The sequence below is a fragment of the Danio aesculapii genome, chromosome 1 (genome assembly GCF_903798145.1).
Source record: "Danio aesculapii chromosome 1, fDanAes4.1, whole genome shotgun sequence".
Taxonomy (NCBI): Eukaryota; Metazoa; Chordata; class Actinopteri; order Cypriniformes; family Danionidae; genus Danio; species Danio aesculapii.
Genome location: NC_079435.1, coordinates 9536252 through 9680430, shown reverse-complemented (window position 1 = coordinate 9680430; position 144179 = coordinate 9536252). Strand labels below are relative to the sequence as shown.

General features: G+C 35.8%; 4 protein-coding genes across 7 annotated transcripts; 2 read left to right on the top strand and 2 right to left on the bottom strand.

The window, feature by feature from the left end:
- Window positions 1-32665: 32665 nt before the first annotated feature.
- Window positions 32666-41532, top strand: btbd3a (BTB (POZ) domain containing 3a). The gene is made up of 5 exons (XM_056456532.1): window positions 32666-32753; window positions 33657-33854; window positions 36029-36119; window positions 37359-37477; window positions 38016-41532. The coding sequence occupies exons 2-5, from the start codon at window positions 33712-33714 to the stop codon at window positions 39046-39048; spliced, it is 1386 nt and encodes a 461-aa protein (XP_056312507.1). The 5' UTR covers window positions 32666-32753; window positions 33657-33711; the 3' UTR covers window positions 39049-41532.
- Window positions 41533-48462: 6930 nt separating this feature from the next.
- Window positions 48463-65647, bottom strand: esf1 (ESF1, nucleolar pre-rRNA processing protein, homolog (S. cerevisiae)). The gene is made up of 14 exons (XM_056456531.1): window positions 65571-65647; window positions 62185-62662; window positions 60895-61130; window positions 57369-57482; window positions 57175-57284; window positions 56468-56620; window positions 55664-55778; window positions 55425-55572; window positions 54938-55102; window positions 53172-53296; window positions 52660-52756; window positions 50535-50623; window positions 49273-49425; window positions 48463-48916 (listed from the first exon to the last, which is right to left on the bottom strand). The coding sequence occupies exons 2-14, from the start codon at window positions 62633-62635 to the stop codon at window positions 48611-48613; spliced, it is 2262 nt and encodes a 753-aa protein (XP_056312506.1). The 5' UTR covers window positions 62636-62662; window positions 65571-65647; the 3' UTR covers window positions 48463-48610.
- Window positions 65648-66968: 1321 nt separating this feature from the next.
- Window positions 66969-75801, top strand: ndufaf5 (NADH:ubiquinone oxidoreductase complex assembly factor 5). Its single transcript, XM_056456530.1, has 11 exons — window positions 66969-67252; window positions 67333-67373; window positions 69237-69300; window positions 69538-69585; window positions 71815-71918; window positions 71996-72035; window positions 72508-72705; window positions 73021-73081; window positions 73155-73238; window positions 75409-75491; window positions 75573-75801. Exons 1-11 carry the CDS (start codon window positions 67091-67093, stop codon window positions 75672-75674), a joined length of 987 nt encoding a protein of 328 aa, XP_056312505.1. The 5' UTR covers window positions 66969-67090; the 3' UTR covers window positions 75675-75801.
- Window positions 75802-78157: 2356 nt separating this feature from the next.
- On the bottom strand, window positions 78158-125920 carry kif16ba (kinesin family member 16Ba). Of its 4 annotated transcripts, XM_056456525.1 has the most exons (32): window positions 125830-125920; window positions 123826-123895; window positions 123630-123743; window positions 120457-120573; window positions 120289-120386; window positions 118763-118872; window positions 116769-116911; window positions 112443-112611; window positions 112229-112360; window positions 111177-111352; window positions 110288-110353; window positions 108473-108532; window positions 108249-108368; window positions 108084-108135; window positions 107852-107989; window positions 105618-105700; window positions 104924-105012; window positions 99658-99690; window positions 98391-98444; window positions 96724-96925; window positions 95048-95271; window positions 92958-93345; window positions 89297-89545; window positions 88667-88998; window positions 87230-87379; window positions 86734-86839; window positions 84194-84241; window positions 80040-80084; window positions 79831-79953; window positions 79649-79738; window positions 78671-78754; window positions 78158-78587 (listed from the first exon to the last, which is right to left on the bottom strand). In XM_056456525.1, exons 1-32 carry the CDS (start codon window positions 125874-125876, stop codon window positions 78426-78428), a joined length of 4074 nt encoding a protein of 1357 aa, XP_056312500.1. In that variant the 5' UTR covers window positions 125877-125920; the 3' UTR covers window positions 78158-78425. The 4 variants fall into 4 exon arrangements, with proteins under 4 accessions (XP_056312500.1, XP_056312502.1, XP_056312501.1 ...); XM_056456527.1 differs by lacking the exon at window positions 84194-84241; XM_056456526.1 differs by lacking the exon at window positions 99658-99690.
- Window positions 125921-144179: the final 18259 nt, after the last annotated feature.

Genomic DNA, 144179 nt, shown 5'->3' with positions numbered 1-144179 from the left:
TTTCTCAACCTCCCGGGCTATTGGCCCGGCCTGGCCCGATTAAAGCCCTGGCTCGCACTGGCCCGATAGTGGAAATGCGGCTAATGAAAGAGAGCTACATTTGTGCACAGTTTGGAAATTTAACATGCTTCTGCTCTCCAGTTCTGTTCGGTGACAAAACCAAAAACATTTGATAAACTTTGACACACTAAGAGTTTTTAAATAAAATTCAATAAAATTCAATGAAATTTGAAATAAAACATTTAAAATAATAATAATAATTATTATTATAATAAATAAAATATTATATTAAATTAAAAGAAAAATGCAAAAAAATAGTAAAATATATATTTTTTAATAAAATAAAATTCAATTAAATAAAGAATAATACATTTAAAATAATAATAATAATAATAATAATAATAATAGTAATTAATAATTAAATAAAATATTCTATAAAGTAAATGAAAAATGTAAAAAAAATCTATAAGAGTTTTTAAATAAAATAAAATAAATTCAATGAAATTTTAAATAAAACATTTTAAATAATAATAATAATAATAAATAAATAAAATATTATATTAAATGAAATGAAGAATGTAAAAAAATTCAATTAATCAAAAAATAATACATTTATAATAATAATAATAATAATAATAACAATAAAATATTATATTAAATTAAAGAAAAAATCTAAAAAAATTTAAAATAGTTTTCAAATTAAATCAAAATTTAAATAAAACATTTAAAATAATAATAATAAATCATAATAATAATAATAATAAGTATTATATTATATTATATTAAATTAAAAATGTAAAAAAATTAAATAATAAAACTGTAATTTAATTTAATTTACTAGATGTAAAATTTAAAAAGAAATCAGTAAAATAAAAATAATCATGAATAAAAAATTTAATTAAATATTTAAAATAAAATAAAAATTCACTTAATTTAATTTAATTTAATTATTATTTTAAAAGATTAAATAAAATAATAATAATACATCCATTCATTTTCTTCCACTTATCTGGGGCCAGATTTAGGGTATTAAATTAAATTAAATTAAATTAAATTAAATTAAATTAAATTAAATTAAATTAAATTAAATTAAATTAAATTAAATTAAATTAAATTAAATTAAATTAAATTAAATTAATTTAACATGAGTTTAAATTAAACATGAGTTTAATTTAATTTAATTTAATTTAATTAGTGTACTTACTAGCTGATGAAGCACTGCAATTAAATTGTATTTATTCACAACAATAATATATATACACATCATTGTGAATAAATAATACATATAAAGACCAGGTTACATCATTAGCAATGCTTTATAGGTGCTCACCTATTTGCCACCAATTCCATGGTAACAGCAACTTCTCTGACTGGTTGACTGCACTGTTTCTAGGGTGCTCCCGTTTCCCCCACAGTCCTAAGACATGCGCTATAGGTCAATTGAATAAACTAAACTGGCTGTATTGTATGAGTATGTGTGAATGTGTGAGAGTATGGGTGTTTCCCAGTGCTGGGTTACAGCTGGAAGGCTATCCGCTGCGTAAAACACATGCTGGAATAGTTGGTGGTTCATTCCGCTGTGGCAACCCCTGATAAATAAGGGACTAAGCCGAAGGAAAATCAATGAAAATGAATCCTTGAGTTCATTACATCAAAAGTACATTTATTATTTTGGCATTGGATTTGATCTCATTACTAAATTCATAACCATTAGTGAGTGATACACAGATTATCAAAAAAGTTTCAAATGTTTTTATATACAGTAAATAAATAAAGAAGTCTCCATATCTGAATTCAGTCTGGACAACAGCAGTCCGTCTTGGCTGTGAATTTGCTGTGTTTCTCAACAGGTTTTTGTTCCCATGAGACTTTGCTGAATCTGTGACCTGCTAGAAGAGCTCGTGCGGCGAAGGCCAGGTTTTCTTTTGAGATGTTTGGTGCACACAGACCTGCACCACGGGCCACACAGCTGCGCTCGGCGGGACGTCCTGCAGCTTTCCTCAATATACAGTTGAAGACAAAATTATTAGCCCTCGTGTCACATTTAGATTTTTTTTAGTCTTTAAATATTTCCTAATAGATGTTTAACAGAGCAGTATATTTCTTATAATATTATTTTGTCTATAAAGTCTTATTTCTTTTAGTTTGGCTGGAATAAAAGCAGTTTAATTTTTTAAAGTTTAAATATTTTAAGGTCTATTATTAATAAACACTATGATTCACTCGAAGGACAGTCACATTAGACTATGTGTTTGTTCAACCAATGGCACAAGTTGTCTGTGGGACTTTTTGTTTTTCTGAATAATGTTGTTGGTTTGGGCTGGAACTACCTGTTTATTTAGCCAATAGGATGAGTTTGGGACAGGACTACCAGTTTTTCTGGCCAATAGCACAAGTTTGAAACGGGACAACCTGTTTGTTTAGCCAAAGGTCTTAGTTTGAGGCGAGACTACATATTTGTTCAACTAATGGCATGAGATTGAGGCAAGACTACCTATTTGTTCAGCCAATGGCATGAGTTTGGGGCGGGACTACTGATTTGTTTAACCAATGGCATTAAATTGAGGTGCGACTACCTGTTTGTTCTTTCAATGGCATGAGATTGAGGCAGGACTACCTATTTGTTCAGCCAATGGCATGAGTTTGGGGCGGGACTACTGATTTGTTTAACCAATGGCATAAGATTGAGGTGAGACTACCTATTTGTTCTTTCAATGGCATGAGTTTGAGGCGAAACTACCTGTTTGGTCAGCCAATTGCATAGGTTTGGGGTGGGACTACTGATTTGTTTAACCAATAGCATGAGACTGAGGTGAGACTACCTGTTTGTTCTTTCAATGGGACTACCTATTTGTTCAGCCAAAGGTGTAAGCTTGAGGTGGGACTACTAATTTGTTTAACCTATGGCTTGCTCAGCCAATAACATGAGTTTGGGGCAGGACTATTGATTTGTTAAACCAATGGCATGAGTTTGAGGTGGGAATACTGATTTGTTCAACCAATGGTGTGAGACTGGGGTGGGACTATCGATTTGTTCAACCAATGGCATAAGACTGAGGTGAGACTACATATTTGTTAAACCAATGGCATGAGTTTGGAGCAGGACTACCGGTTTGTTCAACCAATGGCATGAGTTTGAGGCAAGACTATGGGTTTGTTCCATAAATGGCATGAGTTTGAGGCAGGACAACAATTTTTGTTCAACTAATGGCATGAGTTTGAGGCAAGACTACCTGTTTGTTCAGCCAATAACATGAGTTTGGGGCAGAACTAGAGTTTTGTTCAACCAATGGCATGAGTTTGAGGTGGGACTACCGATTTGTTCAACCAATGGTGTGACAGGGGTGGGACTATCAGTTTGTTCAATCAATGGTGTGAGACTGGGGCGGGACTATCAATTTGTTCAACCAATGGTGTGAGACTGGGGTGGGACTATTAATTTGTTCAACCAATGGTGTGAGACTGGGGTGGGACTATTAATTTGTTCAACCAGTGGCATGAGACTGAGGTGAGACTACTGATTTGTTTAACCAATGGCATGAGTTTGGAGCAGGACTACTGGTTTGTTCAACCAATGGCATGAGTTTGAGGTGGGACTACCAATTTGTTCAACCAATGGTGTGAGATAGGGGTGGGACTACAGATTTGTTCAACCAATGGAGTGAGACTGGGGTGGAACTATCAGTTTGTTCAACCAATAGAGTGAGACTGGGGTGGGACTATCAGTTTGTTCAACCAATGGTGTGAGACTGGGGTGGGACTATCAGTTTGTTCAATCAATGGTGTGAGACTGGGGTGGGACTATCAGTTTGTTCAACCAATGGTGTGAGACTGGGGTGGGACTATCAGTTTGTTCAACCAATGGTGTGACTGGGGTGGGACTATCAGTTTGTTCAACCAATGGTGTGAGACTGGGGTGGGACTACAGATTTGTTCAACCAATGGCGTGAGACTGGGGTGGGACTACAGATTTGTTCAACCAATGGTGTGAGACTGGGGTGGGACTATTAATTTGTTCAACCAGTGGCATGAGACTGAGGTGAGACTACATATTTGTTTAACCAATGGCATGAGTTTGGAGCAGGACTACCGGTTTGTTCAACCAATGGCATGAGTTTGAGGTGGGACTACCGATTTGTTCAAACAATGGTGTGAGACTGGGGTGGGACTACAGATTTGTTCAACCAATGGTGTGAGACTGGGGTGGGACTATTAATTTGTTCAACCAGTGGCATGAGACTGAGGTGAGACTACATATTTGTTTAACCAATGGCATGAGTTTGGAGCAGGACTACCGGTTTGTTCAACCAATGGCATGAGTTTGAGGTGGGACTACCGATTTGTTCAAACAATGGTGTGAGACTGGGGTGGGACTACAGATTTGTTCAACCAATGGTGTGAGACTGGGGTGGGACTATCAATTTGTTCAATCAATGGTGTGAGACTGGGGCAGCACTACAGATTTGTTCAACCAATGGTGTAAGACTGGGGTGGGACTATCAATTTGTTCAACCAATGGCGTGAGGCTGAGGCGAGACTACTGATTTGTTCAACCAATGGCATGAGTTTGAGGCAGGACTTCCTTTTTGTCCACGGAATAATTTGTGTCTGGGATGAGACTACTTGTCTGTTCAACCAATGGGGAATTAATGGTTTTATTTTTTGAACGAATCCACCATCGCGAAACTAAACCGGATTTTGAATCTTCATCTGAAATGAGATCATCCTGGGTGTTGAAATGTGTGCTCCTGCATTCTACAAGATCTGTCTTTCAATGTTGCCTGTATTCAAACTGTGTGGCTTGTATGAATTGTAAACACATCTGGCGCCACAGCGGGATTCACTTTCTTTCCTTCTCTTAACAGCTGGACACAGCGCTGATTTTGTTACAATATGCTTCGTGCTAACTTTATTTGTCCAAAAATGCACGAATAATGGAGTGTTTTCATCACTGTACCGTATTTGCTCATCTGTGTAAACATAAATGTTGGTTTTGGTGGAGTTTCGGTGCACTTTACGCACACACAGACACACACAAAATGAGACTCACAACGGGCTAATGACCCTTTCCAGTTGCATAGATAAGGTCAAAGGTGACAGTTCTGTGTCATCTTTCAAGTATTTCCACACAAAAAAACAATCAATTGATCAAAATATTACTGCCAGTTCAATTATTTTGACAGGAAAACCGAAACATTAAATATTTAAACATTAAAGCGCACACTTAGCTTCCTTTTAATGCTTTCCATACATCCAAAATCCCTTTATCAGGGAATGCAGTTGTTTAAATAAAAAAAAACAGCATCCATAATTAAAAATATGGCACAATTTTAAAGAGTATGATAAACATAAAATTCAATATTCAATAAATATTTAAAAAATTCAATAAATAACCAATATGATAACAAAAATTTAATATATATTTATCTTTATGTCCAAATGTATATATATATATATATACATGTATATTTACATATTTAACATGTAACAACAGACATTTAGAATTTCTGAAATAATTACAAAGAAATATCACGTAATTTGTCAGCGGTCACGATTTATATATATATATAAAACAAATCACACTGTATTTAAAATTATCAATGCTTTTTTTATGGTAGCCTGCATAATTATCAAGATAATTAACTCTATTATTGAATGACTTTCTGACCCTTGTGTGTGTTTGAGTGTGCGTGTATTGGCCGACTGCCATGACCCAGTTCAGTTCAGCTCACAGATCACAGACCTTACTATTATCACACACACACACACACACGCATGCACGCACGCACGCACGCACGCACACACGCACACACGCACACACACACACACACGCTGGTATTGGTGGTTTATGAGGACTATCCATAGGCGTAATGTATTTTATACAGTAAAAAAAAGCACTTTTTATATAGCTCTACACTACTCCCACACCCAACCCCTTACAGCAAACCCTTGTCAAAGTTTGAGTAGATGTTGTAAGGCTGGATGGTGCTCTAGTCCTCTGCTCAGCCATGGTATATTGCACTTGAAGAAGACATATTGTGTGTGGTTCAATAGTACATATTAAAGGGTACCTATGATGCGAAATCAACTTTTGGAAACTATAAAGGTATAGTTTCCAATGTCACTTTGGAGTGATATTACAGTTTTCCCCAATTGTTTGCACACATTTTCTGAAAGCATGTCTTAAATTGTCAGAACTCTACACACAAATAAAAAAACACACATTTTGAAAAGGTACCACCCCATTGACAGCTTGTGTACCTTTATTTCTGAGAGTGTAAGATAAGACTTTTGTGTCTCCAGAATGTGTCTGTAAAGTTTCAGCTCAAAATAGCTGTCAGATTATTTTGAGTATTTTGAGCTGAAACTTTACAGACACATTCTTAAAGTCTTATCTTACACTCTCAGAAATAAAGGTTTTTGTACTTTTTAGGTACTAATATGTACCCTTGAGGTATTAATATGCATCTTTTAGATACAAATTTGTACCTTTTGTAAAGGTACCACCCCAATGACAGCGCGCATACCTTTATTTCTGAGAGTGTACATCTTGTAAAAGAGGTAAAATAGGGAGAGGGGTCTGGATGCAGACCTGGTGCAGTGCAATCTGAGCTGCATCCAATGCTTTTTAATGGGCTCACCCAACCCCACCCCTAACTCTACCACTCACAGTGACGTCACTCGCTCCATTAGAGTGTATTGTGTCTGAGATTGCATCGCTGAGTGATGCAATCTCAGCTAGCATCATGAAGGCTGCATCCAGATACTATTGAAATTAGGTGCCTTTAAATCTGGTTTATTTTGTACAGTAGCATAATAGATATAGCAGTGTATATTAACTTGTATCCTGTCACATTTGCCACAAGTAGACGTGCAAAAACGGCAAAGTTAAACAAGTGTGTGTGTGTGTGTGTGTGTACTGTGAACTTTGTAACGGCATCTGTGTGTGACTCATCATTTCAGAAAGGCTTGAATAAACTCCACAAAAATGACATCAAATAATCTTACTTGGTATATTTGACTCATAAATGGTGGGCGGGGAGAACCAGCTCATTTGCATTTAAAGGCACAGGCTACAAAAAGAGCTACACTTTCCTCTAACCCCAAACATACGCATTTTCAACAATGTATAATACATAATCTGATGGGTATTTTGAGCTAAGCGCACAGCTTGTGTTATATCAAGACAAAAACCCACATAAACTCCACACAGAAATGCCTCCTGGTCCGACCACGACTCAAACCAGCAACCTTCTTGCGAACACAACGTCGAATCAGTAAGTGATTCATTACAGCGAGTTCTCTCAAGATCCATTCATCTCTCCTTTTGTTTTCAACGGATGAAATAAGTGAGTAAAAGAAACCAGCTTTATGTTTCTTCAGGCGACAAAGTTCCCTGTGGTTTCCCTCTGGTATAAACAGATCAGCTCAGGCTTCATCTTCAAACATTGCTAATAACGCTAATTACAAAGGATGGCTGTTTACACACACATACACACACACACACACACACAGAAAGAGGAAAGAGTTCAGACTCAATTCTTCAGTCATTTTCCCTTAAAACCACAATTCTTCCTCCTTCACATATAAACACTAGCGTTTGGGAATGCTAACCACACCATCATGGCTTGTAATGTTACACATATCAAAGCAGTTTTATGTGGGCGGCAGCAGTCACGGCCTGTCTTCATGCACAAGATTGTGTTTTGTGTGTCTGCAACAGGATAATGAGACAAGAGAGCGGAAAAGCGGAGCGATATTGAGGGTGACGGACAAAAAAGCAAAGCAAACCTCACTAATCGAATACAACTGTGTTTATGAGCGCGGCAGGGAACCGAGTGGCACGCCACACACAATATGAGGGAAACTGCTCACTCGTGACTCATGCTGATCTACATGCAAACTCCTTCGTTCTCACTCTGGGATGGAACTGGAGCCTTGGAACCTGGAGCTATGACATCACCATCATTTGAATCTTCCAAATTCAAAGAAGTGCTTGAATTATAGCTCACTGATGAACTGTTGATGGTTATGAGAGCAAGAAGCCTGGATTCCGAAAATGTGTTCCAAGCAGGGGCGCAGATTTAGGGTGGACGGAGGGGGCGCGTCCCTACCAATATCCGCCAACTATTAAAATGTCCCCACTAATAATTTAATTCACCTTAAATAAATCGCACTATTAATATTAAACTAGACACGCACAGAGGGTTAAATCACGTTCTCTCCTCAGGTCACACCGCCCCGAAACACATATGATCATAGTGATTGGCTGTGCCTGTCCCTGCTGTCACACGAGAGGCTGTAGCAGCTCGTATAGCAGGTGAATTTCTCATGCAAGAATAAGGTGTGTGTCGAGAGTCTGTCGTTATAGCAGACTGATGTAGTCTGTGCATAATATGTGGCTCAATGCTTCATGGGTTTATCAATTTCCCACATAGCAAATGGACTTGGCCCAAATGTGGCCTCATTATGGCACTGCTGGCGTGTTGCCGGCACTGGCATGCATAATGTCAGAGAAATATGGCAATGATGGCACTGCATACATGATGGCAAACTATATTTGGGCCAGTTGTGGATGGGAGGTGTGTGGCCCAGATCAGTATAGCGATTGTTCACATTGTTTAGGTAACATTAGGCTGGGTTATGGCTCAGTTTTTGGGGTTTCTGGTTAAAGTATAAACTTATAGCTGAGAACCAGTACCAATAGTAAACTTGTTTTGGCCCAGTTCAGGGTGACAAACTGTGATTCAGGCCGGTTATGGCCCATGTGTTGCTCTTGTCTTAAATCCAGTTATGGGCCACTTCATCACTGTTATTCTTTGTGGTACTTGGGCCGAGGGAAAAGTTATTGTGTGGCCCGGAACTGGGCCAGAAAACATTTGCTATGTGGGTTAATTGCAGTCGTGACACACCAACATATCTGGCCCAGTTCTGAGTTATCAGCTTTGCTGAGACTTGGCCAAGATATGGTCTATGTTTGGCTCTTGTCTGGAAGCCAGACTTGGTCCAGTCATTGTAATTCACTGTGGCATGTGGGCCAAGCTAAAGCTGACTGTGTGGGCCAGAGCTGGGCCAGAGATATTTTGCTATGTATGTGGTTCCTGATAACACACTGAGGTCTTGTGAACAAAATTATTGGTTTCTGTAAGAAATTTAACATTATTTACAATATAATTAGCTTTAACTCACAGCCTGGTCAAACAGATCTCTGCGGACGTCTGTATGTAGCCCGATTGTAGCCCAGGCGTTTTGATGACAAAAGGACTGGTGACACAATCACCAATATCTATCAACAAACTCCGGTCCAAGCGTGCGTCCTCGTGCTTTCATCATCAGAAGCAACCTGATTTGGCTATTGATTTGGACTCGTTTGTATGTGTTTATTTTTAATCTAAAAAACCTGTAAACATTTATTGCCATTTTATGAATTGCCAAGGACCACGGATTCAGCTCAAAATCTTCTTTAGTATTCTAATGAAGAAAAAAGTCATCTTGGATGACCTGTGGGTGAGTAAATTAACAGGGAATAAAATTTTTTGGGTGAACTATCCATTTAAAGACAGGATTTTCTGTTATTCTAATAACATTACATCCATTTTCTATGCAGGCATATGGTCGTGAACTTGGAATTGGACACAAAGACTGAATGAAAATCCCACACGGAGAACTGAGTCAAATAATTACGACCACAAACCCATGAGAGGAAACCATTAATCCAAACAATCATCTCTCTGCGTTGTATTACCGCTGCATAAATACATCATAAGTCCCAACTGAGGGCCTTTCAGATGGTCATGGCGCAAAAGAAAGTAGGATATCTTGGGATACATTCTAGATAAAGGAGGACGTCACAGTGGCACAGTGGGTAGCACAATCGCCTCACAGCAAGAAGGTCGCTGGTTTGAGCCTCGGCTAGGTCAGTTGGCATTTCTGTGTGGAGTTTGCATGTTCTCCTCGTGTTCATGTGGGTTTCCTCCAGGTGCTTCGGTTTCCCCCACAAGTCCAAAGACATGCGGTACAGGTGAATTGGGTAAGCTAAAACTGACCATAGTGTATATGTGTGTATGAGTGTGTATGGATGTTTCCCAGTGATGGTTTGCAGCTGGAAGGGCATCTGCTGTGTGAAACATATGCTGGATAAGTTGGTGGTTCATTCCACTGTGGCGACCCCAGATTAATAAAGGGACTGAGCCGAAAAGAAAATGAATGAATTCTAAATAAAGGATATAATTATTTACAAGACCTGTAGTGAAGGTAGTACAGTGACTTTAAGTTAAGAGCATTCCTGTCTATTTCTTGTGTGTACAGAAATCAGTCAGCGCAAACTCTGGCCTCATTTCACAGTGTGCATGGAAAACACACACAGGTACGCCTGGCCAAACTGAGACGTCCTTTCACAGTGTGCAGAGAAAGACCCAGACATTAACACACACCTTTGCTGCGTGCATGCGGGGGAGTTTGGTGTCTGCAGTGTAAACCTCTATTTCTGCAGGGCCCATTAGCGAATGCATGAAGAAAATTGCTGACGTTGCATCCACACGCACACACATATGGACACACACACACAGAAGTATGCTTTGTAATTGACTGAATTCATTCACGGTATGCAGAGAAAAGCACACACACTCAGTAACATTTGAGGACAGAATAAAATAACCAGAAACCAACTATAATATTTGGTCTTTCAGTGTTTTTAAAGTCTCAAAACCATTACTCATCAATAGGCCCACACGGAATCTGCGCATGCAGATTTTCCGCGGATTTCTAGCCCATCATTAATTCTGTTTATTTACTTGAGTAAATGTGTGTAAATCTAAATTTATTCAGTTTTTTCATTAATTACAGTAATGTTATTGACTAATATGGAAATGTTCATCTGATTTATGTACAATGCAGTTTGTACAGTAATATTTCTGTCTTTTAGTAGAGATATTATATGAGAGACTTGCTTTGGTTACCAAATAAAGTGAATCTAATTGGATCTGCATTTTAAACATTAAAGTTAAAAAGATATTATTTTTTATTTCACATATTAAGGTTTTAGTTATGAAACTCCCAAAATAATTGCGCAGAAATCCGCAGATTTTTACCAAAATTCTCTGCAGAAATAGCAAAAAAGATTCCGTCTGGCCCTACTCATCACTAATACGGTAAAACAGTGATGTAATATTACAATTAAATGTATTAGGATTGTGATTGAATTTGACATTGCAAAAGATGCTTATTTAATATGATCAAAACACACATACAATTAATATTAAGGCTCATCAAAGACGGAAACTCAACTTTTTTAATGTAGAGAAAGTTATTCTTAAGACTTTTTACAATTCATTTATTGAAAGTATTTTGTCCTTTTAGATTAGATTAGATTCAACTTTATTGTCATTACACATGTACAAGTACAAGGCAACGAAATGCAGTTTCGGTCTAACCAGCAGTGCAATAGCAGCAAGTGCAGGATACAGGTATAAGTTATAAAGTGCAGTTATAGAAAAACTATGGTGATATTTACAGATGGATGTACTATGAACATTATATACAGGTTGTACTAGCTATGAACAGATTTACAATAAATGAATATATGTACAGGATGCTATTAATAATCAGGAGTGTGCAGATAGATAAACATAATTACAAATGTCCATGTGCAGTGGGTATGTACAGTTCAAATAAGTAAATCAGTGCAATGTAGTGCAATGAATATGTTCAAACTTTAAATTGCACATATTTTTCCTTTATTTGTTGGTTTTCTTATTCTTTAATGCGGAAGTGCGCTTGTTTTAGCGATTGTTATAGAACTTCCGATTTTGTCGCCTATGGGAGAAATGACTAGGAATAATAAACGGCAGGAAACGGCCAAACTACTTGCTCTACAAACATGTGTGTTCATGACTACACAAACAAAGCAGAACAATATAATAAGAAACATCAGTTTTCAACATCAAGCAGCCTAACGAGCTGTCTTTAACGTCTAAAAATGAATGGAAGTGAATGAGACCGGAAGTCTCAAGCCAAAAAGATTCAAATGGCTGCGCCCGCTCGTACGTGGAGAATAAGTTGAATAAAAAACGAGAATCGTTTTCAAGGCATTGGTAATTTGTGCTCAAAAATTTTAGGAGATCCCCTGTGAAGTCTTGCATCCAATTACGAACAGCAGGTGTCGAGGATGGCACATAAAATACTAGAAGACAGCACACACCCCTTAAACAAATATTTTGAGTGGATGCCCCTTGGGCGATGTCTAAGGATAATAAGATGTTTCATAAATCGTTATAAATTTATGCCTGAAGCAATTCGGTTATATAATAAATATAGTTAATCGAAGAATTATTAGTTATTATTATTATTATGGCAGCACGGTGGTACAGTGGGTAGCACGACCACCTCACAGCAAGAAGGTCGCTGATTCAAGCCACGGCAGTTGGGTCAGTTGGCATTTCTGTGTGGAGTTTGCATGTTCTCCCTGTGATGGCGTGGGTTTCCTCCGGGTGCTCCGGTTTCCCCCACAGTCCAAAGACATGCACTATAGGGGAATTGGGTAAGCTAAACTGTCAGTAGTGTTTGTGTGTGTGAATGAGTGTTTCCCAGTGATGAGTTCCAGCTGAAAGGGCATCCTCTGCGTAAAAAAATATATGCTGAATAAGTTGGCGGTTCATTCCGCTGTGGCGACCCCAGATTAATAAAGGCGCTAAGCCGAAAAGAAAATGAATGAATGAATTATTATTATTGTTTTTCTTTCAGTTGTTTGTGTACTTGATGTTAAGTGTTGGTGTTTATTGTGTTAAGTGTGTCACCATTTCACTTCAAACTAAACTAAAGTAAACTAAACCTACTTGGAGATTTTGTATTGTTTGTAGTCAAATATCTAAATATTCTTAAATCAAGAAGCATTTTCTAGACAAGAAATAAATATTGTCTTGTTTTTCAGAAATAATATTACAAAATGAAGTGAGTTTTTACTTAAAACAAGCAAAATAATGATTTTTTATTGTTTGACATATAGATTATTTTGCTTACCCCATCTGGCAGATTATTTAGCTTGTTTTAAAGAAAAACTCACTTCATTTTGAGATATTATTTCTAAAAACAAGACATTATTCTTTACTTGTCTAGAAAATGCTTCTTGATTTAAGGATTTTTAGACATGTGGACTAGGAACAAGATGAAAAATCTAAGTGCATTTTTTGCTGTGTAGTTTTTGCCCAGATTAGCATTTGTATAACCAGCAGTTTTATTACAAATGCAATTAATTTACTATATACTATACCATATAGTAGAAGAGCTGCACAATATATTGTTTCAGCATCGTAATGTGCAAATCGGCAATATTTAGATCTGCAATGCAGTGTTGGTGTGGGTTTCCTCCGGCTGTTTCGGTTTCCCCCACAGTCCAAAGACATGTGCTATAGGTGAATAGGGTAAACTAAATTGGCCATAATGTAAGAATGTATGGGTGTTTCCCAGTACTGGGTTGTGGCTAGAAGGGCATCCGCTGTTTAAAACATATGCTGGAATAGTTGTTGGTTCATTCTGCTGTGGCGACCGCTGATAAATAAGGGACTAAGCCGAAGGAAAATGAATGAACGATTATGTCATGACTTTACTTGGAGGGGCACATTATCATTAAAGAGCCCATATTATGGGTTTTTGAAAATGCCCTTCCATGTAGTGTGTCACACAGCTCTAAGTGAAGTGAAATATCTAGCTAAGGCTTAAATCTGTAAGTGTACAGTGTTTAAAACTATTGATTCATCTATAAAAGAGTCGACTCATAGTGCTTCAAACGAGTCGTCTTGATAACGAGTCATTAGGTGTTTCGCGATGACGCAGCTACGAAACACAAGTAGTTGGGCGCGCAAACCTGGGAGATTTGAAACCTGCGGCCCCGCCCACTAACATAAAAAAAAGACTCACACACACACAGAGACACACACAGACAGACACCGGTCGAATGAAGTCACGCTGTGCAGATGGATATTATGGACAGTCTAATCAAAGATGAAACATCAGCAATATAGCCCAGCCTTGAGCAGTTCTGAGTGCTTCTAAAAACTATATGCTTTCAAAGAAGACTTCTTCAGTTTGTTAAAGGAAGGATCGGTAAAGACTGTCTGAACATGGATCAGTGGATCATGAATCAGTTTCTACCCCCATTTCACAAGTGTAAGTAAGTGCGATTAAAATTATTGCTTCGTTTACTCTATCTTGCAAATTATGTATTTAGTTGTGTTTTGTTACTTGTAACCGCGTGTGCTGTATCAGGTTAACTCTTTATATTCTCATATCGCGTGTAAAGCCACGTTGACAACGCGACGCGTGCCGCTTTGATTACGGATGGTCAGCTGTTTACACGCATGCAACGGTCAAGTTTCAAAATATTTCAGCTCAGGTTCGAGGTGAGGTGTCTAAATTGCACCCAGCAAGCTGAACTAGCGCTCTAGGCGTGTGTGTCGTGTCCTCGGGTAGGAGTAATGTGTCTGTGTGTGTGTGTGTGTGTGTGTGTGTGTCTCCTCGTGTGTGTAACGCACGGGTATTCGCGGATATAACCGCGCCGCGCCCTCTCAATTCAGCCGCTCCTTTATGGACGCGCCGGCCCTGTGTGTGTGTGTGTCTCCTCGTGTGTGTGTAACGCACGGGTATTCGCGTATATAACTGAGCGCCGCGCCCTCTCTATTCAGCCGCTTCTCTATGGACGCGCAGGCCCTGTGTGTGTGTGTGTGTGTGTCTCCTCGTGTGTGTAACGCACGGGTATTCGCGTATATAACTGAGCGCCGCGCCCTCTATTCAGCCGCTTCTCTATGAACGCGCAGGCCCTGTGTGTGTGTGTGTGTGTGTGTCTCCTCGTGTGTGTAACGCACGGGTATTCGCGTATATAACTGAGCGCCGCGCCCTCCCTCTCTATTCAGCCGCTTCTCTATGGACGCGCAGGCCCTGTGTGTGTGTGAAAAGAGCAAGAAGACTGTGACTAGGAGGCTAGGAGATCTCCTCGCCAGTTCTTGGACTTTTTGCTCAATAAAATAGTTAATCGTCAGTATTTTCTAGTCCATCGTCTGTGTTTACATTCACCCACTGGCAGCCAAAATCCACTATGAAGCGTGTGTGCACTGTGACTACTTTTATATTGTAGATTAGCTGCTGGGCATTTCACTCTGTCTCGCGCTGAAGCCTTGTCCGTGTCGACCAATCGCAGCAGGCTGTCATCTGTCCAATCAGCGCAGATTAGTTTCGCGCTGAGGAGGGGGTTGGGAACAAATGAATCGCTGAACGATTCATATGGGAGTCGCTGGGATAATTAGGTAAAAATAAATGCAGATTATAAGACCATCAAAGTGTTGTTTGACCTTGCATGCATATTAGACTGTTGTTGGAGACCCTTACAACCTAAATATGACCCTATTTCATGTATAATATGGGCTCTTTAATTGATAAATGAAGAAAATCTGTGAAGAGGTGTGTGATGCAACCAGATTTTGATTGGTTGAGGATTTTAAAAAGCTCCTGTATTCTGATCTTGACTTCAATTCCAAACTTCTGTCACAGAAAATGATGATAAACTGCTGTGACTTTCCCTTGGTTGGAAACATTTGATCATCCATGTTTTCTGATTATGAGTCTTTCACTGTAAACTGGATTTTTCAGCCACTAAACGGCTCATTTAAGAAAAGAGGAGGGACATGTAAGACCCCCGCTTCTCCAACACCCACACACACACACACACACACACACACGCACACACACACACACACACGCAAGGCTAAATGAAAACAACACATGGCCCTGAAAAACACAAACGTGAAGTATTTCTCTGGCTTGTTTGCAGTCGGTGAGGCACATCTAATCCCTCCACTGATGACTGAGGCTGTTTCCTCTGATTTCACAACTCTGAAGTTTTTATTTTGCCATCTGGGCATTTAAACATGTAAGCCTGCAATTTGAATCGGCCAAATTTCTTAAAGCCTGTCAAGAGTGATGCTCAAGTAACAATTCACCATGAAATAAATTTAGATTAAAGTATTGTAGTTAAGGATTAAATTTAGAACACTTTGCTGTATTGTGATTTTTATTGGTTATTAATATGCAATATTAAAAGCCGTTGATATTAAGAGCTATATATATATATGCTCGGTTCCACATGATCAATTTGTGTTGGGACAACATGAAGGAATTAAGTTAACTTATAGTTTTTACAAAATTAGGTGGCTTAGGTGGAGCCTAAAACAATACGTTGTCCAAAAAACCTCAAGAGTTGTGTAGTTTCAACAAATAGCAGGCATACTTATATATATAAAGTATGCCTATGATTTTTTTTTCTTTTTTAAATATTTCCCAAAAGAAGTTTAACAGGAAATTTTCACAGTGTGTTTGATAATATTTTTTTCTTGTGGAAAAAGTCTTATTTGTTTTATTTTGGCTATAATAAAAGTGTTTTTTAATTTTTTAAAAAACATTTTAGGGTCAAAATTATTAGCCCCTTTTAGCTATACTTTTTTCGATAGTCTACAGAACAAACCATTATCAACAAATCGCTATATAATAACTTGCCTAATTACCCTAACCTGCCTAGTTAACCTAACTAACCTAGTTAAGCCTTTAAATGTCACTTTAAACTGTATAGAAGTGTCTTGAAAATATCTAGTCTAATATTATTTACTGTCATCATGGCAAAGATAAAAATAAATCAGTTATTAGAAATTAAAACTATTATGTTTAGAAACGTGTTGAAGAAATGTTCTCTCCATTAAACAGAAATTGGGGGAAAAAAATTCAGGGGGGCTAATATAAAAATACTTAAATTTCCTTATAATTACAATATAATAACAGTAATTTTGAATAAATAGTTATTTATAACTATTTATTCGAAATTACTGTTATTATATTGCAATTATAAGGAAATTTAAGTATTTTTATTACTTTTATAGCATTTTCTACTAACTATATATATATATATATAAAATGATATTTTTTATTGTTATAAATATTAAACCAGCATACATTGTAATCCAAAAAGATTTGTTATAAGAAATGTATAAGAAATGTATCATTATACTGTATTTATAAAATTACAGTAATATTACCAGACGTCTTTTTCTTTTTAATTTTAGACTATATTATACTAACTTTTTTATAACTTTATATTTAATTATGTTAGAATTTTATAAACTTTATTTTATAAATTCTTTAGCACAATGTTGTGAAAAAATGAGAATTGCAAAGAGCAAATGCAGTAAAACTGTGAAACACACATATTCAAGTGTCTTGTACTCAGATACCTCACTAAATGCAGTGATGTCGAACTTTACTGTAGTTTTCAAATGGCCGTGCAAATAGTATATAGTGCTGTCTTGAGCATTTTCAGCAAGTGTCACCAAAATTGGACTTCTTTTGCATTGGAAAAAATTAACAGAGTAAACTCTCATAATGAACACATGACAAAGCCATTTGACTATCCTGTTTATAAACAATGATGTCAGGACTTTTCATCTTGATGACACTGACACTTTCATTGACATCAATACTTGTTTTTGAAGCATGAGCGTTCCATTTTAAGCAAGTGACACGCTTTTGCAGGTTATCGACTAGGTTTTGCAGTTTGTAATTGTTTTGAGAAATGCATTACCTGTTGTGCACATGTAAATAGTGTTGTGAGAAATGCACCAAAGCCACTGAGAAAAACTAATATTTTTAATTAAATGAATATGACCAAATTTAACCCAAAATTTGAATTTGTCTACAGTAAAAAGTTATTAATTACTTTACTACATTTAATTTGTTTAAATTCATTTACTCACTTTTTTAAAGTAATGTTCAACTTAATTTGTTTATATTCAGCCCAAATAAATTGAGTAAAAATGAAGTAAACCAGTGAATCATTTGTTGTGTGTGTGTTTTAAATACTACATACCCCATCTCTGCCCGAACAGAGCGCTGGAGGTGACAGAATGGAGAGAGGGAGGGATTGAGAAAGGGCGAGCGAGCAGGATTAGATGGGAAAGCTGCTCCCGCTGGCCTGAGGCTGTGGATGGACTGAACGCGCTGAATCCACTTCCTCTCCTGATGCTGGCTTTGAGCTACAGAAAGCTGTGGACATTCCTCCTATTGTCCCGGAGCAGAGGATCCCATGGGCCTCAGGGAAGAGACACACATACAATCGCAACTGCGGTCCTCTGTCAAAACATATAAGTACAATTGCAATTCAGACGTGGAAAGGTGATGGAGTGCAACCTCAATGCTCCAGTAATTAGTGAGATTTACAACAAATTACAGATACTCCAATTACTGTAATTGAGTAGTTTTTCCTGAGGAATTGTACTTTACTATACGTAATTTACTAAATGTGTACTTTTACTTTACTTGAGTACATTTTTAGTACTTTTACTCCACTATTTTCCTTCAGACTGTATTCACTATTGTTTTTTCTTGTCTATGGTGATTGGCTAAGTTGAATCATCAGTCCCATGATTGCGTTACAATATTTGTGTTATGAGGTTAGTAATAGATTGTAAACTCATCTAAAAACTCTCCTGTTTGTATTTATTTAACTTATTTGTAAGCAAATGTGGTAAATAAGCAAATTTGCGCAGGAAGACTACATTTCCCATGATGCTTTACACAAAATCCACCAATCAGAGAGAAAATAAGACCTTTTGTTTTGTATTCTCCCAATAAACTATATAAATCTATCTATCTATCTATCTATCTATCTATCTATCTATCTATCTATCTATCTATCTATCTATCTATCTATCTATCTATCTATCTATCTATCTATCTACCCATCCTTCCATGTATAAATCCGTCCTTCGATCTATCATTCATCCATCCATCCATCCAGCCATCCATCCATCCATCATCCTGCCTGCCTGCCTGCCCGTCAATCCATTCATCCAGCCATCCATCCATCCAGCCTTCCATCTTTCTGTCTATCCATCCATCCATCCATCCATCCATCCATCCATCCATCTATCTATCTATCTATCTATCTATCTATCTATCTATCTATCTATCTATCTATCTATCTATCTACCTATCTATCTTTCTTTCCATGTATCAATCCGTCCATCGGTCTATCATTCATCCATCCATCCGCCTGCCTGTCCATCCATCCATCCACCGATCTATCTATCTATCTATCTATCTATCTATCTATCTATCTATCTATCTATCTATCTATCTATCTATCTATCTATCTATCTATCTATCTGTCTATCTGTCTGTCTGTCTGTCTATCTATCTATCTATCTATCTATCTTTCTTTCCATGTATCAATCCGTCCATCGGTCTATCATTCATCCATCCATCCGCCTGCCCGTCTGTCCATCCATCCATGCATCCATACATCACAACTTTTGTAATGGCAGTGAATGGTGCCCAAGTCTTTGAAGCTCCAAAAAGCACATCACTCCAGCAAAAATGTAATCCACAAGACTTCACTGGTTTCATGAAAAACTTCTCAAGTGAGCAACAGGTTTTGTAAGAACAATATACACAACTTTTTAACAGCAACTGTGTTGAGCATGTGACCACAGTGACCTATTACCTATGAAGGGAATTATCATTTTTGGGTGAACTGTTCCTTTAAACTGTAAAATGTTTGAAAGCTAAAAACACATCCGCTCTAATCTCCGAGGATCTCATTAATGCCACTTTTGGGGAAGTTAAACGCCAAATTAATTTACTCCAACCAGACTGTTTGTCCAGTCCAAACCACATTAATATGTCAAACTAAGAGGAAGTCCCAAAGCAAGACAGGAAGTGTCTGAAAACTCCATGAAACGCGCTCAGATCTGTTCTCCATTACCACTGAAATCAAATAACCTGATGCGCTGTAGAAACAAGCATATATACGCTAAACGATTCAACACACAGTTAAAAATGAGAAAAAAATAGTCAATTTCTCTGAGCACTGATTGAAAAATGGACCGAGGTCTTTCCCATGGCTCACTGTGGTAATGTCTTCTTTATGTCGCACTGCAGTGAATGCATAGTTTCCAGCAAATGTGCCATGCAGCGTCCAAAGTTCAGGCCCTCTGCTGAATGATGGCTCGCTTCAGTGCTTTTTTCAGAAATTCTCTCAAAACTTCATTTTTAGCCTCTCTTGTACTCTACGCAGCTTAATTACATCCCACCAGAGGAAAATAAGTTAAACAGTCGCATTTCAGAAGATTTACATTCCCCAGCAGTGCTATTCTGAAGGGTCAAACCACTTTGTAAGCAGACCAGGTTCTCTCTAATTATTTAAAAATGATAATAAATGTCTACACTCACTGGCCACTTTATTAGGTACACCTTACAATTACCTGGTTGGACCAACGTTTGCCTTCTAAACTGCCTTAATCCTTCCTGGCATAGATTCAACAAGGTACTGGAAATATTCCTCAGAGATTTTGGTCCATATTGACATGATAGCATCATGCAGTTGCTGCAGATTTGTCGGCTGCACATCCATGATGCGAATCTCCCATTCAACCACATCCCAAAGGTGCTCTATTGGATTGAGCTCTGGTGACTTTGGAGGCCATTTGAGTACAGTGAACTCATTGTCATGTTCAAGAAACCAGTCTGAGATGATTCATGCTTTATGACATGGCGTGTTATCCTGCTGGAAATAGCCATCAGAAGATGGGTACACAGTGGTCATAAAGGGATGGACATGGTCAGCAACAATATACCACCACTACCAGCCTGAACTGTTGAAACAAGGCAAGACTATATTGTCCGTAGTGTATGAGGGTGAGTGTGAGTGAGTGTTTGGATGTTTCCCAGAGATGGGTTGTGGCTGGAAGGGCATCCGCTGCGTAAAACGTGCTGGATAAGTTGGCGGTTCATTCTGCTGTGGCGACCCCAGATTAATAAAGGGACTAAGCTGAAAAAAAAATGAATGAATGAATGTTTATCTTGATTTTTCCTGTTGTTTAACATTTTATTTAATGTTTTTCATTCATTCATTCATTTTCCTTTCGTCTTAGTCCCTTTATTAATCTGGGGTCGCCACAGCAGAATGAACCGCCAACTTATCCAGCATATGTTTCATGCAGTGGATGCCCTTCCAGCTGCAACCCAGCACTGGGAAACATCCATACACACTCATTCAAACACATACACTACAGCCCATTTAGCTTACCCAATTCACCTGTACTGCATGTCTTTGGACTGTGGGGTAAACCGGAGCACCCGGAGGAAACCCACGCCTATACGAGGAGAACATGCAAACTTCACGAGGAGAACACGCAAACTCCACACAGAATTGCCAACTGGTCCAGCCAGGGCTCAAACCAGTGACCTTCTTGCTGTGAGGCGATTGTGCTACCCACTGTGCAACCGTGACGCCCAATTAATATTTATATGTAAAATTTATATAGATAATGCTTACATCGCACTAATAATGTGAGAGTATGTGATTGGCGAAGGACAGAAAAGAAGTAAAGTAAATAATTTTATCCATTTCTTAGTGAATATAGTCAATATATTTTGGTCACCTAACAACTTTACAAATAACAAGATAAACATTAAAAATCAAAAGTGTTAAAACAAACCTAAAAAAAACAACTTTTCATATTTTTTATGTTTATGTTGATTTTTCCTGTTGATTAACATTTTATTTAATGTTTTTCCCCAACATATTAAGTTGTGTGTACTAATATTTTGACTATTATATATGCATAAATGAATTATTGAAAAGCATCCCATATGAATTTAAAAGAGATCTGTGAGGTATGCACTCATTAATGCTGAGCAATGTATTAAGAGCTAATTATTATTACCTATTTACTAAAAATAAATTATAAAAGCCATTTTTAAAGCATTTTGAAGCATCAAAAATATACTGTAAGTATTTTTCAAACACTAGATTCTAATTCAAGGCACTAATTCAAGTAATTTCCTATAAAAAGTGTCAATGTTCTATAATTTACCTGGAAAATGCATCTGGTAATTGCTTAAATTTGACATTGGAAAAGATCTAAAAGATGGCACGGTGGCTCAGTGATTTTCAGGTTGCTGGTTCGAGTCCCAGCTTGGCCAGTTGCCATTTCTGTGCTCCGGTTTCCCCCACAGTCCAATGAGGTGAATTGGATGAACTTATTGGCTGTAGTGTATGAGTATGTGTGTGAATGTGAGTGTGTATGGATGTTTCCCGGTACTGGTTTGCAGCTGAGAGTGCATCCGCTGTGTAAAACATTTGCTGGAATGGTTGGCGGTTCATTCCGTTGTGGCGACCTCTGATAAATAACGGACAACACTGTACGGACAACATTTCTTACTTTATCCAAGCCCAGATTTAGGGTTCCTACACCTTTTCCAAAGTCCAATCTAAGCCCTTTCCAGATGCATTTTCCAGGTAAATTATAAAACACTGCCTTACTGAACTTACATGGCTTGGAGAATGTAAACAGTACACATATTGCATGCTGCCTTTTCCTAAACCTGACAACACAGTCACAAATAACCATTAGAAAGTGACACATGCCCTAAAACACATGCTAACATTCCACAACATTCATTTCAATAAGTCACAGCGCAAACAGTGGACAAATTTGCATAACGCCTAATTTAACCCTCATTTAAACTCATTAACAACATTAAAACTGATCCAGAGAGTGATGGCATGTGTGCTGGCTGCTCTTTTTACAGCTTGAGGGCCCTTGTGAGGCCACGGGGCCCCGAACGCTACATTAATTAAAGCGACACCTGTTTGAAACTGTTGACAGGACAATAAGAAAGACCCGGCGAGCAGCACACAAGCAGATTATCAGCAGCTGCTCCTGAATAGAGTCCGCTCGAGCCCTCATCCGTCTCCATTGTGTGCCGCTCTCTGATTGGCTCTGTTGCTGCTAATGGAGTTTATAGTGGTTTAATTGAGTGGAGTAAATACACCCATGCACATCAATGGAGCGGCAGGCAGATGCTGGCGGAGATAATAAGGAACGGTCTATTCTCAAGTATTCAAAACTCATTCAAGACTCCATTATCCCTTTCAGGAGGGCGGAGAGGCGCAGCACAGATGGCAGGGGCGAGTGAGGAGAGCTTTCTTGGCTGCTTTATTTCAAGCAAATGCGGCGAAAAGTGATGGGCTCTTTATTGACTATTCATTGATGCCAAACACAGGTCTCTAGTGCTGAATGACTGACCAGTGGAGGACAGAGAGAAGAAGAGAAATGAACACAGCAAACATGAATGAACCTGCTGGCCAGTTTATGCTGGTCAGTGCTGGTTTGGTCAATATCTAGTCTCTCTCTCTCTCTCTCTCTCTATCTATCTATCTATCTATCTATCTATCTATCTATCTTCTCAACTACAGTAGCAGTACTTGATTACTTTAATTACACTAAAATACCGCAGTTTACTAATATGTAGTAAGTTACTGTAAAAGTCTATCCAGTTAGATCCAAAATCTACTTACCCACCTTAATAATCACCCAATTAAACTAGCTACCAACTACAGTCAATACAACCCACCAGTCAATTCTCCAACCAATCTATCCTTCCATCCATTTATCCTTTCATCCACACATGCGTCCGTCCGTCCATCCACCTTCCCATCCTTCCACCCATCCATCCATCCATCTATCCATCCATCCATTTCATTCATTATTCCATTCATCCAACCATCTATATATCCAACAATCCTTCCGTCCATCTATCCATCCATCCATCTATCTATCCATTGAACCATCCATCCTTCCATCATAAATCAATCCATCCATCTTCCCATCCTTCCATCCATCATCACTCTATCACCCATCCATCCACCCATCCATCCATACATCCATTCTTCCGTCTATCCATCCATCCATACATTTATCCTCTATCCATCATCTATCATCCATTTATCTACCCATATATACATCCATTCATTCATCCATCTATCCTCCCATCGTAAATCAATACATGATCTTTCCATCATCCATCCATCCATTTTCTCATCCATCAATCCATCATCCATTTATCTACCCATATATCCATCCACCCATCCTTTCATTCACCTATAAATCCATCCATCCTTCGGCCTATCCATCAAACTTCCATCCATCTACCCATAATTCCATCCATCCATCCTTCCATCATCCTCCATTCACCCATCTATTTATCATCCATCAATCTACCCATCTATCCATCATCCATATATCCGTTCATACATTCAACCTTCCATCCACCCATAAATCCATCCATCCATCTTTCCATCATCCATTCACTAATCCACCCACCCATCCATCTAACTTCAGAACCATCTTTATATACAGAAAAGAACTGAAATTCTGAAAAAAGACAGTGCTATCATCCATTAATCAATCCATTCATCCATCATCTATTATCCATATATCCACCCATATATCTATTGATCCATCCACCCATCTATCCTGCTGTCTATCCATCCATCCATCCATCCACCCATCCATTTATCATCTATGATAAATCTATCCATCATCCATGTATCCACCCATATATCCATCCATCCATCTTTTCATCATCAATCCGTCCAACCTTCCATCCATCCACCCATAAATCCATCCATCCATCTTTCCATCATCCATCCACTAATCCACCCACCCATCCATCCATCCATCCAACTTCAGAACCATCTTTATATACAAAAAAGAACTGAAATTCTGAAAAGAAAGAGACAGTGTTATCATCCATTAATCAATCCATTAATCCATCATCCATCATCTATTACCCATATATCCACCCATATATCTATTGATACATCCATCCATCCGTTCATTCATCCATCTATATTTCATCATCCATCCATAAATCCACCCATCCATCCAATCGATATGTCTTCAGAACCCCCTTTAGATACAAAAAACGAACTGAAATTCTGAAAAGGAAAAAGTCAGTGAAATGCCTTTAACTGAACCTCCTGGCAGAACATGCAATAATAAATATATGAGATAATAACAATGGATGATATGAGAAAAAGAAGCATCAAACTTCACTGAAAGCCCCCCCAAAACCCACCTGTGGTGTGCCGTCTGTTCCCCTCACTCGCAGCCAAATGAACAATACGCAAAAAAACTACAATACCCTCCACCCAAAAAACTGTTACCACCCTTTCCTTCTCCACAACACACATAGAGCCCTGAGAAAGCCCACGCACAATACAAGGGGCAGGAACTGAGCAGCTATGAATACAGAGCCCTCCATTATCACAGCATGTGTTCAGTCCAAACGCTGCAGTTCCCAGGCATCAGACGTATTATTCAGCTCAATGAATGCCAACTCCATGGAGAAAGAGAAAGAGAGAGGCTGTGAATGAGGGAGAGTTAGCACCGCTAATTCATGCTTTATCTCCATAAGCGGCATTTCATTGTAATAGACTTCTAATTGACTTTGGCCAATCTGCTCACTGGAGGAGCTGAAAGCGATCTTGGGGGTTTCGGGGTCGAATGCGTGTGCATGTCGTTTACTGCAAAACAAGCTGACAATCAGACAGCATTACTGGAGAGAATAGAAGTGTACGCTGAGATATAGTCGGAGAAAAAGTCAAAACAGTCAAAGTCTAAATTATTAGCCCTCCTGTGATTTTTCTTTTTAAAATATTTTCCAAATGATGTTTAACAGAGCAAGGAAATTTTCACAGTATGTCTGATAATATTTTTTCTTCTGGAGAAAGTCTTATTTGTTTTATTTTGGCTAAAACAAAAGCAGTTTAGAATTTTTTAAGAAACATTTATGGTCAATATTATTATCCCCATTAAGCGATATCCTTTTTTTGATTGTCTACAGAACAAATTTGCAAATAAAAATTTAAAAGTCTGTAAAAAAGTGTACATCATTTATTTTTTTTTTTTTGCAATTTAAAATTATTTTATACTTTTTAAACCTTGTGCACTGTTCAAATTGACTACCCCTTTGCTATATTCGGGATGAAAACATCCACTGAAATAAACTGCTGTAAAAATGCATCAGATAATTTTTTTTTTCACATTTTTTTGAAGAAATCTGGTAATCTACCTCAATCCTGATCAAAACTACTAAATGTTTTTAAAAATTACAGGATTTTAACTCTTTAATTGTCAAATTCACAAATGATGTCAGTGATTTGGTGAAAAAAACACACAAAATGACGTATTTTCAACATCAAAAGTAATAGTGGACTGGATTTTTTTAACCTTTCATCACAGTCTTGGAAATGTGAATGATTAGTAACAACATTGGCTTTGATCAATTGTTAGATTTTCATTTTTTCTCCCTAATTTACTGTTGGTGGCTGTTTTTGCTCCATTGACTTCCATTATAACCACATTTGATGGTGCATAAATACACACTCTTTGTTTTTGTTTACTCCATGTTGATCTGAGAGCTGAAATGCATATTTTGATTTTCTCAGACACATCAAGGTAAGTGCACAAAGGTCACTCTCACAGACACACATATACAAACTTTAATTGGCTGTTTTACTCCATATAAAATCTTTTTTTTTTTTTGCACAGGCCTATCTAAAGGGTTAATTGTGCCAACTAATGATCAACATTAAAAATTACTAATTTTATCTCTTCCCAACAGGGAAAACCACCAAAAATCAAAAATGCATGATTACATGGTGCCATGTTTTGCAATCAAAAAATGTGGTTATAATGGAAGTCAATGGGGCAAATACAGCCACCAACAGTAAATTAGGGAGAAAAAGTGAAAATCAATCAAAAACAATGCATGTTACTAATCGTCCGCATGTCCAAAACTGTGATAAATCATCAAAATATTTGCGTGTGTTTTTCACCAAATCAGTCACATCATTTATGAATTTGGCAATTAAAGAGTTAAAATCCTGTCATTTTCAAAAAATTTAGTAGTTTTGATCAGGATTGTGGTTGATTAACAGATTTATGCAAAGAAATTTGAAAAAAAAAAATGATCTGATGCAGTTTTCCAGCAGTTTAATTCAGTGGATGTTTTCATCCCGAATATAACAAAAGGGTAGTAAATTTGCCCAGAGTATATCGTTGAGGTTTTTTTTTTAAATCGAAGCATTTTCTCAAAATATGTGTCAAAATAAGGTTTGTCACCAAAAGTCATTCTGCTAGCTGAAACATAAATAACAAAATGTTATTAAGACTCCAAAAAATCACCACAGAGTGAATGAAAAGATCTTCAACAGCACATAGGGGTTAATGATCAAATATTAGTGGAAAACTTCAAATCGTCGGGCTAAATGACCAATTCTTCCACATTTTTCTGGTTATTACTGTGTTTTGCAGGATGTTTTACACTGCAAAAGTGATTAGTTACATTTTTGCATTTATGCACTTTTATTTACTGACTTTTTAAGTAAAGTCAACTAATTGATTTTTACAGCACTGTTAGGGATTTTTGTTGATTAGACAGCTTTTAACTTTAATATAAATTGTATTTTTACTGTATGAGCTGTATTATTGTTGCATTGTTGTTGGGAAAAATCATTTTGGTGCCATTGAAAAAGTGTTTTTAATTTGCTGTCAATCGAAATACAGTAAAAACAAATAAATGAGCGTAAGCCAATTATAAAAAATACATTAATTCATTCACTCACTTTATTTTCAGCTTAGTCCCTTTATTAATCTGCGGTTGTCACAGCGGAATGAACCGCCAACTAATCCAGCATATGTTTTATGCAGCGGATGCCCTTCCAGCCACAACCCAGTACTGGGAAACACCCATAAACTCTCACACACACACATACACTATGGCCAATTTAGTTTATTCAATTCACCTATAGCGCATGTGTTTGGACTGTGTGGGAAACCGGAGTACCCGGAGGAAACCCACGCCAACATGGGGAGAACATGCAAACTCCACACAGAAAGGCCAACTGACCCAGCCGGAACTCGAACCAGCAACCTTCTTACTGTGAGGTGATCATGCTACCAACTGAGCCACTGTGTCGCCCGAAAGTATTCAGATCCCCTTAAATTTTTTATTTCAATGGCCCAGCCAGAGCCCTGACTTAAACCCAATTGAGCATCTCTGGAGAGATCTAAGAATTGCTGTTCACCAACATTTACCAGTCAACCTGACAGAACTAGAGAGGATCTGCAAGGAGAAATGGCAGATGATCCCCAAATTCAGCTGTGAAAAACTTGTTGCATCTTTTCCAAAAAGACTCATGGCTGTATTAGATCAAAAGGTGCTTCTACTAAATAATACTTAGGCCCATGTGATATTTCAGTCTTTCTTCTCTCATAAATCTGCAGAAATGTCAACAATTCTGTGTTTTTCTGTCATTATGGGGTGCATTAATGTGGAAAAAAAAGAACTTAAATGATTTTAGCAAATGGTTGCAATGAGTGAAATATTTAAGGGGGTCTGAATATTTTCCTACCCACTGTGTGTACATACTGTATATATATATATATATATATATATATATATATATATATATATATATATATATATATATATATATATATATATTGTATAAACACTCACAATAATACATATTTAATCTCAAACTTTACGAAAAACTAAAATGTTTGTCTCCAGCTTTGAATGGCTCCATGAATTCAGAACAAAACACAGGACAGACTCTACTCGAACACCATTTTTTACCATAACTATACAGTAGATGGGCAAACAATGGTCATTTCCTGGGTTTAAAAACCTCGAAATGGCCTTTAAATGGCCTGAGAGATACAAATCAATGGGCCAGACAATAAAAGTGCTGCTTGTTTTATGGAGGCTTCCATTATGTCGGTGCCTGCCGGTGTCTAACTGAGGCCCGTTACCCATCATCCCCCGCTCTATAGTGTAATTAGTAAATGATTACGTAAAGCATCCGTGCAGCGGTGCATTCCTGCTGCTGTTTTTGCTGTTAAGCTGCAGTCAAGCTGCTTTCAGGGTCAATGTTCAGTCAGAGGTTTGCTGGCCGTGGGATTCCAGCCATGCCACCAGATTTTTGTTATTTTATCACTAATTCTTCGTAGGCTGTGAATTTCGCACACTTTGACCTCCATGTTTGAGGTTGAAGATGCATGGATGAAAATTCTTCATGTGTTTTTATTTATCGTTAATTAGAGGAACAATACGCACGGTAAATGAAATAGGTTGACTTTACTTATAAAAAGAGAGCAAATTCATCGACTTAAAATGATTAAATAAACAAACTATGTGCACAATTATAAAAGTAAGGTCAATGGGTTTTTTCTTTGGACTGGAGGGGAAACTGGAGCACCCGGAGGAAACCCACGCCAACACGAGGAGAACATACTAACTCCACACAGAAATGCCTGACCCAGCAAGGACTCAAACCAGCTATCTTCTTGCTGTGAGGCGACAGTGCTAACCACAGAGCGACCGTGCCATCTCCATAAAACTATTCATCAACACCCATTCTTGTCTTAGAAATAATTTTGAGAAACTTTTTTGATCCACTTCAAATGTTGACTACAATATACAGTTGAAGGCAAAATGATTAGCCCTCCTGTAAAATAGTTTTTTCTTTTAAAAATTTACCCAAGTGCTGTTTAACAGAGAAGTTTTTTAACATAATAGTTTTAGCTCATTTCTAACTCATTTGCCATGATCACAGTACATGATGTTTTACTAGTTACATAGTAACTAGTAGCGCATTGAATGAAAGGATTTCTTTACAGAGCTAATAATATTGACCATAGGAGTTTTACTTTTTTCTTATATTCATTTTATTCAGCCAAACTAAAAGAAATAAGACTTTCTCCAGAGAAAAAAAATATATATTATAGGAAATAAATATCTGAAAAAGAATACAAATTTCACAAGAGTGCTAATAATTTTGCCTTCATATACATATATAGGGGGAAAATCCACATATTTTACATACAGTAGTTTCCCAATATAAAAGTAGACTGTTTTATATAAACCTAACGTCATTTTACTGTAAATATAATATATAATATAATGTTTAATATAAAAAAATACAAGTTAACAGAAAACTTAACTTAAAAATTAGTTTAGGATTAAAAGCATTTCTAACATTAAATTTTTGTAAACATATTTTTTCTTACAATATTAGAATTTATTTATGTACATGTTTATCATGGTGACACGGTGAGCTCAGTGGTTAGCATTGTTGCCTCACAGCAAGAAGGTTGCTGGTTCGAGTCCCGGCTGGGCCAGTTGGCATTTCTGTGTGGAGTTTGCATGTTCTCCCTGTGTTGGCGTGGGTTTCTTCCGGGTGCTATTGTTTCCCCCACAGTCCAAACACATGCGCTAGGTGAAATGAATAAACTAAATTGGCCGTATGAGTGTGAATGAGTGTCTATGGATGTTTCCCAGTGATGGGTTGCAGCTGGAATGGCATCCACTGTGTAAAACATATGCTGGATAAGTTGGCGGTTCATTCCGCTGCGGCGACACTTGATGAAAAAGGGACTAAGCGGAAAGAAAATTAATGAACATGTTTATCTTATAACTATACAATCTAAGTAAAAGCACATTTGATATAAAAACAAAGTGATTTAGATTAATATAAAATAGACAATACACATATCATTTTTTAAATTAGTCAAAAAATATTTAAAAAAATTATATTTACAATTATTTTAAAAATAACAATTATTATAACCAAAAACTGTTATAATAAACTAAGAAAAAGAATACAATTACGTCTATCTATCTATCTATCTATCTATCTATCTATCTATCTATCTATCTATCTATCTATCTATCTATCTATCTATCTATCTATCTATCTATCTATCTATCTATCTCAGTGGTTCCCAAAGTGGGGGTCAGGTCCCCCCAAGGGGTCCTGGAACAGTGAGAATAAATTAATTTTATTAAACTATTAACCTACAGAATATAAAAATAGTAGTTGATAATTACATAAACAAAACAACCTTTTGATTTTTTAAAATTGCATTGTGACCCCTGGGGTGATTACATTATGTTAAAGACACAGTCATAACATCATGTGCAGATTGGTTCTATGGCACCAGGTTAAACTTTCTGACACCTTTACGGCACTCACATACATAAACAAATTAAACTAAAAATATACTTGGGCCTATTGGTGTGTATGCGACGTTGTGTGCAGGTTTTGTATGTTTATAACCACCTCAGAGGATATTGGGGGTCTCAAAATGGAAAGCTCATTCCTCAAAAGCAAGTATTGATGTCAATGAAAGTGTCAGTGTCATCAAGATGAAAAGTCTTGACATCATTGTTTATGAACAAGAAATGTCAGATTTTGATGACACTTCCTGAAAATGCTCAAGACAGCACTATATACTATTTGCACAGCCATTTAAAAACTACAGTAAAGTTCGACATCACTGCATTTAGTGAGGTATCTGAGTACAAGACACTGAATATGTGTGTTTCACATTTTTACTGCATTTGCTCTTTGCAATTCTAATTTATTCATAGCATTTTGCAAAAGAATAAATACAGCCTTATTTACAACAAACATAAACTTCCTTTGGGTAGAGCTGTGCACATCTAAACAATGTTGCAGTACATATTGGAACTGAACCTACAACATTCAAAGGTCTGTAAATTCATCAAATTGTTCAGTTTAGAAGACATTTTCAGGAAAAAAAGTTTTTTTATCAAATTTGCTTGACAGATTTTGACAACTAGTTCAACATTTTTGTATGTAATGACTCAAGTAATGAAATGAGGACTATTAGTTTAATTTGGAGTGACTATTCAGCATTCACAAGTTTAGTTAATTTTTACTGACATGACATTAGCGAATGATAATGTTATAAAACAGCAGAGAGTTGTATGAAAGCAATTAACACGTCCAAAACATTTGCAATTTGTTGGAAGGAATGAGAAACTGCTACTATGATGTGCACAAATGACTAATTGTTTGAGAAATGCATGAACTGTTGTGCAAACGTAAATAGTGTTGTGAGAAATGCACCAAAACCACTTTATTGCATTGTAAAAAATGAACAACAGAGTAAACTGTCATAATGAAAACATGACAAAGCCATTTGACTATCTTGTCAATAAGCAATGGTGGCAGGACTTTTCATCTTGATGACACTGACACTTTCATTGACATCAGTACTTGTTTTTTAGGAATGAGCACTCCATTTTGAGCAAGTGACACGCTTTTGCAGGTTATCAACTAGGTTTTGCTGTTTGTACTGTTTTGAGAAATGCATTAGCATTAGCTGTAATCCAATACCTTGCATCCAAGTGCCACCTGCTGGTGGTGTTCATTCGCTCTGTGAGCGTCAAGTTGTTCAAATATATATATATATATATATATATATATATATATATATATATATATATATATATATATATATATATATATATATATATATATATATATATATATATATATATATATATATATATATATATATACTACGTTAAGTTTTTTGGTTGGCTTAAGTATTTGCACTTAACATACGTTTGAGGCTCTAACCCTAACCCTAAGCAGATATTAGCATTAGATAAATATTTTGTATATAATTCTTAAACTGGCAACCAGCTTAAATATATGTTTGATTAAATGTAAACGCGAAAGAATAAACAACTAAATACAGTATATACTTCAATCTTCAAGACGAATTTTCTTGTTTTTTTTCCAATGCTTCTACTACCCCTAATAATAACAATGCTAATGCTAATAACAACGCAATTTATTAATACGTTTTTTATCATCTGTTATATTATCATCGATTTATTTTTTATTATTTATTTGCGAAGGTCTCCTTTTGTACGGCGCATGCGCAGTCGGTCAGGCGGATCCTCCGATCATGGAGGATGTTGATGTGTAAACCAGCTGCAAACTTTCCTCACTCAAACACTAAAGCCGCTGCATTAATCAACCTCCGGTAATTACGACCAACTAACTGTTACTAATTGTTTAGCGCAGGCGTGTCACAATTGTATTTTATTGCTATGTTTTTTTAGCCTTTTCTTTGGAGGTTTGTGAGCCCGTTGGCTGTTTTTGTTTATTTCCTGTTGCTTGCATATGAATCTGAACTCCATCCGTAAGCTTGTATACCACATTTTATACCATATCTACCTAAATGCATGCGTTTATAGCTTTAGTATTAATTTATAAACAATATTTGTTACTGTTCTTTGTGTATTTAAATGAGGATAGCTCCTTTTGGTTAGCTGTGATTGCTACCTCTGTTTATAAGTCCTGAAGTGAATCCGAATTCACTTGGTTTCTAATGTAAACTGCTTTATTTAGTGCATGTTAAATGTAGTTTACGTTACTTATGAGAATATATTGAACTCATATATTAAAATAAAAACAAAAGGTTAAGTGGATGCTAGTGATGACATTAAATACAGACGTTGTAATATAAATCCATGCTATTAAAGCAATAGTTTACACAAATATGATGGTTTACTCACTATTTACTCTCCCTCAAGTGCTTCCAAACCTTTACTAGTCACGTTATTCGGTTGAACACTAAAGTAGATATTTTGAAGATGGCTGACCATTGACTTCCATAGTAGGAAAACAAATACTATGCAGGTCAATGGTTACAGGTTTTCAACATTTTTCAAAATATCTTATTTGGTGTTAGACAGAAGAAACTCATAAAGGTTTATAACAAGTATGGGGTGAGTAAATGATAGAATTTTCCATTTTTGGTGAACTATCCCATTAAATAAGTGTAAATGTTTAAAAGTAAGTATTCATACTCATCCAATTTCTCTTTGTCATTCAGAATACCTAAATTGATTGATAGTCTTTTTTTTACCGCCTGTTTGTCCAGGTTGCCAGATCCTCTGCCATGAAATCCTCCTTATGACTTGACATGTGTTGGTAAAATGGCCGCTGAGCTGTTCCCTACTAAAAAACTGCCCACTGTCAGTGCCAGCGCCGTCCAGCAGTTCCAGCAGCAGAACGTCAGCAACAACAACACCATTCAGGGATGTAACTGGCAAGGCTTGTATCCCACGATCAGAGAAAGGTGATTCACCCCTTATGCAAAATATAAAACATTAAAAAAAAAGTCTTAGGGTGCATTAGAAATCGCCTACTACTCAGTAGGTACTGCATTTGAATTTGAATGTACTACTCAGCTGTTAGAATAGTACATTCTAAACATTATGAATGTGAGTAGTATGAATGGAACTCGGACATACTACATCTGCCATTTTGTCATCACGTAACCTACGCGCGTGAGTTGTGTTGTTCCCTCCCATTCATGAATTCTCTTGCAGTGCATCTCGGCATAGTGTAGCGCCCATGCTATGCGCACTTCAGAATCTCCCCGGAAGTTGTAGGTCGTCCGGGTACTTCTCGCATAGAATTTTTTAAATACTGTGAATTCGGACATACTACTCGGCTCGCATACTGTTTTTATCGAACTATATAGTATGCAATTATGTAATTTCAGCTTTAGCTTTCTAAGTTTTTTTTTTTTTTTTGTTTGTTTTTTTTAATTAGTTTTATTTTCTGGAGCTATATTCTTCATATTTAAAGTTTTTTTTCTTCGATATTTTATATTTGGTCTTTTTTCTTTAGCTATAACTTCTATTTCTATATCTAAAATTGCCCAATTTTATTTTTATATTTATTATTATATTTTATTATTATTTGTTATTATATTTTCTTATTATACTCCATAATTTAGATTCTTATTGATAGTACTTTTGTTTTTTTACATAGACTTTAAAAGATATTGACGTAGTATCCGTGACGTCACCCATAGGTTTCTGAAGAAAGCAAAAGAAGCTACAAGTTGGTGTGGCCATTTTGTTCGCGCGTCATCGCACCCACCACAGGATATCAAACAAGGGCAAAGAGGTGGAGCGTGAGCGGAGCTACAGATGCCTGCTAGCATTTTGCTTAGACAGGCTTTTCTTTAGGAGAAACGCTTAGTACTTCATTACCTGCAACTTGTTTGTGTTCTGATCACATGTGCTTGGCTGTACACTACATCAATAAAGTGTTTAGTCTTTTAAAAACACTGTTGTGGTACATTGAGCCACTAAACATTGTTATTATGACGTTTTTCTACAGGAGGAAAACGCAAATTACTTACAAATGCTAAAAATATAGTCTGCGTTAGTAAATGCAAGGCTATAGATGAAATCCAGGCATAACAATGTGAAAAACGTTTCAGATGGCTGTTCTAGAGCCTACAGCTAATCAATCTGTCAGATTCTGGAGTGCATCAAGTTCTAAAGAAAAATATAAATGATCTTAAATAAAACAAATACATTTATAGAGAGGGTATATAAGTATATATTTTCACTCACCTGGGAAATGGAGGCCACGTGAATGGTTTGAGCACACATGCATGACAAATCACCTGATAATTGTAACAAATAATTCCAAAAAGCAACTGACTGTGTAAAGCCACATAAAACAAAAAAAAAATACAATGTTTATGCCGAGTTCAGCAGCTAATCAGCTGGAATCAGCTGAGGTGAAGTGATGGCGACGAGCGAGACCAAGCTGTCACTCAAGAGGCCACGCCCTTAATTATGCAGTCTTAATATAAAGGAAACGGATGAGTTCGGATGAGAAAAATTCACTCCCTCACAGTTTACATGAAGGGTAATATTAGCTATATGAACCAAAATCGTTAATTGTACCATGCTGTAAACACCTTTTTTTTTTCTGCGGTAAAGTTTAACAGTGGCCATTTTAACAGTGAATAGAAATGTGCTCTTATGGAGCCAGGACTAGCCGAATTTCACTGAATTGCGGTTTCAGTTACTTCCGTACTTGCTTCATGAGGGAGTAGGGGGTTGCCGCTTGGTTTTTTTTAAGGCCATGGACAGTTGTATAAGTATGTCACTGCATATTGTACTTTCTATGTTTATGTGTGCTATTGTACACATATAGTTTGAGTTTTTAATTAAATTATTATGAGGTATTTAGCAAAGTGTTTAATATATGATTAAAACAATTCTTATGCTGTAAATCATATCTAATTTATGTATTTATTTATTGGTAATTCTTGTATTTGTTTGTACATTGTATTTATTTTTAATTAATTGTTTTTGCCATTAAAATAGCCATTGTTGCTGACATGGCATTAGATAAAAATTAAAAAAATATATATGCTTTTATGCCTATATTTACAGTAGTTGCTCCAAAATAGTGTTTTCATTTAATTCATTTGTCCTTCAGAAACTCAGTCATGTTCAACAACGAGCTGATGGCCGATATTCATTTTGTGGTGGGACCTCCAGGAGGAACCCAGAAAGTGCCAGGACACAAGGTACAAAATGACCAGCATTGAGCTATCCCACATGGGGAAAAAAATACTGTAGTAATTTATAGTGAATACTGTTGTGTTTTTGAACTATACTATGGTAAAGAGTATTATACTGTATGTATTATAGTATTTAAATGGTTATTTTTAATGAATGCCACAGTATATGTGTGTATATACTCACCGTGTAGTTGTAGAAACTACAGTATTGGGTAATTTGTTTATATTACTATAGTTTAGGGCTGCATGATATTGGGAAAGTCTGACATTGCAATATTTTGTATTTCTTCTGTATACAGCTTTATTTGGAAAGAATTATTTATTTTAGATCGATTGGGGTGATTTGTAGGGGATTGGATCTCGAATTATAACAAATAACTTGCAAGCATTGATGTGTAAAATATTGCAAAGATTAAAGTGAATTGGAGAGTCTAACAGTATTCAGGTACAGATACTGAACAATCAACACTACATAGTCTTTAATGTATATAATGTAATTTTTATTAAAATTACAAACACTATAATTTCTTGTGGCCGGATGTTTTAAACTCTCAAATGTTCATTTACTCACTATTTACTCACTTGTTTCAAACATTTGAGTTATTAATATATCATCTTTTTGTGTTTAACATAAAAAAGAAATGTGTAAACGTTTGAAAATAGTGAGTAAAGTAAAATTTTTGGGTGAAGTACCATTTTTACTCCATTATAATTCAACTCTGTATTGATTATAATCAACTATAATCCCAACTCAACATTGCAGGTCCTGCGATGTGACTATTGCGGATGCACACATTGCGATATCGATGCTTAAAGGATATATTGTGCAATTACAAGAGCAGATTTGTTCAAATACTTGCATGTTAATAACATGGTTCAAAAAACACTGTACTATTACAGAATCACCAAGTTACAGAATAATGAATTTCATGAACCTGTTATGTGATCATTTACGTTGTTGCATTTTTTAGCTTTTATCTCACGAGTGACTTTGCTTTGGCTTGGCTTTGCATTTAAGCGATAATTTTTCTTTTTTTTAAAACATATTGATCCCTTGGGAACCAAACCAACGAGTTTGTTGTTACTGTTGTAATGCTCTATTTTTCAAAGCTATGAAAGGGGAAGTAATCAAAATAAAAAAAAGAAATGTATTCTGTATTTAATAAGATTCACTCAAAGTGTTAAAACGTATGAATAAATATAACAGTAAATGACTGATGCTTGTAATCTCTTGTGCTCTGGCAGTATGTCCTGGCTGTGGGTAGCTCAGTTTTTCATGCCATGTTTTATGGAGAACTGGCTGAAGATAAAGATGAGATCCGGATCCCTGATGTGGAGCCAGCCTCATTCCTCGCCATGCTGAAGTATGACTACATAGACACTAGCTAATAAACGTGAATTAAAAGACATAAATCTTTCTGTCTGTCATCATCCATCCATTCATCTATCCATCTATCTATCGTTAAACAGTTGAATTAAATGTATATAAAAACTAAAGCGGTGTTAATTGGACGTCAATATTTCTCTCAATTAAAATAAAATAATTTGTCTCAGAAATATTTTTAAAATTTTACTTAAAACTGAAACTTTTTAAAACTGAAAATTTTCTAATAAAATAAACACATTTTAATACGTAGATCAATGAAATTTTCTATTATTAGTTTTTTTTATAATCAAAACACAATTTTTTATAACTAATAGAAATGTTATAAAAAAATCATAATTACAAATTTCTAATAAAATGACAAACACATTTTAAATTTAATACATCTTCCAATTCAAATTTGTCTCAAATTAACATAACTTTAGTTTACCGTTTGTTTTTGTTTTTTTTTTTGCTTCAAATATAGCAGCATTCAACAGTATATGTTTATTGATTGAACATTTTCCCTCTATTTTCAGGTACATCTACTGTGACGAGATCGACCTGTGTGCAGACACTGTACTCGCCACACTGTACGCTGCCAAAAAATACATCGTCCCCCATTTAGCCCGCGCTTGCGTCAACTTTCTAGAGACCAGCCTGAGCGCCAGAAACGCCTGCGTTCTGCTGTCCCAGAGCTGCCTGTTCGAGGAGCCCGACCTGACGCAGCGCTGCTGGGAGGTAATCGACGCGCAGGCTGAACTCGCGCTCCGCTCTGAAGGATTCTGCGACATCGACACTCAAACATTAGAAAGCATCCTGCGGCGTGAAACGCTCAACGCTAAAGAGATGGTGGTTTTCGAAGCGACGTTGAGCTGGGCTGAAGCCGAATGCCACCGACAGGAACTCCAACCCACAATCGAAAACAAGCGACTTGTTTTGGGAAAGGCTATTTATCTAATACGAATCCCTGCGATGGCGCTTGATGATTTCGCTAACGGTGTCGCGCAATCAGGGGTGCTAACGCTCAATGAAACCAATGATATTTTCTTATGGTACACAGCAGCCAAAAAACCCGAGCTTAAGTTTGTGTGCAAACCGCGGAAAGGTTTAACGCCGCAAAAGTGCCATCGTTTTCAATCGTGTGCGTATCGTAGCAATCAATGGCGCTACCGCGGACGTTGCGATAGCATACAGTTCGCCGTAGACAAACGCGTGTTTATTGCTGGATTTGGCTTGTACGGCTCTAGCTGCGGTTCAGCAGAGTACCAGGCCAAGATTGAATTGAAGCGGCAGGGAGTCACGCTCGGCATCGCCATCATCAAATATTTCTCCGACGGCTCCAGCAACACATTCCCGGTGTTCTTCGAGTATCCGGTGCAGATCGAGCCGGATACTTTCTACACGGCCAGCGTCATTCTGGACGGCAACGAGTTGAGTTATTTTGGCCAGGAGGGCATGACAGAGGTGCAGTGTGGTAAGGTGACCTTCCAGTTCCAGTGTTCGTCCGACAGCACCAACGGGACGGGTGTGCAGGGTGGCCAGATCCCCGAACTCATATTTTACGCCTGAGAGAGAGCGAGAGTCTGCTATAGGATTAATCAGAAACAAAAGGTTTCTGTTCCTTAATGAAGTGCTGCTCTTATTTTGCACAAAGGCTGCAAAAAGAATTGTAGAGATTACTGACAATCTATATATAGACTGTGTTAGAAGTAGGGTTGTCAAAAGTATCGAATTTGGTAATAACATTTTAAAAACGTCCACTTCCTGCTAGCATTTGAGCACATACTTTAACGTTGGCTGATTGGCCATTGTATTCACATGCTAAACAGAAATGACTGTGACTGGCTGTGAAGTTAATCAGTTCATCACTGTTTACCGAGTGCTAACGTTTCTAAAATTTTTGTACCGATTGGTACCGAACTCGATACTTTTGACAACCCTGGTTAAAATTGTTAGAAGCACAAAGGAAAAGGGGAAAGTTTGGTCATTTTACTCAACCTCATTTAGTTATAAACATTTTCTTTATTTATTTTTTTGTTTTTTTTCATGCAGGTCAGTTGAATTTCTGAAAAAAATTTAGCTTAATAAATTAAAGGGATAGTTCACCCAAAATTTAAATTCTGTCATTGAGTTTCGTTTTTCTGTTGAACACAAAAGATGATGTTTTAAAAATTGTTTAACCTTTTGAATTAAATACTATGTAGCCATACCATTTTTTTTCCTACTATGGAAGTCAGTGGTTACCAGTTTCTAACATTCTTCAAAACATCTACTTTCTAGAGCTAGGCTGATAAATTTAATCGCCATTCAATATAATATTATGTCAATAACTATGATAAGCTCTGGACTGTTTTACTCCATATTGATCTAAGAGCCAATCACACAGCAGAAATGTGCAACAATGAGAATCTAAAAGTGTGTTGATGTTTGACATGTACCGAATTTTCGGCCACCAAAAATGTATTGGTCGAAAATATGTTATGTCATTTAATGGACTCTCTAATTTTTCTGGCTTCAGTCACTATTGGGATACTCTTTTAAATCTTGAAGCATTAACAACTTGTATCGAAATATATATCGTGATCGTTTAATATGGAAAATAGTTATTAAGATTGCATTCTTTCCATATCTAACAGCCCTACTTCTTTCTAGGGTTGCTCAGTTTAACGGTACTATGGTAGTGCCGTGATACTATGGCTCCAAAATACTGACGGTGCCATTGTAGTTTGTAAATAGTAGTATAATCATTAACGGTCTATCTACAATACATAATGTTGCATGTGGAAAAGTAACTAACATGCCCACCCGTTTGTTCAACAATAGACCATTTTATTTGAATAGTCTGTGGAGCCCTTTAAGGTTGCAAACTGTAGAATTCATGCATTTTACATATGCGTAAAGTGCACGTTTTCTGACACTTCAGATCGAATCTGAATCAGTTCATTTCTGCTCCTGTCAATATGATTTACCAGCTACAACAACTGCGACAATCTCTTTAAAAGAGCAACTCACAAAGTTAATTTTTTAATTACTTAGCTGACAATAGATACTGGAAACATTAAAACTGAATTTTTGACCACTCCATAAAGCCTAATTTAGTTGCATAAATGCTGATTTTATTATTAATGCAAATTTCATTTGGTAAAATTTGTGTTTTTATTTTAATGTATTTTTTATTGGTCAGTTATTTACAAAATAAACAAAGGAATCATTAATTCAATTCAAGTAGGCCTATTATATAAAACAGTGTTTCCCAACCCTGTTCCTGAAGGCACACCAACAGTACACATTTTCAACCTCTCCCTAATCAAACACACCTGAATCAACTTATCATAACATCAGAAGAGACTCCAACACCTGAAGTTAATGGGTCAGAAAAGGAAGACATCCAAAATATGTACTTGTTGGTGTGCCTCCAGGAACAGGGTTGGGAAACACTGATATAAAATATAGTATTTCTGACAATTTTCTTTATTTCATAGATTTGAGTTATGAATTACAGTATCGCAATGCTACTTGTTATCACGATTCTTCAGCTGGTATAGTATCGTAACATGAATGAAGGGTATCACGACAGCCCTTTTTTTATAAGACACTCAGATTTAGAACCACTTTAGTGTAAATAGTGAGTAAATGTTATTTATTTTTAGGGTGAACTATCCCTTTAAGTCTACAATGTGTTTTTTTTTTTTTATTCAAATTGTTATTTTTTTATTCATCGATACAATTCATTGATTAAAAGTGTCATTAAGAATATTTCTAATGTTTTATTATATTGTAAATAAACATAAATGTGTTAAACTGTTCTTCCTTACAGTAAAGGATTGTGGGAAAAAAGCATTAGAATTATTTTTAACATTAATAAAAATAAATGCTTATTTCTGAAGTATCATCTGACAAGAAATACTTGAGTAATCAGGCTTTTGTTACAGGAATAAATTAGTTTAAAAAACATTCAAGTAGAAAAATGACAACTTTTACTGTGTCTTTGATCATCTACTGTACATAAAGCTTAACACTATAACATGAAGTTAAGGAAATGACCAAATTTTCATTTTTCACTTTTCACTTATTTAGTGAAGAACAGAGATTGTGATGCTTTGAGTTGAACGTGTCTTAGAATTTCTGAAAATGACTTCAGTAAGAGCATGTCAGCTAAAAATAATGTCAGTTCCTACAATTTAGGGGTGTGCGATAGTTGTTGTCTATGACACAATGTGCAAGTGTGTCACTCACTTTTCATAAAACTTAACAAAATCACTTTTCAAGAGTTAAAAAAAAAAAGAGTCCTAACCCTATTAGAATGCAGTAAGATGTGATTTTAATTCAAGTTATAAAAGCACAATATAACCCTATGTGGGTTTGTAAATTTACAACATATGCTAAACTGATGTATCAACTAGAAAGAACGCCATTTTCTGAATATTACCCTGTAAGTGCTAATGTGATATTGAATTTAATACAACAGTTCAACCAATAAGAAGTTAATCTTCGAGGTGTTGCACATTTAGTGTGTGTTTTTTTTTTTTTTTGCATTTCGCCAATAACAAGAATTCCAATCAAAGCCAAAACAGAACATTCTTCTGTAGTGTTCAATTTCTGATTGAATCTGTTTTTGAATGAATCATTTGAGTCAGTGATTCATTGATCCATTCATTGACTGCATTTTAGTCCAATTTGTCATTAGCTACGTTTCCATTCACCTATTGTTATGCACATTTTGGATGTGCATAAAATTTTTTTTTTTTTTAAATCGGTTGATGGAAATGCCTAGATGCGCATACATTTTGAAAATGCGCATAAAAACTGTGTGCGCATAGCTTAGTAGAGTAGCTTGCGATGGAAACACTTCTACCGAACAAATTCCAGTATGTGCATTAAAAAAAGTCATGTGATTTTGTTATAAGAGATCATGTGACAATAAATATGTGTGTGAATGGACAAACCAGCAGGCTGAGCACACTGTAACACATCTAAAATGTTGCTTTGGTCATTCTAAAACACCTTAGCCAGAATTGTTATTAGCATCTGTGCTACGCATCTCGCCTTCAAACGGCACCACGTATTGATAGCGTACCGCCATTGTCTTCTGAGGTGCAACTCATTTATTAAATAAAGAAAAGATTCATGCAGCTTCTACCAGAGCAAATTCCATTTTTACTGTTGATATTTGGCGCCAGTTAATCAGGAAGTGACGATTTTGTATTCTTTGACTATTTGGATGGAAACTCTGCTTTATTCATGTCTTTTATGCATTAATTATTATTAATTATAATTATTATTCCAGTTTTGCTTATGAATTTAATTCGCATCTTTGGATTGAAACATAACTAGTGATTACATTACACAAGTGCCCACTACTGGTGGAACATCTGAATGGGTTTAAATACAATGCACTAAACCTTGAGCACTTGGAAACTTCAAATATCCAATTCGTGACATAGAGGTGTTAGAGTGGACATATCAAACCGACTCACTCCATTGGTCAAAATCGAGGTTATGTCCATGTAAACTTCCCTTGTTAACTTGATGAAGTGGAACACACTATAAAATGGTGGTGGGAATTCCCCTGAGGGAACAAGTGAAGGGAAGTTTGCGAGTGTGTGTCTAAAAGTGGACTGCATCCATTGAGATACTTGTTTAGTTTCTGAATGAATCAGCAGTTTTGAATGAATCACATGAATGAATTAATAACCTAATCATCACTCATTAAGACTTTCTGCCATCTACTGGCTGTTTTAGTCTTGTGTTCATTTATCCACAACATTTGATAGTACAAAATAGCTAAATATTGTTTAATTGTTCAAAAATGGTGATATATTTTCAATATCGCACACCCCTGCTACACTTTAACGTCACACAAATCCTCATGAAGTAAGTTTTTACAAGTCACCGCCAGTTTAGACTAACAATAGCCATGCTGTTTCTTGTGCGAAACATGCTTTAATATCTCTAACTCTAATGTGTGAAGTCACACTCTTGATTTATTCTACCTTGTGTGTCGTACCGTAATGAAACTGTATTTTACTTAACTCTGAAGTATTTGTATAGTTTTTTTACTCAACACGTGAAGCACAATTTGTCCTGAAGCGTTTCACTAAAAGCGTATTTTCTCTACTTAATAGTCGTGTAATCTTATATTTTATAACATTTTTGGTGCAACATGTTTAATGTACAAGTTATGAGGGGTTTTACAGAGAAAAAAAAAGACTAGGAGAGAGTTAACTAGTGGTGCTGGACAAAAATCACTATTATGATTGCTCAAACTTAGGATTTTATGAAAGTACTGAGGTGTTCTGACACTTTTACATACAATCAAACTTAAAATTTAGCCATAAAATGGATTTTAAAAACTATAGACATTGAAGGAAGGTTTTATTTCTAGAGACAGAATGTGAAAGATGGTGGTATATACAGTATATGACTTAAGCTGGTTTGAAATCATCCAGAGCTATTGAATTTCAGAAACTGTAAAAGTGATATATTTATGTGGTAAACAAGCTGAAACACTACACAAAACACTCCACTTTCTGATGTGTCAATTTCAAACGTTAATTGCACTTTTTTTCTGTAACACTGTGGCTCAATCGAGAATCATTTCATTGACTCTTGTGATCTTTGTTTTGGGATTTTAAATCAGTCATTCGTGCCTTTTCTAGATTGGGTTTAATCGTGTGAACTACCCAAGCAGTACGTGTACACTTTATATTCCTGGGCCATCATTTGAGATGTTTTTTAAACATGCTCTTGTTGTATTCACAGGAACTGTACACTTGTACGGTTTTCATTCATTTACTCATGGCTATATTTTGATATACGGAACAAGTGAGGAGGCCTGTTTATTCTGTACGGTAAAACATTATGTGCCTGTGAAAGTGCCGAGACTTTATTTTGAATGTGCGAAGTGGCTTTTGTGTCAACATGAATAAAGTTAAACTTTAACTCCAGCTTTTTAGATGTCCTGTGGTCATGAGATGTGTCTTTCTGAAGTAAATCTATTTCGCTTTCTTCAAACTGGCAGCAAAACATTTGAATTCGGTTCTCATTTGGAATGGAAGATATTTGGAATACTGATTATGGAATTCTAAAAAAGAATCGATGTTCTAAATTCTCAGTATGAAATCGAATTTAAATAATGCAAATTTTTAGACGTCACATTTAGACAGATACACATATCAGATACTTTTGAGCAGTGGTGCCCAATGTACGGCCTGCTGGCCAAAGTTGCCATGTTAACCTTTGGTTTGGCCGACCATACCATCTGAAAAGACAGAGAATACTCTCAAGTGTATCTGCCTGTGGACTGCAAGATGGGGCATAAGATGAGGGGGCGTAACTTGTAGTAAAATAGAGGCGTAACTTGCAGTTATCGAGATGCCATTAAACCATGCGAGATGTCACAACGAGATGTTGTTGGCAAGATGGCGGAAATACTTACCAGAGAACATTTTCACCAGATGTTTCAATTCATTTGCTATATTATTATGTTCATTCAATTAGCTCCACCATACTACTCCACTCGCCGACTTATTCATCCGTTTTGTCATGACCGCGTCGCTCCCGTGGTTGCAAATAACAGTACAATGGTGAGCGTGTCAAGTATGAAAGCCTCCGCAACTTGCTGTAGACGTTAATAACTGTGATGGTTGGGGTTAGGGTTGGGGATGGTGTGGATGTTAATAACTGATGATTGGGTTAAGGGTTGGGGTAGGTGTAGACATTAATAACTATGATGGTTGGGTTTAGGTTTGGGGATGGTGTAGACGTTAATAACTGTTGGTTGGGTTTAGGTTTGGGGCAGGTGTAGACGTTACAAACCGATGTACAGCGCCATCTTGCCGACAACATAGTTTTGACATGTCTCCATAACTTAAATTTTCGCATCTAACATGCTACAATTTACACCCCTAAGGCCCCTCCATGTTACACCCATCTTGCAGTCTGCAGACAGATCTTGAATGATGTGGAGTTGGTTGGGGTGAATGCCTTTGACAGAGATTGTCATTAAGAATTTAATGTAACCTTTTGTTTCTTTGTTTAATTGGGGAGCTACAAAAAAGCCAACTAAAATTAAGTGTTTTATTTAAATGTGTAAATTAATCAGACTTTTAAAATGTAAATACTGTCACTTGACAGTCAATGCACAAGACATCGGCTAGCAAATCAAGGCAAAGGTAAGAGCAGCCCTACTGACGATTTTAATGTGGTGATGTCATTGGCCCATGAACATTTCCTGCTAGTTGTCAAAATATGTCCTAACTATGTCCAATTCAATCATAACTTAACATTAAATAGCTATAATAACATTATTTATTAATATAGAGACCTTTTTGGATCCTCTGAAACTATTAAAATGTAAAACCGGAAATACCAATTAGGACCATTATTGTTTACATCCCTCAAACTCCATTGCGTTATAAATGGGATTGTTTATGTTTTTACAAGTTCATTATAAAATGTAAAAATATATACTGCATCATTATTTAATGTTTTAAAGCAATGTTTTCAGTTTATTTTTAAATAATACACAAATAAATTAGCAAATTTAATGTAATACAGCACCCCCTGCTTTTGAGGGTGGCAAGAGTATCCAAGCTTTGGGACATACTACTTTCTTTTTTTCATGTTTATTAAAGTTACCTACCTTATAGAAGCAGCGGCAGGTTAATCTGACATTTGCTAGTCTTTCGTGCAGAAAGATCTCCTCAGGTCATTGGATAATGTTTCGTTCTGAAGGTAGAGTCCAAACACGTCTTTTTATAAGTTAACATTTTAGTTGCAGATGAAATATAATACGGCTAACGTGATTTAAACATTTTCCAGTTAGCTAGATGTTAATATTAGTCGTCCAAACTTACCGAAGCCTCGTACTTGACGGTTGGTCTCGTGCATTCGCCATGTTTGATTACTTTTTCAAGATTGTCATTTTGACAATTTCGTGTCCCCGTAAAAAATTCCAAACTAAAAGTTTTATAAGTTAAAAGATATTAGAAATATGTCAGCTTTGATTTTATCCATGAGCTTCTGCATTGCAAAACAATTCACATTTAGTCTAAATAATCTCACTTTGACTAGTATTTTATAGACATTGGTATGGAGTAACAATTTCAATGACATCCTTTAGCTTCTATCCAATAAAATGTTTTTTTTTTTTTTTTTTAGAAATTCAAATATTCTACCCCTACCAAAAAAAAAAACATGCTAAAGCAATGATAGCAAGATGATAAGACTTATGGGAAGCCCATAGGCATACTTGAAAGGAACTTTGGCTGAAATAAGTCACTATATAGCATTTCCTTTATGGTGAATGGCACATAATGCACGATATAGGGAATTAATGAGTCAATCAGTGTAAATATGCTTTCCATTAGGGTGAATTGAGTCTGGTTTCATGTTTGTACAAGACCATAATAGCATTTCTACACAAAATACTACAGACCATTTTGAGAGATGTAAACAAAAACAAAAAGAGCCACATATTGCTAAAAATATTGTTATGATAGCGTTTTTAACATTAAGTTATGATTGAATTACCTCTTGTTACAGTTGGGCTGTCTGGCACGGTCCTCAAATGGTTCAGATCTTACCTTGAAGGAAGAGGTTACTATGTCAGTATAGGTAACCATAGGTCGAGGTGGACAACCATGACGTGGAGTCCCACAAGGGTCGATTCTGGCACCTCTGCTGTTCAACCTTTATATGCTCCCTCTGAGCTAAATAATGAGAAAGAACCAAATCTCCTACATCATCTATGCTGATGACACTCAGATCTACTTAGCCTTACTGCCTAATGACTACAGCCCAATTGACACCCTCTGCCAATGCATTGATGAAATTAACAATTGGATGTGCCAAAACTTTCTTCAGTTAAACAAAGAGAAAACTGAAGTCATTGCGTTTGGGACCAGAGATGAGGTTCTCAAGGTGAATGCGTACCTTGGCTCTAAAGGTCAAATAACAAAATATAAGGTCAAGAATTTTGGTGTGACTCTGGAGTCAGATCTGAGTTTCAATAGTCATGTCAAAGCAGTCAGTAAATCAGCATACTATCATCTCAAAAACATTACAAGAATCAGATGCTTTGTTTCCAGTGGGGACTTAGAGAAACTTGTTCATGCTTTTATCAGCAGCAGGGTGGATTACTGTAATGGCCTCCTCACTGGCCTTCCCAAAATGACAATCAGACAGTTGCAGCTCATCCAGAACGCTGCGGCCAGGATTCTGGCCAGAACCAGGATATCAGAGCACATCACACCTGTCCTCAGGTCTTTACACTGGCTCCCAGTTATATTCAGAATAGATTTTAAAGTATCATTACTGGTCTATAAATCACTAAATGGCCTAGGACCTCAATACATTACAGATATGCTCACTGAATACAAACCTAACAGATCACTCAGATCTTTAGGATCAAATAAACTAGAAATTCCAAGAGTTCAGTCAAAGCAGGGTGAATCCGCCTTCAGCTACTACACCCCTCGCTGCTGGAATCAACTTTCAGAAATAATCAGATGTGCTCCAACATTAGGTACATTCAAATCAAGACTGAAAACACATCTGTTTAGCTGTGCCTTTACTGAATGAGCACTGTGCTACATCCCACAGATCACACTATTATGTCTTTCTTTTCTTTTTCATTCTTTTATAACCTGTTTTAACACATTTTAATATGTTTTTATCTGTTTTTAATCATTTATTTATTTGTTTTTTATTCATAAATAAAGCTGCCTTGCCTAACAGTTATGAAATAGTTTGATAACAAGCAGGAAATGTTCATGGGCCAATGACATGACCACATTGATATGGTCTATATTTTAAAGTAAAATAGAAAACATTAGCTGGAGAAATGGTTTGACAGACTCACTGTGGCATAAGCCAAATGCTATTGGCCATTTTTTTAATAGAGGACGTGGCTTTTCAACATTCCTACCTACCATTTTAGTCGAAATGACATCAACACACCGAATAAAACTGCATGTCTCATTAAACCTTCAAACAAACCAGTTTTAATGATTGTGAACTAGGAGAAAATATGAAATTCATTATGAAATATCTTTCCGTTTTGTCACCAATCACAAGAAAGTCAATCAATCTACATAAAACATCAATGAATGCATCTCTCGTTCTCCGTCTATTTTGTCTTTTGCTTCTTGCGTGCTTGAAACTGTTGGGTTTTGTTCTTGACAGACTTGATGAGCAGTGATAAACTGGGGTCCATGGCTGCTGCTGCTGCTGATGGAGTGTGTGTTTTGTCCTCCTCCTGTGTGTGTTTGCTCCTCCTCGTCTCCTCCTGACTGTGTTTCTCCTCTCGGCGCCGCTGTTTCTCCTCTAAGATGCTCTGCGTGGCTTTGGTCTTCTTGTAGGCTGGGTCAGACGGGTCCAGGTTGTACAGATGAGACGTGAACATCGCCTGAAAACGTGGGTCTTGAACATCCACCTGGGAAACAATTAAAAATGGGAGTTAACTTTAATGATAACTACATTGCTAAAGTCCCGCCGAATTATATATTTTGGGGAGTGTTAATGCCAGGACACACTAAGCCAATGCCAAATAACTAGCACCTAAAACCCAACTGTGTTGTCGCCTCGCATTGGCTCACGTCTGGACCAAAAAGCTGCGCATGAACACACCAAACGGACAAAAGCAGACTAAAACAAGAGTTACTTTCTGCACTCGCACCGTCTTCACTTTCAGATAAAGAAATATCACGTAATATATGAACATATTCATATTTTAATGCACTTTAGGGGATCTGTAACTACACTACAGCAGTAGTATTTTAGGACTCTGACCTTAAAGTCGTCTCCTTCCTCCAGAGGTGTGTTGCTCTTCAGCAGTTTCTTCCTCTTCTTCTTGCTCAGGTTCTGATGCTCAACAATCTTGTCGTAGTTGAAGTGTTTGTGTTTGTCATCTTCATCATCATCCATCAGCAGCTCCATCTCAGCCTAGAGATCAGCATGAATTAATCAGGACACATATTTATTTATGATTTAATGCCATAGCAGCAGCATTGGCTATATTCATGACCACACATGTACTCTGTATTCAATATATGATTTACTATCATAACTGTTTCTTAATATGAAACAAGTACAACACTTATAAAAGGTCATGTAAGATCTTTCAATTTGTCCAATGATAAATATGGTAAAACTCCTCTTGAAGACACACTTTCTAAACATTTCCCTTGAAAACATTTCCTGAATGTCTCTAATATGATTTAAAAATATACGAGCAATTCCATGCAAAAGTTTTCACCAAAATATCAAAACCGTTTCTGGTTTTTTATGGTCATTTAAACATACTCAAAAATGTCTGTCAGTGTTTTCAAACTATTAAATTTGATTTACCAAAATCACACAAGTGCCAATTTTACAATTTTGTTTTTGAACTTTGAAAAATGGAGATATTGAAGAAACTTTGGAAGTCTGAAGTTGTGGAATGTGAATTGGTGTTTGATTAGATTTCTTTTTTATTTATATTTTTATTCATTCATTCATTTCTTTTCGGCTCAGTCCCTTTATTAATCCGGGGTCGCCACAACGGAATGAACCGCCAACTTATCCAGCTTATGTTTTACGCAGCGGATGCCCTTCCAGCTGCAACCCATCTCTGGGAAACATCCATACACACTCCTTCACACTCATACACTACGGACAATTTAGCCTACCCAATTCACCTGTACCACATGTCTTTGGACTGTGGGGGAAACCGGAGCACCCGGAGGAAACCCACGCAAACGCAGGGAGAACATGCAAACTCCACACAGAAATGCCAACCGACCCAGCCGAGTATTTAGACTTTATTATTATTATTTCTTTATGATTTTTTTCCCTAAACATGTCTGGGGTAAGTTTTGGGTATTGGGGTTTGATTTATTGTAAATCCTTGAAATAACTTAATGAAGACATGTTACACAAAAAATATGTGTTATCATCAAAACATTCTTAAATTACAAATGGGTTTTTTTTCCCCTTCCTTGAGTGATCTCTCTATGCAAAATCTAGTCATGTCTATTTTCCTATTTTCACACATGATCATTAAAGAAACGCACCTTCTGCCTCTCCATTTTCTCCTGTTCTTCTGGCGTCCTGTCCTCTTCCTTCTTCCTGTTCTTCTTGCTCTTTTTGTTTTTCAGGGACTCTGCAGAGACAAGAGTCATCGTCATTTAAAGAGATCCTTTATTAGTTCCAAGTTTTATTACAGAATACTTTTTTAAATGGACAGCTCACCCAAAACAGAACAATGACCCACCATTAATTCATCCTCAAGTGTTGATAAACACAAAAGTGGTGATAAAAAATAAAAGAAGATATTTTGAAGAATGCTGGAATCATTTAACCATTAACTTCCTTAACAAAAATACAAATACTATGGAAGTCAATGGTTACAGGTTTACAGCTTCCAAAATATCTTTTTTTTGTGTTCAACAAAAAAAAAAACTCAAATAGGGTTTGAATAAGTGATGGGTAAGAAAATGACGATACAATTTAAATTTTTGGGTGAACTATCCCTTTAAGAGCATGTAAACCAGAAGTTGGAGAGACTTATGTCAGTATGTTGATGTACCTCCAACTGAAACAGAATACTGAGGAGGGGGTGGGGCTTTCAGTTTGAACATCATTCCCTAATAGCAAACTAATAGTATTAATATGCTTTTGCTATGGAAACCATCAGGTTGATGTCAACAAAAGAACCACCACTCCAAATGCGGAAGCAAATGGTCAGACTTTCATTGAAGATTACCAAAACACAGTTTTTCAGTAGGTTAAGATACACAGATTAATTATTCACCTTAAGAATAACAATAACAACGTGAGCTAGCAAAACAAACATACATTTTGATTTCAAGCTAAATTTAAGGCAGAGTTTGTAAAATCTTGAACCGTAAAATTAGGGGTGTGAACGTACACTGGTCTCACGGTTCGGTTTCGATTATCACGCCATCGATTTGGTTCAATTCAATATCTTGGTGCATCACAGTACATTGACAATGCTCTTCATACACAATTTTATATGTTACTTAGCAACACAAAAATTCTTGTGTTAAAAATGATAATTTATACATATATTTCTATATTAAATGTAATAAAATTTTGTCCTTCAATACAAGCAGTAAGATATATGAACTGTACCTTTAAATTTACCAGCTCAAAAAACACACTCTTTTTGAATGCATCAAACAAAACTCAAGTACATGCACAGAACAACATGAGCATTTATAGCAAATAAACTAATGTAAATAGTATCCCTAATGTAAATATTAACTATTATAACTATAAATTATAACTAATGTAAATATTAGCATGCTTTTTGAGCGTTGTCGAGTGACTCCTTAAATGTCTATGATTGATCACATGCTCAACAGAAAAGGCTGCGATTGGCTCTAATGATCAGCACGGCTCTGGAGCTGTTTAGCAAACAATGACATGGACACTGATCTTTAACGGCAGTGGCGATCCGCTGATCCATTATAGACAGTGACGTGCTGGAGAAAACTCGCTCTGCAGACGCTCTCGTGGATCCACAACTAATTGTGGCTCCACGAGATCCACAACAGCTGTTGTAACATTGAGTAACAGAAAGTTTACAGCTTTAATTTTTCCTAGTTAGTTTCTGATGTATTTCCCTGTCAGTGAAAGACTGTCCAGCAAACTCACAAGCAGTGAATAGTGCAGTTATCTGCTTTTTAAGTAGTTGGAGTTTTAATTACTCAGTCTCCTCCTTCGCATAGTAAGCTACCGCCATATAAACCATATGTGATAAATGACGTCAGTACACTACTTAATAACTGATTATGATTATTACTGAACCGATACTGAATTGTTCGCATCTGCATCGCTGTTCATTGAAGAAACAATTCATTTTGACACCCCTACCTAAAATCTACATAAATCACACCCCATGAATATGACGTTTTTTCTACCTGTTGAATTTGGATGAGCTACTCAGAACAGAGCCAGCTAACCAATCAGAACCCAGTGTGTATTTCTAAGGGAGGGGCTTCAACATACGTGACGTCAACAGACAGAACGGAAGCAGCAGATTAAAGGTGCGAAATATGTGAAAAATAACTTGATTTAAAAAAAATATAGCATGAACATGTTTTGATGTGCACCTCAAAAATACAGTTAAGCTCTCTCTGATGTAAATATAATAAAGTGTGAGGTGTCAGTGACCTGAGGATCCAAGCTCCTCTGTGAAGAAGGGGTCGCTGAGGTCAACATCAGGAGGAAGTTCATCATCGCTGATCTGAAGCTCCGTCTCCACCACTTCCTGCACAACACAAGCAAGTCAGGAAGGCAGAAATGAGGGTAAAGTCTAGATCGGATACGCGGCCTGCCGGAAGTGCGATATACACATCAATATAGCAGCATTTTACAGGACACTGTATAACAATATATTTTAACAGTATTGTGACGATTGGGTTTAGGGTTGGGGTGGGGGTAGGCCTTAATAAAATACAATTTATTGGGTAATTTAATAAATAATACTCAGTACAACTACTGTTTTTACATTACTGTGATGATTGGGTTTACGGTTGGGGTAGACGAAAATAAAATACAATAAATGGGAAAATAAATAATAATATAAATAATTCTCAATAACTTCTGGTCGCAACCATATCTGATCTAGCAACAACCAGAAATGAAGAGCAAACATTGAGGTTATTCCTCAGGAACATGTTTACCTTCTTTCCTTTCCTTTTCTCCTTCTTTTTTTCCTTTTTCTTCTCCAGGAACTCCTCCCACGGAGTCAGTCTGTCTTTGCCCATCATTTTCTTCTTCACAAGGTTCTCAGTTGATTCTTTCAGCCCTTTAAAATAATAAAACATGAACATAAAATAATTAAATTCCCCTTTATATATGTGCATAGAATTATATAAGTCTTACTTAGTAAAATAATATTTTATTATACTATTAGTTTATATATATATATATATATATATATATATATATATATATATATATATATATATATATATATATATATATATATATATATATATATATATAAAATTGTGTGTGTGTGTTTTGATTAAAATTTTGTTCTATATATATATATTTATACAACAGTTCTGTCTGGTTCTTGAATCTGATTGGCTGATAGCCATGTGATATTCTATAACAACAGCACTCTTACAGCCTCTGTGTATTACCCCACCCATATAGAGTGACAGCAGATCAATAGACTAACTACAGGTTGACAAATATTGCAGTTGTTGGTAATATAATGACAACATAATGTACTTTTGAGGCTTTTTAGTCGAGAATGTAGTTGTTTAGATTGCAACTATGCAGTTTATTTATAAGCGGCTATTTTAAATATTTATAAATTTCAGAAATTGGTGGCCATACTGAGCAGAGCAAAGACGGTTGCACCACAAGATGGCGACAGAGACAGCATAATAAGTCCTTAGGGGAGGAAAAACTCAGTGTTTTTTTTTTGGTATCTGAAACTACAGCTGATCAAATCATTACAGAACAGGTAAGTGACATTCTAAATCTCTCTCTTTTGTATGTTTAGTGCTGTATTTATACCATAGCAATCTGCTAGTGTTTGCTTTGCTTTGGCTTTTTCAGCATAAATTATTGTGATCTCCCAATTGCAACAGAGAAATACAGTGAAATCTCTGTAGACTGATGGCATTATGCTAAAGAATCATTCAAACACTAGCTCTAAAGTGATGTCTGTGATATAGCAACAGTTTCTGCTGTTCTGACGGTCAGCTGCAGATGTGAATGAATGGCGGAAGAAACTAGTTCCTCGTACAAAAGGGTTTTTGAGACTCTCCGTGTTTGATTTTCTTTTTATATACAGGATTATGCCGTCAAACTGTTGTATAAACTCAATATCACAGTGCGTAATAGCAGTGCGATGTGGCTGTATATTGTCACTGGTGGGACACAAGGCACTCAGCGTCACGCCTCCCACCAATGCTAATATACAGCAATATTGCACTGCTACTCGTGTGATATTGCTCATATATATCACAAAATTTATCAAAACACTGTACAAAAACAAAAGTCTATATTTGCTGTTTTTCTGTTATTATTTTATTTACATGTATAATACTATATAATAAATCCTTAATAAATTGCAGTTTATTTATTAAATACAACACAAGTTTGTTGCGTGTGGCTTATATCTTCTGTTCTACATCTTATATTTTAATACTAACATGTTATTATCACATTAAAAATATAATTTATAATATTACAATTAAAAGTAAATTCAAAAACATTAAAAATATAGTATAATATTATCATACATAATACATATAACAAATACAGAAGTCGATCGAAAAAAAGTAAATCAAAGGTTGTCTAAGACAAAGCAAGTGTTGTTTTTAGATTTAGGATGACTATGATCAAAGGTATTGATTGAGTTTGAAATCAGGTTAGATTATTGTACATTAATCTTAGGAATAATGAGTTGAGAGGTAGACTCTGATACCTGGCACCCATGTGATCTCCATGTTCATTTTGTTGTCGTCGTCCTCCTTCTTGTCTTTGTCCTGAATGCTCTTCAATAATTCTCTGTATTTATCAATCTGCCCTGAGCCTTTCTTCTCTTTACTGGCCGTCTTCTCCTCCGCTAGAGACTCAACCGGCTTCACGGCTGAAAGAACATTCAAGACCACCAAACAACATAAGAAATAGCTCAGTATAAGGTTTACATATGAGTTACGACCAGGGCCACACAGAATCTCTGCACAGAATAGTGTGCGGACTTTTAGTAACATAATTTCTAGTGTATAGGAGCTGAAAACTTAACAAATAATAAAAATTTATAATAATTTTATATTGTTTTTTTAGGTTTAAAGTGCAAATTAAATTAATTAGAACCACTTGTTATTACAGTAGGTTAATAATTCTGACTTAAACTGTATCTGTGGAAATTTCTGCAGATTTCTGGAGGTGCAGATTGAGTTACAACTGACCTTCTGTCTGCTCCCCCTCATCCTCCTCTTCCTCACTGGATGAAGCCAGGTAAGCCTTGAAGTCCATGTCCAGCAGCTCATCCTTATTGAACTTGCGGCAGAGAGCAGAAACACGGTCGTGATCCGTCTCATCCCACGTCAGCTCCACCTGAACACACACACACACACACATATATATATATTTTAGCATACGACAGGGTTAACGGCTCAGATGTAGAGTCATGCTCAGCGTCACAGACCTTGGAGGTGGTGGTGGCCGTCGATGTGAAAAGTTTGGGTTTGTAGGAGCCATAATCCACATCCGTCGCCCGGTCCTTCGGCTCGTCCTCAAACGTCACATCATCAGGAATGAACCTGGAAAACAAATGTAAACAACATATTGAAGCAATAGGATTCGGTGAATGATTCGTTCAACCGATTCATTCAAAACCGCTGAATAATTAAAAAATGAAGAGATTCATTTTTATGAATGGATTGAGTCGCTGACTAAAGAAATTCATTCAAAACAGCAGATTAATTAAGAAATGATGAGACTCTCTTTACGTATAGATTGAGTCTCTGACTCAAATGATTCACTCAAAACAACTGATTCATTGAGAAATGAAGAGACTCGCTTTATTAATAGAATGAGTCACTCACTCAAAGATCCATTCAAAAGACTCACTTTCGAAATGATTCATTCAAAAGAGCTAATTCAGTGTGAAATTAAAAGAATCACATTATGAATGAATTGAGCCACTGACTCAATTTATTCAAAGCATCTGATTCATTAAGAAATTAATAGATTCTCTTTAAGAATGGATTATCGAGTCAATAACTCAAATGAGTCTTTGCAAACAACTGATTCATTAAGAAATTTATAGACTCTCTTTAAGAATGGATTATCGAGTCAATGACTCAAATGAGTCATTGCAAGCAACTGATTCATTAAGAAATGAAGAGACTTGCTTGATGAATACACTTTTGATAGTTTTGATTTAAAAAAAAGTAATTTTAAGCCAAAGTTTTGTTTGTATGTCTGTGTGTAAATGCGAGTTTCTGACCGCAGGTCAATCATGGAGCAGCTGGTCTCATACTCAATGCCATCACACTCCTCGTAAATCTTCGATGCCGTTTCGACAGAGTCACACTCCACCACGGCATAATAATACCTCAGACGCTTGAACTGATAATCACGCACTTTCTCTCTGTAGATCCTGAAAACACATGAAAGACCTTCATTGTACATCTCTGAACTGACATAAATATGATTATAATTATGTTTTCATTAAAAAAAAAACCAAACATTTAATTTATACATGCATATATAGTTCACCAAAAATTGAAATTGTGTTAGTAATTATTCCCTCTCATGCTGTTTCAATCCTCTGAGACCTTGGTTCATTTTCACAACACAAATGAAGATATTTTCGATGACATCAGAGAGAGTAAAGTCTGATTCTGGTGCATAAACTAATTTTTATATGTTTTTTTGCACCAAAAAGATTTGTATGATTACAGTCGAACTGCTGAAGTCACACTGAAAGTTGACACGGATTCTTTCATTTTCTGGACTTTGAACGTCTCGAGAGCCTTGCTCATTAAAGATGAGAGAGCTCTTGGATTTCACCCAAAATATCCAAACTTTTGTTCTGAAGACAAACGATGGTCTCAGGGGATTGAAATGATATGAGGGTGAGTAATTTCTGACCAAATTTTCAGTTTTGTCATTGAAAGTATAGGACAGACAGACAGTGTGTGTCTCTGCTACCTTTGCTCATCAGTGTCTGCATCAGGGTTTTCTGAGAGGCTGCTGAGCTCCAGTGGACCCTGAGTCTGTTCTGTGTGAATCCTCTCCTTGCCAAACTCAGATGGATAGACCTGACAAAACAACACCAACACAACTGAGACTCACATCTGATTAAAGTAATCGTGAGGCTGTGGGAGGAGGTGATGGACAGTTACCGTCACAGACAGCACGACGCCTCCTTTGGGCTTAAATGAGTTGAAGAGAGCCAGAAGATCTTTAGCTTTCAGTCTGTCCCAGTCCATGTTACAGACCGCTAACCGCCGGGACGTCTAAACACACAAAAAGAAGATTACAAACAAGAACAAAATAACATTCTGAGCAAAAATCGAAAAATTTACACAGACAAAAGTTTGTTTATTTGTTTTATTTTAGAATCGCTCGATTTCTTTTATTATTTTATATGTATATTACTATATATTGCATTTTATAACTAATGCAATATATATTAACAAGGAATGGATTTAACCAATAAGCGGGTAAGCAGTCACTTAGGGCGCCAGGAAACTTGGGGGGCCCCCCAATAAATACCAAGTAGTATAAATTGTACCTATAAATTATACAATTATTCTCAAATGATGTTTAACAGAGCAAGGAAATTTTCACAGTATGTCTAATAATATTTTTTCTTCTGGAGAAAGTCTTATTTGTTTTATTTCAGCAAAAATAAAAGCAGTATTGAATTTTTTATGAACCATTTTAAGGTCAATATTATCAGCCCCTTTAAGCTATATATTTTTTTGATAGTCTACAAAACAAACCATCATTATACAATAACTTGCCTAATTACCCTAACCTGCCTAGTTAACATAATTAACCTAGTTAAGCCTTTAAATGTCACTTTAAGCTGTATAGAAGTGTCTTGAAAAATATCTAGTCAAATATTATTTACTGTCATCATGGCAAAGATAAAATAAATCAGTTATTAGAGATGAGTTATTAAAACTATTATGTTTAGAAATGTGTTGAAAAAATCTCTCCATTAAACAGAAATTGGGGGGAAAAATAAACAGGGGGGCTAATAATTCTGACTTCAACTGTTTATAACATTATAGTTTACTATCGTAGGTGACACAGTGGCTCAGTGGTCGCATCACAGCAAGAAGGTTGCTGGTTCAAGCCTCGGCTAGGCCAGTTGGTGTTTCTGTGTGGAGTTTGGATGTTCTCCCCGTGTTGGCGTGGGTTTCCTGCGGGTGCTCCTATTTCCCCCACATTTTAAAGACATGCGCTCTAGACCTTTTTCTTAGAACGCAAAATTACCCATTATGCTTTGCGTGTATGCGTAAGGAGGATGCTAAGAACTTCCGGTCAGCAGTTTGATGTGTATAAACAGTTTAGTTAGTTAGAACGATAGTTTTAATCTATTTTACTTGCTTTTAACGTCTTTGAACTAACACTGCTGTCGATCAGCGCCACCTCCTGGACTGACTGTTTAAATAATGCTTTATAACACGAATGGCAAACAACATTTGCGAATCATTTACCATTACCGTCAGACGGCATTTAAATGGAGCATCGTCATTGCTACAGTGATAATTTTCTCTTTTTTTTTAAATATATAACCAACCCAGACAAATATAATTCACCAAAATGTTTGACACACACACACAGGTACTGTCCCACTAACTGACTGAAAGACTGGCACAACGTGAAAATAAAGTGGCATTTTGAAATGATACATGGTAAATACTACACAATACAAACTAGATGAAACATACACGGCTCCTGATTAGAATCAACATGCAAATCAGACAGCTTTTATTTTTTGCAACTTGCATGGCTTCGTTACCTGTTAAGTTTCATGCCAGTAATATGGTTTGCTCTATAATGCTGTGTGTGTGTGTGTGTGTGTATTGAAGAGCAGCTGAGTACAGTAAAACAGCTGACAGATCGGGAACACTGACGCTGTATTTCAGCATCTGATCTGATGACAGACACTGAATTAGGAGAACGTTTTTCTCTCGCACGTGAACCGCATCTGGCAGAAGCATAACGACTTTAACACACACCTTTCTAAATCAAAGTTGTGGTTCACAAAAACACTCCGTAAGCCACTCAAAACGTATTGACAATCATTTTCAAGAGTAACCAGCAAACGGAAGTTCTAAGCATCCCACCGGAAGACGCTGGTCGCTATAGCGCCTTCCATGCAGCAACGAAGAAAAAGGACTATAGGTGAATTGAATAAACTATATTGGCTGTAGTGTATGAGTGTGTGAATGAGAGTGTATGGGTGTTTCGCAGTACTGGGTTGCAGCTGGAAGGGCATGTACTGCGTAAAACACTTGCGGGATAAGTTGACGGCTCATTCACTATGGCGACCCCTGATGAATAAAGAAACTAAGCTGAAGGAAAATGAATGAGTTTACTATCATATTATATCATATAAAAGTGTAATGTAATTACTGCATTCGTGTTTCCCGTGCTCTCGGTTTCTTTCTGCCACCTCCCTGCGCGCGCATCCTGAATGTTTACAAACATGGTAATTGGTCTATTGAGTTAAATATGAGTTAAAATGAGTACATGCCCTTTGAAAAGTAACATTTTAAAACAGTATCCCAATAAAAATATCCCAAGATAATTTCCAAAATGTTGACAAGACTCAGTTTAATACACTAAGACTAAGACTAAGGAACTCTGCATTTAACAACACACTGTATAAACTACACCTACAACTACCTTTAAAAAAATAATTAAAAAATGTTGAATAATGTAAACCTTCTTAGAAATTCCTGATGCTATGCATGCCATATGAATATGCAGATTAATGAACGCTGAAAGCAATGTGTTTGCTACTTTTGTATTTTTGTCTTATTAGTTCAGTAAAATCACTGTCTATTGAGACTATAATCCCCTTTTCTTCCATGTGTTCAAAATAAGGAGAATACTTCCATCACAGAAATGTAAGGCTCTGCCATCTTGGTTTTTGTCCGTCGCAGCGGGGAGCTCATTCTCTCATTGAGTGTGTGATTCAACCTGATTACACATTTTAATTCAGCAAATTAATTTTTAAAAAGTGAATTAATTAATCTAAAAAGTAACTCGAGGTACATTTTTAAAAAAGTAACTCAAATATTATTTATTTTTATGGATGCGTTACTTTACTCATTTCTTAGAATAGTTAATAGTATTACATAACACCCGTTACTTGTAATACGTTACCCCAACACTGTACATATACATACACACACATTTATGCATATATATATATATATATATATATATATATATATATATATATATATATATATATATATATATATACACATATATATACATATATATACATACATATATATATACACACATATATATATACATACATATATATATATATACACACATATATATATACACATATATATATATATATATATATATATATATACACATATATATGCATATACATATGTGTGTATATAATATATACACATATGCATATATTACATATATAAATAAGATTAAACAATTTTAAATGAATGCAATTGCTTTGTACTTTATACTCAAACAATCTAGAAAAAAATGCTTCCACAATAAACAAACAAACAAACAAACAAACAAACAAATAAATAAATAGCAAAAAAATGTTTTTACTGTGTTAGAAAACTCCAATAAACGCAGTCGTGGTGAGTCAAAGAAAATCCTCTTAATAGAAAATGTAACTTTTCAAGACATTTTTCTTACATCATCACTGCGTGGAGCGTCTTTCCACATCTCTCCCCAGTCATGCTCGATCTCCTCTTTCTGACGTTGTAGTACATCCTCCACCTCATCACCTTCATCATCATCCTCATCTTCATCAGAGCTGGTCTCAATGTTCCCCTTCCCTCTGGCCAGATCAGGCCCGCTGTCACTCTCTTCATCTTCATCATCATCATCCTCCTCCTCTTCCTCTTCAACACCAGATTCCACATCCTCATCTGTGAAAACCCATTACAAGTCTTATTAAGCCATAAACAACCTATCACAACATAAAATACTACTATTTAGAATATAAACATTTTCTCAAACCATAATCCATTTTTTGGGGGTTTTTATAGAAAGTTCAAAACAACATTATAAAAAGTCTGCACTTGGGCTGGCGGCATGGTGGCTCAGTGGTTAGCACTGTCGCCTCAGAGCAAGAAGGTCGCTGGTTTGAGTCCCGGCTGGATCAGTTGGCATTTCTGTGTGGAGTTTGCATGTTCTTCCTGTGTTGGCGTGGGTCTCCTTTGGGTGCTCTGGTTTTCCCCACAGTCCAAAGAAGCGCTATAGGGGAATTGAATAAGCTAATTTGGCTTCAGTGTATGAGTGTGTGTGAATGAGAGTGTTTGGGTGTTTCATAGTACTGGGTTGCAGCTGGAAGGGCATCCGCTGTGTAAAACATATGCTAGATAAGTTGGTGGTTCATTCCGCTGTGGCGACCCCTGATTAATAAAGGGACTAAGCTGAAGAAAAATGAATGAACATTAATTTATACAGAATGGTTCAATATATGTATTAAACTGTTATTAAATCACCTAAAAATGAAAAGTAATCCCTTTATCAAAATAAAAAGTAATTTAAATACACCCAACACTGGCTGCCATGTTATTACCATGCTATTACCACACCAGTACCAGTACGAAAAAATAGACAGTTTGACATGGCAAATTACATTGTGTTTACAAAAAAATTACATTAATATCTCTTTTCAATATAATTTATTTGATCATTTTAATCATTAGTATTTGTTAATATTTTAATAACTGTACAATAAATATTCCTCACAGATAAATTAAAGGTGTTCCATACATAACCCGGGACCAAACTTACCAGAAAAATTGGCCACAAGGGTTTTTTATTAGAAAAAAGAAGAAAAAATGGATTTCGGAGGTCAGACAATTATACTTTTATTTTAGAAACTTGTATACATCTCTTCTGAGCCAAGACAGTCCCGAATAAAAATAAGATAATCCATCTGCAATGAATATTAGCCCAATAAGAAAAGCTTACCTTCTTCATATACTCTCACTCCCTTGTTAGTTTTCTTTGCTTCTTTATTCTTTGGGATCTTCTGCTCTTCTTCTTGTTCAGATTCATCGCTCTCCTCCTCCTCCTCTTCATCATCATCATCCTCCTTGACTTCAGCTTCCTTGTCAGCCTCTGAGCCTCTTTTCTCTTTCTGTTCCACCTCAGTTTTTTCTTCGTCTTCATCTTCATCATCAGACTGTTCGGAGTCAGAAAGCTTGTAGAAGCGCTTCAGGTCCTCAGTGGACGTGTGTTTGACGGGTCGACCACGTTTGTCCACTGTATACTTCAGTTTGAAGCGCTCATCATGAAACATGGACTGGAAGCGCTTGTCGATCTTGATTTTGCGCTCTTTGTTGGGCATCTCCCAGAAACGGGGGTCCTTCTTGACTTTGGAGAAGCGATCATCGCCGCTCGCAGTGTTTTTGGAGGTCATGATGCCGAACAAACCGGAAGCAGCAACCTGTGATGAAAACAAACAAAAAAAGTACATTTTTCATTAGAATGTGTCGTTGTTTTATATTTTAATTTATTTAGTTTGAGCAACAACAACAAAAAAAAAAATCACTATTCTACATTTTTATTATGGTTTACAGAACATAGCTACTACTAAAACGTTAGTATTTTACAAAACATATTTTCAGTCTTATTTACAACAAGAATCGTTTGATAGCATATTAAAGAGGACCTTTTATCTTGTGGCGTTTTGGTGACTGTCGCTTTAAATTCAAATGAGATTGTGCTCTTTTCAAATGAGGGCGGAGCTAGAGATGCCTATGTGTCAGCATAGTGGCAGATTCAAAAACAAGACTAACGTATTATGCTAATGAGGGAGAGATCATCACTAATGGGTGGGGCTTCCCCCCTCTGATGACATGTAAAATGGGAGAATGTCAATCAAAATGTTTCTGCAGGCTGTTTTTATCAAGTGTGATTATAAACAAATAAAATTTATAATTTTTTACCATTAGAGGCTGCTTATATTCACTGACTGCTGCCACACAACTGTTTAAACCCCTTATAAATGTGATTTTTGCAAAATAGGCCCCTTTTAACACATTATCAGGGTTCATACACATGTTTACTACTAAAATTCCATGACTTTTCCAAGACTTTCAAGTCAATTTTCATGGCCTAATGTTTCATGTAATGTCTACATATGCGTTGTAAAAAAACAATATAGTTAAAATTTATTACAGCATATCGTAAAACACGCAACAATCTATTTAGTTACAATTTATAATTATTCATTCATTTTCTTTTCAGCTTAGTCCTTTATTAATCAGGGGTCGCCACAGAGAAATGAACCGCCAATTTCTCCAGCATATGTTTTACACAGCGGATGCTCTTCCAGCTCTTCACACACATACACTACGGGCAATTTTAGCTTACCCAATTCACATTTAGTGCATGTCTTTGGACTGTGGTGGAAACCGGAGCACCCGGAGGAAACCCACGCCAACACGGGGAGAACATGCAAACTCCACACAGAAATGTCAACTGGCCCAGCCGAGGCTCGAACCAGCGACCTTCTTGCTGTGAGGCGATTGTGCACCCCACTGTGACACCTAATTTATATTTATATATAAAATTTATTTAGATACTGCTTACACTGCACTAATAATGTGAGAGAATGTGATTGGCCAAGGACAGAAAAGTAGTAAAGACAACTATTTTTGTCTTGAAAGTTTTTCCAGGACTTTTCCAAAACTTTGTGGGTTTTTCTGTTTTCCCCAAACTTTTCCAGGCATGAAAAACACCATGTCAATATTCCATGACTTTTCCAGGTTTTCCATGACCGTATGAACGCTGGATTATTTAAAGGGATAGTGAAAAAATAAATGTTGGAAATTTGTAATCATTGACTTTAATAATATTTGTTTTTTATAATTATGGGAGTCAATGGTTACCGATTTTACAGCATTCTTTAAAATATCTTCTTTCGGGTTCAACAGAAATAAAAACTCATCTGGTTTGAAATAGGTCAAGGAATTTTCAGGGACAGAATTTTCATTTTTGGGTGAACTGCCCCTTCAAGGATCCCAATGAACTAGGGTTGTCACGATACCATCAATTCAGACCACGATTGATGTTGAAGTATCACGATACCAAGTAGTAACCCGATTACTGTATTAATTCAAAACTCAAATCTACGACATAATGCAAATTGTCAGAGATACTATATTTTATATGTCATAATACTTAAATTCAATTCCCTTATTACTGAAAAGGTATTATTTGTACAGACTTTTTCAGCTTTTTTTGTATATACTGTGACTCTTTTGTTGTTATTGCAATAATAATAATAATAAAAAGAATAAATAAATCATTGATCACGCCATTTGATCTGTCATGGCTGCAGCAAACTACAACCCGTGTCCAGACAGATCAAATGAAAGTAAAATAAAATGGTCTATTGATTATTTGCTAGCACAAACATTTGAGCATTTTAGTGACTTTCCACATGCAACACATTGAAGAACTGTTAATGACGATACTGCCGTTTACAAACTGCAGTGGCGCCACAAGTATTTTGGAGCCATGGTATCCCAGTGCTACCAAAGTACCGTCCAACCCTACAATGCTGCTACAGAATACTTATTAATAGTCATTTAAGAACTTTATGCTTTGCCACAGTCTGTCAAACCACTAAGTTTTACCAATTGGTCAGCAAAACGTTTTTAATAGTTAAAAACAATTTAATAAACGTATAATCACGAGCACAGGTCAGAATAGTTTAATTTGTACATAAATACTTGTTACATTGACAATTAAATATAATTTTAAATTCAATTTCGACATGTTTATGTTGTCGTTTGAAACATTAAACAACTTACTTTGCATTTATTTAGTCAATTAAATGTGATGCAGGCATGAAAATGAGAAGCTTTGAATTTGACCCATGAGTTTTACAGATTTATAATACACAAACACACCCACACACATTACAGAAATGTAATGAAGCTTTTATAATGCAAACTAATTATGTTGACAGAATAATGTAGTTCAACTTCTATTAAAAAACAAGTAAACAACAAATAAAATGAACTAAATCAACCTAAAATCTAATTTTAAATGAAAATAAATGAATAAATTCGGTAGCTTCTTTTTTCAACAACAGAACATGCAGTCAAACTATATTTTATATAGCAAAATATATAAGATTATGTTTTTTTTTTTAGTTTACACAATGTATTTTCTTCCCACACTTGCGCTGCATTGCTAATGTTGACACGTAAATAAAACACTGAACGTGTCGCTACGTGTTCACTAATGTATCACAGTATTGCTATTAACGAAACACATTCAAACATTCAGCCATAACTGACTGCACGACAAATAAAAGGCTGTATTTAAAGGCCAGCACTGACCTGCTGAGTTTTCGTGCGATGTTACAGCTCCGAGCTCAGCCCCACACGTGTTTACCCGTGATGCTTCACTATTTCCGTGACCACTTTTGAAGCTCCGCCCTTTTTTGACTACGGCGAGACATAAAGCTCAAAACACACCAGACGACGATGGACATTACAAATCTGTGGGAGGATTGTATATTATTTTCATTCATTCGTTTTCTTTTCGGCTTAGTCCCTTTATTAATCAGGGGTCGCCACAGCGGAATGAACCGCCGACTGCATATTTGAATACAATTTAATTAAAAACAGATTTATTTGGTTTTTAACTGAAGTAGAAACTATCTAAAAATGTAAAAAATTCTAATACAAAGTCAAAATTGCTCAATTGCTTAACATTACTAGAATATTTGATGACAATCAAATGAAAAACCTAAATTTAATCTACAAGATTGCTTAAAAAAATTATAAAAAACTATTAAACCTAAAACAATTCATGAGTTCTAAATTAATATATAGTTTTATATAAAAAATCAATAACTGAAATAGAAATGTGAAAACATAATCATAATAATCATATTTTACTTCAGCTATAGTTCAATATTAAACTGATGTACAGTATTAACCTTTTAAAAACTCAACAGAAACAACACAAAAATAAAATGAAAAAAATGAAATGGAAAATATAGCATTATATTACAGTATAATGGCAAATTTTTTGTTTACTTATATAAGATTACAATAAAGTATCATGGTATATTTTTGTTTACTTATCATTACATTATAGTAAAATGATAAGTAAACAAATTTTTTATTTAATTTAAAATAACTAAATAATCATTTCATCAAAAATGTCCGTAAATTTACTTAAAAGTTAATTAAAATGAACTTCAACTGTTATAAAATGTAAAAAGTGTTAAAACACACACACACGCGCGCGCGCACACAATTTAATACTGTTTGTATGTATTCATTAAATGTAAACCGCTATACAGTACTATACAAAAACAAAATCCTGAAAATTATTTTTTAAATCTAAAATTATTTACTGAAAATATCATAATTTATACTAAAATAACACTGACCTGGAGCTTTTTCTGTATTTAGACCCTTTTACAGTTCTACAGTTTTACAGTAAAATGGACGTTGTTTTTGTATGGCACGTTACATAATATAATATAATATAATATAATATAATATAATATAATATAAAAATATAATATAATAAAATATAAAATAAAATAAAAGAATATAATATAATATAATATAAAAATATAATATAATAAAATATAAAATAAAATAAAAGAATATAATATAATATAATATACATCTTTTTAGCCGATTTTTCGCTGACTCCGGTCCGTGTTCCAGTGTTCTGGTTGGTTTGATCCACTCCACATTTTACCTCAGTCCTCTCACTATTGTATGACGCAGAACTGAGCGATCTTCACTCACGCCGATGAAATGTGTTCAAAACACAGTTGTCTTTTAGTCTAGTTGCGAGTTAAAATGTAACAATAATAATAAATAAATCAGGAAAGATGAACGTGTCCGCGAGAAGCCTCCGCCGTGTGAGCAGAATATGGCGGAGTTTTTCCTCCAGGCAGGGAATGAATGTGTTTGACAGGAGCATGAAGCGCAGACAGAAGGACTGGGCTTCATCTTTACTGGACAGCCACAAATACGATTACCTTCGAGAAGAGGTCAGATCTTGTGCACAATGTTTGTTTTAAATTAGAGACAAAAGTGTGTGTGTGAACTTGTGTTTTTGTTGTGTTTGCAGGTGGGCAGAAGAGTGGCGGACAGAGTTTATGATGTCGCAAGGTCACTGTGCTTACATGCTATTATTAAATAATAATTCTGGAAAATATTCAATTATGGTATTAGTTTTACTTCGCGTCATCGGGACTTAATTTAATTTTGTGAGGTAGAAAAGGAGATATCTAGCAGAATATGCGTTCTGCACTGCCCTACAAAGACAGCATGACAAATGCCTTTAAAGTCCGCGTGTAATCAAAATGTACAATGTTTATTTTGCTAGCTCATGTTGATATTCTTAAAGTGAATAATTAATCTGTGCAAGCTGTGGCACTAGAAAAAATATTTTGTTTTGGTAATCTTTAATGAAAGTATGACAATTTGCTTTTGCGTTTGGTGCGTCGCTCCTTCTGTTGACGTCAACCTGAGGGTTTCCATAGAAACTGCATATTGACGCCATCTCTTAAGGCTGGTTTATACTTCTGTATCAAGTGATCGGCGTGACCCATGGCGCCTGCCTTGCGCGTAGTTGTGCATTTATACTTCTGCGTGCTGTTTGTGTTGCTCTGCAATAACACTTCTGAAACACTAGCAGGCAGTAGGTTATTATGTTCCTCTGTGTCGACTTTTTTCGGGGGTGTTTTCTGAACGCTACCTTAACGTACAAGTAGCTAAAACTCTCTCATTCAGAGGCGGGAACCGGCTGACATGCAACAACTTTAATCATCAGGAAACACAAAGTAAAGTAAAAAAAGTTTCCATCTGGAGCTCCTTCATGTGACTCGACACTTGTAAATACTCGCTCCATTGGCCTCGCTGCTCTCAGCGCCGCCCACACTTGTCACCACTACCAAGCTGACCAATCACAGAGCTTGAACTACGCATCGTTGCGATGTATAGTTAAATTTTTGAGAGGTCAGCGTCAGCCATGGCGAGGGCTATGTAACCACGCGAAGTATACATGACGCACAAGTATAAATCAACCATTACCATTAGTTTGCCAAAATAAAAGCCCCACCCTCTACTTAACATTCTATTTCAGCTGGAAGTACATTAACATAATAAAAGTCTCAGCAACTTCCGGTTCCAGAGTTTATGGTTTTTACACCAGCTTAAATTTTGTAGTTACTGCACATTTTTGACACCCTTGTTTTTATGAAACACGACAAGATTAAACCTGGAGACAGAAGAGATGTCATAAAGCCTAATTTAGGATTTAAAGTCCACGTGAACTCGAAGAAAGAAAAAACTGCCATAAGATAGGGAACTATAATATAAGGAACTATTTGAATATCTAAAATCTGAGGATTTAAAAAAAAAATAAAAATTGAGAAAATTGTCTTTAACTTTGTCGAAATTAAGTTCTTAGCAATGCATATTACTAATAAAAACTACATTATGATATATTTACAGTAGGAAATTTACCAAGTATTTTAATATAACACGATCTTTATTTAATCTAATGATTTTTCAAATGAAAGGAATTTTTTTAACCTATACAAGTTTATTTAGTTATTGCCAAACTATGCCCTTGCATAATAAGGCTGGTTTTGTTGCCCAGGGTCACAAATTAGCAATTAAAACTAATCATTAATAGAATGTTAATCGGGTAGAGTGAAATATTTGAATGCAGCTATTCCTGCTAAATATAATCAATTTAATACGTCAAAATTCCTGCAGACTAGGCAATACTATATATTGTACACTACAGTATGTCATACAATAGTTCTTTGTAATGAATAGTTGAATTGAAGTTATTTTGGGGGATGTCAACAGCTCTAGTCTCCAATCACTTTCATTGTAAGCTTTGGAATTCTGACTGGTATCTCCTAGTACTGTAATAGTACTGTAGGTTTTGCGGCGAAAACATGAGTGCCAGTAAACAATAACAAAACGTACATTTTTTGAATCCTCTAAATGTCATTACAGGACTTTCCCTCTGGCTCTGGATGTAGGATGTGGGAGGAGCCACATTGGAGAGCATTTGAGTAAGGTAAAACTGTTCTTAGTTTGGCAAGTATCCATTATATAAATGCGTATTTGAGTGCAAAAAAAAATTATACTTTGAGACATGAGAAGCTTGTAATCTTCCCTTTACTACATTAAAAAAAAAGCAGCATGAACATTCTTGGCAACATCTCCTTTTGTGTTTTTCAGAAGAATTAAGGTTTTAAGTTACATTCCTAAATTAAACGCATCTTATGGTAACACGGATTCTCTCTCATCTCAGGAGGTTGTCGAGTGTCTCTTCCTAACAGACATTTCAAGCTCGTCCCTGGTAAGAGACTTCATGTTTGTTTTATTGATGTGCGAATGCAACATACTGTAAATATATGCATTATAACTGCATATAATTTATGCCAATTCTAACACTGAAAATTTGGGGTCAGCTTGATTTCTTGTTGGTAAGAAATTAATAGTTTTATTTGGAAATAGCAAATCGGAAAAAGCAACGTTAAAGACTAGAGCTGCACGATATTGGAAAAAGCTGACATTGCAATGTTTCATTTTGGCGCAATATATATATTGCAATACGAATACAATTTCAGCAGATGATTTAAATAGCTCTATTTGGGAAGATTTCATTCATTTAAATCGACTGTGATGATCAAGTCTGTTTTATGCAGTGCGTTTGCATTCATTATAATAAATTACAAGCAAAAATAAGCAATGAACAGTGCTTTATGGTTTTCTGGGGAGTCTAACAGTATTCGAGTACAGAAATGAAATCAATGTGAAATAACATGATCATCATTGTCTAAATAATAAAAATAATATCTCTATGCTTTAATTTAATCCTGTCATGTGACTATTGCAGATACACACATTACGATAACGATGCTCAAACGATATATTGTTCAGCCCAAGTACATTAATTCATTCATTCAATCTCCTTCGGCTTAGTCTCTATTTCAGAGGTTGCCACAGCGGAATGAGCCACCAACTAAACCAGCATTCACACACACATGCACTATGGACAATTTAGTTTATTCAATTCTCCTATAGTGCATGTGTTTGGACTGTGGGGGAAACCGGAGGTCCCGGAGGAAACCCACGCCAACACAGGGAGAACATGCAAACTACACACAGAAACGCCAACCCAGCCGGGACTCGAACCAGTAACCTCCTTGCTGTAAGGTGACAGTGCTAACTACTGAGCCACTATGCCGCCAGACCAAGTGCAGACTTTTTATATTGTCGTTTTAAACTATCTATATATATATAAAAAAAATGGATTATGGTTTGAGAAAATGATGAAGTACTACAACATTTATGAGTATCATATTAGAGTGTTTTCTGAAGGATCACTTGGTTGACTTGAATGATGTTTAAAAAGCATTTACATCACAGAGGGACCATACATTTTAAATAGATTCAGTCAGAAAACACTTTTAATTTTAAATGATACAAATATTTTAAGATATTACAGTCTTTACATTAAGTAAATGCAGCCATGGTAGCCTTAAAAATAGTTTGCCTCGAAATGAAAACTCTGGCATCATCAAACCCGTTTCCTGCTTCTGTTGAACAGAAATAGAGACATACTGAAGAATGCTGGAGGGGGAAAACAGCCATTGACTTCCATTGTATTTTTGTTTCTCCTATAGATGCCAATTGTTTCCAGCATTCTTCAGAATATCTTATTTGGTGTTCAACAGAAGAAAGATAAATTCATAAACATTTACAATCACTTGAGTGCGAGTAAATGGGGGGCAAATGTTCATTTTTTGGGTGAACTAACCCCTTTAACACATTTATTAACACTTTTCTAAAATTGTGTAAATACAGTTGAAGTCAGAATTATTAGCCCCTGTATATATTTTCCTCCAATTTCTGTCCAGGTCTGTCCAAATCTCATTGCAAAGGTGCTAGTTTCACCCCGATGTTTTCCAGTTTGCGGTCTATAGTCACAGCCTGGTTTGTAACAACTCTGCTCACCACAGATTCAATCTGTTTCAATTTAAGCCAATTAGCAGAAACCCTGTTATCAAAGTTCCGAATAGATATATTTCTTTAATATCCTCCATGGACAGAGCGGCCAGGCATATGACGCCATACTTGTCCATCATGTATCCAGCTGTGACCGTCCCTGCAGGACAGTTGGGTTCCCCCGAACCCAGACTTCTCATCGAGAAGATGGTGTCAATTGCGTTCAGATACCAGTTGATCAAATCTATAATTCCTTATTTGTTTGGAGAGCAGGGCAAGGAAAGCCTCAGATATGGAATAAGACAAGACAAGAGGAGCCAGCTAGGAGAGATATGGGAGGGAGAGGAAAAAAGGGGCTAATAATATTGACATTAAAATGGTTTAAAAAAAATTAAATCTTCTTTTATTCTAGCCGAAATAAAACAAATAAGACTATAAAATATTATAGGAAATACTGTGAAAAATTCATTGCTCTGTTAAACATCATTTGAGAAATATTTGAAAAAGAAAAATCACAGGTTAATAATTTTGACTTTAACTGTATATGACTGAGATCTTCTTACTCTCTCTTCTCCAGAGGAACAGGAAGAAAAGTGATATTCCTGCTCATTGTGTGATGGCAGACGAGGAGTTCCTGCCCTTTAAAGAAAACACATTTGACCTAGTGCTCAGCAGTCTGAGGTATCACACCGCCCCAGTGCATAATGGGAAGATTTAAGGATGAGCTCTCATTTACAAACCCATATTTCTCTCCTCAGTATGCACTGGATCAACGACCTTCCCGGAGCTCTGCGACAGGTATGAGTAGCGCTGTATATCATTCATTCATTCATTTTCCTTCGGCTTAGTCTCTATTTCAGTGGTCGCCACAGCGGAATGAACCACCAACTATTCCAGCAAATGTTTTACACAGAAATGCCCTTTTAGCCACAACCCAGTACTGGGAAACCCCCATTCACACACACATTCATACACTATAATCAATTTAGTTTATTCAATTCACCTATAGCGCATGTCTTTGGACTGTGGTGAAAACCGGAGCACCTGGAGGAAACCCACAACAACATGGGGAGAACATGCAAACTCCACGCAGAAATGCCAAATGGCCCAGCCAGAACTTGAACCAGCGACCTTTTTGCTGTGAGGCGACAATGCTAACCACTGAGCTATCCTATGGATAAAATAAAAAGTTGCACTATTGTTTATCTCGGGGTCTAGCAAAAGACATGTATTGTTGCACAGTGAACGAATAGACATGTGTTGTGTTCAGATTCACCAGGTGTTGAAGCCAGATGGTGTGTTCATCGGAGCGATGGTCGGCGGTGAGACGCTGTACGAGCTGCGCTGTTCTCTGCAGTTGGCGGAGCTGGAGAGGGAGGGCGGGTTTGCGCCACACATCTCACCCTATACTGCTGTCACTGACCTGGGTAACCTGCTGGGACAGGCCGGATTCAACATGCTCACTGTGGTACATTTAAAGGGGCCCTATTATGCCCCTTTTTAGTCTCTGATCTCACTAGAGTGTGTGTGTGTGTGTGTGTGTGTGTGTGTGTGTTAAGTTTCTTCTCAAAATGCCACACTTTGCAACCTTTTGATCCAAATTGTGGTGTTTTGGTGACTGTCGCTTTAAATTCAAATGAGATTGTGCTCCCGGCCCACATTTCAAATTGGGGCGGAGCTACAAACATGTCATGCATCAACATAGCTGCAGATTTAGACACTGCATTTTAAAGGATTTCGTCAGCTTCGTGTGATTATATCGAGGCTCATTGTTGTGTTGCAGGACATTGATGAAGTTCAGGTCCATTATCCTGGTATGCTGGAGGTCATGAGGGATTTACAAGGTAAACTCTGTGTTAATGTCTAATGTTATCAAATGGAAGGAAAGTCTGTTCACATTGTGTTCCTGTTCTTCAGGTATGGGCGAGAGCAACTGTGCATGGAATAGAAAGTCACTCCTGCAAAGAGACACCATACTGGCGGCGGCTGCTATTTATAAAGGTGAGACTCATCTGGAAGTGCACCATTTGGAGTATTAAAACAAATTGAAATATTGAGAAAATTATCTTTTAAAGTTGTGCAATTTAGCAATCTAATCAAAGATGTATAGTAGGACATTTACAAAATATCTGATTTAAAAATCACTCATTTTGATCCATACATTCATTCATTCTATTTTCGCCCTTTATTAATAAGGGGTCGCCACAGCGGAATGAACCGCCAACTTATCCAGCATGTTTTACACAGCGGATGCCTTTCCAGCTGCAACCCAGCACTGGGAAACACTAATACACTCTTGCATTCACACACACTACAGCCAATTTAGCTTATTCAATTCACCTTTGGACTGTCTGGGAAACCGAAGGTCTTATAGTCTGAAATTAAAAAATTGAAATTTTAGGCCTTAAAATGTCTTAAATTGGCTGTTCTATGTCTTAAATATTTTTGCACAGGTCTTATTTTTCCGATGTCCATGTAACGCTACATCTAATGTTCATTTAAATTTTTTTTGGATGCTGTTGCTTGGTTTTCGTGGTGTTGTAGTTCTTTATTTCGCTAGTCATATTGTAATTTGCGGTATTACAACTACAAATGAGACCAACATGCAATAGCCAATCGGCTTTCTGTTATTAAACTCAGTGTGCACAGCGAATGTGACATCATCACTGTGTTTGCTGAGGTTCACTTTCTTTGCGCGCGACATGATTTCGGCTGGCTGAGTCAACAGATTTCCAGTGAACAGTTCACACGGTGCCGCATTTGATTTGAGTTAAATATGAATCACCTTCGTGACTGTACAGACATCTTTATGATCCGTCCATGCGTGATCATCATACAGATAAGCAGATGATCAATAATTCTTGGACAGAAATTACAACAGCCGTTGTAAAAGAGGATAGTTTTTGTAAAAGTTTGGATAAACCTGAGGTAAAAGTTTGTTAAAGCAAAATTTTTTTTAAAAGATGCCGTGGCAATAGTGGAGACCCATGTGGTTTTAATATTATAGAATATGTTTTTCTACCATTTATAGGTTTTACTCTGATGTATGTTACAATTTTGAAGTTAAATCAATATAAATAGCTACAAACTAAAATTAAGTAACAAGTTATGTCTTTGATAACTGGTAAGGATTATCGGTTTACAATATACTGATGCCCTGTTTTCTAGGCTTTATTGGTGATATAGGTCAGGAATGTTGGACCATTATTGCCTATTTAGCTTATAAGCAGAGGACAGAATCTAGCAAGAAAGTAATGCGTGAATTGTTGAGTGGGCAAAAAAAAAAAACCTAAGTATTTTTAGTACGCTTTTTTTGCTTTTACTCTTGCCATAATAAAAAAATAATTGTAGAGCAACCCATTTCTCTTATCATTGATATTTCACTTTAATAGGTAGAACTGTCTGAGATCAAAAGCGAGTGATGCATTAAAGTTTAATTCAAAAAATCTTTATTATAAAATCCTTATAATCATTAAAATAATATATAAAAACAATAAAAATAATTTGTTTAAAAATAAAGAATATCACAACGGCGAACACGTCAAATATAAAAGCCTCATCCGTTTCGTGAGGTGCGCTTTTCTTATTTTAATAACTCTATGAATTAAATATTTACATACAGTTGAAGTCACTACAATTACTAGGCCTCCTGTGAACGTTTTTTTCTTTACAATTATTTCCCAAATGATGTTTAACAGAGCAAGGAAGTTTCCACAGTATGTCTGATAATATTTTTTCTTCTGGAGAAAGTCTTATTTGTTCTATTTCGGCTAGAATAAAAGCAGTTTTTAATTTTTTTAAATCCCATTTTACGGTCATAATTATTAGCCCCTTTAAGCTATATTTGTTTACAATAGTCAACAGAACAAACCATCGTTATACAATGACTTGCCTAATTACCATAACCTGCCTGATTAACCTAGTTAAGTCTTTAAATATCACTTTAAGCTGTATAGAAGTGTCTTAAAAAATATCTAGTCAAATATTATTTACTGTCATCATGGCAAAGACAAAATAAATCAGTTATTAGAGATGAGTTATTAAAACTATTATGTTTAGAAATGTGTTGAAAAAATCTTCGCTTCGTTAAACAGAAATTGGGGGAAAAATATACAGAAGGGCTAATAATTCTGACTTCAACTGTATTTATGTTGTGTTTACCGACATTCAGAGATGTACGGCAATGAAGACGGTTCAGTTCCCGCCACCTTTCAGATCCTCTACATGATTGGCTGGAAGCCTCATGACTCTCAGGTCTGCTGCATTTTCATTGGCTGTTTGTTTAATAATGCTGACCAATCACATGTGAGATACTGACTTGTGATGAATTTACAGGCCAAACCAGCAAAGCGAGGCTCGGCGAACGTCTCATTTGCAGATCTGTCGAAAATAGGCAAACTTCAGAGCGACCAGCAGAAAAACCACCACAAATCCTGAAACAGAAACACATTTTTATTCCTCACGTCCACTTCTGAAGGAGCTGCGTTAATCATATGAACATGATCACATTGAAATGTCGCATCAACAAACTGTATTTTTGCAAATAAATAAACTGTGAATTCATCATGGCGCTGAAATGGCTCGTCACTGAATTACCAGATCAATCATTACATTCGCTTTCAGAAATAAAAAATGCTAACATGGTTTTAAAAATGTGTACGTCTTACTCTCAGCATTCAAAGTAAACACAATAATGCTAACGGCTAATATAGCAGTGCTATCCCTTTCTTCATGAAAACAAACCCCTCTGTACAGATCAAGTGTACAAGATACATTCTGCATATACATATGGCTTTATAGTACTTCAGTCAGAGAGTAATTTACAGCGTAGACTACAGTAAAAGCCCTTAAAGAGGCAGTTCACCCAAAAATTGCTGCCATTTAAAGGAACACTTCATTTTGGAAATATGCTAATTTTACGGCTCCCCTAGAGTTAAACGATTGAGTTTAACCACTTTTGAATCTATTCAGACAATCTCCAGCCTGACTTAAGCACATTTAGCTTAGCTTAGCACAAATCATCGAATCGGATTAGACCATTAGCATCTAGTTTTGCTAATTTTTCTATTCAAAGCTTTTGTAGTTGGCTTTCATATTCTAAGTACACAACATAACTACACAAACGTCAAGCTTCAAATAGCAAAATAATCAAAACTCTAACCATTTTTGAACGAGATGCTAATGGTCTAATCCGATTCAATGATCTATGCTAAGCTACGCTAAAAGTGCTCCCGCCAGAGATCGGCTGAATGGATTCAAACTCAACTGTTGAACTCTATGGGTGCAGTGAAATGAGCCTATTTCCATAAAAGCAGAGTGTTTCTTTACGATAATGGTGACTTTTTTCTTCAGTAAAACATTAAAGAAGATTTTTCAGCTTAACCTGTAATTCTTTGGCTACTTTTAAAGTAAATAAAATAATATACAGGCAACACAAAATTAATACATGGGGCTCATGAACTTAAATGTGTACTTATGACGTGAAATAATTGGACAGTGCAAGAAACTGAAAGTTATTTACAATACTATACTATTACTAATACTATTACCATTTTGAGACCTCAATGTATCACCACAAGCACAGATATTAATTTTATTTAGCCTGTATGTGTTTTTTAGACTCTAAAATGCTGATAATAAATTGATTTGCATTTTATGAATCACCAAAATCTACTTTAATGTAGTACTGAAGACAAAAAAGTCAACATCTTAGATGACCTAAATTGATTTTTGGTGTGAACTACCCCTCTAATTGAATCCAGGACAATTATTCTGAATCAAAAGCACTATTAGTTGATCTGGAAGTCATCGCCTCACAGTACAAGTGCTAATTTGAGAGCTTTGACCTCACAGTGGTTATAAAAACAACAGAAATCTGCTGAAATGTTATGGATTTTGCTGAAAATTGTTTGAAATGGCAGTATCTGTGGATTAGAATCCAGAATCAAGCATTGGCGATTCATTATTTACATCGAAAATGATTTAAAGCGAACCACGAACTGAAGTAGCAGCTACAGGACGTCCCGTTTGTCCACAGAAACAGGCTTCTTGGTTCTTAATGTAAACACTAGACGTTTAGAGCAGGTTATGATGATGAGGATGATGAAGTCTATATTTCTCATTCTTCAAAAGCGTTTAAAGCTCGAGTTAATGCCAGAAAGGCACTGACAAAACTATATACATATACTTTGGATTCTCAGTGTTGCACGATCCTGATTTACACCTTTCCTGAGTGAGTTTATGAGCGGGTACAGGTCGTATTTCACCTCAAAATAAAAATGCCTATTTGTTTTGTATTAGAATTTTCTTCTTATGATGTTATGACAATGCAGATTAATTTAAAAGACATAGCATTTAACCTTGAGTATTTATACATCGTAGTTGCACTGCTCTACTGGCATGTTTAATTTATGCTACTTTACATACAATATAATAAAAACAATATAATATAACAATATACATTTAAGTAATTCTAAGTTTAAGTACAAGTATATCAAAGAGAAAAAAAACATTACTATGAGAATCATATTTTAAAAAACTACAGAAAAATTTATGCTCATTGGAAATATTATAATATCTTAATATATAATATATATATATATATATACACATATACATATATATATATATAAATATATATATATATATATATATATATATATATATATATATATATATATATATATATATATAAATATATATATATATATATATATATATATATATATATATATATATATATATATATATATATATAAATATATATATATATATATTATATATTATATATATTATATATATATAATTTAAAAAATATTTATTTTTATTTTTAATTCAGGTTTTTCTACAACAGCTTTGTTTTACAGCCATTTTGAATTTTTAGTAATATAATAATAATAATAATAAATTATATTTGTTAATAAACAAAAATTGTATGTAATAATATGTAAAAAAGAATGATAGTCTATTGTGCGCATTATTTATAAATATCTTGACAATAATGTTCCCATGCAAAAAAAATAAATAAATCTGCATGAAGCTAAAGATCTGATTTTATGCAGAAAATATCATTTCTTATTTTGTTCGTTTTTATTTTAGGGTGAAATGTTTTGGAGTGAATTGGTTTGTAGTAAGTATTTGTATCAGAGATCGGCATGTAATCCATGAAAATGAGAGTTTATGTGTGTGTCAGCCCGTCCCATGGCTGCTGTAGTCGAACACCCCCTTCTTAAAGAAGGGCGAGATGTCCCAGACGGCGTGTTTGGAGAGATTGAGGCCGAACTCGTCTGTCCTTATTGGAGAAGCGGACGATGATGACATCATCACCCGAAAGAAGTTGCGCAGGTATTGCTGGAGGAACACAATGACATCATACATCAGCAGTGGTTCTCATTGGCTGGCGACTGAATGAACAATGAACACATTTTGATCACCTCCAGTTGGTTCCGGCGCTCTGCGATCGTCCGCTCGTCTCGGTTTCCGAAAATCTTCTTGGGCGGGAAATCCAAAGCAGCAAGCTTAAACACAACATTCAAGACAACGATAAATCAATTATTTACTAATATTGTTTTCATATTACTTATTTTAATATTAGTTACTAATTATTCTAATATCATTCAAATAGAATACTTCTAATATTAAGTTACCAATTATTTACTAATATTATTTACAAGACAAAAATAAATCAATTATTTACTAAATACAGTTTATTTGCCCTCCTGTGAATTTCTTCTTTAAATATTCCCCAAATTATGTTAAACACAGAAGACATTTTTCACAGTATTTCCTGTAATATTTTTTTCCTCTGGAGAAAGTCTTATTTGTTTTATTTAGGCTAGAATAAAAGCAGTTTTTAATTTTTTTAAAAACCATTTTAAGGTCAAAATTATTAGCCCCCTTATGCAATATTATTTCTCGATTGTCTACAGAACAAACCACTGTTATATAAAATTATTAAAAAAATATATATTATCCATATCTTTAAACAAATTTATGCTTAATTGTATGCAAAATAGGGTCCTAATTTTTTTTATTTTGTCCTATTATTATGAATTGCTTAAAATTTACTATAAATATACTAACGTAATGACAAGTTAAACATTTAAACCTTCACATTTATGCATTTTTCAAATTATCTTATTATTTAAAAATATATATATTGAATAAATGAAAAACTCTTATTGTCTGAAAAAAACGGGAAAAAAAAATCCATGCTCCTAAAAATGTACTTAAAAAAGGTCTACAAATTATAAAAATGTACAAGAGATTCATTTTATCTAAACTGATTTTCTTTTGTAACATTTAAGCATTAATTTAAAATGAATGAAGACGACGACATGGTTTAATGTTTAAACACATTTGATACAAACATTTTTAAACATTATATAGATTGGTACACTTTTACATCATACCTCTGGATATTTGAGCTTCATCGATTTGTGCATCTCCCGAAAACGACTGTATCTTCTGAACACAGTCCAGGTTTCATCCAGAACAGTGATCTGAACCCGGACACAGAAAACTCAGCTCTCAAATACACACACACACACAGATTTCACCGCTCGCAGATATACAGAGTAAAACACAGACAAACCTTGACTTCAAACTCAAAGTGCTCGTCTTTGCCCTGTCCACACAGCACATAGCGTGGGATGCAGATCTTCACCGGATCCTTCAGACTCTCGGGACTCAGATCCAGAGGAATCGACACCAGCCGCTGTGGGAAAAAGGGCAAATACAGTCAGGAAACATTCTCCATTTGAGCGCTCAGAAAATAACATTCAAAAACATACAAGACGGTACCTCGTATTTGAGTTTGCGCTGGTCGAAACGCCTTTTATCATTGTCCTGTGAGATTGAAAGGGAGTTCATTAGAGTCACATGCCTGCTGAGATATACAGTACTGTGCAAAAGTCTTTGGCCACCATTAGGTTTGTCATTTTAGTATAATTATTTGTATTTATTTATAATATAGTATAATAAACTCTCCCTCTTCACCTGAACAGTAATGATATTTGTAGCTAGCACAAGCTTTAGCTAGCAGAAGCCATTTTCTGAAAACAGTGTTGTGTTTTTCCTCAACTTCGTGTCCATACTTCTTTTCTATCTGTTTATATCTTGACCAAAACTGTTGGGGGGACCAAAACTTGTGCACAGTACTGTATATATTGTCTGTATATGTAATACTGTATACATTATTAGTAAGGCTGGGTATTGATTCAGATTCTGATTCACAAGCTGTCAATTTTATTCAGTTCTTGATTCGATTCTCGGTTTGATTTAGTGGGTATAGATTTAATACAATTAAATGAAATAAATAATAATAATAAAATATGAAATACAGCAAGGATTTTATAAAATTATATATATTAGCCACCTTTGAATTTTTTTCTTTTTTTAATATTTCCCAAATGATGTTTAACAGAGCAAGGAAATTTTCACATTATGTCTGATAATATTTTTTTCTTCTGGAGAAAGTCTTATTTGCTTTATTTCGGCTAGAATAAAAGCAGTTTTAAATTTTTTATGAACCATTTTAAGGTCAATATTATTAGCCCCTTTAAGCTATATTTTTTTCTTAGTCAACAGAACAAGCCATCATTATAAAATAACTTGCCTAATTACCCTAACCTGCCTAATTAACCTAATTAACCTAGTTAAGCCTTTAAATGTCACTTTAAGCTGTATAGAAGTGTCTTGAAAAATATCAAGTAAAATATTATTTACTGTCATCATGACAAAGATAAAATATATCAGCTAATAGAAATGAGTTATTAAAACTATCATGTTTAGAAATGTTGAAAAAAATCTCTGTTAAACAAAAACTGAGGAAAAAAATAAACAAGGGGCTAATAATTCTGGGGGGCTAATAATTCTGACTTCAACTGTATATACACACACACATAGGTGTAAAAAAGAAATTTTGCAGTATACTCAAGATAATATTTCCAATTTCTTTTAGTTTGGCCTATATATATATATATATATATATATATATATATATATATATATATATATATATATATATATATATATATATATATATATATATTTATATAATATACATAAATATATAATATACATAATGTATATATATTTAATGTACATATATATGCATACATACACATATATATATAATATATATACACACACACACACACACACACACACACACACACACATACATATATATATATATATATATATATATATATATATATATATGTATATATATATATATATATATACATATACATACATACATACATACATATATATATATATATATATATATATATATATATATATATATATATATATATATATATATATATATATATATATATATATATATATATATATATATATATATATATATATACTTTTTTTATGTAAAAACCACTAGATCACAAGCTTCAATATGCTTCATAAAAAATAAAAGAAAGTGGTGGAGTTGGCGTTTGCAAGCATTTATAGATGCAAATTGTGAACGCTCCATGTTTTGTAGTAACAAACTTTGACAGTAACTAAAGTTTGGGCAGGAAAACCACAGACACAGTAATAATGCGCAGTAGTTATTATAGTGTAGGGGCGGGCCATGCTCTGTGGCTCTATTGCATCATCGTGCCACCGTCTTAGCCCCTCCCCCAAAAAAATCTTGAACATAGAACTGGTGAAAAACCGCTTAAGGGGCCGAACACAATGAACGCACTTTTTGTGTTGAGAGGCGCACCCTTTTTATTGGTTTACTAACAGCCGTGAGCGTTTTGCGTGCTGCTTAAGCATCCTTCGTGCCGTTACGTTTGAACTGCCTGCTGCGCCCCATGTTTTTGCCGTTGTGCGATTGCAGTAAAAAAAAAAAAGTTAAGAGCGGGAAAAGTGTTACGTCACTCGCGTCTTTTTTATTCTCCAATCAAATGAAAGTAAAGGCGGGGTTTCCGTAGAGGAGACAGCAGTGTTTGTGTTGTCAAGACAACTACGGAGGCTTCTGAAGATAGACAAGAGACTAGTGGTTGCTGTTTTGAGTTGTCCCGGAGCTGTATGACTTCACAAATCTTGAATATAACAATATTATTAAATATTACAATTATACCAATATCAACAGCAACACTCGCGCACAATACGCAGCTGATTCAGTCGTTGCTTAGCCACATAAAAATGCACTGCACTTCTTTTTTTCTAGTCAACAAAGTGCGCCTTACAGTTTCAGAGCGGAAATCACATTCACTGTGATCGACCCCTAACTCCAGAATTCAGTGCAACAAACTTCAGAGTCTCAGTAATATATTTCAGTGATACATTTTGAACAGTTCAGAAACCACTGTCAGAAATTTCCTTACCTGGACTTTAAAGTCTGCATGAAATAAAAATTTACCATGTGTATATTGCTGGCTCACATTGTTATTCTTTAGGTGAGCAATTAATCTGTGCAAGTTAATCCACACAAAAAAAATGTTTGTTTTGGTAATCTTCAATCAAATTTTGTTTTTGTATTGCGGTCCTTCTCTGTTGATGTCAACCTAAGGGTTTCCATAGCAAGTGTAAAGTAATATCCTTAGCCACGCCCCTCTTACCGTCAGTGTGCTATGAGGGAATGATGCTCAAAATGAAAGCCCCACCCCCTACTCAAAATTCCGTTTCAGTTCAGACTGCACTATTTTTTTTTCAGTGTTTTCACCTTTAATTGACAGGACAGTAGAGAGTATTGACAGGAAAGTGTGGGGAGCAGAAAGAGGGGGAAGGATCGGCATACGACCGCGAGGCTGGAATCGAACTCGGGTCGCCGTGAGCACCGGAGTGCATGTGTCGACGCGTTAACCACTACACCACTGGCGCCGACTAGACTGCACTATTTTCTAAGTAGTCACAGATGTTTTCACACTGCATGACTATCTGGGCTAGCGTTTCGTCGCTGCTTTGTTTACACTGCAAGATGTATCAGCGACAGGGGTTCACACTGCATGACTTTAAAATAGGAAGAATCGCTTCCAACTTTGTCTCAGTACGAAATGTCTCTCACAACCAAACACACGCGAGAACTGACATACAAACAATGTGAGGTCACGTCGTATATCTTTTGTTATTAACTACATAATGAGAAAGAAGCCTTTAGTGGGGTAGAAAATCTACTTTTTTTGCTCACCTGGCTTTGAAGGGACTCAGCAATTTCTTTTTTCTTTATCGACCTGGATGTGTTATTGCTCAGATGGGTGCTCCTGCCAAATTTACACTAGTTTTTCCTCCATTTCTTGGGTCCAAATAGACAGAAAAGAAGCTCTTTTAACTTCTACCCAACCCTCCCACTGGCCTGCAGACACCCACACTGGTGGATCCTGCCCTTCTTTTTGGCTGTAGGTAATCGCCAATGTTATTTTCAATCAGAACACATTTCACACGCAGACAGCTCCAGATATTTAACAAGCCAAATATCTCATGAGTGTCGGCAACTCATCAGCGATTCTCTCACATCATGTCTTTGATAGTTCATACTGTGTGATTGTTACTCCCGTGAACAAGCACCGATTTGCCTGTGATATCAGGCATTTGTCAGTGAATTCTTAAAATCTGTGGGCGAGTCAAAATCGGGGCTAAACTCATGCAACTCGGGATTAGAAGTGCATCAACACACTGAAATAAAAGTCTCAGCAACTTCAGTTTCATGCGAACTTTAAATGAAAATCTAAATACATTATATTTGCACAGCTCTCATTACCAGCAGCTGATTTCAGGGGTCAAGCAAGCACTTATTTGTCATTTCTTCTCATCAGTGAGGTTGCAAAGACAGTCAGGTGAGGTGAATCTAGGTAAGACATCAGTGGACAGGCCGCATGCTCCCAAAAAAAGGAAAAAAAACAACCAATCCACTCAGGGAGTGTGAGTTGTATGCAAATCAGGGGCTGGATCATGCAAATCACAGAGCGCTCAGCTGAAGATGATTGGCTGAGGGCTGTGCTTACCTCATCCGTCAATCTAACAGAGCTACCCTCACTATCCTGCTCCTCCTCCTGTTAAACAACCGTGGGGATGGAAAAAAAAAATTAATCCTGAGTGTTTCATGGGATTATTGTATGGAAGCTTGTTTACAATTTGAGATACAAAAATACAGTAAATTCTCATGTTTGGACTTTTGCTCCACATGCTATTCTGAGGTTATATATTGCAAAAGAAACAAGTAAAAATAGTGAGATGTAAACTTATTAATACTGATGCTAAATACTTATAATTGTACACTACCTGACAGAAGTCTTGTCTCCTGTCCAAGTTTTAGGAACAACAAATAATATGTTGACCTCTAGTTTATCATTTGATATCAGAAGTGGCTTATTTGAAAGGTAAAGGCCTCAAGATTACACTTATTTTACCAAAATAAAATATGATCATGCCTTGATTTTTAATTATTTAATTAGGACAGTAAGGCCTGACTTTGCTTAGACAAAAGTCTTGTCACTTAATAAAAATAATGTACAGTATAGAATATAAAGTCATGGTACAGTGGGAAAAGAATGAATATTGTGTTTGACTCCCATGAGCTTGGAGGACTGCATCCATACATCTCTGCAGTGACTCAAATAACTTATTAATAAAGTCATCTGGAATGGCAAAGAAAGTGTTCTTGCAGGACTCCCAGAGTTCATCAAGATTCTTTGGATTCATCTTCAATGCCTCCTTAATCTTACCCCAGACATGCTCAATAATGTTCATGTCTGGTGACTGGGCTGGCCAATCCTGGAGCACTTTGACCTTCTTTGCTTTCAGGAACTTTGATGTGGAGGCTGAAGTATGAGAAGGAGCGCTATCCTGCTGAAGAATTTGCCCTCTCCTGTGGTTTGTAATGTAATGAGCAGCACAAATGTCTTGATACCTCAGGCTGTTGATGTTGTCATCCATTCTGCAGATCTCTCGCACGTCCCCATACTGAATGTAACCCCAAACCATGATTTTTCCTTCACCAAACTTGACTGATTTCTTTGAGAATCTTTGGTCCGTGTAGGTTCCAATATGTCTTCTGCAGTATTTGTGATGATTGGGATGCAGTTCAACAGATGATTCATCAGAAAAATCGACCTTCTGCCACTTTTCCAAATGATCAACTAGAAGTCAAGTTATTATTTGTTGCTCTTACAAACGGGATCCACAACAAGACTTTTGTCAGGTAGTGTAAATAAGATCGTATCCGTTGTGCTTATATTGTATTGTATGTGTTTTGGTTTTTATGTTGTCATTTGAAAGTGTTTTTTTTGTTGTTCTAAATCGTTTGAAAAATGAATAAATAAAATGATAATAGTAATTTAATTAATAGTAATATAAAAAATGTAGATATAAAAAAAAATATATATAAAAAAATTCAAAAGCCGAATTTGCAAGTTTATAAATCAGAAATTTAAGAATAAAAGTCCCAATTGTGACAAAAGTTGTAGCAGAAGAAAAGTTAACTTGGAATTCTGAGGGGGAAAATCTGAACTTTATAACATGCAAATTTGCAATTATGAGTTTGCAATTTAAAATTCACTGAAAACAAATTAAGCTTGCAAGATTAAAATAGTCTTTCTCACCATTTCAAGATTAATGAGAAGCAGCAAATGACTTTCACTGATGTGTTTTGTGGTAGAAACAAGCTTCCATACTCTTGTGTTTGATTAAAGGGACATCACTGATGAAACTTTGATTGCACTTGCAGGATTGCATGATAAAATCATCACAGAAACTGCACAAAATAAATTAGCAGGATCTGAAAATTAAGTCTAAAAAAAGGAGTATTTATTATATACTATTTCAGATTACTAATATTTTCTATTATCCTTTAACTTACATGTTATAATTCCATTTTAATTTAAATAATTGTAGGTACTTTTACCATTTTTAGTTAGCTTTCGTTTAGTTTAGCTATTCTTTTTAAAGACTTCCACTTAGTTAATTAATCTTCATTTCAGCATTATGAGTTTGTCAGGAGCACTTTTAGCTTAGCTTAGCATAAATAATTGAATCGGATTAGACCATTAGCATCTCACTCAAAAATGCTAAGCGTTTCGATTATTTTTCCTATTTAAAGCAATTCTCTTCTTTAGTTTCATCGTGTGCTAAGACTGACAAAAAAAAAAATAAAATAAAAAAATCAATAAGTTGCTTGTTGATTAATATTCCAGTATGGCAGTAGCCATATATCAGCCTAAAAATAGCAACTTTACATTTCTGTTAGTCTTAGTACATGAATCAACAGAAGAGTCCAGTTTTAAAAAGGAAAATTATGTAAACTCTTCAGTTATTTGAGTGAAATGCTAACGGTCTAATCCGATTCAATGATTTATGCTATGCTAAGCTAAGCTAAAAGTGCTCCCGCCAAACCAGGAGATCGGCTAAATGGATTAAAAAATAGTAAAACTCAACTGTTTAACCCTAGGGGAGTTGTAAAATGAACCTATTTACAAAAAAGTGGACTGTTATACTACATATATTAATTTCAAAAGACAAAGATGATGTATGGGTCCATCTAGAGTACCTGCAGTGAGTCTGAGGACAGTGACAGCGTGTTGTTGTTTTCTCTGTTCAGCAGGTTGAGTTTCTGGAGCCTCCTCTGCACCTCCTCTTCAATATATGCGTTTAGCCTGAGGGAGAAATGAGAAATTACATCAACAGTTCAGCTCAGTCATCACTAACCGTTTCCATCCAAAGATGGAAATAAACCCATGCGAACATGGGGAGAACATGCAAACTCTACACAAAAAAGGCCAACTGGCCCAGCTGGGACTCGAACCAGTGACCTTCTAGCTGTGCTAACCACTGAGCCACCGTGCCGCTCCCATCTTTCCAAATCATAGAATTTTTTTTTCTCAATTTAGGGCAAATTTAGTTTCAATCGGATGAACTTCACAATATGAGGAAAAAAAGGTAATTTTAACTTTGTTTCAGGCTGACTTTAATGCGATATTCCAAAATGCATATTAAAAACAGGTGGATGGAAGCATAGCTAGGGTTTGTTAGGGATGATGGAATACCTCTCGTCTCCTATAGACAGAACGGTGGGCAGGGTGTGAATGGGACTGACGGGCGACTGGTTTTTCTCTTCTCCGCTCACACTGAGACTGCGAACGCTTCCTTCACTCTCGCTGATCCTCTGCTTCAGCTGCGCGATCTCTCGCTCCATCCTGACAAACACACACAACATACAATCACATAGCATTTCCAGAGTTCATGGAAGAAGAAAAAAAAAAAAAAAAGTGTAAAGTGTTTACTTGTTTATTTGACTAATTTCTTTGACGGCTGTTAATGTTCGCATTAAAATAATTATGACCTGAAATGGGTTTAACATGTTTGTCACACTTGCTTTCAGATCCATTCATTTTCCTTCGGCTTAGTCCCATATTTATCAGGGGTCGCCACAGCGAAATGACCCGCCAACTTATCCAGCATGTGTTTTACGCAGCGAATGCCCTTCCACCTGCAACCCAGTACTGGGAAACAACCCCTCCAAAAACAGAAAATTGACATAATTTACTCAACCTTTACTCATTCCAAACTGATTTGTCTTTTTTTCTTCTGTTGAAAGCAAAGGAAGATATTTTGAAGAAAACTGGAAACCTGTAACCACTGACTTCATAGTATTTTTTTCCTTCTGTGGAACTAATATATATATATGTAATGAATCAAAGAATCATTGACTTCCGTCGTTTCTTTGCCAACTTTTATTTAAAATTTGGGTTGGGTGGGTAATAGTACACCACCTTTTTTTTCGGACTACGCCACTGCCCTAAACCTAATAACTGGTTGGGCCATCCTTAGCAGCAACAAGTGTAATTAAATAAATGTCTTTGATAACTTGTCTGTTACTGCACGGTGAAAGAACCACCCTTTTAAAGTCATGCCACAGCATCTCAATTGGATTCAGGTCAGGACTTTGACTAGGCCACTCTAAAGTCTTCATTTTGTTTCTTTCCAGCCATTCAGAACTAGACTTGCTGGTGTGCGTTGCATCATTGTCTTGCTGCAGAAACTAGGCTTTCTTCAGCTTGAGGTCATTAAACAGATGGCTGGATATTTGCCTTGTACACAGCAGAATTTATGCCTCCATTTATGGCAAGTCTTTTAGGTTCTAAAGCAGTAAAACAGCCCTGGACCATCACACTACAACAAACACATTTTACTGTTGGTATGATACACTTTTTCTGAAATGTGGTGTTACTTTTCTGCCACACATGATGGGACACACACCTTACAAAAAGGTAAACTTTTGCCTCAAGACAAAGTTCTTGTGGATCTGTTAATTAAACGTTCACACTCTGCTGCTCTTACTGGGGGAATGTGCAATCAATGCATTTAAATTGGCCACCAGGGTGATCAAATTTAGCAATGAAACCTCCAACACTAGATTGGCCAGTGTTTCAATTTCATTGTCCAAACACTGTACACACATACACATACACACACACACGAACCTGTCCTGCTCCAGGTCGTGCGCTGGAGTGCTCCTGCAGGTGCTGTGTGTGGACTGTGAGCGTCTGCGGGGCGTGTGGGCATCAGGCTCCAGGCTCAGGCTCCTGCGGTAGGCCGAGTGTCTCCTCTGAAGGCGAGCGACGGCCTGCTCCAGAGCCTCCCGCTGCTGCTTCTCTCTCCACTCCAGGATCTCCTTCTCCTTGCGTCGCACCTTCTCCTCCTGCCGGGCCACGTTGGCGGTGAACTCGTAGGACTGCTGGAGCTGCTGTAACTGCTCAGCGCTGGCACTGTACTGACACAGACGCTCCTCCTTCTCCTCCAGCTCCTTCTCCACCTGCACACACACACAAATAATGCTCAAACGAACAGCTCTTGGGTTTGAAAAATAGCATGTTTGGTATTCTGATCAACATAATGCTTGTGCTCTTCTTTGGAAAAGACTGGCATGATTTAAAGGACCCCCTATTATGCAAAAATCACTTTTATAAGGTGTTTAAACACAGTTGTGTGACAGCAGTCTGTGATTATAGACACGATGAAGAGTGACTATAAACTGTTCTGTTGCACACTCTAATTTACACACTTTTACGTTATAATAGAGGTAGGTAAACTGTATCACAGCACAAGTTGACCTGATAGAGTGTCTCGTCCAGCTCTTTGTCCATGTCGTCTGCAGCGGGACAGTCTGGTCCTCCTCTAAAGCGCTCCAGCAGGTCTCGGGCTCTCTGTTTCTCTTCTGAGATGGCGGGCAGCTGTTTCTCACACAGAGACATGAGCTGCTTCTCTTTAAACTGCAGCCTGTGTTCAGCCTGCTGGACCAGAACCTCCTCCTGACCCAGAGACGACACATCCTGAACGCCTCGTTCCATCAGATCCCGAACCTGCAGCAAGACCACACTACAGTCAATCACACAAACATCTGATTCATTTCAGATTCTGTTCAGTTCTGCTCACAGTTTCTTTCTGCTAATGTTTAAAGTGAGTGAGCTTTTCAGATGGATTTAAAGCCGAGACTTATTTTATTAAACTGTTTATTAAAAGAATGATTTATTAAATTCAGTTGGCCATGAATCAGACATCACTGCACATGATGAGCATGTTTACATGAACACCGATACTTCCACTTTAATATGATTAAGAGAATACTCTGATTGACGCCCCATTCACACAGGGTGTAGGCTTCAACGCTTCCCATTCACTTTGAATGGTGACGTCAGGCGTTGCCGAGCTGCATTGTGGATCCGTCGGCACCGCTTCAGAGGCGCTGCTCGCTGCAGAAGTTGGGACTTGCCCAACTTTTCAAGCATCGACGGAAGCGTCAGCCAATCAGATCGCTGTATGCAAATACACCAGCTCAGACAGTGGCCTATTGCTGACTAATTTCATGGCGTCAGCCCCAACTTCAGACACACCCTCTGTCAAGCGTTGACGCTGAAGCCCCGTGTGAATGGGGCATAAGAGTTCTTCATGTAAACAACGATTTTTGATTACCTTAATCCAACTAAGGCACAATCCCAATTCTACCCCTTAGCCCTTCCCCTTACCCCATCCCTCGTTTTGCGTGTTCATGTGAAGGGTAAGGGTGTCCCAATTCTCTTTAGCTTGAAGGTGTAGGGGTAAGGGGAAGGACTAGATACCCCTTGAAACAAAGATTTTTCAGGACCACACTCAAAACCAAGGGGTAAGAAAATTTCCCAGAATACACCATCTACAGCGGCAGCATACTGTAGCTGCATATGGAAGTCGGGAGATGCACAAATTAGTAATAATTGTCATTATTACAAATTTTTACAACAAGCAAGCACATGTTTAAAACATTCATAACTGCATTTGTGTTTTAGAGTCATGCTTAAAAAAAAAAAGTGCTAAAATAAAACCCGCTAAATTTCACTGTCTATAATCCATAATAATAACTCCTGTACAGCAGTCCCACAACATTCTGACACTCGAATACCCTCGAACACCCTGTCAGAAAATTCTAGTGGCTGGGAATGAGCTTTTTACAGTGTCTGCTATAATGTTAATGTTGTTTTCGTGTGTTTACATAGATCAATATGGCCATGATGTAAATGCACAGTATGGCTACGACCTTATTGTCACATTATATCGTTATGATAACATGAGATATGCCTTCAGTGATGTCCTGAAGATAAATATCAAAAAAATAAAACAACTGGAATAACTAAAGCAGTCGCCATCGTCTGATCTCATATGAAGCAAGAGATCGCGATGACATGTGATGACGTGTGCAGGTGCTGTAGTGCTGTCCCATTTTTTTGCGGGTGAATTTTGGAGCCCTTCCCCTTCACACTCTGTTTCAAGAGCCAAGGGTAAACCAAAGGGGAAGGAATAGGGGTACAAAAATAGAAATTGGGATTGGGCCTAAAGTCATAATCGAAATAAACAGGAATTTAATTAAGACGTGGATGTGGAGTATTTCTGTTTAAGTGCCGTACAGACATGTAAACACCTTAATCATGTAAACACCTTAATCATGTAAACACCTTAATCAAATGATTACCGTTTTGTAGTACTTTTCGCTACATTTTGCGACAGGACACACACACACGGCAGTAGGGCGTTTGATGACAAACAAATGAAAATGGCTAAACAATGGAAAATTACTATTATTATTATTACAATTACTACGACTACTACAATAACTCATTCATTCATTTTCTTTTCGGCTTAGTCTCTTTATTAATCTGGGGTCGCCACAGCAGAATTAAACGCCAACTTATCCAGCACTCGTTTTACACGGCGCATGCCCTTCCAGCTGCAACCCATCTCTGGGAAACATCCATACACACTCAGTCACACACTTTGAAGAATTTTAGTTTTACTACTATAACTAATTAGTATTATTAATTATGTTATTAGGATTAGATTTATTATTGTAATTAAGTTTTTAAAAAACATTTGAATTCTTTTTTTTAATCGTTTCTGAAGATTTACTTTAAAATGTAAAATAAATAGTCCATTACATGGGCTCAACATATATCAACTATTAACTGATTTTTTCCAGCTGTGGCGGCTACCTGACTACCTGTGGCGTTATTTCAATGACAAATGTTGTGAGCGCAGTATTACAAGATCGCATTCGCATTTATGTAATAGCCTATGAGCATACGAATCTCTTTGCTTGCGCGCCGATTTCCTCTGCTCATGCACAAAACTTCTTGCACACCCCCTCAAATATACGCTGCTCAAGTGCAGATCTTTTTTTGCGCTCTCAAATAAACGCTGCTGAAGTGCGATTTAGTGCGTTTATGTAACAAGTATGTTTCATTTATTTGATTTGCAAGGAATATTTATGAATGTCTCCAATAGACCTACAGAGCAGTATTAATGCGTCCTGAAGTAAAGTGAAACGGCTATACGTCGTGTTTGCTGGCCTCACGCATCACGCACCTGTCAGTCAGTTAGCACGTAACCTTAAAAGGTAAACAAATGACGCACAGCACTACTACTGTTACAGAAAAGTTTGCGCTGTTATAATTCACTTTCCTTTTAATACGCTTTGGTGCGATTATCACCCGCTATTAAAAAAAACACAACTGAATGTTTTGAATGAGAAGCTGTAATGTAGCCGTGGCGGGATCAATTTTGGCGTGGCGCCCCGGCATGGAAGAATGAATGTAGCGGAAATCATGACAGTTGAAGTCAAAATCCCCTCCGGTGATTTTTGTTTCTTTTTTACATATTTCCCAAACTATGTTTAACAGAGCAAGAAACTCTACAGTTTTTTTCTATAATATTTTTTCTTCTGGAGAAAGTCTTATTCGTTTTATTTCTGCTAGAATAAAAGCAGTTTTTAAATAAAAATAAAACATTTTGAGGTCAATATTATTAGCCCCCTTAAGCAATATTTGATTACAACTGTCTACAGTATAAACAATCGTTTTACAATGACTAGCCTAATTACCCTAACCTGCCTAATTAGCCTAGTTAAGCCTTTAAATGTCACTTTAAGCTGTATAGAAGTGTCTTAAAAATATCTAGTCAAATATTATTTACTGTCATCATGGCAGAGATAAAATAAATCAGTTATTAGAGATGAGTTATTAAAACTTTTATGTTTTAAAATGTGTTAAAAAAAATCTTCTCACTGTTAAACAGAAATTGGTAGACAAAAAAAAAATACAGAAGGGCTAATAATTCTGATTTCAACTGTATATCGTTATATGAGATTTTCGCTTTACACTCCATTATGCATATTTATCCCAAACACTGAACAACCAAAACATAAATAGCATCCAAAACAGAGGTGTTCCTCGAGTTGTGAGACAGTACCTGTCTCTGTTTGTCCTTGTGCGAGTGCATCATGAGTGCGAGTGCCGTGCGTTCATGGTCCAGCTCTCTCTCCAGCCGGTCCCGCTGCTGCATCAGACTGTCCTCCAGCAGCTCCAGCTCCTCCAGCTGCGTCTGCTTGAACTGATGGTACCGCGTGTGTGCGCTCCTGCGGGCCGCGTCCCCGCTTTCCTCCTCCTCCCCGTCGATGCGCGCCTCTTTGGCTCTGAGCAGCTCCTCTTTGAGCTCGGCAAGCGTCTGTCTCTCCTCCTGCAGACGCCGGGCTTCATCCGGCATTAGCAGAGCGGACGCCTCCTCGCTGCGCTCCCTCAGCTGCTCCTCCAGACGCCCAACCAGACACAGCTGCTCCTTCTCGCGCTCCTCCAGACGCCTGTGAGGCCAGATAAAGATTATGATGTCACACTTAGGCACTCTATACTGTTTCAGATTTTGATTTTAAAAGATGAAGTTTGATGAACTGAATGAGCCTGTCCGACTGTCAGTGAATGTCAAATGAAAACGTCCCTTACCTCAAAACTCTTTTTTTGCCCAGTAGGTCTACCTTGTGTTTTATTTGCTAATGCAAGCTATGTTTTAAAAGATAAATATAATGTATAAAGCTATACATTATTTATATGACTTCAATAATTTATTTTTGTTTATTTTTATAATGGACAATGCACAGATATTGATGTTTCACACTGTTTTTACACTACATTATTTGAATCTAACAAGCTTGTTTACATTACTCTATTTACATTAAATCTAAATCCATAATATCAGAAATGACAACAGATTGTTAAGATTTAATTAATGTTAATTTTAATGTTATTGAATAATGCACTTGACAGATTTCATTCATTCATTTTCCTTCTGCTTAGTCCCGGATTTATCAGGGGTTACCACGGCGGAATGAACCGCCACTTACTTGACAGATGTGTTTTTAATTTCAGGTGGTTTGTGTAATGCGTTTCATGCTTGGTAAAATAACCTCTAATTGCATCTTTAATGATTTTCAACTAATTACAATGTCTTGTCCCGATTTAGCTGGTTTTGATGCAAAAGAAAACTTACCTTGTTAAAAACCAAAGAATTGTCTAAAGTGACATTTATGAAAAAAAGGCATTTTATTTGCTAGCTAATAGCCTTGTCATTACATAAAAAATGAAACTTTTGAGCCTAATTATAGGAGCCTGATTGAAAATGATCATTTACAAAAAAAAAGGTCTGATGGATTTAGAGGGTTTTGCATCTGAACTCTTCATACATATATATATATATAAAGAGAGAGAGAGAGATAGACATGCCAACAAAAACAAATTAATAGAATCCATACTAATTATTGTAAACAAGTATAGATTAATAGCATGTAGAATAAAACAATAATTAAATTAGTAATACTATTCAGTATTATTTTTTGCAATTATTAATATTAATCAAATTTAATTTTATTACATAGTGTATACAGTACATGCATACATACATACATACATAATATATATATATATATATATATATATATATATATATATATATATATATATATATATATATATATATATATATATATAATAACTTAATTATTTAAATTAACTTTTATTAGTTTTTTCATTATTGTCTTTTATTATTATTCATATATATATATATATATATATATATATATATATATATATATATATATATATAATAAATCTATCGTAATTATAAAACATAATTGTAATTCTGCACATGTAGAAAAAACAAAAAAGAATAAATATAATGCAACTATTTTTACAAATATTCTACGTTACATGTTAAATACATACTAGATTAAATGTTATTCAATTATTTATTTGGTGAAAGAAAATACTACACATAATATTATTACCTTAATTATTAATAATATAGCCTATTATTATTCATGTTATTATGATTAGATCTATTATTGTAATTAAGTATTTAAAAAACATTTTAATTCTTATTTGAAGTTTTGAATTGTCTGTAAGTTTGATCAAATTGCCTCACTCCAAAATGTAATATTGAGATAACTCAACAGATCTCTCATTCAGGTAATTACAAGTACATGACGTAGTCTTTTAGATTATGTTTTTGACCTGCGCTCCAGCTGGAGTTTGACGGCCTGCTCCTCTCGTTCTCTCTTGAGTCGCTCCAGCTCACGGAAGAGCTCGGTTTGCTCTGCTCGCTCTCGCTGAGCCTGAGTTTTTTCTTCTTCCTCCAGATCCTCATCCTCCTCCTCCTCGTCTTTCTCCTTCTCCTCCAGCTCCTGCTTCAGCTGTTTCTGCTCCTCCTGCTCCTTCTGGTCTCTGTGCCTTTCCTCCTGAAAAAAACAAGCATCAGCAATAAAAGCTTGCCTTCAGGTCCAAAGATGGTTTATAAAAAAAAAACACACATTGATGCGCCCCAATTCACATATTATCCATCATAAATAGTACTCAAAAATATAATTAGCATGTCCCAAGTCATAGTATGTGAAAATGAGTTTACCAATGTTGCCTGGATGGTCTACTATTTCCGGTAATATTGCCCACAATTTTGAGCATTCGGCGTGAAACGTAGAAGCAGTGGGCGGAGCTTAAAAGGCACTGATGTTGAAGCAGTGAGTGGGGCTAAACAGGGAGTGATGTAGAAGCACTGGGCGGAGCTAAACAGGCAGTGATGAAGAAACAGTGGGTGGAGCTTAGCAGGCAGTGATGTAGAAGCAGTAGGCAGTGGGCAGAGTTAAACAGGAAGAAAAGAAGCAGTGGGTGGAGCTAAACAAGCAGTGATGTAGAAGCAGTGGGCAGAGTTAAACAGGCAGTGTTGGAGAAGCAATAGGTGGAGCTAAACAGGCAGTAACATAAAAGAAGTGGGTGGAGCTAAACAGCAGTGATGTAGAAGCAGTGGGCGGAGCTAAAAAGGCAGTGATGTAGAAGCAGTGGGTAAGGCTAAACAAGCAGTGTTGTAGAAGGACTGGGTGGATCTAAGCAGGCAGTGATGCAAAAGCAGAGGTCGGAGCCAAATAAGCAGTGATGTAGAAGCAGTGGGCGGAGCTAAACAAGCAGTGCTTTAGTATCAGTGGGTGGAGCTAAACAGCCAGTGATGAAGCAGTGGGCGAAGTTCAACAGGCACTGATGTAGATGTAGTGGGCGGAGCTAAACTAGCACTGATGTAGATGTAGTGGCTGGAGCTAAACGCAGTGATGTTGAAGCAGTGGGTGGAGCTAAACGCAGTGATGTTGAAGCAGTGGGTGGAGCTAAATAGGCAGTAATATAGAACCAAAGGGTGGAGCTAAACAGGCAGTAACGTAAAAGCAGTGAGCATACCTAAACAGGCAGTGATGTAGAAGCAGTGGGTGGGGCTAAACTAGCAAAGATGTAAAAGCAGTGGGTGGAGCTAAACAAGCAGTGATGTAGAAGCAATGGGTGGGACTAAACAAGCAGTAACAAAGGAATGGGCGGAGCTAAATGGCAGTGATGTAGAAGCAGTGGGCGGAGCTGAACAAGCAGTGATTTAGTATCAGTGGGTGGAGCTAAACAGCCAGTGATGAAGCAGTGGGAGGAGCTAAACAGGCAGTAATGTAGAAGCAATGGGCGGAGTTATACAAGCAGCATTGTAGAAGCAGTGGGTGGAGCTAAAGAAGAAGTGATGAAGCAGTGGGACTTTAATGTAAGCTAGCAAAGGAGTTTTGAGTTCTGACACTCGCAGGATAACTTCCTACATTGTCTCATATTTCAAAAGATCAAGCAACATCTGATTTGGTAGTACACGACTTCTTTAATTTTTTTCTGACCTGGAATTTCTGCTTCTCTGCGATCAGGTCTCGGAGGCGGCTCTCGATGTCCTGGCTGCGTCGGCGCAAACTCTCCTCCTGTCTGCGGATGCGCTGCTGCACCTGCTCCGACTCTTTCCTTTGGGACTCCACCTCCTGCTGCATGCGCTCCAGCTCCACCTTCTCACACTTCTGCTTCTCCTCCATCTCCTTGATCAGCCGCCTATGATAGCGCCAAACAAGCAGAAAACAATAATGATGACAGGGGCAAAAATATATCAGCAGCAGGTGCAACTGTAAATTTGATAGAAACATGTACTACAAGCCATAATTATGCATGACCTTTTTATCATTTGCAAAGGAAATGTAGTATTTACATATTCAAATTTATATATGAATATTTTGAAACCAAAAATAATTATTATTAAATAGCATATATCACTGGCCACTTTATTAGGTATACCTTACTAGTAGTAGGTTGGCCCCCGTTTTGCCTTCAGAACTGCCTTAATCCTTCGTGGCACAGATTCAACAAGGGACTGGAAATATTCCTCAGATTTTGGTCAATATTGACATGATAGCATCACACAGTTGCTGCAGATTTGTCGGCTGCACATCTATGATGTTAATCTCCCATTCCACCACATCCCAAAGGTGCTCTATTGGATTGAGCTCTGGTGACTGTGGAGGCCATTTGAGTACAGTGAACTCATTGTCATGTTTAAGAAACCAGTCTGAGATGATTCACGCTTTATGTTGTGCGTTATCCTGCTGGAAGTGGCCATCAGAAGATGGGTATACTGTGGTCATCAAGCATGGATCCATGCATTTATGTTGTTGACGCCAAATTCTGACCTTACCATCCGAATGCCTCAGCAGAAATCGAGATTCATTAGACCAGGCAACGTTTTTCCAATCGTCTATTGTCCAGTTTTGGTGAGCCTGTGCGAATTGTAGCTTCAGTTTCCTGTTCTTAGCTGACAGGAGTGGCACCCGGTGTGGTCTTCTGCTGCTGTAGCTCATCTGTCTCAATGTTAGACGTGTTGTGTGTTCAGAGATGCTCTTCTGCAGACTTCGGTTGTAACGAGTGCTTATTTGAGTTACTGTTGCCTTTCTATCAGCTAGAACCAGTCTGGCCATTCTCCTCTGATCTCTGACATCAACAAGGCATTTGCGCCCACAGAACTGCCGCTCACTGGATATTTTCTCTTTTTCAGACCATTCTCTGTAAACATTACAGATGGTTGTGCGTGAAAATCTCAGCAGATCAGCAGTTTCTGAAATACTCAGATCAGCCCGTCTGGCAACAACACTTAAATCACCTTTCCTCCTCATTCTGATGCTCTGTTTGAACTGCAGCAGATCATCTTGACCATGTCTACATGCCTAAATCCATTGAGTTGCTGCCATGTGATTGGCTGATTAGAAATTTGCGTTAACAAGCAGTAGGACAGGTGTACCTAATAAAGTGGCCAGTGAGTGTATATAATGATAATAAACATTATTTAAGCATATAATTAGCACACATACATATACAAATAATTATAAATAATGAATAACTACATAATAAAATAAAAACAATTAGAAAAACAATCTACAGCTGATATTTATATTACTTATATTACAGTTATGCTTATATTACTGTGCAACTAAAATACTCAATGATGTGTTTCAGTCACATGACACACCTCTTATTTTCCAGTTTTTCCAGTTCTTCTCTTTGCTGCCTTTCAAACTCCAGTCTGGAACATGAGACATGATTAGTGTCTCACACACACGTACGTATGCACGCACGTGCACACACAAAGACAAACAAACACAAAGAAACATACACAAACACACACACAAACAAAAAACACACACAAACACACACACCCCCAAACAGACACACACGCAAACAAAAACACACACAAAACAAACAAACAAACAAACAAACAAACAAATAAACACACACACACGCATAAACAACACATAGATGCTCACGCAAATGCAAACACACACAAACACGCACGCAAATACATAAAAACAAACACACAAATACACTCACAAAAACACACACATAAACAAGCACACAGATGCACACACAAATGCAAACGCACACACGCAAACACACATACAAACACACACACACACACACAAACACAAAGACACAAACACAAGAACAAACACAAAAACACACACGCACTCAGATACAACCACACGCGCACGCACTCACAAACACACACTCAAGCAAACACAGGCACAATCACAGGCACGCAAACGCACAAAAACACACAAACACTCAAAAACAAACACAAAAACACACACAAAATCAAACACACACTCACAAACACACACGTAACGCACGCAATCACAAACACACACTCAAGCAAACACACGTGCAAACACAAACACACGCAAACCCGCACAAAAACACACAAACACACACAAAAACACAAACAAACACACACAAAAACAAAAACACACACACACACACACACACACACAAACAAACACACAGATGCACACACAAATGCAAACACACACACGCACACAAACACACACTCATGCACACACACGTAAACACGCACGCAAACACACAAACACATAAACAAACACACAGATGCACACACAAATGCAAACACACACGCAAATACACACATACAAAAAACACACACAAAAACAAAAACACACAGCAGAGCACGTGATGAGGGTCTCCATTACTATGAGCATCCAGCAGGTCACATTACATGCGCTGCAACTATAAGCACATGCTGCAGAAATCACAACTTGCATCAATAACAGAGAGATGCACATACACACAAACAAACACACATTTAACTACAGCGAATGAAGTGCTTCTCACAGGCATGATGAAGGAAAAATGGAGAGAGAAAATCCACAAACACTGACTGATTACTATTACACAAAAACACAACAGTTAGCAAGAGGACACCAGTTGCGCTTTGCTTCTACCTGAGAAAGATGGGACCCTTTTCAGTGAAGAGACTGTCATGAAGAAGTCCAGAGAGAGCAAATGTTACCAAATACTGCTGCATAAACACAGACCCTCAGTCTGAATTACTTTTAGATCAGGTTGATTAAATAAAATATTATTAACAATACTGACAGTGTTTTTAATGTCATAAATAATAATAATAATAATAAATAATAATAAATAAATAAAAATTATAATTTAAAATAAACAATAATATTAATTAAAATAAAAAATATATAAAAATATAAAATAAACAATAAAAATAATATAACATTAATAATAATAATAATAATAATAATAATAATAATAATAAATAAATAAATATGAATTAAATATGAATAACAATAATAAAAATAATATAAAATAAACTATAAAAATAATAAAAATAAATACTAATAATAAAAATAATATAAAATAAACTATAAAAATAATAAAATTAAATAATAATAATAACAATAATAATTAAATAATATAAAATAAACAATAATAATTAAATAATAAATTAAATAATATAACATACAATAAAAATAATAAAAATGTAATCATATAAAATAAACAATAAAATAATAAAAAATAAATAATATAAAATAAATAATAATAATAATAAAACAATAAATAAAACATTAAATAAATAATATAAATAATATAAAATAATAATAATAATAATTGATGAATTTATAAATTAAATAAATATACTAAGATAAGATTAAGAAAAAAAATGTATAAAAAATCTATTAAATATGAAAAAATATATAAAATAAAATAAAAAAATTAATGAAATAAAGGGTGAGTGTTTGGTTTTACTCATGCCATGAAGTTGGTGTAGTAGGTCATTTCTCAGGATCATGATTAGTAAACAGTCAAGGGTTTTTTCCACATGCAAAATCATAATCATCTAAACATCAGCAACAAAACCATCACTGAACTCATTTTTGCTGTGCATAATTCTATAAAATGACAAATTGCAAAAAGCCAACATGCATTTAGCTGTTTATTAGGAATGCATCAATATGAAAACAACAGAGTTTATATTACACATCTGTGTGGTTCAGTGTTGTTGTCATTAACTTTCAGTGTTGTTGTCATTAATGTTAACATTAACGTATTATAAAAAACTACAGATGTCTAAAATTAAACACTACTGCAATAAAATATTGGATTGCTGAAATAATTTATGAATAGGCAATATTAAAAAACTTAAATTCAAATCTTTTGTATCATTATAAATGTCTATACTGTCATTTTTGACCTAAAATAAAATAACAAAAAATATGTTTTTTAAAATACCAATAAAATACTAAACCCACACCTCTGAAAAGTAAAGTAAAAAATAAACATGTTGCATTCACCGTTGACAGCTGAACTGACCAATCTACTGCTGGTCATTAATTCCAAGTTTTAGAGAAAACACCTAAAGGCCAGATTTACTAAATAAAGCAAATCCGTGTGAAAAACACAATCTCACTGCATATCGGAGTAGAAAGTTGGTAGGAAAAAGCAGGTTTGCGCTGGCATAAGCAGCTGGTAAATCTAGCCCAGAATATGTTCGTCATCTAAAAGACAAACGTTGGCATATATTATGCATCTCCTATTGGCTGTTTTTGGGATCAATGGATCAATCTGGCAAGCAGAGGTTAGAAGTAGGATATGTTTACAATGTTAGCAATGATGTACTAAAAACAGAAAAGGCTTTAACTTTAAACGTTTTGCATATTATCTCAATTTAAACGGACCAGTAAAAATGACTAAAAACAGTATATATTGCATGCCAGGCCTGTAGGTGGTGATGTAACTACATAAAGCACACGTGCGGTCCTGTAGTCCAAAAGTTTGGTTGTCAACTACTCCCATATGCCTATAGACCTTATTCTTGACAAACAAGTGGGTGCAACAACTGGAATCTTTTTGGCTGGAGCCTTCCGCTCTCATTCACTTCCGTTGATTTTTAGATGTTAAAAACAGCTCGTTAAGCTTCTTGATGTTGCAAACGGACATTTTCTTATTATAATATTCTACTTTGGGTGTCACGGTGGCGCAGTGGGTAGTACAATCGCACCACAGCAAGAAGGTCTCTGATTTGAGCCCCGGAAAGACATGTGGTACAGGTGAATTGAATAAACCAAATTGTCCGCAGTGTATGTGTGTGAATGCAGGAGTGTATGGGTGTTTCCCAGTGTTGGGGTTGCTGCTGGAAGGGCATCCGCTGCGTAAAAACATATGCTAGATAAGTTGGCGGTTCATTCCTCTGTGGCAACCCCTGATGAACAAAGGGACTAAGCCAAAAAGAAAATGAATGAATGAATTATTCTACTTCTTATGTATAGTCATGAACACGCTTGGTTGTAGCTTGACCGTTTTTTGCTGTTTATAATTCCTAGTCATTTCCCCCACAGACGACTGATTCAGAAGTTCTAAAACAAAAACGAGCTCACTTCCACATCGCAGAATAAGGTCAATAGACTGAACATCCTGTATATTCCATGTGCGCTTTACATCACCAATTTCACAAATTCGAATTTTTGTAGTTTACGTTGAAAGTTAATAATGGTAGCGTTGCACGTTTGCGTTTTTGTACGACCAAATTGCATTAACAATTAACTAACACTTCTGAACAATTTCTTTGGCCAAATTGTGTTCCTGACACCACATTAAGTTACATTTTCTGTTTTAATGATAAGCTGTGGTCAAAAAGTCATCCAGGCAGTTATGATGACAATTAAAGGGTTAAAAATAGAGTAGCTTTTAGATTAAAAGCAGTGTAGAGTAAACATCCCCTTCATGTCCACTGAGTAGTACAGTGCAGATTAGTAAAGTCCAACTCAGTCAAGTTTCATTATTTTGTCAATTGATTTCCACTTTAATGAAAATACATAAAACAAACAAGATTCATGTGACCATTTTGAAGAAAAGGGCATGGCTGCGTCCGAAATCGCTTACTTCGTAACTTAACTCGTAACTTATAGGAAACTGAAGTATCGATAAGCGCTGACGTGAACGATTCTGATATCGGTACTGGACAATTATTGCGGAGTAAACATTACTTACAGTTGCATAATTTAACTGACCAACCTCGTCTGCACAGTTGGCAATCTCACATGAGAAATGCTCGTGTTTCTGGCGAGCACGTCAAGTATAAAGCCTGGTTTATACTTCTGCGTTGAGTGATCAGCGTGACCCACGGCGCATGCAACGCGCGTAGCCGTGCATTTATACTTCTGCACGCTGTCTGTGTTCCTCTGCTATAACACTTCCAAATCGCTAGCTGGCAGTGATGTGTTTATGTTCCTCTGTGTCGAGTTTCTTTGCTGGTATTTTATTTTTTCTGAACGCTTCCTTAATGTACAAGTGGCTCAAACTCGCTCATTTTGAAGCAGGAACCGGCGGACATGCAACAACTTTAGTCATGAGGTAAACACAGAACAAAACTTTTCATTCGGAGCTCCTTCACGAGACCCCACACTTGTAAACAATCGCTCCATCGGGCTCCCGCAGCTCTCGGTCCCACCCACACTCGTCAGCGATACCAAGCCGACCAATCACAGAGCTTGCGGTATGCGTCGTTGCGACGTGTAGTTAAATTTTCTGAGAGGTGCGCTTCAGTGACGCCGACGGCCACGGCGAGGGCTATGCGTCCACGCATAGGCTGCGCCGTAGCATACGCGTGCGCTTGACACAGAAGTATAAATCATCCTTAAGAGCCTTAACAGTTCTCAGCTGTGCGTGCACACTCAAGGCTGATTTATACTTTATACATGGACGCATAGCCCTCGTCGTGGACGTCGGCGTCCCTTACGCGCACCTCTCAGAAAATGTATCTAACACCATTGAAGAAACTCGACACAGAGGAACATAAATACAGCTAGCGTTTCGAAAGTCTTATTGCAGAGCAACAGAAACAGCGTGCAGAAGTATAAATGCACAGCTACGTGCGTTGCATGCGCCGTGGGTTACATCGATCCCTTGACGCCGAAGTATAAACAAGGCTTCAGCGGAGGCTCGCGCTAAGCACACACACATAGCTTGCGATACAGACTTGCACACACACAGCTCGTAAGCTTGCGGAGTGAACCAACCGGGTTGTATTTCCCGAGTGGACAATGTCCCCCAATGTCTGTTGCAACAAACGCAACAAGTTGTTTTCTTGTAGAAGCGGAAACACAAGCAATCTGGCTAAGTGAAAGAATCTTTCAAAAGTGCATCAACTGCAGAAAGACAAATAAACAGTTTTTGACTGCTTAGCTACTAACAGTAACGGTTCATCATCCACATCGTTACGCCAGCAGTCAATCACCTAAATTAATATAATATTAATAGTTAAATAAACACACACATTCAGTTACAATGAAAACCGTATTTTTTTCTGCAGTAGCCTAAATAAATCTTAAACATTAAAAATGCTTTTACATCAGCTGTATTTACAAAAATATAGCCCATGAATAGCCTAATAATAAACTATGCTTATCAAGAAAGCTTATTTTTACATTGCAAGATGCTCCAAAACTCTATTAAAAATACAGTTAACCTCCAAAACATCGTTAACTCATTTATGTGATTGCGTTAATGAAAAATCATAAACATTATCTCATTTAACTGCATTTTGCAACTCAAAGAGGGTATTTTCAACTGCAGGGAGCACAATAAACCAAGAAAGGTCCCGAATTCTGGGTTTAGGGTTGGGGTGGACGTTAATAAAATACAATAAATGGGAAATTTAATAAATAATATAAATAATTCTTGTTAACTTCCGGCCGCATCCATATCCAATATAGCAACAACCGTAGTAGGCGATTTCGTACACCGTCTTGGAATACCGATGTGTCTGACGTCACAGGGTTAGTTCCTTTCCTTAAACGGATACAGTGGAAATAACGGACTGAACATGGAGACTGGACAGCCTAATGTAACCCAGAGGGTTTTGTGAGCCGTTTCGAACTGTCGAAATTATCTTTTTTTTATTTTACTTGAAGTATAACAGGGCCTGCACAGTACCATTTGCTATTTTGGTACTTCTGAGTAGACCTGCACTGTACTGCTCAGTGAAAACGAGCCATTAGCATTCCCTGTCAGCTGTTTTAATGCACTTTGCATCAGCAGTACCAGCGATGCTGCCGGAGAGCATGAAGAGCGAGAAGGATGGAGAGAGGAGGGAAGAGGAGGCTCCTGGGAGGAAGAGAGGGTGGAACTGAGGAAGAGGAGGAGGAAGATGCCACTCGCTCTGCCATACACACACACACAGCAGCTTACCCAGGGTTATAGAGCATGACGGTGGAGAGGTTTTCACAGGATTTAGACAGATCAGACATGGATAAGCTCAGGCTGGTGAGAAGGCCACTCTGAGGAGAAACACAGAGCAGACATTGAAGGGACAGTTCACTCAAAAATGAACACTTACTCTCTAATTCTTTTTTTCTGTTCAACAAAAATGAAGATGTTTTGAAGAATGCTGAAGAAAATGTGTTACCACTGACTTCCATAGTAGGAAAAATAAATACAATGTAAGTCAATGCTCACAGGTTTGCAGCTTTCTTCAAAATATCTTCTTTTGTGCTCAATAGAGGAATAAGGAAAATAGATTTTAATCACGTAAAGGGAGTAAATGATGACAGAATTTCTATTTTTGGGTGAACTATTCATTTAACCCTTTATTAGGGGAGGAAACATACATGGTAATGATATACATTGAGGTCTTCTGAAAATAATCAATTGTTCTGTGAAAGAAACTGAACATTATTTTAGTTCAGTCTCTGCACACAGCATGTTTGTGATGGTCTGGAATGTGACCTTATAGTTGCATAATCTTTTTTTAATATTCTACTGAACAAAATGTTGTTTTTTTGGATGTTCTGACAGGTGAGTGAATATATATATATATATATATATATATATATATATATATATATAAACTGTTGGGGGGTGAACTGTATGAAGCTTCTCTCACCTTTCTCTTTTCTCGTAGTTTAGCTGCTTCTTTAGGATGGTTAAATCTGAACATGTTGGTTCTGCCGAGGAGAATGACCGCACCTGAGTAACACAAAAACAGCACAAATAAAACTACTATTTAGGGCAAGATGGTACTAAAAAAACTGTTCCCCCTCCATGCCCTATGCCCTAGATAATGTTTTGGTTTGGGATTTTTAGCTTGTTTTTTTTTTTTTTTAACTACTGGAAATAAAAACAACATTACACATTATCTATTTGCATCTGTAAAATAAAGTGTGTATATCCATACATACATTATAAATATAAATATATACATACGTACATATACATATATATATATATATATATATATATATATATATATATATATATATATATATTAAAAAAAAATATATATATATATATATATATATATATATATTTCAAAGCAAGAAATTTCCTCTTTTGCGACTATAATTTAGAGTTTAACATTTTTTTTAAACCTATTTTAATTGTTTTTACGGAGAAATTTGTTTGTGTATCTTTCATGTTTTCATTTTAAAGGTGCTGTATGTAAGTTTTTGAGTCTTTTAAAGCATAAAATTACCATAATATATTTGCAGATATTTAAGAAACATGCTAAGTGAACATTCTTGTTTATCTAAAAAACAACGTGCTGGAATGTCTGTCTTTGCATTGGTCCCTTTAAGCCACCTACTGGCAAGTTTAGCCAATTATATTTCAGCAGCCCAGGTTGCCTTGGTGAAAAACTGCTCAATTGATTCATTCAGTCAGGAACACTCTCAAAGTACGCGACCGAAATGCGATTTCCGGTCGACAGTAGCCGACTCCGAAATGAGAAGCAGATTAAGTTCCACATGAGGTTATTAATTAGCAAATAATATAAATATTTCGAACGTAAATATTAGGTGTGCAGCTTGCATTGTAACCCCGTGTCCTAACAACACGCTAAGTGATGAGATACGCAGTGATAAGCAATTCAGCTGTTTGCACCAGACGAAACACAAGACATTTAAAAACAGCCATTTAGAAGCTCAGAATAGTGCACTCACTGCAATCCAACAAAATGGTAAGGTGTATAAACTAATTATTACATATTAAACCTCTTTGACATTATTAAATGTACATGCTGAATCCCTGATTTGTGTTGGCACTGAGCCACAGTTCTGAAGTTCAATTTCAAAAGGTTTATTTTAATTTCAAGATCTGAGGTGAAGGTGCACAAATACCATGTAACGATATTGCAGACCCAGTTTGACTTTTGCCCAAGCTTATACATACTTGGTGACCCCTGTCCCTTAAACCACATGAATAAAGCTGAATCACAGTGGATACAGAGCTGTATCATGCTAGGCAGATGGGTGATTGTTAAAAACTAGAAATCTTCCAGTAGACCTCTGATTTCCGATGGGATCTCAGTGTTAGGACGAGTTGAAGCTTTAGAAAAACTCTCCTACAGTCTACATGGAAGAATTGAAATGTATTTTGATAAATGGGGAAAAATTCTAAATTTCTGCGACCTACATTGTTAACAAGCATGTAATGAGACAAAATTATTATTAAAGCTATGATATTAGCAACCCACTACCCCCCCTCCCCCCTTTTTTTTCTTCTTTTTCTCTCTTTTTTTTCTTGTATGTGTTTTGGTTTACTTACTCAATTTATATGATGTTATTTATTTATTGTGTTTATTTATTGTGTATCATCAAATTATTATTTATGTATTGTTCTGCTTTTATGTCATTACATTATTTGAAATAAGAAATATCAATAAAAAGTTCAAATCATAAAAAAAGATCTATGATGAACTATCTGCTGTTGCTTTCAGTATATGGCAATAAATGTCAAGTAAAATGGCATTCAAACTCACATTATTCGCATTTAACAATGAATAAAGCACACATGGTGTGCCTGAGGGGATCGTTGTCAAAGTTTTCTGTTGTTCAGCTGCAAGAAATAGAAGCCGTTTCTAAAATATAAATTTCAGGTGTTGGTTAGAACAAAAAATCCTTTTAAGATGAAGAATATTCCTTCTATCGCATGCCGTTGCTTTTATTAAGAAAATGGTTAAAATCAGCCTTAAGGCTCGACAGTCTGGTGTGTGTTTTGAACCAAGAGTGCAATACCTAGTTCAACCACTGGGTGTCAAACTTGCATACTGCACTTTTAAATTGTAATAACAAAATGTGTGTGTGTTTTGTGTGTGTTTGTGTGTGTGTGTTTGTGTGAGACCTTGGTTAAGCTGGCAGGGCTCAGTGATCTGAACTCCATTGACTGAACACTGAGCGTCATTCAGAGGAATAAGAGTGACCGTTCCGTTCTGGCTCTCTATCAGACAGTGCTCACTCTCCAGACCCAGACCATGAAGAACTGCAGAGAGGCGCGGAGAGAAAACATGAACAATAACAATTAGCAATAAATAAACAGATGAACAACTAGCCAACAAATAAACTGTTGGACTCACTGATGTCCTGTTCAGTAGTGGCATCATCACGACCAACATACGTCCTTCCCTCCTGTAAGCACACACAAACCATGAACTCAATTACAATAAACAACGCAGCATAAATCAATTGAAGAAGCATCTCCATCAGCAGAACTGTTATTAATGCAGGCAGACGTTCACTACCTTTAAATGATAGAGGATGATGCCGGTGCTGAGCAGATCGTCATCAATGCCGATGAGATGCGGAAGCTCTGAGTCCAGGATCACGCCGATTCCCTCCTTCCTCAGAGCCAGAGTTTCCTCCTGTCAAAAAAAAAAAAAAAAAACACTCACACAATTAAAGTCTGGTTCAGTGACTGAGGAGATTAAACCCAAAAAACTCTGCTGGACTGAGAACAGTGACAAACCTTTAGGATGTTCTGTGTTTCGTTCCATTTATTTGTCCATTCTTTGGTTAACTCCAGCACCTGTGTTAGAAAGATTGCCTGAGTAAACGCTGGATTTACTAGAAACCTTTTATGCAAGTTGAAAAAAAAAAACATTACTATGTTAAATTAAAGAAATGAAGAAGGGAGAAAGGGAAGGAGCGAGGGAGGAAGGCAAGGCAAAGCAAGGCAAGTTTATTTATATAGCACATTTCATACACAATGGTAATTCAAAGTGCTTTACATAAACAGGAATAAAAGAGACAAGAAAATAAAACCAGAATAAAAAAACTAATTAAAATGTGTTAAAACCTATTTTAAAAGAATAAAACAGAAAAGAAAGACAGACTAGTGTGATCTGAAGGACGTAGCACAGTGCTCATTCAGTAAAGGCACAGCTAAACAGATGTGTTTTCAGTCTTGATTTGAATGTGCCTAATGTTGGAGCACATCTGATCATTTCTGGAAGCTGATTCCAGCTTTGGGGGTGCAGTAGATGAAGGCGGATTCACCCTGCTTTGACTGAACTATTGGAATTTCTAATTCACTTGATCGTAATGATCTGAGTGATCTGTTAGGTTTGTATTCAGTCTGCATATCTGTAATGTATTGAGCTCCTAGGCCATTTAGTGATTTATAGACAAGTAATAATACTTTAAATCTATTCTGAATGTAACTGGGAGCCAGTATAAGGAAGGAAGGACAGACGGAAGGAAAGAAGAAAGGGAGAAAGAAAGAAATCACATTTTTTAGACTTCTTTAGGTTCTTGCACATTTATCAAAGTCAAACTTTTCAAACACTTTCCAGGTTCAATTTCAAACTTTCAGCATTTTACAAGTGTGGCAAATAACATATTTACATACATATACATGAATCATACTACATTATATCAGATGTTATTTGTAAAAGTATTTTGTAGTATAGTACAGTTTTCTAAGGAAACATTTTGATAGCATGTTTGCCCCAAACCCAACATTGAATTAGTCATTTATTCTCTTAAATGTCAAAAAAAAAAAAGAAATCAATTCATTCAGTCATTTTCCTTCAGCTTGGTCTATTTATTTATCAGGGGTCACCACAGCGGAATGAACCGCCAACTTACACAGCGCATGCCCCTCCAGCTGCAACCCAGTACTGAGAAACATCCATACACACTCACACACTACAGGCAATTTAGTTTATTCAATTCACCTATAGCGCATGTGTTTGGACTGTGGGGGAAACCAGAGCACCAGAAGGAAACCCAAACCAACACGGAGAGAACATGCAAACTCCACAGAGAAATGCCAACTGGCCCAGTCGGCACTCGAACCTTCTTGCTGTGAGGCAACAGTGCTAACCACTGAGCCACCGTGCCGCCGAAATCAAAAATATTTATTTTATTTTATTTAAATAGTTAATCATCAACACCACTGATTTAGTTACAAATTATTCTGGAAGCAACACATTACATTTTCAAGCACTTTATCCAAAATCTAAGCACTTCAAAACTAGATCAAAATTCAAGCATTTTCCAAGATCTCCAACACCTGTAAGAACCCTGCTTCTCCAAAATCATATTTTTAAAATATATTTTATTTCACACACACATCTATTTTTTTATATGCTAATATGAGTAAAATGCCGAGTCCTGCCATGCTGATTATAAGATAGTTCAGTTTCAAGAGCAAAGAGTTTCACACTGCATTTATTACTCAAACACTGTTTAGCACATGATGAGCTTCAGCAGATTTAATAACAGTGTGACTCTATCTGCTCAGAGTTAACAGCAGTGATCATGAAGGTGTGTGTGTTACCCGGGCTTCATTATGGTGCAGTTCCTCCTCCATACTCAATGCTGTGGGTGAATCCAGCAGCGCTATCTGAAAAATCACACACAATTTCACAGTGAAAAAAATGTATTACAACAGCAACACTTTACAATAAGATTTCATTAGATAATATACTTAAAATGTTCAGTACATTTATTAGAGTATTTATTTATCTTTGATTACGTTAACGGTCCCGTGAAGTGCTTTGATATGTGCATTGTTTTATTCAACGTTTGATGTAATCTCAACTGACACATTAAGAGAGGGCGGGGCATAGAGTAGCTCCTCCCCTTAAAAAATATCCAGTAGCATTTAGTTTTATCACAGCTCTGCCAGTGAGAGTGGTTGAGCTCAAGCAAATCAAATGAAAAGCATCTTGAAGGGGGCGGGGAATGTCAGATATTACAGAGTATTTGATTGGTCAGATGATTTGAAGTACGAGGTGAGTTGAAAAACAAACGTTGATCCATTTAGACTGAAGTGATAAGTTGCAAGCTTTGGATGTTTATATTAGGTTTATATCTTCTGAACGTGAATTGTCACTGTTTTGGAGCACACTAGCTTAAAGATATCCTAAAACTAACATTAAAAAACTTTATCTTAATTCCACGGGACCTTTAATGATAATAAAGTTGATCAGTGTTAGTTCTTGTTACCTCACAGTGCATTAAGTAATGTTAACAAGCATTTGGATTTTAATAATGCATTAGTAAATGTTGTACTATGATAAATAAATACCACATTCAATAATTCATTATGAATTAATGCAAGTAAATAAATTAACTAACATTAACTTTAATGTAAACAGATACTGACACAAACTACCATTATACTCAAAATTTCCAATACAAAAGCTTAGATAATTTGATGAGACCTGGTTTCCCTGCGCAAGCAGTGCTTTCAGGCGTGCGATCTCAGCCCGCAGCTCTCGGATGAGGCGAACGTTGGAGTCTTCATTAATGGTGGGCTTGTTGATGATGTTTTTGGCACGGTTAGCATAGCGCAGTGTGCTTAGCGTCTCGCCGTAGTTGACGTCCGCAGGTGAAATAGCTGGACAGAATATTTTAAACACACAATACAATCGCATCCACATGACAGAAATCCAAAAACCTATATAATACTGTATACATAATAAAAACCCTAATCAAAGTTGTCCTAAAACTATTCAACAATACCCATTCTTGTCTTAAGACAATTTTGGACAAACTTTTGTGAAAAATGTTGACTGTATACCTTATTGTAAAGACTGACCATTGAAACTGATACTGAGATATGATTTTTAAATACCATATAAAATGATTCATTATTAATTCAAGCAAGTAAATAAATGAACTAGCATTAACTAACGTGAATTTTAATGTAAAGTTTGACCATTAAAACTGACACTGAGACAAACTACGGCTATATAAAACAAATACAACATAAAAGCTTCTATATTATATTTATATTTACTCAGCATGTATGAAATGTTTACTTAATATTGCTAAATTTACTCCGTATACATGTAATATTTGGTTAGTAAAGCAATAATTTACAAACAAAAATAATGAAATAAAATATTTTTTCAAAATTTATAACAAATATAAAATAAGAAAGAAATAAAAATAAATAAATAAAAAATAAAATAAAATAAAAAGAAAATAAACAAATTAAAAATAAAATAAATAAAAAATAAAATAAATAAATGAATAAAAATTAAAATAAATAAATAAAAATAAAATAAATAAATAAATAAAAAATAAATTAAATAAATAAAAAATAAGATAAGTAAATGAATAAAAAAATAAACTAAACAAATCATTAAAATGGTATAAAATTGTAAAATTCCTACTGTGGATTAAAAATAAATAAATAAATAAATAAATAAATAAATAAAAAAATAAATAAATAAACAGAAGCAGTCAAAACAACAGTCACGTGACTCACTAGCGATCATGATGGTTTTTGAGTTTCCTCCCAGACTGTCCTTCAGGAGCCACGTCAGCACCGAGTCTCTGTAAGGAACAAACACTTGCTTCTTCTTCAGTTGACTGTTTCCTCCTTCCTGCGACAGATCCGCTACAAACGCACAACTTTCAGCCATTAATACTCAAACATTTATACATGGAAAAACAACACAATAACAATAAAAGCTCCTCACCTAAGGCTGAGATAACGTTGCCCAAAGTGACCAGAGATTTGTTGATATTTCCGCCCTCTTTGAGCCGGACACCAGTGGCCCCAGTGGCATCTGCTCGTTCACTGCCCGCCAGATCCACCAGATGAATCTTGCTAACCGTTTCACTCGGCATCTCAGCGTCAAACTTAGCCTATTAGGGGGGTAGGGGTTGGGGGGCAACAACAAGATTTATATATACCATAACCTATTGGATAGTAGTGCTGGGCGATATGACCAAGCGGCAACCTCCCGCTCTCCCTCGGGAGGCCAATACGGAAGTAACTGAAACTGCAATTCATCAAAATTCCGCTAGTCCTGGCTCCATAATAGAGCAAATTTTAATTGAGCCTACTGTTAGAATGGTCAACTTTACAGCAGAAAAAAAGGTGTTTACAGCCTGGTACAAAGAACGATTTTGGTTCATATAGCTATTATTACTTTCCATGACAACTGTGAGGGGGGTGAATTTTTTTATAACTCATCCATTTCCTTTATATTAGGTTATATTAAGTTTGCATAATTAAGGGCGTGGCCACTTGAGTGACAGCTGGGTCTCGCTGGTCACCGTCACTTCACCTCAGCTGAATCCGGCAGATTAGCCACTGATCTCGGCATATTCATTGTATTTTTGTTTTGTTTTATGTGGCTTTACACAGTCAGTTGCTTTTTGGACTTATTTCTTACAATTATCAGATGATATGGGATGCTGTGTGCACTTAATTGTGCTCACAAACCATTCACGTGGCCTCCGTTTCCCATGTGAGTAAAGTTATATACTTGTATACCATCTCTATAAATGTATTTGTTTTATTTAAGATCATTTATCATTAATATTTTTCTTTAGACCCGTAAAGCACTCCAGAATGTGACAGATTGATTAGCTGTAGGCTCTAGAACAGTCATCAGAACAGTCATAAGAACAATGTTTAGTGGCTCAATGTATTACTACAGTGTTTTTGGAAGTCTAAACACTTTATTGATATAGTGTACAGCCAAGCACATGTGGTCAGAACACAAACGAGTCGCAGGTAATAAAGTATCAAGTGTTTCTCCCAAAGTAAAGTCTGTCTGCCAGGTCTAAGCAAAGTGCCAGCAGGTGTCTGTAGCTCCGCTCACTCTCCGCCTCTTTGCCCTTGTTTGGTATCCCGCCGTGGGTGCGATGACGCGCGAACAAAATGGTGATGGTTGGCCGCGCCTACTTGTAGCTTCTTTTGCAGTGTTCAGAAACCTATGGGTGACATCACGGATACTACGTCCATATATTTTACAGTCTATGGATATGACAAATGTTTTAGACCATGATATAAGGCTACATTTACACTGCGAGGCTTTAGTGCTCAAATCTGATTTTTTTGCACAGCTGTTCACACTTGTTATAAATGTGGCCAATATCAGATTTGCAGTGTGAACAGATCATGGTCCTAACCTGACCCGCATGCACAAAGTACAATTACGGACAGCACAAAATGTCTAATTATTCACACAGTGTGTATACTGTATGAAGCACGTTGTCAGATTATGCTTATATGATTATAGCTCTGTTCACAGACAACCGTGGTGTATTTCATGAACTGTAAAGGGTTGTTCTGCTACTACTAATGAGAATTTCGCCATTTGAAACCTAAAATAAGTAATTGTAATTGAAAACATTGATAATTTGTGATTTATGACGATTGCGGTGCGTGTCTTTGTGACCACCGGTGTAGTGAACTCATCAAGGGTTAATGAGCAGCCGCAGACTGAACTGAAGGCGGAGTTTGTTTATCTCTGTTTGCAGAGTTATTTCATTTTGCTTTGTTATAAACAACAGGCACGTGCAGAAGGGGGCTTTGGGTGCTTGAGCACCTGCCCTTTTTTTCTCTCAAAGAGAAAGTTCCCCCTTAAAATGAAAGTGCCCCCTCGTTTGTGCAAGGATCCCCCATCTACAACACAGCCCGACGCTCTTCAGCATGGCGATCAACCCATGCCCCAATCGTAAACCAGATTAGTTAACAAGCACCAGTTTTACCTCCAAATTATTTTTCAAAATGAACAATCAACTTTCTGTGGTGAGGTATTTGCCCTGTGTGCCGTTCTACTATGCTGCTGAGGAGTAGATGATGTTCGCAGCACAGAATGATGACGCAGGTCGCTCAAAGGCTACGTTCACACTGCAGCCAAATGTGGCCCGAATCAGATTTTTTTTGCTCACGTGACTCAGGTAATGATAGTGTGAACAGCTCAAACCGCATGGAATCTGATCTTTTGATGTCAGATCTGTGCCACGTTCATATGTAGTCCTAAATCAGACACAGAGCTGATGTTTTGCGATGTGACCACAGTGTGAACGGTTATGTCTGATTTCATGTGACTTTTACATCATCTTCGAGTGACATGCGTCATCATTCTGTGCTGCAATTTCCTCTACTCCTCAGCAGCATAGTAGAATAGCACACAGGGCAATTACTTAACCACAGAAAGTTGGTTGGTCATTTTGAAAAAGATTTTGGAGGCAAAACTGGTGCTTGTTAACGATTGAGGCACAGGTTGATCGCGAAGGTGAAGAGCGTCGTGCGTGTTGCGTATAGGGGATCCATGTGCCAAGGAGGGAGAACTTTCTCTCAGAGAAAAAAAAGGACAGGTGCTCGAGCACCCAAATCCCCCTTCTGTACGGTCTACTGGTTATAATAAAGTGAAATGAAATAACTCTGCAAACAGAGATGAAAGAGCTCTGCCTTCACAGTTCATTCTGCGGCTGCTCATTAACCCTTGATGAGTTCACTACACCGGTGGACAAACAAATGCGCTCCGCAGTTGTCATAAATCACAAATGATCAGTGTTTTCAATCACAAGTGACTTATTTCAGATTTCAAATGCCGAAATACACATTAGTAGTAGCAGAACAATCATTTACAGTTCATGAAATACACCACGGTTGTCCGTGAAAAGGACAATAATCATATAAGCATGATCTGACAACGTGCTTACCTCATACAGTATCACGTGTGCATAATTAGACATTTTGTGCTGTCAGTCTCCGTACTTTTGTGCATGCGGGTCAGTTTAGGACCATGATCTGTTCACACTGCAAATCTGATATTGGCCACATTTATAGGAGCAGTGTGAACAGCCATGCAAAAAAAACAGATCTGAGAAAAAAATCTTTGAGCACTTTGGGCATTGTGAACGTAGCCAAAGACTATGTAAAAGTTACATGAAATCCGACATAACCGTTCACACTGCGGTCTGAACTGAAAAGATCAGATTCCATGCGGTTTGGGCTGGTCACACTATCATTATCATGAGGGGCAAAATCATGAGTCACATGAGGGGCAAAAAAATCTGATTCAGGCCACATTTGGCTGCAGTGTGAACGTGATAATGATAAACAGTTGAAGTCTAATTTTTTTGTTTTTTTAAATATCTCCCAAACGATGTTTAACAGATCAAGGAAATTTTCACAGTATGTTTGATAATATTTTTTCTTCTGGAAAAAGTCTTATTTGTTTTATTTTGGCTAGAATAAAAGCAGATTTTTTTTTTTTACATTTTAAAGGTTAATATTATTAGCCCCTTGAAGCTATATATTTTTGATCGTCTACAGCAGTGTTTCCCAACCCTGTTCCTGGAGGCACACCAACAGTACATATTTTGGATGTCTCCCTTTTCTGACCCATTAACTTCAGGTGTTGGAGTCTCTTCTGATGTTATGATAAGTTGATGAAGGTGTGTTTGATTAGGGAGAGGTTGAAAACGTGTACTGTTGGTGTGCCTTCAGGAACAGGCTTGGGAAACACTGGTCTACAGAACAAACCATCGTTATACAATGACTTGCCTAATTACCCTAACTTGCCTAATTAACCTAGTTAAGCCTTTAAATGTCACTTTAAGCTGTATAGAAGTGTCTTGAAAAATATCTAGTCAAATATTATTTACTGTCATCATGGCGAAGATAAAATAATTCAGTTATTAGAAATGAGTTATGAAAAATTATTCCCTCCATTAAACAAAAACTGGGGGGAAAAATATACAGGGGGGCTAATAATTCCGGAGGGCTAAAAATTCTGATTTCAACTGTATATATGTCGGCGCCAATTGCCTAGTAGTTAAGTACGCTACTCATGGCGACCCAAGCTCGATTCCGGACTCGATGTCCTTTGCCGACCCTTCCTCTCTTGTAATCGTGATTATTATTTTTCCCATAATCGATCAGCCCTACTGTGATGTGACTACTGTGATTGCATACACTGCGATATCGATGCTGAAACGCTATATTGCGCAGCCTTAGTATTAACAGTGTATTTATATGCGTCCTGTAAGCCGGTCACCTGTGTGAAGTTGATGGTGAAGATGGCGTGTGAGCGGCTGCTGGCATCATTCATGCCGGTGCTGGCTGTGGTGCGGTTGATGTTTCCAGCCTCCATCAGCTCCTCCACGTCACTGTAGTTCTGCACCAGGTGCTTCGACAGGTCTGAATTCAGTGAGAAAACATCTGTAAACACTGACGGCGACTATTAATCCAGACGCCTATGAAAGAGGCATTTAACTGGTTTTTATAGCAGCCTGAATTGCACGATTTAATTAGACTATTCAGCCAATATTTAAATAGCTTTCCACATATCATGCAGTACTACTTTATACTGCAATATTTATTTAATATGTACTCAATTTCACAAGTTATTCCATAGTTGTGCAATGTTTACATGATTTTGCAGTACTTACTTAATATAACTGAATACTGCAACATACTATTTGACTTACTATTTAACCTAATATTCCGATAATTATTCAATATTAACCTAATATTGCAATATTTACTCAATATTTAATGTTGTACATGATATTGCCAAATTTACTCACTATCAACACTTTTAATTAATACTCCAATATTTATTTAATATGTACTCAATATTGCAAGTTACCCCAGTTACATGATTTGCATTATTTACTTAATTTAACTAAATATTGCAACATACTATTGGACTTACTATTTAACCTAATATTCCAATATTCCAATAATTATTCAATATTAACCTAATATTGCAATATTTACTCAATATTTAATGTTGTACATGATATTGCCAAATTAACTCACTATCCACACATTTAATTAATACTGCAATATTTATCTAATATGTACTCAATATTTACTAAATATCGCAAGTTATTCCATAGTTATGTAAAGTTTAGATGATTTTGCATTATTTACTTAATTGAACTAAATATCGCAACAGACCATTTACTATTTAATCTAATATTCCAATAATTATTTAATATAACTTCATATTGTAATATTTACTTAATATGTTTAATATATCGGCAAATTTACTCACTATGTACACATTACCTTAATACTGCAATATTTATTTAATATGTACTCAATATCGCAAGCTGCTCCAGTTAGATGATTTTGCATTATTTACTTAATTTAAATAATTATTGCAACATACTATTTAAGCTAATATTGCAATATAACATATTACTCAATATTAACTTTATATTGCAATATTTACTCGATATTTAATGTTTTACCTTTTACCTTTAATTTCCTTAATACTGCAATACTGATTTAATGTACTCAATATTTACTAAACATTGCGTTATTTCAATTTTTATTATTAAAAATGTTAATTTTTTGACGTTATTAATGTCAATTATTAATGTTTACATGATTTTGCAGTATTTACTTAATTTAACTAAAATAAGTAAATATTGCAACATACTATTTGACTTACTATTTAACCTTATATTCCAATAATAATATTCAATATTAACTTTAATTAATTAATTAATTTTGCAATATTTAGTCACTATCTACACATTTATTTGCAATATTTAGTCACTATCTAAACAATTACTTGATACTGAAATTATAAGTAATGATTTAACTTACTATTTAATATTTCAATTTTAAAATATTACAACAATTACTCAATAATAACTTTATATTGCAATATTTACTCAATATTTAATGTTTTAAATGATATTGCAAAACCTACACATTGACTGCATACTATGGTATTTCCAGATATATTATTACAAATATTGACTCAATATTTCCTGATATTTAAATGATTCTGCTTAAGATTCATATACATTTAGCAATATCATTAAAACTTACTTTAAACTATCAAATTAATCTCTATGCACTATAAAAGTCTAGAAGTATGTTATAGTTAAAACTAGAAGGCCTAAGTTTTTTTTATTATTTGTTAACATTTTTAATAACGTAAATGTTCTGCTATTCATTACATACATTTGTGACACTAGAGTGTACTGACACGCAGGAATTTTTATCTGCGGTTTAAAGTCACGGTCTTACCTTCTACATAGGGTCCCTCTTTAGGGTGCTCTCTGACTCTAAGGTTATAAGTCTTCGCCATCTTTCTCCTTAACAAATCCCGCACACGCTCGTTGTAAATCTCCAAATAGCTGAGAGCGAAAAAAAACAACAACAGTAAAAGCTTTATTTCCACATGCACACAGTAAATGACTTTTATTTTGAACATTTACATTACAATTTCTTCTACAAGAGCATAATTTCTGTACTTATATCGGTTTCTATAAGGCAAATATATTAACATTGGCAATAAATATTAAATACTTAAATAAATAACCAATAAATGTTTGAGTTTGTGGCAGAAAACTGATTGAAATTGGCAGAGATGTATGATATATCAGCAGCCATATCGATAACGGCCAATAAATGCCAATTTAATGTTATCATTATCGGTCCGATAACAAAATTAAAGGATGATATCTTTAAGCCAATAGATTAAGTATTTTTCCGCAGGTTGAACTTCTTCACATGCTTGCTGCCTGCCACTTTTTCATTATTTTATTGTTATTTTGATTTTGGTTGATGTTTAGTGACTTTGCTACTTTATTTATATATTTATTTTTGTCAGACAGTAGATTTTATTTATATAAAAGAAAGTTGGCCATAGAAAAGAATAGTTTATTAATTAAGTTCAGAGACCAGTTCCAACTTTTCTAAAGTTACTGTATGTGTTTGCATTTCATTTTTGCAATCATGCACAAAAATTCAAAAAAATTATAGTTATTGGTTAATATATCGGTAAATAATTATCGGTTACCGGTAAATAATTATCGGTTATCGGTAAATAATTATCGGTTATCGGTAAATAATTATCGGTTACCGGTAAATAATTATCGGTTACCGGTAAATAATTATCGGTTACCGGTAAATAATTATCGGTTACCGGTAAAATAATTATCGGTTATCGGTAGGGCCAGACAGAATCTTTTTTTTTGCTATTTCTGCGCAGAATTTTGTAAAAAATCTGCAAATTTATGCAGAATCATTTTCAGAGTATCGTAAAAACATGATATATGAAATAAAAAATAATACCTTTTTAACTTTTATTTATTTTTAATTTATTTTATTTTATTTTATTTTATTTACAATGAAAATCCAATTAGATTCACTTATTTGGTAAACAAAGCAAGTCTGCATTATAATATATGTCCTAAAAGACATATAATATTTCTTTACAAACTGTATTGTAAATGAATTATATGAACATTTTAATATTACTAATATTATATCACAATAATATTAATCAAATTAATTTTAAAAACTGAATAAATATAAATTCACACACACAAGAAAATAAATACACTCAACAATGGGCTGGAAATCTGTGGATTTCTGCACGCGCAGATTTGGTGTGGGCTTAGTTGTCATTCAAAAATTCATTATCGGCGCATCCCTAGATTTTTGTCATATTGCTAACGCTAATAATGCAGATCGATGGTGCACAGACTATGCATTAATCTGTATCTGCTCATGTTTTTGTTTATCTATGACTCCTGAACTCAACTCACCTGACCTCCGTACGGAAAGAGGCTTCATCTCTCCGAGTCATTCCTGAAATCCGGCTGAATAATCCTTCACAGATGCGTGGGATTAGTCCGAGGTCACCCTATAAAGTAGCAAGACATGATTCACAGCCAATGATCACCTCGCGAAAAGTTTAAATAGAAAGAACTTACAGGGATTCCCATCATGGTGTGTGACTTCCCTGATCCAGTCTGACCATAAGCAAAGATGCAAGCGTTATATCCTTCAAATGCTGCCTTCAACACATCCGTGCCCAGATCCTTAAACACCTGAAATCATGTGGGTGACAATACTACATGGGTTAATGTGTCAGTGCAAAATAAGGCAAAAGATAATCTAAAGTCAAGATATGGTCTCAAATGTACTGCTAACAATACCCTTAGGATCAGGATTCATAATCTGCCTCTGGGAAACTAGCCATCTCACTATTTTTGTTTTTAAACGTACAAGATGGTTGTTACATATTAAGTAACAAACCTTTCTAAACACAAACACTAAGAGGATTAATTACGAATCAGACCTGATTAGTATTTTGTCTAAATGGGGTCATTTTAAGGTTTTATTGTACACTGGTAATACAAAATAAATAAATAAACAATATATATAATATAAATTATTATATAAACTAAATAAAATGTGATATGTAATGGCAATATAAATATAAATAAATAAAATAATGGTAATATAATAAAAAAATCATATAAATAAAATTAATTAATTTAAAAATATAGTAATATAATATAGTAATATAATATAAATTGTAATATAAATATATTTTATAATACATTTAAATTTAATAAATATAAATTAACTAAAAATATATTAAAATTTAACAAATAATAAATACATTTATAATAAAATATTAATGGTAATATAAATAAAAACGTATACAAATGTATTAATATACCAGTAATATGGTAATATAACTAAAAAATAAATGTTAAAGCAATAATAAGCAAAAAAAAAACTAATAATTATAACATAAATATTATAAATGTGGAGTTTATCTATTATGTTTAAGCCCAACAACTACAACAATAGTAATAATAAAATATTTGACAACAATTCAAATAAAATAAATAAAATAAAATAAATAAAAATATAGAAATAAATAAAATTAATTAAATAAAATTATAAAAGGTTGGGCTCATAATTGGATATCACTAAATAAATATCTATCATTCTAATTCATGTTAAAATGAATTAGCATTGGGATGATAATAGATATTTATATTGTTGCTCAGTCTCATAATAAATCTAGTAATGCATTTAAATAACTAATTTGAAGCAAATTACACTAATTAATTTCTGTAAATCAGTCTTATTCAAGGACTCCCCAATTAATCTACATTATTAGGAAAAATAAATGTAAATGAGTTCACGTGTAACTATTTTCTTTAACTATTTATTTAAAGGGTTTTAGTAGGAAAATATCGATTAACATTACTTTACATTATTATGCATTGTTAATTCCATAATAGTTTTATAATTATTTTGCCTTTTTTGCATTCAACTTTTTTGGCAGAAGTAAACATTTGTTTTTCATTAACTAAATATTATGTTTTTTATTGTGATCAATTTCAAAGCAAACACACATGACATAAAAACTAATCATCCAACCAAAGCTCTCTGCTAACAGCTAATCAACCAAATAATGCATTTAAATAATTTGTGTTGATACCTTTATATTGTATGTCTATGTACATGCATTTATTTTTTTATATACTTGTAATTGTAATTTTTATTAATATTATTATTATTATTATTATTTTGTATATTTTATTTTCTTTATTACATATTAAAAGTTCCTAAATTCTAATAAAGGCCTAATTAAAAAAAACTTAATTGCATTACTTCATTTCTGTGAATCAGTCTTAAAGGGCACCTATGGTAAAAAATCTACTTTTCAAGCTGTTTGGACAGACATATGTGCATGTATGGTGTATAGACTGTCATATTGGGGTGAAATAAGCACACCCAGGGCTTTTTTCAATTTAACAGCATAAAAAACGGTGGACCAATTGGAGCTGTTTTCAAACCGACCGCAACTTTACGTAGGAGAGCGGTCCCCCCGCCCACCAATATTGATTGACAGGCGCGTCATATCCTCAGTTTGTTGATTCACGTCCGCCATTTTCAGCGTGAGTCGAAGCGATATCACTAAAGGAACACGCTAGCTCTATTTTTAGATGCAAGGCTCATTGGGCTCAACACAAGATCAATATTCTCCACATTATCGCTCTAATCGGAATTATTGGTTGTATCTTTAGGTATGTTTGCAAACATGTGTACTTCTCATTGAGTCTACCTTATACTTCAGCCGTTTGCATTTCTCGCGATCCCAGAAGCTCCCTGTGATCTTAACTAGCATGCGTTTTAGAATTCTAAACATCGGTTTCTATCAGGGTACACTCAAGTCGACGGCTGGGCACCGCGGACCGCTGCAGAAACCTATATTTACAATTCAAAAATGCATGGCGGGACGATTCGGGACACTTCATGTTTCTGCCGCGCCACAGAGAGTGTCTGGTGTGCCGTGTCGCACTAATTTACATGTGAAGCAACACACCCCTAAAACAGTGAACTGTGGATACGCCCCCAACATGACACTTTTTAACACATTATAATAAAAAATCTGAAATGTGTTTTAAACTGAACCTAAACTGGCACACTCAGAAGAACCATAATATTAATATTAAATCATAAAAAAGAGGTAAACTACGTGCCCTTTAAGGAATTTTCAATTAATCTACATTATTAGGAACAAGAAAAATGTAAATAAATACATGTGTAACTATTTTATTTATTTAAAGTGTTTTAGTAGGAAAATATCGATTACATTGCTCTCTATTTTTAAGCACTGATAATTGCATAATCGTTTTACTCCTTATTATGCCTTTTGCATTAAACTTTTAATGTTTTTCAGGTTTTCAACTCACTTTAATTCAATTAATTTTCATTAGTATTTATTTTATTTGATATTTCAAAATTATGAGCAATTTCAAAGCAAACCCAAAATCCATCCGTAATTTTCCACCAAAACTGCTAATTGCTAACAGCTAACCAATTGAATAATGCACTTGAATGATTTTTTAATACCTTTGTTGTTTGTACATGAATTTCTTTATTTATATACTTGTAATTTTTATTGTTATTTGTATGTTTTCTTTTTCTTTTCTTTAGCACAAGCTAAAAGTTCCTAAAAATGTATAAAGCCAGTGTTTAAAAGATAAAATAATAATAATAATAATAATAATAATAATAATAATAATAATAATAATAATAATAATGCACTAGTTGCAAACTATTCACATTTTCCACTGACCTTCTCCTGTGAGACGAAGCAGGCATTTTTACAGTCTGACGAGTCGTAAGAGAAATCATATGTGAAAGTCTTGGTTTTCTCCCGTACAGAGTCTCCAGTCACTCCGTCTGGAATCTGACGTAAAAACAAACATCACGATTAGTCTAGAAACAACGCTTTAATCTGAAGAGATCAATGGTTTGGAGATGCTCAGTACTTTTAAGTTGGAGATGGTGGTTTTATTGCCTTCCATTTCGATGATGCATTTGCCGGACAGGTCTTTCTCCCTGTGCCAGAAAAATCAATGATGCATTAATAAAAGATATGTTTATGCACTTCATTTATTACTGACGCACAGGGTAAACATTCAGGCATTTACTCTCGAGGGAGATGATTTAATTTAGAGCACTCAACATGTTAAATAAGGTGTCTATTATAGACTTGATGCATTTATGAGCTGTTTAAGATGAAAAGCAGAAAGAAAAGATTTATATCTATTAAATCAAGTATTTTTTAATGATTAAATAATGTTTTTCGTGGCAAATTATAGAATTTGAATTACAGTTTTAAACCTATTTAAAAGTAATTGAGACTTTTTTGGATGCTACTTTATCATCTGAATAAGACATGGGACAAAATATTGCTAATATTCCTTATTGTTAAAACTCCTAAAACATATTTTTGCTCTTCTGTTTTAGTGTTAAAGAATGAGCTGTAAACTAGTGTATATACCCACAGGATGTACTACAGGGAACATATTTTGTCAGTAAATAGAACACCATGCCCAAAACTCACAGGTTTGTTGTTGTTTTTTTTCTTGTTTATAAAATTGTAAAAAAATAAATAAATAAATAAATAGACTAAAATCATTATTCGTACTTTAGAGCTTATTTCAACATTCTCATTTATGTCATTAATGTTTGGTTTAAAGTTTACTCTAATTTACTCTAAATTAAAGAACAAAAAATGTATTTTTCAAAAATATATTATAATTAAAATATAATTAATTTATTCACATTATATTAATTATTTCATTATTTGATAGGATTTATAATTGTAAACATATTTTTATTCATATTGTAATTATTGTTTCCAATGCAAATATAATTCATCATTATTTATTTATTTATGTATTACTTATTTATTAAATCTTAATCATTATTTATTATTAGTAGTAGCAGTAGTATTTGTACCAATAAATATAATGATAATAACATTGGTCACAAGAAAAATTAACAAATTGGAAGAGAAAAAAAACCCAAGCAAAGATAAATAAATATGAGCAGGAGCGGATTTACCCAATTAGAGAGGTAAGTGGAAATCTGGGTTCCCCAATAAATACATAAAATAAATTATACATAACATTGTTTTGGTGTATAGTAAGGGTCTAACAAATACTAACAGTCTAACAGTCCAGCAGTCAAATCAGGTAAAAAAAAAAATAATTGGTGTATTTATTATTTTAAGTTGTAAATCCATTTTAAGGATACAGATCATTTAAAATGTAGAGATTGCAATAGGATAAAACGTATAAAAAGACAGAGAAAAAAAACACTGATATAAATAAATTAAAAATAAATAAATATACAAAGGGTGCATTTTAGGACTGTTTGACCCCTTGGCTGGAATTTCCTAAGACCCCTAAATCAAATCCATCCCTAAATAAGAGCCATCTTCCAATGCCAGGAACCAAAAATTTCATCTTATCCATGTTTGGACAGAGTTATTAGATTTTTATAAATACGTGAAATCACACCTGAACAACCCAAAAACGAACAAACAAAAAAAAACCTAAATTTAATAACCCTACGATTATTAATATATATTTTTTATTTTATTGAGTTCGATTAGAATTATTATAAAATAATAAACACAATAAATAAACACAATAACAATTATAACCTCCAAAAATAACAATGTCAACAATAATAAGATTTATTTTCATCATTAGCAAATTGGCATCTTTAAAATTAGCAATACTAACTACAGCACAGTGCGCTCACCAGTAATATCGTAAATATACCGTAAATCGATCATTAATAATACATTATTATTATTATTATTATTATTATTAAACTCAGATCTCACGAGTTTGCCGGTGGGTTTAATATTTGGGTAAATATCACGCCGCAGCTTTTTGGGACAGTCATACGGACATGTTGTTTACATACTTAATCATATACACATCATATACAGTATTCGTGTATTTTTGGTCACTCACCGTCTGTTCATGGGCCGAACCCGCACTGCCACCCGGACCGATGCCATGGCACATCCCTGAGCACCAAAACACACACACACAACACACACACACACACACACACACTTCAGCCGCCTCTTCTCATGGGCGACTGGCACAACTGCACCGGCCGAAAAACAGCTCGAAAATAAGCTGTCGCTCGGCTAGTGTTCACTCAACAGTCATCACGAAAACAGGACGAGTTTTCGGGCAGTACGCCGTTGTTTCTGTTCGTATTATTTTCCCGGAGTGATTCGCAACGTCCTGCTCTTTTGCTGGCATTCAGGACGTGCGGTGGAGTCCAGAGCGCCACCTTCTGGCCTGGAATTACCAGGAATGACCATAGGTCAAGCTGGGAATGGAGATAGTAGTTAATCAAATGGACATTAGCAAGTATATCCCGAAAACTATTTTAAAGATGACCTATTATTCCACTTTTACCAAGAGGTAAAATGAGTCTATATTGTGCCTAGAGTGTATATGTGAAGTTTCAGCTCAAAATATCACACAAATAATGTTTTATAACTCTTTGAAACTGCTTATTATAGGCTTTGATTCACATTGTGGCATTTTGGTGACTGTCGCTTTAATATCAAAATCGTCACTAATGGGCGGGGCTTCCCCTCCTATGACGCGTATAAAGGAAGAATGTCAATCAAAGTGTTTCTGCAGACAGTTTTATGAAGTGTTATTATAAAAAATACAATTAATAATTGTTTATCATTAGAGGCATGGCTATATTCATACACTGTTACCACATAATTGTGTTTAAACCCCTTATAAAAGTGATATTTGCATAATAAATCCCCTTTAAAGGCTATCTCATTGGAAGTTTGTGAGATTTTTTATTTTTAGAAATAACATTAATATTAGTTTGTTTATACGTTTGCCAATTTATCTTTGAATTATACAAATATAGCTGTGATTTTTTTTGTCTTATACTAAAGTAGATATTTTGACGAATGCTGAAAACCTGTAATCTAATCCTTGACTTCCATTGTCGGAAAAACAGATACTATTCAGACCATTCACTATTTGTTTCTCATTTTTATTTATTTTAAGATTTTACAGTAGTTATTTTGTTATATGTGCATTTTTATATTTTATTAGAATTTAATTTGATTCCCACTCAGCTGTAATTTGTATTTTAGGCTTGTTTTAAACCTTTATGATTTTTACTTGATTCAAAATGAGAAAATGATCACAGAATTTACATTTTTGGGTGAACTATCCCTTTAAATCAAGAAGTTTCCCAGTGTGAAAACACATTTATTTGTATTTGTACTACAATATATTTTGAATTTGAATTTAAAATTGAATTTATTAAATGGGATTGCCCCTTGAGATGAACCATCTCATTTTCAAGGGCGTCCCTAAGAAGTACATAAATCAAACAGAGTATGGCACATTAAAACAAATATCCAGCTGAGCTAAATCAAACAAGCAAACAAGCAGCACACGTCACCTGAAACACTTTGCACTAAATCCTAAGCAAAAAAACAAAAAAAAACATCAAAAGTACAAACAATTTGATATTCAACTAAATAATAAGCATTTAAATTGGAACCAAAATTAATCAAATTTACAAGTTACAAGTCCTAAAACGACAAAATGTCTTAATGGATCTAAAAGAAGAAGGGAAACTATTCCAGTCGAAAGGAGCTTTGTATTATGGCCACTTTAATGTTTATATAAACAGGATAAAAACAAGAAACAGGTGACCTGGATTTGTTTTATTAATGAAATTTAGATTTTATGATGGCAATCTGTTCTTTCTCTTTATTTGTCTGTGTGCTCATTTGCTATTGTTAATCCTTTCTGTACTTTTCTATTTTAATTGGTAGGCCTACATTTAATCCAATAGGCTAATAACAGCATGTTCTAGTTAACCTTAACCTGCACATCCGTTAATTAATTCTAACTGATACTAATCTTCTGGTTAATTAATGTTCTATTTTTTGTTCTATTTCATTCTAAGATGTTCAGTTCCATTTTAAACTAATATTCTATTCTATTCTATTCTATTCTATTCTATTCTATTCTATTCTATTCTATTCTATTCTATTCTATTCTATTATTCTTTTAAATAAGAGGCAGGTCTCTTAAAATAAATAAAAATGTAATAGAATGTAATACAACACTAAATGGCAAACAATATTTTAAATTAAAATAATTTCATAATTTTTAAACCAATATAAGGGATATTTTATCTTGGCTGCTAAGAGAAATTTTATGAATATATCTTAAAAATAACCTAAACTGAAATTTTAATCAAATAAATACTGAAAAGAATGATTAAATATATATATATATATATATATATATATATATATATATATATATATATATATATATATATATATATATATATATATATATATATATATATATATATTATAATAAAACAATAAATATAAATTATAGCTGAGTGGAAATCTAATTAAAATCTAATTAAATATAAAATGCATTAAACAACTACTGTAAAATCTCAAATAAAATAAAAATTAGAAATAAAAGGCTAATTCAAAATGTTAACAAATACTTTAATTGCATATCAGGAATAATAGCAACACAACACTGGTGTTTGTGATCTCAATGAATTCAGACAAATATTAAATCTCTTTATTAGTTAACATACAAATGCCACATTCAACAGTAGTAGATTATTTTGTAACAGTTTTGTCTCTCTAGATGTTACGTTTAGAACAAACATAAGTAATGACATTATTTAGCATGCTAATTAAACACATTTATATGATACACTTAATGATTATAAGACAACGAGTTTGCTCTCTTTTTTTAAGTAAAGTCAACTTATCGCTTTTTACAGTATCTCACCATCCACAGGAATGATGATTACAGTTCATCTGATGCCAACCTGAATCCCTTCATGTTCCTGTGGCTGTACACAATTGTACAGATTGTAACATAAGCTCTGTAAGTTAAGTTAGGGATAAATTACAAAGAGGTTACATGCATGAAAAAACAAATTAAATAAATCTCAGAATAAATCCTTACAGGTTTATCAGCAGCCTGATGCAAAGTTGAGCACTGTTGTGTAAGACTGAAGGACTTTTATTCAGGAAAAATAACAGTATTCGATGTACTTTATCTCGCTTATTACACTGATACTTGCCACAAAACATAAAAAATAGACACAAAACATTGTTTTCAGCCACAGTTTATTAGTACATTAATTAAACACAAAGTCAACAGAAACAAAAACAGTTGATAAAGTGCGCTTTATTCAGTCACAAGATGGCGCCAAACCGCCAAAAACGCAAAGCTGACAGAAACGAAACAGGTTGAAGCATATACTGACGTACATTGCATTCATCATTCAAAAGACGTCGTCAAAAACAGGTAAAAACAGACAGACAAACAGATACAATAACTTGCACATTATTCAGTCACAGGATGGCACCAAACAGTCAAAAACGCAAAGCTGACAGAAACAAAAGTGACTGGATAAAGTATAGACTAGTCTAAGTATTATATACATTCACAAGACTGCGCCAAACAGTCAAAAACAGTGGCTTAACAGCCAAACACATACTTATGAATGTGAATGAAGGTTAATGGATGTTCACTGATGGTCAAGTTGATTTGAAGTTCCCTGATGAGTCTGTTATTCGGAGGTTGTTATCTTGTAATAACATACCCTGAATGTCGCGACTGAATAATCAGAATCGAGTATTCCAGACAGCCGTGTAATAATAGTTCAGCTTTTATTACATCAGCACAAACTGAGTTTATAAGGCAATTGCATTATGATCCATTAGAGCCAAAGTGCTTCAGTTTTTCAGCGTCCCCATGCGCTCATCCTGGATTTTCTTCCCACAGTTCATAGCAAGCGTCGCCACGGCATAGGAGGAGAGGATGACGATGGTTGATCCCACAAAATGTGAGGAAGCCCCACGAGCTGGGATCTTTATGGCTCTCCGTGGTATGGATCCATCTGTGCGAGGTAAAGTTTGTGACACTGATTCCATGTTTCCAGAAAAAGAAGGTATTTTTCCTCAGGAATATTAGTTCAGTTGAGCTTCAGAGATGCGTTTTCATTCATGAATGCCAGGTTTCTTCCGTCCGCTCCTTCTTTTATAATCCCAGCTCATCCCGCCCTCATGAAATCCCCAAATTAGCCCAGTGTCTCCGTGTGCGTCAATGGGATGTGAAACAGGTCGGCCTACAGAGGTCAGATAAAGCGGGATCGCACAGCCAGACACGTCTGACTTTAATTCTCCCTGAGGATCTGTACTACTGAGAAGGGATCTGAGTGACGGGAAGTCTCACACTAACACTATTAGTCTGACTAATAGTGTGTTAAACAAGTCAGAACTGTTTTCTTCTAAGTCACTTTACTGGTCTGCACTTCGTGATTGAATTGGAAGTTGCTGAGGCTTTTATTACAGTGTGTTGTACTTCTAACTGAAACGGAAATTATTGAGTAGTGGGCTGGGAATTTCATTTTTTCATCATTCCTTCATGGCAAACTAACAGCTAGAAAGGGTATTACAGTTTTTCTCGGTCGTTTTGGTGCATTTCTCACAACACTATTTACATTTGCACAACAGTTCATGCATTTCTCAAAACAATTAGTCATTTGTGCACATCATAGTAGCAGTTTCTCATTCCTTCCAACAAATTGTGAATGCTTTTGGACATGTGTTAATTGCTTTTATACAACTCTCTGCTGTTTTATAACATTATCATTCGCTAATGTCATGTCAGTAAAAATTAACTAAACTTGTGAATGCTGAATAGTCATTCCATATAAAACTAATAGTCCTTATTTCATTACTTGAGTCATTGCATACAAAAATGTTGAACTAGTTGTCAAAATCTGTCAAGCAAATTTGATAAAAAATCTTTTTTTTCCTGAAAATGTCTTCTAAACTGAACAATTTGATGAAGGATTTACAGACCTGTGAATGTTGTAGGTTCAGTTCCAATATGTACTGCAACATTGTTTAGCTGTGCACAGCTCTACCCAAGGGAAGTTTATGCTTGTTGTAAATAAGGGTGTATTTATTCTTTTGCACAAAGCTGTGAATAAATGAGAATTGCAAAGAGCAAATGCAGTAAAAATGTGAAACACATATTCAGTGTCTTGTACTCAGATACCTCATTAAATGCAGTGATGTCGAACTTTACTGTAGTTTTTAAATGGCTGTGCAAATAGTATATAGTGCTGTCTTGAGCATTTTCAGGAAGTGTCATCAAAATCTGACATTTCTTGTTCATAAACAATGGTGTCAGCTAAGTTTTGCAGTTTGTAATAAATGCAAAAGTTTGTAAGAAATGCACCAAAGCCACTGAGAAAAACTGTAATATACAGTTCCTATAGAAACCCTCGGGTTGACATCAACAGAAGGACCACACCTTTAATAACAGAAACAAATGGTCAGACTTTTATTGAAGATTACCAAAAAAATTCAGTGGATTAATTTACATTGATACATTTTTCACATTAAGAATAACAATGTGAACTAGCAAAATAGACATTGTACATTTTGATTTAGCATGGACTTTAAAAACCAACCTAGGCTCATTCTGAAAACCTACTGCCATATACTTTTTTGGAGAGCGCCAAATACGTCCCGTGCAGCTACTTTTTTGCAGTTTCTGTTTTTGCGAATTCGCCAGAGGCCGCTCTATACGCTTTTTCAGATCTCAAATTTCCCTCGAGTGTCATTCGCATCTGCTCTTCTTGCGTAAATCCACCAGAGGCTGCTGTCGACTGACTGAATGACTGACTGACCGATCGATTGACCCAACTTTTCCCTTTCCCAAACCCAACCGATAATGTTTTCAAAATCACAGACTGACCCGAATGACTTATTAAACCAACATAGGCTCACTGTAAAAATGTAGCCCTATATACATTTCTGGAGATCTCAAATTATGTAGCCAGAAGCCATTTTGTCTTTAAAACGAACGCTAGGGGGCGGTATGACACTGTTCCTTTTCTCACTTACCAGCTGACCGCTTACCTCCGTGTGGACGGCTTTCCCGCAGTTACCAGTTTGCCCAGTGGCTCACCACCTACGTCAGAGGACTTGAGATGCAGAGAGGAGTTGACCACGACAACGGGGTTGGGGTCTGGTGAAGAACGGTTCCAAAAAGTAGGTAACACAAAAACATAAGCCAAAAAATAAAATGAACAAGTAAATAACAGGGTGAGAATGTGGTAAAATCTGCAAACGTGGTAAAAATCAGGCGACTGCCAGAGCTTTTTTTCCCCCAGATTGCTTTTGAAAACACTGTGGGTTGGGTTTAGGGAAGTGGGTGGGCGGGTCAATCTGTGCTTTTGAAAACACTATTGGTTGGGTTTAGGGAAGGAGGTGGGTGGGTCAGTTAATCGGTCAGTCAGTCAGTCAGTCAGCAGCGCCCTCTGGTGGATTTATGCAAGAACAGCAGGTGCGAATGACGCTCACTGGAGAAATTTGAGATCTCAAAAAGCGTACATAGCAGCCTCTGGTGGATTTGCAAAAAAAAACGTACCTCCTGGAACGTATTTGGCGCACTCCAGAAATGTATATAGGAGTACGTATTCAGAATGAGCCTGGGTTGTTTTAAACAGTACTAAAGGCAACCCAGGCTAATTCTGAAAATGTAGTCCCGTGGACGTTTCTGGAGATCGCGAATTATGTAGCCGGGGGTACGTATGGCTGCATTTCGTTTTTTAAGCAAACGCTACGGGGCTGTGTGGCGCTGTTCCCTTTCGCGCTTACCTCTGTGTAGAGGGCTTTCCCGCTGCAACCAGTTTGTCCGGTTAGCTCGTCGTGTACGCCGGCGGACTTGACACGCAGAGAGGAGCTGACCACGACGACGACGACGGGATTCGAGTCTGGGGAAGAGCGGTTCCAATAATCAGGTAAGACAAAAACAGAATCCAAAAAATAAAGTGAACAAGTTTACAACTGGCTGAGAATGTGGTAAAATCCGAAAACGTGGTAAAAATCAGACGAAGGCTTTTCCTTTTCTGGACGGCTTTTTTTTGTAAATTGTTGGTTGGGTTTAGGGAAGTAAATGGGTGGGCGGGTCAATCGGTAAAACTGCTTGGGAAGGAGGAGGAGGGTGGGTCGGCCGATTGGCCGGTCGCCCAGTCAATCATTCAGCCAGTCGGACGGACGGTCGGTCGACAGCGGCCTCTTGTGGGTTTACGGGGCGGCGCGGGCGCGAACGGCGCTCGTCCTGGAGATGCGAAAAAGCGTGCACAGCGGCCTCTCGTGGATTCGCGAAAACAAAAACTGCACAAATACATACCTCCCGGGACATATTTCGCAGTCTCCAGAAACATCCACGGGACTACGTTTTCAGAATGAGCCTGGGTTGACTAAAGGAGTTTGAATGTATTTTGGACACTTACTAAAAGCTTGTCCAGTTTATCCATATAAAATAAATATATTAAAAACATCAAAATAAAGATATTTATAATAAAGAGGTAAAATAAGTAACATTTGATATATTTTTAATAGATAGATAGATAGATAGATAGATAGATAGATAGATAGATAGATAGATAGATAGATAGATAGATAGATAGATAGATAGATAGATAGATAGATAGATAGATAGATAGATAGATAGATAGATAGATAGATAGATATTAAAAACAAAATAATTAACATTTCATTTCAAAGTAAATAGTCACAGAAGCTGAACATATTGATCGAGTTTATGCATATTAATGCTTGATTAAATAAATTCTACAGATACATAAAGAATCGGACTCATCTGTAGGTTGTTTAAATACGATGATCTAATGGAGGACATTAACAGCTGATGTCAGTCAAGGTTGTGCTGCTGTAAATAATCAGGTGACCCTCCAACTACTAGAATCATCATTAAACCTTTAATCCTGTTTGCTGCGTATGTGTGAGTGTGTGTGTGTGTGTGTGTGTGTGTGTGTGTGTGTGTGTGTGTGTGTGTGTGTGTGTGTGTATGTGTGTATGTGTGTGTGTCATCAGTTTTAGCTGTGCAGATCAAATATTTATTTTAGTAGATGTTGACTGCTAGTTATACCAGTGCTATGCTTGTGTACAACACATTTTCTAAAATTATTATTAGCATTATTATTTCATATTTTAAAGTTTCTCTTTTACTAAATGATTTAGGTTTCATGCTGATCCCTGCAATATTCTCCTATAGATGTAATGAATAAAAAAACACAGAAATGTTTTGATTAAGCTAATTTACCTGTGACAAATCGAGTGATCCGCTTGAATAAATAATGCCGGTTCGTTCTTGGCATTGTGTCGGGTTTAGCCATTACTGCCCTGCCAGCTCAACTTCAAGAACAATTAACCATGTGACACAACAATTAGAGACGGAACAACACTCCTAAACAATCATTACAGAGACTTTCTAATCTGGTAATGAGCTATTTATGGCTTTCTGTTCAGGAAGAAACAAACTAAAACTTTTTTATTCCTATTCATTAAACTGCATCAGTAAATACATGTCAATTTGTACTTTGCCTATAGGTGTACCACTACTCATTATTTGATTTAACAGGGCCATATATGCTTTATAGTACTGTTTTACAAGGTATGTACATTGCTATAGCAACTTATGCTCTGAACATAACCGTTGTTTTGATAATGTTTAGGTTAGGTTAGTTGGGTTGCCACTCCAAGCCAAATGTCAAACTGTCAAACCTGACTTTTCACAGACTTTTCACAAATATATGGTATATTTACAGCATATACCATATTCATTTGAAATGTTATTGTTTTTCATTTATTTATCGTGGTTTTTCTAGTACTATTGTTGAAGAGATTTTAAAATTTTGTTAATTTTGATGATTTAGAGTCATTCATGTATTAAATGTGTGTGTGTGTGTGTGTGTTTTGATAATATTAAGGTTTGGTTAGTAGGGTTGCCGCTCCAAGCCAAATGTCAAACTCGCTGACATTTCACTGACCAAAAAAGCTGAATTAGTATTACCTATAATGAATAAATATTCTTTGTTCATTATTTATTATTAATTTAGCATTCATTTATAATACTTTTTTTGGAATACCCTTAAATTATAAGCACCCTAAATATTTCAAGACAAGAGGCGTGTCATTTTCACTGTCTAAGAGCAGATGTCAGTGTTTATTCTTTCACTTGCTACACCACAATTGTATGCATGTAAAGATTAAATTAGTGTCATGTCAGTACGCTTCACTTAGGCTATTTATATCACTTTATTCTTGCCAGAAAATACAGTTGATTTAAAAATATGTTTTTTGCTTAGATGCTGCTGATTTTTCGGTGATTCACTGTATTAGGGCTTTGGAATATGACGCTATATATTGTATGGAAAAAAATATTAAAACGTCTATTGTTTTATATTATGTGCTATTTTTATGGTGTAGCAAAATACATTTGTTTACGGTAGTTCTTTTTCAGCATTTATATGAGCGCAATATTACATCCCATAACAGGGATGAAGACAGAAACATGAATAAGAGCATCGTGAGAAAAGTCGCACTTATATTGTGATATGAATTTACAGAAATGGTCCAAAATCATGATCCATAACGTTTTCAGGATATGAGATGGCTTATATTGCGATATGAGATTCTTATGGTCCCCTATATTGTGATATAAATAGTGTCATAACATCAGGATATGAGATGACTTTGATATGAGATTTTATATTGTGATATATCGCCCAATTCTAACTCTACTTGTCCATGTTGGGATGTCTCTAATCGACTAATTTATTATTATTATTATTATTATTATTATTATTAGCTTTTCGGGCTACTGCATTATTATACAGCATTTCTATTGCATGACTATTAGTATTATAGTAACCCACAGTATCATTAACGTTTTTTACAAGTCTGGCTGTCTGGAATACTTGATTCTGATTGGTCAATCATGACATCCCAAGGTATATAACTCTGAGACAACAACCGCTGAAATAACAGGCTACTTGACCATCAGCGAATACGTTTTCATCCATACCTATATCCCATTCCATGGTTTTTAACCGTTTGGTGCTGTTTTTTTTTGAGTGAATAATTCATAGGGTAGTCTATACTTTAAAGTTGCCCAAACTAGGGCCCGCGGGCCAAAGTTGGTCGTTGTAACCTTTGATTTGGCCCACCATCCCATCTGAGAAAGGAGAACAAATGATGGGCAGGTAACGTTGTGGCCGATTTTATCAGAGATTGTCGTTTCTAGTTTGTAATTATCTTTTCTGTTTGTTTTATTGCTGAGCTAACTGAAATTTAAATGTTAATTGTAAATATGTAAATAAATACTTTGAAATGATGTAAATACTGTTAGTCGACAGATAGAGGATAAAGCAGAAGACATCTGCAAGCAAATCAAGACAAAATCCGGTGCAGCTTGACTAGCGTAACTCCATGAGATCGTTTTTACTGTAATAAGTTCATTATAAAAATGTTTTTAAAAAATGTATACTGCATTAGTTAATACAAAGCAATTTTTTCCAGTTATTTTTAGAAAAATTAGGAAGTACCCATGGCAGCTATATTTACCTTCGGCCCACTAGCCTCAACCTAGTTTTCGTTTTGGGCCCTTCGTAACAAAAAGTTTGGGCACCTCTGATTAACTGTCCTGTCAGTTTCGTTTCTGTCAGTTTTGCGTTTTTGACCGTTTGGCGCCATCTTGTGACTGAATAATGCGCAGGTTAATGTAAACTCTAACTGTTTTCTTTTCTGTTAGCTTTGTATTTAAATAATAATAAGTTTTTATGGCTCAAAACAATGTTTTGTGACAAAAATTTGTATAATAACCAAGAAAAAGTGTATCCACACTCTCAGAAATAAAGGTACTCGAGCTGTCACTGGGGTGGTACCTTTTCAAAAATTTTAAGAGGAACACTTATGTACTTTTTAGGTACTAATATGTACCCGTGAGGTATTAATATGGATATGGATATGGATATTAATATGTATTAATATTTCTGAGAGTGCTGGATGGTTGTTTCTGCAGAATAAAAACCCTTCAGTCTTATACAACAGTGCTCCACTTCGCGTCGGGCTGCTGATAAGCCTGTCTGGCTTTATTCTGCGACAGCAACCTCTTGGATGTACTACTTTATGGGTTTTTTGTTACCCAATCATAAATTATCCATGGCCTATTTTTGGGTCACAACCCACTAGTTAAAACAAAACAAAACTAAACAGAGCCAAGTTCATATGAGGGCTCTTTCTGAGGGCTCTATCTCATATGAGGGCTCTATCTCTTATATTTCACGTTCCTTCATGTTTTATGTAGAAATCCATCACAGTGGTTTTAAAATCTGGAAAACATCATTTAAACTGATTGCTGCTGTTGTTCTCGGTGCACATGTGAATGACTTGCTGTAGTCTCCTTTAGTGTTTGTCTTTCTCTCATGTAATGGTTTTTACAGCAGCAGAGCTTTTGATTACAGATTCCTTGTGGGCGAATCTTTTCTCGTACTGCTGATTGCTTTCTGCTTGCCTACATCTTTTAAATGTGTGTCTGTGTGTGTTGTGTGTGTGTGTGTGTGTGTGTGTGTGTGTGTGTGTGTGTGTGTGTGTGTGTGTGTGTGTGTGTGTGAAATAAAGTGAAAGAATATGGCAGCAGAATATATCATTTCTGCATCGACATCACAATGTATATATCTGCAATAATCAGTTTAACCACAAGAGAGTAAAAGTTTATCGTTTTATATGCTTCTTAATTGTAAAACCTTTTCCCCAAGAAAGTTTAAAGCATTCAGGCACACTGATAAAATTTATAATTTAACATAAATTCGTTTTAAAACAATATTTTAATCATTCATTGAAAAAAATTATGTCTGCAAAACTGTTGCGAACAATTTATTTGTGTTGAATTTAAACAAACAAATTAAATTGAATAATGTTCAACTTAATTTGTTTGTTTAAATTCAGCCATAATTCAGCAAATAAATTGTTTACAACCACGTAAGGTAAAAATATTGAGTAAATCCAAGGAATCATCTTTGAATATTTTTTTTCAGTGTTCCTAATTGAATATTGAATTATTTATATGTTGAAGACAATATTGTTGTTTCATTTGATTATTCAGTTTCTGTTCCTGAATACTGCTGGACTCCTGAGAAAATACAAAGCACTGTTTATTTAATCTGTCACTTTTTTTTCACACTTGCTTTGTGTTTTTCTATGCTTGTAGTTTTATTTTCTCACTGTCCTACAGAATCATCCCAATCGATCTAAAATTAAATCCTTTCGAAATTGAGCCATTCAATTGATTGGATTTACAGAATATAAGTAGAGAAAAACTAAATATTGCAATATAAAAAATTTTTCCAATATCATGCAGCCATTTGAGGATAGATAGGTATTGTCTTTATAGTTATATATATAGACATATAATAATTATATATTTTACACTTATGTGTATTATGTAACTGTTATAAACAAGTTTCTCAAATTTTGGATTTATATTAATTTTATTTTTGAATTGTAAATTGTTTTTATATACAATTTGATGCTTGTTTGTTCGAATTTGACCGCTTTTTCCAAATAAAATATATACTTTTTTGGAGTTTTAAATTCATAAATATATAATACTAAAATGATGTAAAACATAACTGTAATCTTCACTTTAAATACAGTTAATTACAGGTAAAATGTGAATAACATATTGCATTAAATCTGAAAATAAACATGACAAGTATAGTATTTTCTTAGAATTATTGCTAACTTTAATATTGCTGTTTTATAACTTTCAGATTTTGGCGCAGTTGGTAGCATGTTTGACTCACAGCAAGAAGGTCACTGGTTCGAGCCTCGGCTGGGTCAGTTGGCATTTCTGTATGGAGTTTGCATGTTCTCCCCATGTTCGTGTGGGTTTCCATCGGGTGCTCTGGTTTCCCCCACATGTCCAAAGACATGCGGTACAGGTGAATTGGGAAGGCTAAAATTGACCTTAGTGTATAAGTATGTGTGTGAATGAGTGTGTATGTGTTTCCCAGTGATGGGTTGCTGCTGGAAAGGCATCCGCTGCGTAAAACATATGCTGGATAAGTTGGTGGTTATTCCCCTACACTGTAAAAAATAAATCCATAAAATTTACGATAAAAAAACAGCAGCTGTGGTTGCCAGTATTTTACAGTTAAAAATACACTACAAACCGTAAAGTAATTTCACATTTTTACAGTAAACTACCATATTTCATTAATTTATAGATGTAATATGTCTGTATTTTGAATTACCAACATCTACACATCTTTTGTTACATAGTTAGACACGTTAACACATACATATGCAGGTGCTGATGAGAAAGCTACATAATGAACCAATGCTCAATCAACTTTTACCTCAAGAAAAGTGTATCAGTGTATACACTGAAAAAAATTATTCAAAGATGATTCCTTGGATTTACTATTTTTTTTTTTACGTTAAGTGATTGCAAACATTTTATTTGTGTTGAATTTAAACAAACAAATTAAGTTGAATTTTCTTCAATTTAATTTGTTTGTTTAAATTCAACACAAATAAATTGTTAGCAACAGTTTTGCATGCAACACTTCTTTCAGTGTAGAAGGTGTTCAGTGTCATTCACAAAGCTACTAAACACCAGTATGGTAACACTCATAATATTAAAGTAATAAATAATATAAACATTGTTTATCAACATTAGATGTAACATAAATCTCTAATGTACATAACTGATGGGGAAACAACTAAAAAGATCCATAGTAATGTCAACAAAAAGCATAAAAGGTGATGTGCCATGCAGAGAATTCTGGAAAAGTCAATTTACGGTTATTCACCGTATATATTAAGAAAACATACTGTTAACCAGGTTACAGATTTGTACTGTAGCATGTTTACAGTTTTTTACCGTGGAAATCATGGCCATTTTTTACACTGTAGATTAATAAAGGGACTAAGTCGAAAATGAATGAATGAATGAATGAATGAATGCAGTTATATGTAACAATCATGTTATTGCAAATAATCACACAGAAAAAAAAATGCATTACACACAAACACACACATATATGCACATTTAAAAAGACTTTACATATGCATCAAACACTGTACAAAATATTTCAGATTTTGGATAGACACATTTCTGTCAGGTCTTTGTGATCCACTGAAGTGTTTGTATGAAGTTGCAGTGATGTGGTGATGAACTTTGTTCAGATGGAGAATAGCAGCTGTTTTTGCTCATTTCTGTGTGTGAGAGTTGTTTCTAGGATACGGCACGTTCTGCGTCTGTGTATGTTCGCTCTGTTGTCCATGTCAGGTGGACAGTCCTCCATCAACACCACACACTGCTCAAATCAACAAAGAGTCTGTCAATGAAAAGGAGAACAGATTTCATCTAAACTAAACAAGAAACCTTCGCCTTAGCTTGAGGGAGGCCTGAAATTTCCACTCACAAACACCCACGTGAACACACACACAATAAATGTTGAACACTCAGCTGTCTTAGTAAATACCAGGGGCAGATTTACCCAATAAGCGAGGTAAATCCGAGGGCCCACATTAAATACCCAGAAGTTTTCTATAAATTATATACAGTGTCATTTTCCATCATATTTTGTAGGATGAGTGTCTAACAAATACATAATTAGGACATCTGTCCAAATGTGGACCCCCCCCCCCCCCCCCCCCCCCCCCCCCCCCCACTCCAATCATGGATCAGTCCAGCAGTCAAATCAGATGAAAATTTAGTTTTGAAAACCAAATAGCTTGTTCATTATTTTTAGCTGTGAATATTTATTTAGCTGTCTTTTTTGTATATCACTTAGTCTTGATTTCTATGTTTGTATCTTAATGCAATCTCCACATTTTAAAAGATTTGTTTGCTTAAAATGAAAATACAAATACGAAAGGTGCATATTACTGTGGGACTGCCGGACCCCGTGCCTCCAGTTGCTTAGGGCCCCCAAATCGCTAAATCCACCCCTGCTAAATACTAAATTTAAAAATGCTAAAACTCATTCAGTGTGTGTGTGTGTGTGTGTGTGTGTGTGTAAATTAAGAAAGTGTATGAGTGTTTCTCAGACTCAGACTCAATTTTATTATCCCGTTTAGGGAAACTAAAATTGCAGTGCCGTAACACAGGCGAAGTTCCATGTACACATTACCAAAATATTACCCCACAACATACTATACATCATATTGTAGGTGCATCTCCCTCCCCTGGACTCATTTAATGACCTAATGGCCACAATTATAAAAGAACTTCTAACTCTATTTGTCCTGCAAATAGGAACTCTAAAACGACGTCCTGATGGCAACAGTTGAAACACAGAGTACAACGGGTGATCCGGGGTGCATAGGATACCCTGAGCTCTCTTTAAAACACCATGGTAAATTACTGTTGGACCAGTTTGGTAAAAACCAATGATCTTGCCTGCCACCTTCACCAGGCTACTCAACCTGTTCTTGTTTGACACACTCAGATTACCGTACCAATGCAGAAAGATAAAACAGATTCAATAAATTGTTTATAAAACAGTGTCATCATAGAGGTACAAACCTGACGATCTAAGTTTCCTTCTTTGTTGGACCTTTTTATAGACAGCCTGAGTGTTAGGTTGAAATGCCAACATATTATCAATAACGACCCCTAGATATTTATGTGATATTTATGGGTGTTTCTCAGTGCTGGGTTGCGGCTGAAACGACATCCACTGCATAAAACATGCATTCGTTCATTTTCTTTATCGGCTTAGTCCCTTTATTAATCAGGGGTCGCCACTTGCAACAGGGAAATGAACCACCAACTTATCCAGCATATGTTTTACATAGCAGATGCCCTTCCAGCCTCAACCCAACACCGGGAAACATCCATGAACTCTTACATTCACACACTATAGCCAGTTTAGCTTATTCAATTTACCTATAGCGCATGTCTTTGGACTGTGGGGGAAATTGGAGCACCTGGAGGAAATTGGTGGTTCATTCCACATTTTACGCACACACATTCATACATCGGCAATCTAACAAATAACTATATATACACATAAATTTTCTATTGTTATTATGAATGGAAAGATTTAAAAAAGCATTAAAAAAGCATCTGTTATTGTTCAAGCATTGTTAAATATATGGGCAGCACAGTGGTGCAGTGGGTAGCGGGGTCATTTGGCATTTCTGTGTGGAGTTTCCATGTTCTCCCCGTGTTCGTGTGGGTTCCCCCCACAGTCCAAAGACATGTGTGAGTTGGGTAGGCTAAATTGTCTGTAGTGTATGTGTGTGAATGGGTGTGTATGGACGTTTCCCAGTGATGGGTTGCAGATGGAAGGCCATCCGCTGCGTAAAACATATGCTGGATAAGTTGGCGGTTCATTCCGCTGTGGCGACTCCAGATTAATAAAAGGACAAAGCCGAAAAAGAATGTTAAATATAGTGTGTGTTTATAAATAATAATACACTTACAGCCTATCTACGGCTCTGAATTGGTTTTCTGAGCTGTTACTCCAATCCAGAGCTCAAAGGGTTACCGCAAGCGGATCCATTACACACGCGCGCACTCGTTCTCCAGGGCACTACACAGTGTGCATCACTCAGCTAGTGCACATTTCACACGAACGGCAGCGAATGATTACTGTAGCCTACTCCATTCAGAAACGAGCTCGCGGCGGCAATCAGGCCAGGATGCATTTCACATTAGCGATGCCATTACTGCTCCAGCTGCCGGAGAACATGATCTGATGGCGGTGTCCTCTGGGGGACGGCCGGCGGTCCATTAGTGCGGCTGGACGCCTCTTTAGGGCTCCGGATGTCCAAAAGGACAGCTCTCCGAAAGCACGCGCGGAGGACACAGAAAGTGACGATTGAGATCACTCAGGATGAATATTTTACTTGTTTATGACAGACGAAATCAGGCACTTTGAGCCTAGATAGGTGCATTTAAATCACTATTATTTTTGAACAGTCGTTTTGGTGAGTCTCGCGCATGCATCGCTTTGCAACGCCCATGATCGTCTTTACATGAGGAGGGAAATGCAAACGGAGGGAAACTTCTGAGCATCACCTGAGGGCGTCTGTCTGTCACCACGTGCACTTTTAGATGTGAGCCGTGAATCGTTTTTTTTTGACAGACCAACACGATGAGCGATAGCATGGATGACTCCGGTATTATTCGCCGGCGGAGGATGCAGGTAAGACGACGTTTTATATCAGTTGTTATTCATATATGTGCGCGCATTATAGCAGTCACAGGCGACCTATTTTCCCTAAATACGTCTGTACTACTTACTACCTGACTGAAATAGAAGCCACAGCTGTTTTGTCGAAGAGCCAATCAGGAACGCCCTTTTGTCTGTCAGTCATCTGTCACATTGACATCTGGTTGGCTGTCGTCACTTCGGAAGGCGGGGTCTGAAGCAGGCGCGTCATTTACGTTAACTAAACTGAATAAGTTAGCAAAACTGCTAAACATTTTCAGTGCTTTACCAACAAAACCAAATAAGACACCTTAAATTTGGTGCACATTAGATATCTTCTTACATTTAAAGGAAGAAACTGTATGCGCACCCAAAAAAAAAACAAAAACAAATCCACTTTCGATGCTGTAGTCAGGTTTCCATCGGGACCCGAAGCTAATCTTTTCAAATTTTGCACAAAATAATAATAATAAAATCCCAAATGTGTATTGGGTGCATTTCCATCGTGTTGTTAGAGCAGCTGACTGTAGTATTGGTAACCTAGCAACCAACAGTAAACAAGGCAAGCATAATGATAAAGTCTAGATAGCATACGGCTGCAGATACGCACATCAATATAGCATCATTTTTATAATATTATATAATAGTAATTAATATTTTTATAGTACTGTAGTGGTTTAGGGTTGGGGTAGGCGTTAATAAAGTACAATTCATTGGGTAATTTAATAAATGACATAAATAATACTCGATACAACTACTGTTTTTACATTACGGTGACGGTTAGATTTATGGTTGGGGTAGGGGTAGACGTTATTAAAATATTGCCGGCGGAGGATGCAGGTGAGACAACATTTTGTATTATACATAAATGCTCGCATTAAAGCAGTCACAGACGATTTACTTCGCTATTTACCCTAAAAAAAGTCTGTACTTCCTCCTTGACTGAAACAGAAGCCACAGCTGTTTTGTTGAAGAGCCAATCAGGTATGCCCTTTTGTCTGTCAGTCATCTTTCACATAGACATCAAGTTGGCTGTCGTCACTTCAGAAGGCAGGGTCTGAAGCGGGCGCGTCATTTTTGTTAACTAAACTGAATAAGTTAGCAAAACTATTAAACATTTTTTAGTGCGTTACCAACAAAACCAAACAAGACATCTTATATTTGATCCACATTAGATATCTTCTTATATTTAAAGGAAGTAAGTGACTGGATGTGCACCCAA

Excerpts from the sequence above, each read along its gene's own strand:
- btbd3a (XM_056456532.1), top strand. The coding sequence starts at position 33,712 with ATGGCCGCTGAGCTGTTCCCTACTAAAAAACTGCCCACTGTCAGTGCC. Across the intron at positions 33,855-36,028 it reads TATCCCACGATCAGAGAAAG|AAACTCAGTCATGTTCAACA; the intron begins GTGATTCACCCC and ends TTTGTCCTTCAG. Across the intron at positions 36,120-37,358 it reads AGAAAGTGCCAGGACACAAG|TATGTCCTGGCTGTGGGTAG; the intron begins GTACAAAATGAC and ends GTGCTCTGGCAG.
- esf1 (XM_056456531.1), bottom strand. The coding sequence starts at position 62,635 with ATGACCTCCAAAAACACTGCGAGCGGCGATGATCGCTTCTCCAAAGTC. Across the intron at positions 55,779-56,467 it reads TGCTCCATGATTGACCTGCG|GTTCATTCCTGATGATGTGA; the intron begins GTCAGAAACTCG and ends TTTGTTTTCCAG. Across the intron at positions 52,757-53,171 it reads AGAAAAGGAAAGGAAAGAAG|GAAGTGGTGGAGACGGAGCT; the intron begins GTAAACATGTTC and ends TGTGTTGTGCAG.
- ndufaf5 (XM_056456530.1), top strand. The coding sequence starts at position 67,091 with ATGAACGTGTCCGCGAGAAGCCTCCGCCGTGTGAGCAGAATATGGCGG. Across the intron at positions 69,301-69,537 it reads TTGGAGAGCATTTGAGTAAG|GAGGTTGTCGAGTGTCTCTT; the intron begins GTAAAACTGTTC and ends CTCTCATCTCAG. Across the intron at positions 72,706-73,020 it reads GATTCAACATGCTCACTGTG|GACATTGATGAAGTTCAGGT; the intron begins GTACATTTAAAG and ends GTTGTGTTGCAG.
- kif16ba (XM_056456525.1), bottom strand. The coding sequence starts at position 125,876 with ATGGCATCGGTCCGGGTGGCAGTGCGGGTTCGGCCCATGAACAGACG. Across the intron at positions 108,136-108,248 it reads TCATCCTCTATCATTTAAAG|GAGGGAAGGACGTATGTTGG; the intron begins GTAGTGAACGTC and ends GTGTGCTTACAG. Across the intron at positions 93,346-95,047 it reads AAACTCCAGCTGGAGCGCAG|GCGTCTGGAGGAGCGCGAGA; the intron begins GTCAAAAACATA and ends CTGGCCTCACAG.